Genomic DNA, 134,784 nt, shown 5'->3' on the forward strand with positions numbered 1-134,784 from the left:
TATTCTAAATGCCAGGAACCTGCAGGAAAATTCGCCGTGGTCCTACATTGTACTTGACCAGTAGGGGGCGTGGGAAAACGTCCTTTCCCTTGACCTGTTTGTTTTTGTGCCCTGGTAACAATCTCTGTAGGACCAGTTCTCCTCGCACAGTGTTTCCCAACAAGACTACAACTCCCAGCATGCTCGGACACCCTTTAGCTGCCCGGGCGGTACTTGGATATGTAGTTTTGCAATAACTAGAGCAGGAAACACTGGTATAGCAGACGACGACTCCCACTCCCTCGCCCCCCGCAGGTGTTGTACCCGGTCTGCACACGTCATCAGCGGGCCGCATTCCACAGCTCCTGAAGGGGCGGGGCGTGGGAGACGCTCGTACGTCAGTAGGGGGTGACGTCACGCATGCGGAAGCAGGGCAGAGGCCGGAAGCTTGGCACGGAGAGAGAGAGCCGGCCGCTGACATCTGCTAGTCTGGGCATAGCCAACCTGAGGCTGCCCGGGGTCCGTCATCTACATTGCCGGCATGTCTCTCCTTCAGTCCGCTCTGGATTTCTTGGCCGGGCCTGGCTCCATGGGGGCCGCCGGCAGAGACCAACATGACTTCGTGGGGCAGACTGTGGAGCTGGGGGAGATGAAGCTGCGGGTGAAGCGGGTGATCGCTGAGGGTGAGTATGTGTGGCGTGATGTCATTGATGCGGATGGGGTATCCAATGTTCTGGTGCACCTGCTGGGCCCTCCAGCTCCTCCCCCTCCTGTACTGCGGGTGGGGGATGGCAGGTGTCACTGCAGGATCACGATCAGTGTGCGGCTTTCCTGTACTGTAACTCAATGGGACCCTCACTCCCTTCTTATTTTGGAGGTGGGAACAGGAGATGTGCATGCTAAGACCAAAGAGTGCCTACAAAATGATGGGAAATGTAGGTAGGCTATTACTCCCTGTTGTCAGCCTTTCCAGATGGGGTCACAGCTGTCAGACCAGAATGGATGAGATGGGCAACTAATTTGAGTGTGTGGTGGACTGAAAATCTTCTCAAAGAGTAAGGGGGAGATTGATCAAAACCTGTCCAGAGGAAGAGTTCTTTATAGCAGCCAATCAGATCGCTTCTTTCATATTTGAAAAGGCCTCTGAAAAATGAAAGAAGCGATCTGATTGGTTGCTATGGGCAACTCAGCATCTTTTCCTCCTGGACAGGTTTTGATAAATCTCCCCCTATGTGTTTTGGAGAGATTCTAGTGTAGTGGTCTCCAACCTGCGGACCTCCAGATGTTGCAAAACTACAACTCCCAGCATGCCCGGACAGCCGTTGGCTGTCCGGGCATGCTGGGAGTTGTAGTTTTGCAACATCTGGAGGTCCGCAGGTTGGAGACCGCTGTTCTAGTGTATGTTCAGTTCAGAGAACCAGCCACTAATATCAATGTAATGGTCAGGTTTTATGGGTAGTGATACGGTCATATGCCCTGGCACTATAATATATTGTCATGTAGCTTGGGATTAAGATTTCCATGACTCTACTTGTATTATTTTCCATAACCTCGCAGGCTCATAACTGACTTGATCTTTGCTCACAGTGGAGTAACCATTCCATCACTTCCATCTATGTAGTAATAACTTACTGTATTTACATTACAATAGCACACACTAGTTATTTAAAGGAGAACTCCAGAGTATAAAAATTGTCCCCCATAGTGCCAGTAGTAAAAAAAAAAAAAAAAAGATGTACATACCTTCCTCCGGTCTCCGCCGCGATCCACTTCCTGGTTGCCGGTGGTCGGATGAATCGGCCAATCACAAGCCACAGCGCAGTCCGACTCGGCCGGCGATAGGCTGAGCTGCAGTGTGACGTTTTCGGCCCTGGCCGCAGGTGCCGGTGTAGTGAAGAATTTTGTGTCCTGAAGCGGTTTCACACTGCCGCTCAGCCTATCGCCTGCCGAGTCGGACTGCGCTGCGGCTGGTGATTGGCTGATTCATCCGACATCCGGCAACCAGGAAGTGGATTGCGGCGGAGACCGGAGGCTGTTACCGGAGGTCCCGGGGGAGCGGAGGAAGGTATGTACATCTTTATTTTTTTACTGCCGGCAGTATGGGGGACAATTTTTACATTCCGGAGTTCTCCTTTAAGAGGAGTGAGGACCTTCTCATAGGAGCTTACAGTTTGTGATGGGATTGAGACAAAATGCAGAAAGTGTTTTGATAGTGGTGCAGCCATGTTTTAGAAGTAGGGAAGGTTACATAAAAGGGGGTGAACCAGTCTCAAAAGTGCAGAGAGCATAGTGGGGCACTGCTGAATGATGGTAAGTGGGCGTATTGATAATAGGGGAGAACAATTAGGGAATATTATCCACCTGCCTGAAAAGATGTTTAGGACATGTTAAGGGGTAGATGTTTGGGGTATTACATTTCATAGAAATGGTGCCGCATGAGTAAAGTCTTGGAGCCACGAGTGAAAGGTTGGTGTCATGGATGTTAGTTTTTAGATCATAAGCGGAGAGGAGAACACGTGTGGGATGGTAGACGGGGATGAGGGAGGAGATGTAGTGAGGTGCAGCACTGTGGAGAGCTTTGTGGGCTAATGTGATTGATACAGGGGAAGGCATCGTGTAATGGCTACAGATGAAGAGGAGTCTGGCCTCTGCATTTAGGATGGACTGGAGAAGGGAAGACCTTTTAGTCAAGACAAGAGTGACTATAAAAGTTAAATGGGCACTGTCAGATACAAAAACTTTTTATGTTGTACATAAAACATTAACCCTTCTAATATACTTCATAAGAAAATGTTATTTCCTTTTTATAGAAATCATGGCTTATAAAATCATGGCTTTGTCCAAGATGAAGCACAGGTATGGACAAAGTCCAGTAAGTGATGGTGGGCTAGCACTCCTCTGTGCTCTCTCCTGTCTGATAGCACTCCTCTGTGCTCTCTCCTGTCTGATGGCACTCCTCTGTGCTCTCTCCTGTCTGATGGCACTCCTCTGTGCTCTCTCCTGTCTGATGGCACTCCTCTGTGCTCTCTCCTGTCTGATGGCACTCCTCTGTGCTCTCTCCTGTCTGATGGCACTCCTCTGTGCTCTCTCCTGTCTGATGGCACTCCTCTGTGCTCTCTCCTGTCTGATGGCACTCCTCTGTGCTCTCTCCTGTCTGATGGCACTCCTCTGTGCTCTCTCCTGTCTGATGGCACTCCTCTGTGATCTCTCCTGTCTGATGGCACTCCTCTGTGCTCTCTCCTGTCTGATGGCACTCCTCTGTGCTCTCTCCTGTCTGATAGCAAAGAGGAGAGAGCACAGAGGAGTGCTAGCCCACCCTCACTTACTGGACTTTGTCCATACCTGTGCTTCAGCTTGGACAAAGTCATGATTTTATAAGCCATTATTTCTATAAAAATGAAATAAACATTTTCTCATGAAGTATATTAGAAAGGTTAATGTTTTGCCAAGATGTACAACATAGAAAGTTAATGAATCTGAAAGTGCCCATTTAAAGGAAAACGGTCACTAAACTGTCACTGAACAGAGCTCCATCGGCCATCTGTAGGGACAACTTTGGTAAAATACCGGATCCCCGATGGACCTTATTCTGTATCTGTTCAGTGCAAAAACGGACCCACAACCGGATGGAGCATAATGAAAGTGTAAACTTGGGCATACTGTATAACGCAGCTGTAAAAAAGCATGTTTTTTAGTGTGCTAGAGTTGCTGCAGTCGGCACCAAGGGAGTTTGGATTTGAGTAAAAATGAGCAAACAAGTCTTAAGGTCCCTCAAGAGGAAAATGAGACTGGGGCTAATGGAGGGATATCTGGTTGTATGGGAAAAGTGAAAACCACTGTAAGATAGCAGCAAGGGAAGAATTGTCAAATGGTTTAGCCATGTTTCTGTGTGAGACAGCAGGTTGAAAAAGATTTGTAATGAACAGGTTATGAATCTAGGTGAGTTTGTTACATAAAGACCAAGGGGGAGATTTATCAAAACCTGTCCAGAAGAAAAGTTACTGAGTTGCCCATAGCAACCAATCAGATCGCTGCTTTTATTTTTGAAAAGGCCTCTGAAAAATGATGATTGGTTGCTATGGACAACTCAGTAACTTTTCCTCTGGACAGGTTTTGATAAGTCCCCCCACAGTTCCGGGCGGCGGGCAGGTGAATTTTTCATACATTTAGCCCTGCTTCGGGCAAGCAGGGCAGGACCGACTTTCCCCTTTCATTTTATTACGTTGGCGCTCAGTGTATGGAGGGGTATCTTGACTCGAGCCCGCTCCATACCTGGCGGACCCCAGCTGATTTCAGTAGCTGGGAGCTGCCGCTAATAGCCGGAATGTGGTGATCGCCGCGGACAGATATTAACTCTTTAGATCGCTGCTGTCAAAGTTGACAGCAGCGTCTAAAGGGACCTTTTTAATGATCCCCCCCCCCCCCCCCCCTGCAGTGCAGTCGTGGATGGGAGGGGGTGAGCCAGAGGATTACTTGATTGAGCCTGGCATAGTATTGACCACTGTATGCAATCAAAGGATTGCATGTAATAGTCCCCAATGGGAACTAAAAAAAAGGTGTAAAAAGAAAAAGCTAATAAATATGAGTAAGGTGTCATTTTTACAGAAAAATGCACTGCGTAGAAACAGAAGCCGCTAAAAATTACAAAATGGCGGGGTTTTTTTTCAATTTTTTCCCCACAAATAATTTTTTGGTTTTGCCGTAGATTTTTTGGTGAAATGACTGTTGTCATATAGGTTTGTAGGTGGAAAACTGAAAGCGTTATGATTTTTAGAAGGTGAGGAAGAAATAACTAAAGTGGGAAAATACCGTGAAAATAGTTCACATCACCCCCCTTTTCCTATTGTCCATATAAAAAATATGTAAACATAATAAAAATAAAAGTATTTGGTATTGACGTGTGCATAATTGTCCGACTATTAAAATATAACATTATATATCCGGTCAATAGCCTTATCATAAAAAAAATACTAAACCACAGAATTGAGTTTTTTACGTTTATCATCATATCCCAGAAAAGATTAAAGGGGTATTCCAGGAAAAAAAACTTTTTATTTTCTTATATCAACTGGCTCCAGAAAGTTAAACAGATTTGTAAATTACTTCTATTAAAAAAAAATTCTTAATCCTTTCAATAATTATCAGCTGCTGAAGTTGAGTTGTTGTTTTCTGTCTGGCAACAGTGCTCTCTGCTGACATCTCGCTTGTCTCGGGAACTGCACAGAGTAGAAGAGGTTTGCTATGGGGATTTGCTTCTAAACTGGGCGGTTCCCGAGACACGTGTCATCAGAGGGCACTTAGACAGAAAAGAACAACTCAACTTCAGCATCTCATAAGTACTGAAAGGATTAAGATTTTTTAATAGAAGTAATTTACAAATCTGTTTAACTTTCTGGAGCCAGTTGATATATAAAAAAAAGTTTTTTCCTGGATAACCCCTTTAAGTAAAAGCGTTCAAAAAGTCAATCAATACCGAAATGGTACAGATTATGGTGCAAAAATTGAGCCCTCATACAGCCCCGTATACGGAAAACTAAAAATGTTATAGTGGTCAGAATTTTTTTAATTTTAAAAGTAGCAAAACATGAAGTAAACTAAACAAATTTGGTATTGCTGTCTGTTATCAGGCCAACCTAAAATAAAATGTAAGTTTGACCAGAAGGTGAATGGCATAAAAAAGAAAACCCACAAATTAGCAAATTTTTTTTTTCCAATTTCTCCTCACACAATTTTATTTATATATATATATATTTTTTTTTTTTGTGTGTCTGCGCATTATACAAAATGAAAGGTGTCATTACAAAGTACAATTGGTCCCGCAAACACAATCACTCTGGGGTCTGTAATTGGGGGGGGGGGGGGGGGGGGGAATAAGGCTAAATAAAACTAAATAAATGAATAAAGACTTTATTTACGTACTATTTTGGTTGAAATAATTTTGTGTACCAGGATAAGTGTTTTGGACCAACTCTTGGTTTTGGCTGACAAATGCTGATGCTAAATACTGAGCCAAATACTGCTGCCATGTGAAACTAGCCTAAGGGTACGTTCACACGATCAGATCCATATTACGTTGCGGATCCGGCACTGAAGGACCTCTGTATGCTGCCTTTACATTTGCCTGCTCGGAGCGGCAATACTGAAGCGATGTGCGAGTCGCTGTGCATGCGTGGTGTACTCTCACACATCACGGCCGCTCCCCCTGCTAGGCCTAGAGCTGCCGCGATGTGAGAGTATACTGCGCATGCGCATGGCATCTCACACATCGCAGTGTGTCTGCTCGTAGCGGCGGATTGCCGCTCCAAGTAGGCACCTGTAAAGGCAGCATACAGCGGTCCTTCAGCGGCGGATCCACAGCCTAATATGCGCTGGGGATCCGCTCGTGTGAACACACCCTGAAACAGAATCTCACTGATTCCAGAGCATGCTATGTAATATGTAAGCCATGCTAACACCGGTTTACCTAGTGCCCCAGCAGTTTAAGTCCTGTGGTTGACTGTTCTTCAGGAGGCTTGTTTTCTAAGTCTGGATGGGTTCACTCTTTGTGGTAAAATCTAGTCATAACTGCAAGTTGATATAACCTAAGTAAAAAAAATATTTATATATAACCGTGACTAAGGGTACGTCAATGAGAAAACCTGCAGCATATATAGTCATGGCGGTAATTGTTGGCACCCCTGAAATTTTTCAAGAAAATGAAGTATTTCTCTAGAGATGAGCGAACTTACAGTAAATTCGATTCGTCACGAACTGCTCGGCAGTTGATGACTTTTCCTGCATAAATTAGTTCAGCTTTCCGGTGCTCTGGTGGGCTGGAAAAGGTGGATACAGTCCTAGGAGACTCTTTCCTAGGAATGTATCCACCTTTTCCAGCCCACCGGAGCACCTGAAGGCTGAACTAATTTACGCAGAAAAAGTCAACTGCCGAGCCGAGAAGTTCGTGACAAATCGAATTTACTGTAAGTTCGCTCATCTCTATATTTCTCACAGAAAAGGATTGCAGTAACACATGTTTTGCTATACACATGTTTATTCCCTTTTGTGTGTGTTGGAACTAAACCAAAAAAGGGAGGGGAAAAAAGCAAATTGGACATAATGTCACACCAAACTCCAAAATGAGCTGTACAAAATTATTGGCACCCTTTCAAAAATGTGGATAAATAAGATTGTTTCAAGCATGTAATGCTCCTTTAAACTCACCTGGGGCAAGTAACAGGTGTGGGCAATATAAAAATTACACCTGAAAGCAGATAAAAAGGAGAGAAGTTCACTTAGTCTTTGCATTGTGTGTCTGTGTGCCAAACTAAGAATGGACAACAGAGAGAGGAGAAGAGAACTGTCTGAGGACTTGAGATCCAAAATTGTGGAAAAATATCAATAATCTCAAGGTTACAAGTACATCTCCAGAGATCTAGATTTGCCTTTATCCACAGTGCTCAACATTATCAAGAAGTCTGCAGCCCATGGCACTGTAGATAATCTCCCTGGGTGTGGACAGAAGAGAAAAATTGATTAAAGGTGTAAATGCAAGATAGTACGGATGGCAGATAAGCAGCCCCAAACAAGTTCCAAAGATATTCAAGCTGTCCTGCAGGCTCGGAGCCTCAGTGTCAGCATGAACTATCCGTCGACATTTAAATGAAATGAAACACTATAGCAGGAGACCCAGGAGGACCCCACTGCTGACACAGAGACATAAAAAAGCAAGACTACATTTTGCCAAAATGAACTTGAGTAAGCCAAAATCCATCTGGGAAAATGTCTTGTGGACAGATGAGACCAAGATAGAGCTTTTTGGTAAAGCACATCATTCTACTGTTTACAGAAAACGGAATGAAGCCTACAAAGAAAAGAACACAGAACCTACAGTGAAATATGGTGGAGGTTCAATGGTGTTTTGGGGGTCGTCTTGCTGCCTCTGGCACTGGGTGCCTTGAATGTGTGCAAGGTATCATCAAATCTGAGGATTACCAATGGATTTTTGGGTCACACTGTACAGCTCTGTGTCAGAAAGCTGAGTTTGTGTCAGAAATCTTGGGTCTTTCAGCAGGACAATGACCCCAAACATACGTCAAAAAGCACCCAGAAATGGATGGCAACAAAGCGCTGGAGAGTTCTGAAGTGACCAGCAATGAGTCCAGATCTAAATCCCATTGAACACCTGTGGAGAGATCTTACAATTGCTGTTGGGAAAAGGCGCCCTTCCAATAAGAGAGAATTGGAGCAGTTTGTAAAGGAAGAGTGGTCCAACATTCCGGCTGAGAGGTGTAAGAAGCTTATTGATGGTTATAGGAAGCGACTGATTTCAGTTATTTTTTCCAAAGGGTTGCAACCAAATATTAAATTAAGGGTGCCAATAATTTTGTCCAGCCCATTTTTGGAGTTTGGTGTTACATTATGTCCAATTTGCTTTTTTTCCTCCCTTTTTTTGTTTAGTTCCAATACACACAAAGGGAATAAACATGTGTATAGCAAAACATGTGTTACTGCAATCCTTTTCTATGAGAAATACTTCATTTTCTTGAAAAATGTCAGGGGTGCCAACATTTACGGCCATGACTGTATAGTAAATGTTATTATACCCTTAGACACAAAAGTGAGTCTTTAAAGTGTCACTGTAATTTGAATAAACATCACAATGTCTAAAGGTTTTGAGAGGCATCGGCATGATCGCTGATGGTCTGCCATTATCTGTGAGGTCCCAGCTGCAGATAGGAGCCAGGACCTGCTGTCTATGAATGAGCGCATCTCCAGCCCTCGCTTTATGGAGCACATGCTGTAGTGCATAAATGTACTCTTTGGTGCACTAAGTAATAGGTGGCCAGGGTATACAGTTATGCCCTGTGTCTTCAAGGGGTAAAAAATGTTTGTTTGTTTTTTGCTTTCTAAAACAAAACAGAACTTACTACTTCTGCAATGTAAATATTGTAACTGCATTAAGGACTATATGGCACCCCTCTTCTGCCACACTCTTTGCCATGTATAGGGCCCCTATACACTTCACAGCAAGAAGGTGTCACATACTATCATTGAACATTGAGTGGGAAGGGGGCCATGTATGGAGCAGAGTGCCACTAGTGTTACATGCAGCAGGTTTTAGGTAAGTGGACACTGTACATACAGTCATGGCTGTAAATGTTGGCACCCTGAAATTTTTCAAGAAAAATAAGTATTTCTCACAGAAAAGGATTGCAGTAACACATGTTTTGTTATACACATGTTTATTCCCTTTGTGTGTATTGGAACTAAACCAAAAAGGAGGGGAAAAAAGCAAATTGGACATAATGTCACACCAAACTCCAAAAATGGGCTGGACAAAATTATTGGCACCCATAACTTAATATTTGGTTTCACACCCTTTGGAAAAGATAACTGAAATCAGTCGCTTCCTATAACCATCAATAAGATTCTTACACCTCTCAGCCGGAATGTTGGACCACTCTTCCTTTGCAAACTGCTCCAGGTCTCTCTTATTAGAAGGCGCCTTTTCCCAAGAGAAAATTTAAGATCTCTCCACAGGTGATCAATGGGATTTAGATCTGGACTCATTGCTGCCACTTCAGAACTCTCCACCGCTTGTTGCCATCCATTTCGGGGTGCTTTTTGACATATGTTTGGGGTCATTGTCCTGCTGGAAAACCCGAGTTTGTGACATTATGTCCAATTTGCTTTTTTTTCCTCCCTTTTTTGGTTTAGTTCCAATACACACAAAGGGAATAAACATGTGTATAGCAAAACATGTGTTACTGCAATCCTTTTCTGTGAGAAACACTTCATTTTCTTGAAAAATTGCAGGGGTGCCAACATTTACGGCCATGACTGTAGGAGGGAGATTTTCCTAAAAGACATGTAATTGGTACATTTACATCATTCATGTGACGCTGCAGCAAAACAATGTACATGACCTCCGATCTGCACTTCATGTGGGGAACACCTCAGTAGCAGAGGCAAAAGTTGTTGTTTTTTAACTCGTTTTATTGAAGTTTGAAAAAAGGCATATACAACAGCTCCACAGAGTGGATATTCGTACGACAAAATAACATGGTAGAAAACACAATTATACAGGATCAGAAGGTCACACAGTTCCACTTACGCGGAGCAATTCAATCAGAGAACAACCTAACCGTATAACTCTTAACCAAACGTGAAGCACCGCCTCATGTTATAGCAAGACACAATCCGGGACTAGTATCAAAGATCAGCTGCAGTGGGAACATGAAGAGTAGGGGAGAATTGGAAGGCTAGCAGAAACCCCACAGAAATAGAGGAATGAAAGGAAATAAGGGAGAGAAGTACAACCACAGAGGGGAGAGAAAGATGGGAACAAAAAGGAAAGAATAGAGAAGAGAAAGAGGGGAGCTAAAAGGGAGAGCTGAAAGCACCTGAGGACATTAAGGAAGTAAATCTCCTCCACTGTGAGGCTGCATTCACTCCTCGTTTTTTACATACGGGTGCTGGATCCGGCTGGGGGAGGGGAAAACCGGGCGGTCCCGTACCCCAGCTGGATCAGCCTGTGACTCCATTTACTTGAATGAGCCGATCGGAGTCAAACGGAGACTACGGTCGGCTCCGTTTTTTGACCCGTATCCGGTTTTGGACCGGACCTTAAACCGTAGTATACTACGGTTTTAGGTCCGTTCAGGAAACCGCATACGGGTCAAAACTGAGCCGACCGGAGTCACCATTTGACTCCGGTCGGCTCATTAAAGTAAATGGAGTCACAGTCTGATCCGGCTGGGGTAAGGGAGGACCTGGTTTTCCCCTCCCCCAGCCGGATCCGGCACCTGTCAAAAAAGCACTGGAGGTGAGCCCTAAGGATGCAAGGTGAAGCTCCGCGCTCGGCTGGGAATCAGGAGATACCCAATGCCAGAGGTAGCGCAGCTGGCCGCTAAATAATACACTTTAAAATTGGGGAGAGCAGATCCCCCCCCCCCCCTCAAGGTCCTTAGGATGTTGCAGGGTAGAGAGTTTAAGTTTAGACCTACCAGACCCCCAAATGAAAGGCGGAAGGAGAGAATCTGGATTTAAAAAAGGACATGGGGACAGGATTGGATGAGTGTTCAAGGATATAAAGTAGCTTGGGAAGTACAATCATTTTTACGAAGTTTATTTTACCAGGGACTGCTAAAGGAAGGGCTCCCCATACACAAAATTTCGTTTTGATATAGGTCAAAAAAAGGTAGGACATTAGCTTGGAGATCTAGGAGAGGGTCCCTATTCATAAAAATGCCCAAGTACTTAAACTGGGGGACTACGGTAAGACCACAGAGAGTGGAGGTACCAGGTCGCTGCTGGAGAGGCATGTAAACGGATTTTGGCCAATTAATACAGAGGCCATAAAAATCCCCAAACCGGTCAATCACAGAAATAGCAAAAGGGAGAGTTTCACTAGTTCGGGACATGAATAAAATCATATCGTCTACATACAGACCGAGGTGATCCTCCCTCTCATTTATAGTGATTCCAAAATACAACAGGTCCTGGCAAAGGAGAAGGGCCAAGGGCTCCACCACCACCGCAAAAACGAGCGGCGACAGGGGACACCACTGACTAATTCCCCTACCCAGAGCAAACTGTTCCGATAAGAGGCTATTGACATGCACCCGGGCCTGAGGAGAGGAGTATAAGATAGATACCCACTTGATGAAACGGGGGGCCAAAACAAGCAAGGACCTCTGCAAGGTAGACCCATTCTACAGAATCGAATGCCTTGGCCACTTCAAGAGATGCCAAGGCCCAGTCCTCATCCAGCGCTCCCCCAATTTGGATTGCGACCTGAACCCTCCGAATATTCTCGGAGGTAGACTTACCAGGCATAAAGCCAGTTTGATCTCCATGTATGATAGAAAGTATAACCTTATTAAGTCGGTTGGAAAGTATTTCCGTAAGAATTTTATAATCTACATTGACTAATGAAATGGGTCTATAAGACCCACACTCAAGGGGGTCCTTTTCCGGCTTGAGGAGAACCACCACATTAGCATCATATAGGGTAGGTGGAAGGATGGCCGCCCACAAACGCACCATTATACATATGATCCACTGGTAGGCCGTCAGGGCACCTTACCACTCTGCATATCACCAATAGCATCAGATATCTCTTCTTACATGACAGTGGGCTCAGCCTATCATCGGCCGAGGCGGGGCATCACTGCGGCCGGTGATAGGCTGAAGGCTCTGAGACGTCCCAACACCAGAAAGCAGCAAGAACAGTGGAGGACAGTGAGGCCGGTTCCTTAGCAACGGGGGAACGGAGGACGAAGGAGAGTTAAAGTTTGTTTTTTAATATTTGCAGCCCGGGCACAGGAATACAAAGTACAGCGCAGCGGGTGACATACGATTAGTCCCCCGATGTGGGGTGCAGCGCTGGGCTGATAAAGTGGCAGGGGGGGGGGACGTTGGGGGGCACGGCTGCGCCAATTACATGATGATGATGGGGGGGTTAAATACCGGGGAACCGCCATAATGTACAAAAATACTGCGATACACATTTTTGGTCATACCGCCCAGCCCTATAGGTGCGGACCAACTGTCTACCTAACAGCAGTCTCCCTCTTAATATACAAAATAGTGGATTTCAGGCAACCATGGAGATAAGGTTTGAGTTTTTCCCACAAGAGGTCAGCAGCCCACGAGGGCTGATTAAGCGCAAGGAATGTTTGGAGCTGGTCAGGTATCCTATTATGTGGGCCAATCAACTGTAACCAAAAGGGATGTACTTTCCACCTCCGGACATAGGCCTCTTGGGACAGCGATATCTCCACCAATAGAGGGGAATGGTCAGAGAGAGCGCGGGCCTCAAGAGATACATGTGTTACCAAGGCATAAAAGGAAGGATAACAACATGCTAAATCAATACGTGAAAGGGAGCTGCTCCCAAGAGAAAAACACGAATATTGTAGAAGGCGAGGGAATCTACACCTGAAGATATCTAACCAGCCTACCTCAGACAGAAGGGAGGCCAGAGGAGTAGGAGCAGGCAACGGAGACAGTGGCGGTGTCACATGAAGGTGATCTATCGCAGGGTCAGGGGTTAAATTATAGTCGCCCAAGCAAAGCACCCGGGCATGAGGAAAACCTGCAGCAAAGGTGACCGCCTGATGTAGCACCTCCAATGTGGCCGGAGGGGGATTATAAATACCTAGCAAAACAAAAGGAGTGTTATTAATAAAGGCATGCACAAATACATAGCTGTCGGGAGAATCCACTCGCGTTTGATCCACCTCCCACCGTAATGACCTATGAATTAACAGAGAGACTCCCCGCGAATAAGTGGAGTGACACGAGTGCCCCGCCCAGTGTATCCACGGTTTCCTGAACACCCGCAAAATACTGGAACATAAAACCAAACGGAAACACACATGTCCATGTGAACAGTCACATCGGGAATCAAGTACCTTCACGGCTCTAGACATTACGGGGGAGCCCGTGCTGAGTCCGTGTACTCGCAGCCCACCACGGTCCCACCCGCCAAAACAACCGGGCTTATCAGAGGACAGGGTAGGAGCGCCCAGCCACCGGGGAGTAGGCCACCAGACGGGGATGAAGGAGAGGGAAGGGATGGGAGGGGGGGGGGGAGAGGCAGGGAGAGGGAAAGAAAGGAAGGGGAGAATGAATACTTATCAGCAGCACAGGATCAGGCTTCCAAGGTGGACCAATAGAGCACCATCCTCAGGAAATCTCAGGGGCAAGGGGATCCCCTCTGATGGCGCACCCAATCAGCAGCTTCTCCTGGATCATTGAAGAACAGGGTGCGATCACCATCAACAACACGTAACCTGGCCGGATATGCCATAGAATAGGCAATCCCAAGATCTCCCAGCTTCCTTTTTCACCTCCACGAATGTAGCTCTCCGGTGCTGCAGATCCGCAGAGAAATCAGAAAAAATGGAAACTTTGGCGTCATATTTTAGGTCAGGAACTCTCCGTGCCATCCGTAGAACCAAAACTAAATCCAAACCCCAAACCTAGAAAACACTCCAGGTGGGGGTGCAAAACCCTACACAAAGCACCCTCCCTAAAACTTCACTTTTATTTAGTATACATGTAAAAATGTTAATGGGGTATACCCCATTAACATTTTTGCATGTATACTAAATAAAAGTGAAGTTTTAGGGAGGGTGCTCTGTGTAGGGTTTTGCACCCCCACCTGGAGTGTTTTCTAGGTGTGGGGTTTGGATTTCGTTTTGGTTGTTATTACCCTAGCACTACTCCTAGGGCAATTTTTTGATTAAATATCTGTAGAATCAAGTCACGGTCATTGCAGTTCAGGATACGGGATAGCAAAGGACGTGGGGGGGGGGGTGTGTGTGCAGGGACTCGGTGTGCCCTCTACACAGTGAAGGCAATAGAGAATGGCACATCAGCAAAAGAGTCCTTTAACCACCGCTCCTCAAAAGCCCCTGGGGTAGAGCCCTCAGACCTCTCAGGCAATCCGATGATACGTATATTATTTCTTATATTATTTCTTATTATGCCTGTTTTCAAGGTCATCTGCCTTCACAAATCAAGCTGAGAGGTCAAATCAGTCAATGTGGCAGGCACAGGGGCCAAGGTGTCCTCTACAGTAGATATCTGCCTCTCAGCATGGGTGACCCTCTCCCTCAGGGCCTGCATATCTTGTCTAAGCAGCCCCACATCAATCTTCACCTCCTCCAACTTGCCTGTAAGTGTGGTCTGGAAGAAGTTATCGCCGCCAGCAGCTGCGCCGTCACCTCCTGTAGGGTTAACTCAGGAGCCTTCTCCCCTGTCGCAGGAGCTGCAGGGCTGAAAGGGGAGGACCCCAGCTGGTGTCTGCCTGAAGAGTGTACGGCCCGGGTGCCATCTTGGGGCTGCTCCCGGGCAAACTCACAGAGCCTCTCCACTGCTGTCCCTCCTTTATTCTGGCTCGGGTACAGTTTAGGAGGCATCTCCAGTGCCTCAGAGCGGGTCCGGACCGAAGAGTGGGCCAGGATCAGTACAGGATTCTGCTGTGCATGGGCGCAAGTGCGGAAGCTACAGCTCTATGCGACCGCTCGTGTCCGGCACTAGCCATGCCCCCAAAAGGCAAAGCCCTTTTAACGTAGCCAAGAGGGGTTTTAAATGTACTTTTTTATTAATTGTCCCCTGCCCTTTAGCCCATATCAGCAGGTTACATTCTTCTTACCTCTAGACAGTTTCTCTTTAAGTATTATATTAACTAGGGTCCCACATTTAGTACCTACCTTCAAAGTATATAACAATACTTCTATATTACTAGTACCTTATCTGTGTGTCCACAGTTTAGAGGTTTCTGTTGGTTGCACACTAGTGACTCCCAAAGCATATTTTAAGACACCAATCATTTATATTAAATAGTTGAAATATTAGGGGCCACATCATTTTGACAAGTTTTAGTTGGCACAATTGTACTGAACATGCTCTGAATGTGATCTGCCAGCATTCAAGCATAGGCCTAAAGGGGTACTCAACTAAAAAAAATAAAAATTTTATCAACTGGTGCCAGAAAGTTAAACAGATTTGTAAATAACTTCTATTCATTTTTTTTAATCCTTCCAGTACTTATCAGCTGCTGTTATGATCCACAGAAATTATTTTCTTTTTGAATTTCCTTTCTGTCGGACCACATTGCTCTCTGCTGACACCTCTGTCCATTTTAGGAACTGTCCAGAGTTGGAGCAAATCCCAACAGAAGACATATCCTGCTCTGGACAGTTCCTAAAATGGACAGCAGAGGTGTCAGCAGCGAGCACTGTGGTCAGACAGAAAGGAAATTCGAAAAGCAAAGAACTTGGACTTCCGGTTCCGGCGCCATTCTGTGAGGTCGCAGAGTAGCTCGGCTCCTCTCCCGCATTCGAGAGAAACCCGACTTACCCGCAATCGCACCCAGTTTGGCTGACCCCAACCTTCCTAAGGACTGACCCACCTTTTATGGACCGTTTTGTGGTGTATATGGGGCTCCGAGACGAAAAGGCTGGGAAAACCAGGCAATCCCGCAGCCGCAGCAGGCCCCCCAGCGCGGCCTCCTCTCCCGCCTCCAGCCGAGCGGCCTCCCCGGCTCCCTCACTGCCCGGCCTGATGACAGAGGTCGACCCCCCCTACGCTCCAGACTGCTGACTATGCTGCGCTTGCCGATGCAATGGTGGACTGCATTATGCCCCGAGTTGAGACCCTGGTGGCGACGCTGCAAACAGCCCTGCAAGAGCTGCAAAGTTCGCTTACGCAGCAGGGCACCTGCTTGACGGCCGCAGAGGCTCGTATTCAGGCGGCAGAAGATAGCAGTGCGCTGACGGATAGCAGGGTTACAATTCTGGAGACGGAATGCTACCGCCTCTGGGACAAAGTGGAAGACCTGGAAAACCGCTCCAGAAGGAACAATCTTCGCATTGTGGGGGTCCCAGAATCTGTTCCGGCTTCTGACCTGCTACAACTCTGTGAGTACCTCATACCCAAACATCTGGGCCTACCAAGACCTTGCAAGGTTGAGCGGGCACATAGGATGGGCCCTGATCTGAGGGGGGAGATGGAGAGGGGAGTGACCCCGGGTCTTGCCACAAGGTCCCGACCGCGCCAAGTGATCGCTAGATTCCTGGACTTTCAGGACAAGACTGCCATCTTACGCGCCTTCAGGAGAAAGAGAGAAGACCTGGTTATTGGCGCGGCTAGATTACTCATTTTTGGTGACTTTTTGGCCGAAGTCACCAGGCGCCGCAAGTTGTTGTCCCCAATTTGTACGGCCCTATACAAGAAAAATGTTCGCTTCGCCATGCTATACCCGGCGCACTTACAAGTGTTCTTCCCTAATGGCCAAATGGCGATATACCTGACATCTGAAGCTGCCTCTGCTGGCTTTACCGACATCTTGGGCCATTCCCCAATCCGAGGAAGTGATGATACTGCTGTTTCTCCTCCGGGCCAATCACGGGGAATGTCTTCTTGTGAGCAAGGATCCCTCAACTCTGCAGCATCCCCGTACAGACCGGATCGGGAAGCTTCCGATGATTGGAGCCTTCTGCCGAGAGAACAACCTCGCTGAATACCTCGCTGACTATTCCCCTCACATTTGTCTCCGGGACGGGAGCTTGAACCCAGAAGAGGATTCCTGCTGACTTGGAGGCGAACAGGGCGACCTTGTTAGAGACTGGATATACCCCGTTTGACTGCTCCTAGGCTGTTACGGGACCCTGATTGATGGTAGTTTTCTTTTTCGCCTGGTGGGATACAGGGGAGAGGGGGGGATAGGGGGCATTGATATTATGTTTGCTATACAGGGTGGAGGGGGAGAAAAAGAAGATAAAATATATAATAAAAAATAAATAAAAACTAATAAGCATTAAAAAAAAATTAATTTTAACAAAAAAAAGGTTAAACCATCAGGGGACGTCCAACCATTATGCATAAAGGGGTTATCCTGGTTTATGGTCTGCAGATGATTTCTTCAGGGCACGTGGCAAATTGTTCATAGCTTCATTTTACTGCGGAGGGTTCTGGATTCCTGCCACAGGTGGGGACAGCAGTTACGTAAGGGGGCAGCCTTGTTCACACTGGGACATTCATTTCGCATTTTCTGGATGTTACTACTGTTATTACTGTTACCAAAAGTGCCGCAGCCTAATGTTTACAGGTTAAGGCATAATGTAATTGGGGGGGGCCTCTGTTCTTACAGGTCGGGGTGGAGTTGACCGGGTTGCTCTATCGGTCCAGTTTAGGTTTGGGTGCTTAGTAGTTTATTAGGGTAGTGTATTTATGTTATTCCGCTCCACTTCTTCTCGGGGGGAGAGGGTCGGGTGTTTTGTTACTCACTTCCTAGCAGTATGGGATTTTGGGAAGTCCCTAGGACTATGGGCGCAAGTGATCATGGTACGATCATGCACAGCCAGTCCATAATATTATTTCTTGTTTTCGTGTCTTGGATGGGGATGGGGTGGGGGGAGGGAGCTCTCGGGTTCTGTTTATTTTCCACAGTCGCTATCTTGCCACTATTAAATTCCTGCTGCAAATTTTTTTGGTCCTCAAATTATGCGAATAATCTTATGGAATATAATGGGGTTGAGGTCTCCCCAGAAACGTAGCCAGGTCCTGCGACACCTCAAAAGGTTCTCTCCTGATCTGGTCCTCTTACAAGACGCACCTGGAGAGGGAGGACTTTTTCTGATTGCGCAAGTGGTGGGTTGGACGGGTGGAGGGATCTCCGGCAGTGGATAGGAAAGCCGGGGTGATACTTCTCTTTCACAAGGCTTTCTCCTGTGATGTGATTTCTGTGACGCATGACGATATAGGGAGACGATGCACAGTAAGAATTAAGGTGGCTACCGAAGAATATGTGATCACTAATGTCTATGGTCCTAACAACGCTAATACCCTCTTTTTCTCTGATTTGGCTAGTGATGTAGCGAGCTATTCCACTCCTTGTCAACTTGTGATGGGTGACTTTAACACAATTCTCCATCATGGAGAAGACAGACGCAGCAATAGGCAGACGCAACCGGATCAGATGAGACGTGATGAAACCCTGGGCAGGTGGGCAACTGACTTAGGACTGACGGATGTCTGGCGATCGCAGAATCCTGACGGTAGGGAATACACCCACTACTCACACCCACATGACTCTTGGTCGAGGATCGACTATTGCTTTACCACGGCACCTTTATTACGTAGAGTGGAACGAGTGATGATAGAAGACATGGTGATTTCTGACCATGCCCCATTGACTGTTGACATAACCGATAGTGTCTAGAGGTTCTGATTACCTATGGCGATTCCCCACTAGCCCGGCGAGGGATGAACAATTCCAATCCCTTTTGAAAGGTTGGTGGATGGAATACCATACCCTCAATGCAGCTCATGTGGGGGACCCCCAACTATTCTGGGACGCGGTCCTCCGGGGGAGGATTCTTGGTTACTCCTCTTCTCTTAAACAAACTATAGCCAGGCAACTGCTGACCCTGAGTGATACCCTCCGGACATCGTATACCACCTTCCAAACCGATCCTTCCCCGAGTACAAAACAGTCATGGATAACGGAAAAGGCGGGGTACGATCTCTGCCTTGAGAAAAGGGACAACTTAAAGAGGTCGCATTTTGAAGCATCATTATTCCGGTTTGGAAATAAGCCAGGGAGACTCTTGGCCGGGTTTGCGAAGGGGGCAAGGCCTACATCTAACATCACTAACCTTAGAGACGAGACAGGAACGACCAGACGGGACCCCAAGGCTATCAATAAGATCCTGCAGTCTTATTACAAACACTTATATTCCCATACATCCAGTTCTACACCTGACCTGGGAATGTGGTTGACTCAGGGATCCCTCCCAACTTTGACTTCTGAGGAGCAGACTTTGCTAGGAGACGATATTTCCGGGGAGGAACTGGTGGGAGCCATTAAGGGTTTAACCTCGCATAAAGCATCGGGTCCGGATGGATTTTCTGGCGACTTCTATAAAATCTTAGCGCCTGAGATCTACCCATCTGCTAGCTTTATATAATTCCTATTTGGGAGGAGCCACAATAACGGCTGCCTCAAACACTGCATACATAAAAGTTCTGCCCAAACCCGGCAAAGATTGGGGGGACCAGAGGGGTATAGACCAATATCCCTCCTCAACATAGATCTTAAATTAATGTCCAAAATCTTAGCCGACAGGCTGGCAGTTGTGCTTCCTGCTTGATCTCACCGGTGCAGGTGGGCTTCACCAAGGGCAGGTCAGCGGTCACCCACATCCGTACGGTCTTAGAGCTCCTTGATGACATTCAGCGGTGACCCCATGGCCACCCCTCACCTGCTCTGTTATCTATCGATGCAGAGAAAGCTTTCGATAATATATCGTGGGAGTGGCTATGGGCAGTGCTGGACCGAATGAAATTTGGAGGCCCCTTTCTTACTTATTTACACGCCTTGTAAAGCTCACCGTTTGCAAGGATTCACACGCCCGGTTTCTTGTCGGACCCCTTTGCTCCCCAGAAGGGCACCCGGCAAGGGTGCCCCCTGTCACCACTCCTGTTTAATATTGCCATAGAGCCTCCTTCCAGAAAATTGCTATCCCTGGGTGACTCTTTTGGAATCAAGCTGGGGGGGGGGGGGACGATATCTCACGCGCTGTTCGCTGACTACCTTCTTTTATTTTTAGCGGATCCCAGAAAGGACTTAGGGGTGGTGTTTGGGATACTGGAGGATTTTGGGAAACATGCGGGATTTAAGATAAATGATTCCAAAAGCGTTGTCCTAGATCTTTCCCCTAATCACAGGGCCCTAGCATCATCTGCGCTTCCCAGACGGGTGCCCATTAGCCGTACCTCGTTTAAATATCTGGGCATATGGGTGGGGAGAACCCCCTCCTCCTTGTACGCCCTGAATTATCCCCCACTTATTCAAAAGATTACTGCAGAGTTGAAGGGATGGTCTTCACTTCCATTACCTCTATTGGCGAGATGTCATCTAAAAATGCTCAGTTTTTCCAAACTCCTGTATCCAATGCAGACAATCCCGGTATTGCTTAAAAGGGGCGACATTCAATTACTCCACATTTTACTAAATTTATCTGGGCTGGCAAGAGAGCCAGAATTGCTCTCAGCAAATTAATGCTACCAAAAGAGAAAGGTGGGGTAGGTTTCCCTGATATTAAACACTACAACCTGTCTTGCTTATTCCGACACTGTATTGACTGGTTGAGGGGGGAATCGTGTTATTCGAACACCGGCCTGGAGAGGGGGGGGGGGGGGATAGCGGCTCCTTGGTCACTTTAGGCATTGCTACATACAAAATTCTCCGCATTGCCGCCACATATTCGGAATAGCGTTCTTTTTAGGGATACCATTGGGGCGTGGAAACAGTGTAGGAGGCTGATGTCCCTACCCTTCTACATTAGTAAACATATGCCACTTTGGACTCTCCTGGAGTTCCAGTTGGGTAGGTCCACCACCCAATTCCGAGAATGGCGTTCGGCAAATATACTAACGGTGGGGAATCTCTTCCACGATGTAGAACCTAGATATCTGACGTTCTCTGAATTGACCGCTAAATTCGGATTGGGCGGGGGACATTACTTACCTTATTGCCAACTTTTTACGTTTTTACGCCCTAGGTTGACAGTTCTGTCACAGGAACGCTCTCAGACCTCCTTTGACTGCTTCATTAGTTCCTCTTCTCCTTATCACAATCTCTCCTGTCTGTACCGCTATCTAAGGCGACAGGGCAGCGACTCTGTCCTGGCCTCCCTATTCTCCTATTGGGAAAATAAGCTATCTGGAGGGGTGGACGAAGCTCAGAAAGGCTGTGACCAATGAGGGGTGGAGGGAGACTCCGTTTAAAATCTTGCACCATGCTACCTACGGATTCTCGCTACCAAGGACGCCTGACAGACCTGACAGGATTGAGAATAGCCCAAATTTTGGAGACTATAGGACAGACTTACTACACGGACTGTGGTCATGCAGATTTTCACAAGCTTTTTGGGAGACGGTGGCTGACACGGTACTGCGCAAGTTGATCCCCGCGCTAGTCCTGACACCAAAATTGGTCATTCTTCATGTTGGACAGGGGGATGTGTCTATCTCGCTCATGGTTTACACTGCCATTATGGTGGCCAAGAGATGCTTGTTGGTTCTTTGGTTGGAACCAAGAATGCCTACAGTAGAGGAAGTCCTGAGCCAGATGAGAAGATACATGCACCTGGATAGCCTGGAGATACTTAGAACCAAAGAGAAATCGGCCAAATGGTTTTTCAAAAAATGGAAAAGGTTCATAGTGACGTTTTTGACTAATGATGACATTGTACAGGTGAGGACCCCATTTAAGGATACTTCCTGGTATTTGACGAGAGCGGCATCGGACGAATTGGGGCGATTACGTTTACCCGACTGATGCTTCTGATGTCAGCCTGACTGAAATTGCTCTGGGGGGTGCCGAAGAAGCGAAAATGGGGAGACCTCCTCTATTCCTCTTTGGGGAGGGGATGGGGACCATGGGTGCAGTCTCTTCATGAGCTTAGGAACCACGTGCAAGTAATTCTAGAGGCGAGTGGGACATTTTGTCAGTGGGAATTGAATGTGTAAATGCAGTTTTTGAGGGGGCGGCAGAGGGCCCTTGCGAGGGCTTGGGAATCTCATAGGAGGGGTATGGGGTGGGATATCTGGCAAGTTGTATGATGTCATATTAATCTATATAGGAAACTGTGTTTGTTTTGCTTTTCATTTCTATACCTGATAAGCCATGTGCGGGGTATGCCCCGAGGCACTTCTTCTGTATTAAAGGAGTAGTCCGTTGGTGACCCAGTGGTGAACAATTTATCCCCTATCCTAAGGATAGGGGATAAGTTTGAGATCGTGGGGGGTCCGACCGCTGGGGCCCCCTGCGATCTCCTGTACGGGGCCTCGACAGCCCGTGGGAAGGGGGCGTGTCGACCTCCGCACGAAGCGGCGGCCGACATGCCCCCTCAATACAACTCTATGGCAAAGCCGAAGTGCTGCCTTTGGCAATCTCCGGCTCTGCCATAGAGATGTATTGAGGGGGCGTGTCGGCCGCCGCTTCGTGCGAGGGTCGACACCCGCTATCTGGCCGGAGAGCCTGGCCCCCGTACAGAGAGATCGCAGGGGGCCCCAGCGGTCGGACCCCCCGCGATCTCAAACTTATCCCCTATCCTTAGGATAGGGGATACGTTTTTCATCACTGGACTACCCCTTTAAACTTGAAAACCAAATAAAAATATGTTTTAAAAAAAAAAAAAGCAAAGAACTTCCTGTGGATCATAACAGCAGCTGATAAGCACTGGAAGGATTAAGATTTTTTTAATAGAAGCAATTTACAAATCTGTTTAACTTTCTGGCACCAGTTGATTTAAAAAGTTTTATAGTGGAGTGCCCCTTTAACAGACCTTCAACCAAGAAGTGCTGATGTCCTGCTAGAAACTAGCTGTTGCCTGTTCATACCACTTTTGTGCATCCTGTCATGGCCTTCTTTACTTAACTTCTATCTACAATGCATTTGAATCCTAGCCAGGGAGAAGTAGGGTGCAGGTTCCCATTTCAGACGAATGTGTTGCTATGATAAACATGACTGCCCTGATTTGTAGATGGGTTCCTGCCCTCTGTGATGTTTTTTTTTCCCCCTATTAAGCATTATAGAAAGGGCTTGTAGTGTTTGAACAGCCCCATTAATGTACTTTGCCCACACTAGTGTATGTATAATACTGTCTTTTTTAAATATTTTTACAGCAATCTGTGTACATGGACAGAAAAACGTATTGTAAAATAGCAGCTGTCTAAAGGGGGCCTATGTATGTAAGCATAGAAAGCCTCTTGTGTCGTTCGTCACTTGGTAAACAAAGTTTTTAGACTCTTGTGAACACTACTAGTTCTGTTCTTTTAGGACTGCTAATATCATGATCGAGAACCTTTTTAACACTTTACAAAGGCTTCTTGTATTACCACAAAATTGTACCACAGCAGTTGTAACCTCAATGTTTTATACTTATGCTATTTGTTTAATTTTGGGATTTTTTTTTTAAGGTGGATTTGCATTTGTCTATGAAGCTCAAGATCTAGTCTCTGGGAAAGACTATGCACTTAAGGTAAGGATTTGAACACATTTCTCATTGCCTTTAGAGCCTTTTTTTTTGTCTCATATTTGGTGCATGAAATGTTGCACGTGCTCCGAAGCACTTATTTTTATGACTTTTAGCTGTAGACAAAAAGCTACAAATGATCTTGCAAAAGTAAATTTCAGTTTTCACTTTGCAGTTGTAAAAAATTTACCAAGTGCAAATGTCACACAAAACACTGCAAATCTAGACCAGCCAGACCAGGCTTACAAAACTGCCTTTGGAAAACCCTTTTAAAAAGTCGCAACTTTGTACAGAAAAGCAAGAGAGAAAAGGGAGGAATCATACAAAATGGTGTCCTAAAATGATTACATTTTTTTGCTTATGTGCACCAAATTTATCAACCCCCCTGTGATAGTATGATAAATATGTCGCCTGTAAGCAGAACCAAAGCAAAAATAAAGGACTTTAAAACTCACATTTTTAAAGACCACAATAATAAATCCCCCATACTCTTTTACTTAGCCCCTTAACACTATAATGTGTATATATCCACCTTGAGCAATAGTTATATTGTTGTGCTCTGTAATGGATATAGACATCATAGTGATTTAAAGTGGTTATTCAGCGTAAAAAAAAACCATGCTGATTTCTTCACAAAACAACACCACATTTGTCTTCAGGATAGGTATAGTTTTGCTGCTCAGTTCCATTGAAGTAAATAAAGCAAAGTTGTAATACCATAGACAGCTTGCGAAGAGGTGTGCTGCTGGTTTTAGAAGAAATAAGCTCTGTTTTTTTGTTGCTTGATTATCCCTTAATGGGTTCAGTGACCTACTTGGCTGCAGAAGCAAGGCTCATACACAAGGCCTTTGCCCCAAGTGCTGTGATCAAAGTCACCACCTAAGAGGACTTCCTTAGATCCCTGCAATCCTTTTGTCCAACTATTCCCAGCCAACCTCAGTGCACTTTGTCTGTGCTTTGGGTAATGGAGAAAAGACGATGCTTATTCTGACTACTCTGTGGCTCTGCAGCCCCACATATTCAGAACACTGTAGAAATGTAGAAAGCTGTGGTGTGTTTGGACACATTTCTGTCATAGACTGCAATAACTTTTTCAGCAGTTTGTGCAACAGTGGTTCTTCTGTGGGATTGTGCTAGTTAAGTATGCTTTTGTTCCCCTTGCACTTATCTTTCCCACTGAGCGGCTCACTGGAAAAGCAAGTTCCATACTGCCCATACTAGTTTATTGAGGGAGTAGGGGTGACTAGCGAGACAGAGAACAGAAGCAGATTGCAGAGGCTGCAAAGAGACTACATACGGACGTACCCCACTCGATCTAAAATTTATCCCCTACGCTTTGGATAGAGAATTTCATTTTTCTCCCCATATATCTCCTTTTAAAGGACATCTGCAGCGGAAAACACTTATCCACAGGATAGGGGGGATAAGTGTCTGATCGCAGGGGACCCCCCCCCCACGATCTTCAGCACAGGGCAGCAGCAGCTCTTCTGTGCAGGAGGCGTGCCGGCCGCAGCGTGATGTCACAGCCGATAAGCCTACTCCATGTAACTCTATCCTATCTCTCTCCCATAGAACTGTATGGGGGCGTAACTGTCCACCTCTCAGGTCGATGCTATGCACATTAGCGCTCACACTGAGCGCGAATGCCAGGGCCCTGTTTAGGAGATTGTGGGGGTCCCCCCGTGATCAAACACTTGTCCCTTATCCTGTGGATAGGGAATAAGTGTTTTCCGCTGCGGTTGTCCTTTAAGTATTAATGCTATTGAAAATCGTATAACTTATGGTTTACAAATCTCTATTGAAGAGTCATACTGGTTGGTGTTTATTTATTTTTAGCGATTGCTGTCCAATGAAGAAGAAAAGAATAAAGCAATTATTCAAGAGATATGTTTCATGGTATCCTTTTAATGTATGCTGCATAACATATGATTTATGAATGCATATATGGATTTTTTTTTATTGTTACTGTGCTCCCTTTTGTGAGTAAACACTTTTAGGGAAAATAAAATTGGTGATTTTACCCTATGACGGGTTAATATTCCTGAGTACAACTAACAAGTTCACATAAAAGCTACAGTGTTGTTAGGATGGTTTTTCTAGCTGAAGGAATATATATTTATATATTTTTTCCCCTTCTACTAACTATAATTTAAGGCTTTGGTGGCTGCAAGGGAAATGTGCGACATCCAGTGATAATAGAAGACTCCGTTGGGTTTATGAAGCCACACTCCAACAGAATTAAAAAGGTGTCGTCTACTAGAAGAATGGATCTTCGTTTTTCCCCAGAAATAGGGACACACTCTAGTGGTACTCAGCTGCAGTAACAAATGCCACCAATGTGCGCCACCATTTCTGGGACAGAAGTAGCTCATTCTTCTAATGCTGGGCAACTCCTTTACTTAGTTTCCCTATATTCTTACAGGTTTACCAGACAGTTTTTGATTTCATAAATTTTGATTATGAAATAGACCTCTATGTTCAAAGACAGAATAAGAATTGTGACTGAACTAGCTTTAAGAAGGAAGAAAAATGTTCCACATATCAACCTGCTCTTACGGGTAGCATTTAAACAGGTTTTCTCCACTCTGATGCCTTACTTCCTAAGGTCAGGTCATGCATACAAAGAAGAACTCAGTATGTTGAAACTACACAATAAGATTCCAAAGTGCCAGCGATTCCGTCTTTGGTATCCACCTCTCCTTTGGTCAAATTCTGCTGCATATTGTAATCACAACTGTGAGGTGTAAATCTATCATTCCTTGCCTTCCTTCTTCTGTGTTTGGCTATAAGGCAAGTGCCTGACACACTTATTTATTCACTCAATAATACACAATCACCCTGCTGTATGGAAAAGACTAGGAATGATAAGCCCAGCCAATAATAGAAGTGATCACGATCACGTGTTTCTTAGGGTTTATTACCACATGACACATGGTATAAAATATAAATCCCCACTATTGTTCTGATATATTGGTCTCCTCTTTAGTCTGTTATTGGCTAAGAAGCATTTTTTATGTGTTCAGGAATCGGGAAGTGTAGATCAGCAGGGATCCAGCGGACGTCAATACAGCTGGGTAAGGTAAGGAGCAATATTGAGTGTACACAAGGAATATCCAGCACCACGACCAGGGAATAAGAACGTTGCTCTTTATTGGATCATCATTAACAGGAACAAGGCACACAGAACTGACCAAGGAGTGACGCGTTTCGGCAGATGTAGCCGCCTTAGTCGTGGTACGACTAAGACGGCTATGTCTGCCAAAACGCGTCACTCCTTGGTCCGTGCTTTCTGTGTGCCTTGTTCCTGTCAATGATGATCCAGTAAAGAGCAACGTTCTTATTCCGGGGTCATGGTGCTGGATATTCCTTGTGTTCATTTGTTCCAGGCGTGTGGTCCCCACGCATTCGTGCACACGTGGCGGATTGGTAAGCTGGATACTCTACCGTTCTCCAATATTTAGTGTACTTGTATTACAGATGTCTGCTTCATACACGGTGGGTGTACAAAATAAACTAAAAATCATAGTCAACTATTTTAACAGGTCACATTAATGATCAGGAAGTTAAAAGTAGATATGATTTGATAGATGCACAAGCATTATAGTATTTTCAAATTTATAAGGCATATAAAAAATATGAAGGCAGTTAGTGCTCTTACAATGAACACACAAACTGATAGATATTGAGAGAAAAGAAGAAACTGGAAGAAAAGTAACGAATAGGATATACAAAATGCTTATGCAAGAGATGCCGAAGATTTTCAAGATAAGATTAGAAATAAATGGGCTATAGATATTGGTGTGATCAAAGAGGAGAGCTGGTGAAATGTCTAAAGTCAAAATTGCTTATATTATTGTGACACACAGGATAATCCAACTTTTGACTATATCAATCCCCTCCAACTTTAATTGGATTGGATAGGGAAATGTGCAAAGCAGCTCAATCTCATCACCTTTCCAGATAGTTTACCCTAAATATCAGTTTTCCACTCCAGTTACAAGAGTTTTAGGAACTGATTGGGTTTGAATGCCAAGCCAGAGATCTATCCAGAAGGGAAGTGAACCCATCTGCAAACAGAACTGGCTTGGCTGGTAAGAGGCCTGTGGACAAGGTAAAGGGGGTAAGGCTAAGTTCAGACGGCAGAGTGTCTGCACAGAATTCTGCATGAAAATTTTGCAGAAATTAATCAGCCATTCACTTCAATGGAATTCCATCAGCAGAGGTTCTGCTATGTGAATGGGACAGCAGGATCCCATTAAAGTCTATTGGTTATAAACTCATGCAGAATTTTCCTCCATAATTCCATGCAGAAATTCTGGTGTGTGAACATAGCCTAAGAGTTTTCCGTGATGAGATCACCATTATTGGTGTGTAGAGCTTCTTAGGTTCGGATGTAAAAAGAAGTAGTGTTGCCCGAAATGTGGGGACAGGAGGATGATTTTTGTATCATGTTACCAGCGTGCCCACATGGTTTCTAGACAGTGGTAGTGAAAAAAAAAAATTCAACATTCTACTTGGAGTAACAGCTAGCAGTACAGTGGTCCTTCAACATACGATGGTAATCCGTTCCAAATGGACCATCGTTTGTTGAAACCATCGTATGTTGAGGGATCCGTGCATTGTAAAGTATAGGACAGTGGTCTACAACCTGCGGACCTCCAGATGTTGCTAAACTATAACGCCCAGCATGCCCGGACAGCCAACGGCTGTCCGGGCATGCTGGGTGTTGTAGTTTTGCAACATCTGGAGGTCCGCCGGTTGAAGACCATTGGTATTGGAGGTTATACTCACGTGTCCCCACCGCTCCGGACCATCACCGCTCATCACCGTTGCCCTGGATGTCGCCGTCCATCGCTGTCGCCGAGTCCACGACGCTCCGGCAAGGCCTCTGGTTCCCCGGCATTCTCGCTCTCCATCGCCGCCATCATGTCGCTACGCACGCCGCTCCTATTGGATGACGGGACGGCGTGCGCAGCGACGTGATGACGACGATGGAGAGCGCCGACGATGCAGGGGATTCCGAAGAGGACGGTCCGGAGCCCTGACGACAGGTAAGTGATCATCAGCGGACCACACGGGGCACCGTAAACGGCTATCCGGTGGCAGCTGAAGCAGTCTGCGCTGCCGGATAGCCGTTTGTGCGATGGCCCCGACATACAAAAGCATTGTATGTTGATGCTGCCTTCAACATGCGATGGCCTCTGAGAGGCCATCGTATCTTGAAATGATCGTATGTCAGGGCCATCGTAGGTCGGGGGGTGGGGGGTCACTGTATAAATCTAGCACTGGTAATAGAAAGAGAAGTAAGAGAAGTGAATGGGCGTTAACCTAGCAATGCATATTTGTAAAATTAGGGGCTTATGCACAAAGTAATGATTATGCGTAAATGGTTTGGCAAAATTGTCAGAGGAATGGGCTTCTATTTAGAAGAGATGTTCTTATGAATTGGAGATAGCAAAACAAACAAAAAAGGTATAGTTACATAAATATGGCTGAAATAGTAAAGAGGTTTCCTTTTTTTTTTTTTTCCCCTTCTCCTTCAAGACCACAATTGTGATGGGTTAAGAAAGAATATGTATATACTAGTGGGTTTCTTTTAAAAGAATATATTGTAATTTTTAAAAGCTGAAAATAATAAAATTAAGAAGAAGAAAAATTGTAAGGAAGGAAATGTATATATCAAAATAAAGGTGAGAAAAGTGTACATTTTTATGTAGTTAGTTGTGATTCGAAAAAATGTCAAATTTAGAAAAATTCTATGTATGTCAAAATAGTAAAAACATCCCCATATACGTGTACGTAAGTAGTATCTGCTGTGTTTTTGTTTTGTGTACAAATTACCGTATTTTCCTTAAGATGTTGCGTTTAGAAAAAGTTATCTGGCCACCCAAATATTGTCCAGTTCTGCTCAGCTGCATCAATAGGAAAAGAGGAATCGGATACAGGCCAAGGAGAATTCCTGCTGCTCACAGAATTATGCAAAGGTGAAAACAAGATTTGGGGACTTGTGTTCTTACCAGTCTCTTCCCTGTCAGGGCAAATGTACTCTCTAGCTGAGAGAACATCGGGCAAGATTTATCGAAACCTGTGTAGAGGAAAATGGGGCCTTTGCCCATATCAGTCAATCATATTCCAACTCGTTTTTTTTTGTTTGTTTTTTGCTGTGTTTTGAAAAATTAAAGGGATCTGATTGGTTGCTATGGACAACTGGTCAACTATTCCTTTGCACAGGTTTCGATAAATTTCTCTCCCCCCCCCCTCCCTAATCAATTGCTCTTTCTTTCACTGTTGTGTTTTTTTATTTGCTTTTTATAGGACAGCTTGTAGAATTTCTGAACAAGGCTGAAAGTAAAGGTCCTTTGTCCTGTGATACTATATTGAAGATTTTTTACCAAACATGTCGAGCAGTCCAGAATATGCATAAACAGAAACCTCCAATAATCCACAGAGATCTTAAGGTAAAATACATGGCCAGTCTGTTTTTAAGACTTCGCGTCGAGTACAGTGATCCCTCAACTTACAATGGCCTCAACATACAATAGTTTCAACATACAATGGTCTTTTCTGGGCCATTGTAACTTGAAACCAGACTCAACATACAATGTTACTGACAGTCCAGATCTGCAAAACATATAAGTGGCTGGAAGAACTGACCAATTAGAATGGACATTTACTGGTAAATCACCTGTATTACTGAAGCGTATGCACTGAATTCCTGTCTGGTAGAGCCCCCTACAGTACAGGGAGGTATTACATTTTCTGTACTACTCTTTACCTGTGCCACAGTTAGCTGCTCCTTTGGACACCAGGTTAGGGAGGCTCCGTTACTTTTTTAGGACACTGTGTGCTCTGTACAGGACCCTGAAGAAGCTCCTGTCCTCTAAATAGACTGATTACAGCTCCCAGCAGCTCTTTCTTACTTTTATATGTAAGGACTTGGTTTATCTATATTAGTTATCTACTTATTTTTCTTTAATTCTCACTTTTTCCTATTTTTGGATGACATTTTGGGGCTTTAGAACCATTTACCAGGTTCCCAAAGAGTTTGAGTCTCAACATACAATGGTTTCAACACACAATGGTCCTCCTCGAACTGATTAGTATTGTAACTTGAGGGACCACTGTACTGTTAAAGTGTTCACTGTGTTACTGTACAAGGCAGTGTAACATTCTTGATGTATCTTCATTGCTTTAGTATTGTTCTGCTGAGCAGAAATCCTCTGGCTATGGTCTTCACTAAAGGCCTTTTTACGCAGGGCTAATTATTGGGCAAATGAGCTGTTCCCTTATAAGAGAATGTTCACCCAATGGAATGCAAGGGATATTCCGCAAGGACATTCTGCTGCAGCTGTGTCCCATTGGTTCAGTGCACTGCTCGCATGGCAGAGTTTTTCGCAGATGTTTCTGCTGCGGAAATTCAGATTCTGTCATTTGCAGAAAGAATAAACATGTCTATTCTGTTGCAGACTCTGCAAGGAAATGCATTGCTGTCTATGAGACGGTGCATTTCTGTGTGGTCCTAGCGCCTGCCGGATCAGGCAAATGTGTGCATTGTCCGCATGGCCATTCCACACAAATTCCACCATGTGAACCCTGCTTAAAAGGGCTAGCAATTGGATCTTTCTATGCAGCATTTTAAATTATGATCATAAACCGTACACTGTGTAAACAGAATGTGTGGCCTACAGTGATGCATTTTGAAGAGTTGCTTGATTGATTCAGCCTTGTATAGACTCCGTAATGAAGTGCTGGTGACAGATCAGAGCTTGTTATCTCGGCGCTGTTGGCCCATCTAAAAGGGCCCAAAGAGTGTAGGCAGAACATGTTGTTATCCAGTGGTTGAGCACTAATGGCTGTAAAACAGCCAATAGATAATAGAAAGCTTTTAACAACACTGAGCTGTATTACATAGCTCAACCCCCACCTAATATGAGCACTGATCTCCTAACGCATATATATATATATATATATATATATATATATATATATATATATATATATATATATATTATAATCTGTGTATGTGTGTGTGTTTAGGTAGCCACAGTATACCACTTTTGATCTGAAGTGTCCAGAATGAGCATCTGTACTGTTAGATAAGGGTTATATTGCAGGAGTGGTTAAACTGACTGACATACTTAACTGGCGTGGGAAAAATGTATGCTATGAATTTGATGTCCGTTCAGAAGTATAACTGCCTGGTCTATTTTAGGCAGCCTGAATATTTTATAATATTTTTTTCACTGAATCAAATGATTTATATTTATGGAGATATTTAAAGGGGTAGTCCCAATGGCTCCATTCTCCTGGTTCCAGATGCTTAGCTCTTCTCGCCTGGCCAAATTCTGTACGGGGCTTTGGTGAATGATTATCATATCTGCTTCTAACAGATGTGTCCCCGATGCTGATCTACAGGCTTGTATAGAGCAACATTGAAAACGCAATATTACTGCTTCAAAGCTTGTGCCCTAAAGCTGTCAGAGCAGTCAAACTACTGAGCTGTATGTTCTCAATGCCAGAAAGTTCAGACCTTAGACAAGGATATGGATAGTAGATTTATGGGGATAGAATGTTGATCCAGGGATTTATTCTGATCAATATATTAAAGTGGTATTCCAGGCAAAAACTTTTTTATATATATCAACTGGCTCCAGAAAGCTAAACAGATTTGTAAATTACTTCTATTAAAAAATCTTAATCCTTTCAGTACTTATGAGCTTCTGAAGTTAAGGTTGCTCATTTCTGTCTAAGTCCTCTCTGATGACACCTGTCTTGGGAAATGCCCAGTTTAGAAGAGGTTTGCTATGGGGATTTGCTTCTAAACTGGGTGTTTCCCGAGACACGTGTCATCAGAGAGGACTTAGACAGCAAAGAACAACCTTAACTTCAGAAGCTCATAAGTACTGAAAGGATTAAGATTTTTTAATAGAAGTAATTTAAAAAGCTGTTTAACTTTCTAGAGCCAGTTGATATATATAAAAAAGTTTTTGCCTGGATAACCCCTTTAAAGTCAGGCAGGAGTTTTTCCTTTGTTATGGGGCAATTGACATCGACCTCAAATTTTTTTTTTTTGTTTTTTTTTTGTCTTCCTCTGAATCAAAGCCGTAGGGTTTTCTGGTGGAACTTTAAAAAAAATGATGATCTGTTGCCCCCAGAAGCGATATAAGTATTGCACTTGTCCTAGGTCTGAACTGTGTCTTAGCACAAATAGATAAAACTACAGGCACATAGAGAACACACAGCTCCTTACTTCTCCTGTTCTGACAGCTATATATATATTTTAATAGTAAGTTATAGATATGCAATCTCAAAAAGGTTTAGGTTTATTTTCTTAAATTAATTTATTCTTTGTTGAAGTAAAAGGCATACGGGAGCGCAAGGTTTTAGCTCTCCCCTGCCGTATGCGCTCCCGTATGGGAGAAAACACGATGTGAACCAGCCCTAAATTGGGTTTAGTGCTGGTGAACCATCCTTCAGTTTTCCTTTTTAAATCAATATAAATGCATTGTCCATGTCAGGAACTGTCCAGAGTAGGAGCAAATCCCCATAGAAAACCTCTCCTGCTCCGGACAGTTCCTGACATGGACAGAGGTGTCAGCAGAGAGCACTGTGGTCAGACAGAAAACATCAACTCAACTTCCTTGGGAGCATACAGCAGCTGATAAGTACTGGAAATATTAAGATTTTTAATAGAAGTAATTTACAAACCTGTTTAACTTTCTAGTAGGGATCGACCGATTATCGGTATGGCCGATATTATCGGCCGATAATCACGTTTTGGGCATTATCGGTATCGGCAATTACCTTGCCGATAATGCCCCGCACCGTGGGCGATATACCGGTATGGATTTTTGCCCATACCGCTATTCCGGTCGGGCCCCTCCCCCACCCTCCGAGTCAATAAAAAAATTTAACTTACCTGTAATGGGGGTGGTCCGGGCCATCCATCCTTCCTGTAGTGTCCGCCGGCATTCCGGGTGGAGGGTGAACCGGTCCGGGCTGTCCTTCTCCGGGGGTCATCTTCTCCACTCCGGGCAGGCTCCAGCCTAGTACGCTGCATAGACGCCGCTACGCCGTGACGTCAGGTGCGTCGCTGCGCACAGGCGTCACTGCGCAGCGGCGTCTATGCAGCGTACTAGGCCGGAGCCTGCCCGGAGTGGAGAAGATGACCCCCGGAGAAGGACAGCCCGGACCGGTTCACCCTCCACCCGGAATGCCGGCGGACACTACAGGAAGGATGGATGGATGGCCCGGACCACCCTGACAGGTAGGGGGAGAGAATCGGGTGGTGGTGGCGGCGGCGGCCTATGGCACCGCAAAAGCCACTGCAGTGCATTGATTTAAAGCGCCCGCTTTAAATGAATGCTCTGCAGCGGTGTCGAGGGGGGATAAATAGCCGATAACTTATACCGGAATATCGGTATAAGTTATCGGCTATCGGCCCTAACCTCCACCGATTATCGGTATCGGCCCTAAAAAAACGATATCGGTCGATCCCTACTTTCTAGCACCAGTTGATTTTAGAAAAAAAATTCCCACTGGAGTTCCTCCTTAAATAGGCACTCTCATTAAAACTAATTTTTGCTATTGCACTCCTTATGGTAAATAAAAAAGATTTGTAATATACTTTGTTTAAAAAAAAAAAAAAAAAAAAAAGTTTTCTATGTTTTATTTGTGCTTAAAAAAAAAGCTCAAGAGCACATTTTCCCCCATCTTATACACAGACTTAGGACCGAAGCCCAAACACAGGAAGTGTAGCCTGGAGTGCTGAGGGTGTGTGTCCAACCAACAGCATATGGCAGTTAAGTGTGAGAGGAGCTATGATTGGATGAGGCTGGACACACACCCCTCTGCACTCCAGGCTGCACTTTCTGTGTTTGGACCTCTTCCTAAGTCTGTGTATAAGATGGGGGGAAATGTGCTCTTGGGCTTTTTTTTTTTAAGCACAAATAAAACATAGAAAACTTTTTTTTTTTTTTTTTTTAAACAAAGTATATTAGAAATATTTTTTATTTACCATAAGGAGTGCAATAGCAAAAATTTATTTCAATGAGTTAACCTTTAAGGCTGCATATGGCAGCCCTTAGCAATCGAGTGCCGAAAACATCATAAAATATAACTGACCCCTCCTAATAAAAGTTTAAATAAACCCCCCCCCCTTCCCATTTTTTAAATAGAACACTGGGGAAAAAAAAGAAGGAAATTATAAACCTATTTGGTATCGCTGCGCGCGTAATTGTCTGAACTATTAAATTATGATGCTCCTGATGCTGCGCGATGAAAGGCATAATCACAAAAAAATTCCGACTGCTAAAATTGCTGATTTTTGGCCACGTCACATCCCAGAAAAAACATAATAAAGAGTCCTATGTATGCAAAAGTAGTACCATTAAAAACTACAGCTCATGGACTAAAAAAATAAACCCTAACAAAGCTTTGTAGGTGGAAAAATAAAAAAGTTATAGTGGTCAGAACATGGCATTGAACAAACTTTTTTTTTTTTTTTTTTTTTTTTCTTTTTAAGTTAAAATTTTGTTCTAATTAAAATCTCACTGGCCCATAGAATAAAGAGAGCATGTCTGATTTACCGTATTGTGAAGCCTGAAAAAAATTATTGCTCCACAAAATTGCGCACTTCCATATTTTTTTCAATTTTGGCTTAAATAGATTTTTTTTTTCTGGCACCATAATACATAATATGATAAAATAAAGTGTGCCAATGAAAAGTACAACTTGTCCCTCAATAAAGAAAACCTAATACAGCTTTGTTAGTGGAAAAATTAAAAAGCTGTAGATCAAATCCATAAGGAGAATTGTTCAGGGATGCAAGTTCCTTTACTTAAAATGGCACACTTTGTATCCTTATACATATACAGTCACGGCCGTAAATGTTGGCACCCCTGAAAATTTTCAAGAAAATGAAGTATTTCTCACAGAAAAGGATTGCAGTAACACATATTCTGCTATACACATGTTTATTCCCTTTGTGTGTATTGGAACTAAACCAAAAAAGGGAGGGAAAAAAGCAAATTGGACATAATGTCACTCCAAAATGGGCTGGACAAAATGATTGGCACCCTTTCAAAATTGTGGAAAAATAATTGTTTGAAGCATATGATGCTCCTTTTAAATTCACCTGGAGCAAGTAACAAGTGTGGGCAATATAAAAATCACACCTGAAAGAAGAGAAAAAGTTCACTTATCCTTTGCATTATGTGTCTGTGTGTGCCACACTAAGCATGGACAACAGAAAAAGGAGAGAACTGTCTGAGGACTTGAGAACCAAAATTGTGGAAAAACATCAACAATCTCAAGGTTACAAGTCCATCTCCAGAGATCTAGATTTGCCTTTGTCCACAGTGCGCAACATTATCAAGAAGTTTGCAACCCATGGCTTTGTAGCTAATCTCGCTGGATGTAGACGGAAGAGAAATATTGATGAAATGTGTCAATGCAGGATAGTCCGGATTGTGGTTAAGCAGCCCCAAACAAGTTCCAAAGACATTCAAGCTGTCCTGCAGGCTCAGGGAGCATCAGTGTCAGCGCGAACTATCCGTCGACATTTAAATGAAATGAAACCCTATGGCAGGAGACCCAGGAGGACCCCACTGCTGACACAGGCATAATAAAGCAAGACTACATTTTGCCAAAATGAACTTGAGTAAGCCAAAATCCTTCTGAGAAAACGTCTTGTGGACAGATGAGACCAAGATAGAGCTTTTTGGTAAAGCACATGATACTACGGTTTACCGAAAATGAAATGAGGCCTACAAAGAAAAAAATACAGTACCTACAGTGAAATATGGTGGAGGTTCAATGATGTTTTGGGGTTGTTTTGCTGCCTCTGGCACTGGGTGCCTTGAATGTGTGCAAGCATCATGATATCTGAGGATTACCAATGGATTTTGGGTCGCACTGTACAACCCATTGTCAGAACGCTGGGTTTGCGTCTGAGATCTTGGGTCTTCCAGCAGGACAATAATCCCAAATATATGTCAAAAAGCACCCAGAAATGGATGGTAACAAAGCGCTGGAGAATTCTGAAGTGACCAGCAATGAGTCCAGATCTAAATCCCATTGATCACCTGTGGAGAGATCTTAAAGGGGTATTCCAGGAAAAAACTTTTTTATATATATCAACTGGCTCCAGAAAGTTAAACAGATTTGTAAATTACTTCTATAAAAATATCTTAATGCTTTCAGTACTTATGAGCTTCTGAAGTTAAGGTTGTTCTTTTCTGTTTAAATCCTCTCTGATGACACCTGTCTCAGGAAACGCCCAGTTTAGAAGAGGTTTGCTATGGGGATTTGCTTCTAAACTGGGCGGATCCCGAGACAGGTGTCATCAGAGAGGATTTAGACAGAAAAGAACAACCTTAACTTCAGAAGCTCATAAGTACTGAAAGGATTAAGATTTTTTAATAGAAGTAATTTACAAATCTGTTTAACTTTCTGGATCCAGTTGATATATATATATATAAAGTTTTTTCCTGGAATACCTCTTTAAAATTGCTGTTGGGAAAAGGCGCCCTTCCAATAAGAGAGACCTGGAGCAGTTTGCAAAGGAAGAGTGGTCCAACATTCCGGCTGAGAGGTGTAAGAAGCTTATTGATGGTTATAGGAAGCCACTGATTTCAGTTATTTTTTCCAAAGGGTGTGCAACCAAATATTAAGTTAAGGGTGCCAATAATTTTGGCCAGCCCATTTTTGGAGTTTGGTGTGACATTATGTCCAATTTACTTTTTTTATTCCTCCCTTTTTTGGTTTAGTTCCAATACACACAAAGGGAATAAACGTGTATAGCAAAACATGTGTTAGTGCAATCCTTTTCTGTGAGAAATATTTCATTTTTTTATTTTATTTCAGGGGTGGCAACATTTACCGCCATGACATTATGTGTGTGGTCCTTATCTGATTTTACCAACTTTGCTTTGTGAGAAATCTCCTTTTAGCAGCCATCCATTCCCTAACTATGGGACAGACTTCAGAACATAGCTGATCAGTGTCCCCCCCCCCCCCTTATAAATCAATATTTAAATTTTAGACCAAGAATATAGAAACATATTTTGGCACACACTTTTTATTTCTCTGCTCATAGAGATCTGCGCTGAAAAGACGCCAAAGCAGAAATTGGAAACCACATTCCTGCAAAGAATTTAGTCCTAATGCCAGTTGCAGGTTTTCCCTCCTTTACAGACAGACAGACACGCAGAACCATTTTGTTTGTGCCCTAGTATAATGCAAACCCTAGACTATATTTTAGTAAAGATGGAACACCTCCACAGTATGCCTTATACTTTCTATGTAAATGGTATTAACCTATTCAAATGCATCCATCCCTGGTGTTTACAAGTGGTCCGCAATGCAGCCAGTCAGAGGCCTTCGTCATTCTGTCGGCATTATGGCCTTCATTTATGTGATCTGGTGATACCAGTGCAACATTATGAAAATCTTAAAGCCATGGCATATTGTTGTTCCTTAGGGACTAATTATTGTTAATATCTGTTTACTCTTTTACAGGTGGAAAATTTGCTTATAGGTAACCAAGGAACTATAAAACTGTGTGACTTTGGTAGTGCAACCACAATTGCACATTACCCCGATTATAACTGGACAGCACAGAGGAGAGCAACAGTTGAAGATGAAGTGAGTAATGACAAAAAGACTGCACTGAGATTTTGTTTAATGCTTTGCCTATTTCCTTTAAAAAAAAAAAAAACTTATACAGATATGTAGCTAGGATGGAATCTAAACTGCCCATTCCTTGGTTGCCCTCACAGATTATCACTGTAGATAATTCAGTTTAAATATTCACATGTACAGTATTCTGCGCAAATTTAATGCACAGGATTTTTTGCTGCAGATTCCAATGTAAACTTAATGACTGAATACAGCTTTAAATCCTGCGCATCAAATCTGCACAGAATACTGTAAGTATGAATAGACCCTTAAAGGGAATCTGTCAGCTGCAACTTGCATTCCAAATTGTTGATGCTGTTAGGTAGCTGTTTCAATGAGAGAACTGGTCCCTTTCATGCCAGTGCTTCTGTGACATGGAAAAATGCTTTTATAATCTGGTGCCAAGAGTCAAAGAGGAGTTGCTGGTGCCTCCCCTTTAGAACTACATACACTGCTCAAAAAAAATAAAGGGAAGACTTAAACAACACAATGTAACTCCAAGTCAATCACACTTCTGTAAAATCACACTGTCCACTCAGGAAGCAACACTGATTGACAATCAATTTCACATGCTGTTGTGGAACAGACAACAGGTGGAAATTATAGGCAATTAGCAAGACAACCCCAATATAAGAGTGGTTCTGCAGGTGGTGACCACAGACCACTTCTCAGTTCCTTTGCTTCCTGGCTGATGTTTTGGTCACTTTTGAATGCTGGCAGTGCTTTCACTCCAGTGGTAGCATGAGATGGAGTCTACAACCCACATAAGTGGCTAAGGTAGTGCAGCTCATCCAGGATGGCACATCAATGCAAGCTGTGGCAAGAAGGTTTGCTGTGTCTGTCAGCGTAGTGTCCAGAGCATGAAGGCGCTACCAGGAGACAGGCCAGTACATCAGGAGACGTGTAGGAGGGCAACAACCAAGCAGCTGGACCGCTACCTCTGCCTTTTTGTAAGGAGCAGGAGGAGCACTGCCAGAGCCCTGCAAAATGACCTCCAGCAGGCCACAAATGTGCATGTGTCCACTCAAACGTTCAGAAACAGACTCCATGAGGGTGGTATGAGGGCCCGTTCCCCAGACCTGAATCCGATTGAGCACGTCTGGGACATAATGTCTCGCTCCATCCACCAACACCACTTTGCACCACAGACTGTCCAGGAGTTGGCGGATGCTTTAGTCCCGGTCTGGGAGGACATCCCTCAGGAGACCATCCACCACCTCATCAGGAGCATGCCCAGGCATAGTAGAGAGGTCATACGGGCAAGAGGAGGCCACACACTACTGATCCTCATTTTGACTTGATTTTAGGACATTACATCAAAGTAGGATCAGCCTGTAGTGTGGTTTTCCACTTTGATTTTGAGTGTGACTCCATATCCAGACCTCCATGGGTTGATAAATTTGATTTCCATTGATAATTTTTGTGTGATTTTGTTGTCAGCACATTCAACTATGTAAAGACTAAAGTATTTCATACGATTAGTTCATCAATCAGATCTAGGATGTGTTATCTTAGTGTTCCCTTTATTTTATTGAGCAGTGTATTTTTAGGGCTGAAGCAATCAGCAGAATTGATAATGAAAATCAATGTGAATTATTTTCGTTATCAATTAGTTGGTTGGTCGATTCGTTGGTCTGACTGACTTTACAGCTGACTTGTGTAATGTTGTTAATGTATAGTTTATTTATTTTTTTATATTCTGTATTTATTTGTAACACTCAATTTGTAAGTTTTTTTTCTTTAATTCAAATTATGGGTTATGAAAATCGTATGTTGCAGCCCAACATATATATCCCATATTTCTATATTGAGGAAACTTCATTTTCTCTTTCAGATGGTTAGAAACACAACACCAATGTATAGGACCCCAGAGATTATAGATTTGTACTCAAACTTTCCAATTGGAGAAAAACAAGACATATGGGTAAATGCTGAAAAGCAGAATACTTTTTGTTTATATGCACTGTTTTTGTTATTTAAAGGGACTCTTTATATCATAAAGGGTTAGGATTTAGAGTTGTACCCCAGCTTTTCAGGTTTTAGCAGCAGTCTTAAAACATATCACTCAATTGTGACCCAGCTCCCCCAGTCTCTGCAGTCTCAGAACATATCATCACCCACTTTTGACCCAGCTTTCCCAGTCCCAGCGGTATTCTTCAGTGATAAATTATACCATAATTATACCACCCTTTTTTTTACTTACATATAATAGCCATGTATTGCTTGTTAAAATGTAAAAAAAAAAATGGTTGTGTCCCTTTTTAAATGGAATTGTTTATATGTTAACTGAATTTTCAGTTTAGTGCCAGTGACCCTGCTGTCAGTCCCCTTTTAATTATGACAACTTAGTTTGCAGTTTACTATACTTTTGTACAGTTGGGAGTATACAAGCAGTACATCTGTAGTGGCTGCTCTAAATTTTAACAAACTGAATCATTTTACTCTTGGTACAAAATTAAAGGGGTTTTCCAGGAATAAAAAAACTGGCATTTTTTCTTTCAAAGACAGAGCCCTCCTTGTCTCCACTTTGGGTGTGGTATTACAACTTGTCTCCATTCTTTTCAATGGAAATGAACTGCAGAACCACACCCAAACTGGAGACAGCAAGAGGTCTTTGAAAGAAAAAGGCCTGTTTTTTGATTCCTGGAATACCCCTTTAAGCTTTAACAGAGGGTGCTGCATTCATTGACCATCTCTGTATTGTGACACTGTTTCACCTCAGGCTCTTGGATGTATTCTGTACCTACTGTGCTTCAAGCAACATCCATTTGAAGATGGAGCCAAGCTTCGTATAGTCAATGGGAAATATTCAATACCAGAAGACGATACAAAATACCTTGTTTTTCATGGCCTTATTAGTAAGTTAGCTAATGAAACCTGGATTTTATGGTATTAATGTGCAAGGCAGATGTAGTTCTGATACATACTTGATTGGTTTGGCCAATATCCGATACAATGTTACTTTCCTTGAAGTAAACATTTAAATGGGCACTGTCATGAACTTTTTATTTTAAATATATATATATATATATATATATATATATGTATGTATGTATGTTGTGGTACTGATGTACTACAACATATTTCTAATACACTCTAATAATTTTTTTTGTAATTGAAATACTTTTATTTTAATGTTGAAATCCGGCCACTAGGGGTCTCCCTCCTAGTGGTTGCAGCCTGCTGTGATGTCACATATTAATTCGGACCGATCCCGGCCGGGCATTGGTCCGAATTAAGTCAGGCTACGCTCGCTCCCTGGAGCGAGCGCTTTGAACTATGAGGATGCGCGCAGGCTCCCTGGCCTCGCACGCTGGCCCAGGCTCCCATGGTGAGAGAGAATTTCACCCTGCACTTTATTTTTTGTCGGGAGGGAGGAGGGGAGCGGGTTGCACGGCGGGGTTCGGGGGAGCAGGATGTGCAGCAGCTGCGACCATCGCCGTAACACACATACTGTTTTCACCACAGGCTGCCTCCAGTGGTTTCCCCACTACAACTCCTAGCATGCCTTTACAGCCAATAGATGTCAGGGCAAGCTTGGAGTTGTAGTGGTGAAACAGCTCGAGGTACACTGTATAGGGGAACTTAGGGCGGAAGTCGGCACCCCAGCAGGCATCAGTGACATCATGCCTGCTGGGGAAGTCTGCCTGGTAAGTGAGCACACTACCAGGCAGACAAAAAGGCATTTTTAATCTAGAAAAAAAAATGTAAAGGCAGGGAGGGGGTTAGGGATAGATAGGAAGGGACAGACTGGCAGCTCGTAGTGTTTAGGACTCCAGCATGAGTCTGAAATGCTTGCTGCCAGGACTGGTAGGGAGACCCCTAGTGGTCATTTCTTCAAAGTGGAAAATTAAATAGAAATAAGCATATTTTTTAATAACATGCAATTGTAAAGTTATTCTGCATACATTAATCTATAATATATCAAACGTTTTTTTGATGAGAGGTACCCTTTAATACTGTAATGCTTTTATCTGGTTTAGAAAATTATTTTCCAATAACCTTTTGTTAGAATCTTGATTTAAGGGAATTGGCAATAAGTTTTATTTAATAACTTTGTCCAGGCTCTATAATAATAGGAAAAATCCTGTACTTGCCTGCCTCGCTCCCCCTCAGCTTTCGCTATGACGGCACCTGGTCTCCAGTGTGCTTCACTTCCTGGTGTCGGGGACTTCCAGGAAATGAAGTTCGTTATTACCAGTGGCTATGGGAAAAGCCTTTCCCGGTGACCTGGGCTCATTTATTAAATAAAACCTTTTGCTGGATAACCCCTTTAACACAAAGAGCCTGTTGATTTTCTGTGGGTTGCAGTGTAATCCTTAATTTCTTATTGAATGGTGAAACGGATAACTATCTGATCTCAAGAAAGCGGACCTGAGTCTTCTGTTAGAATGGATCAGCCGGTCATACATGCACACCATTGCTCCATTAATTCGTAATTGGACCTGCCAGAGATAGCTGCACACTGGTTTGGCTGTCGCCATGGCTCCCATAGAGAATAAATACAACAGCAATGCACATGCTGGACCTGCTGCTCTATTCTAACAGGAGTCTCTGGACCCTGTTTTTGAATTCTTGGGGAGACTTTTCAAGTTGAAAGACTCCTTTTTTGATTTTGGTAATTGTCTGAAGCGAAAAGTGTATGGTACCTTCTGTTTCTGTAGAAAGTAAACTGCTGTCCGGAGTGTCTGGCATCAGCTTGGTCCTATCTCCATTTCATTAACTAGCCAATAATGGTTAAGATGAAATGACTGTTTATTCAACTGCAATGTTATGTGGTGGTCCTCCTCAGCAATAGATGAGCTAATACTTAAGGACTCCCTTTAAATGAAAAATTAATGTAGTAAGTGTATTTTTAATTTTTTTATTATGAAGAATCCATGTTAAAAGTGAATCCTACTGAAAGACTGTCCATCACAGAAGTGGTCAGTCATCTACAGGACATTGCAGCAGCAAGAAATGTGAATCCGAAATCTCCCATCACTGAGGTATATTATTATTTTGAATGTTATTGTTTCAACAGTATTAAAAAGTCAATGAGGGGCATTTATTTGATTTATGTTAAGTTTATTTTGTAAATGTAGTAAAACATAACAATAACTGGATACATTTTTTTTTGTAATTGTACTAACCTACGGAATATAGTATACATAATTTTACTGCAGGTTAAACACTGGGGGGAAAAAAAGACTTAAAAAATGTTAGGATTGCAGTCTGACCTATCACGCTTCAATAGGTGTGATTTACAGCCGTGACTAGTTACACTTTACATAGAGTGCGCACCAGATACATTTTTTTTTTTTTTTTTAGAAGTTTAAGAATCAGAAGGCAGGTATGAGCAATAAATTAATAATCTTTGTGACATTACTTATTCATGCTGATAAGTCCCCCTTAACGACGCAGGACGTAAATGTACATCCTGGTGCAGCAGTACATAACGCGCCAGGACATACATTTACGTCCTGTACATGACAGCGAGCACTGGAATGGTGCTCACTGCAGGTTCCAGCTGCTATCAGCAGCCAGGGATCCGCCAGTAATTAGCGATCGCGCTAATGTCCACCATTAACCCCTCAGATGCAGTGATCAATACAGATCATGGCATCTGTGGCAGTGCGGTCGGTAAAATGGATGATCGGATCGCTTGCGGCTGCCACGCCCCCTGAATGCAAGTCTATGGGAGGGGGCATGGCCTGGTGTTACAAGGTGGCCTGGCCGACCCCCGCAACGCACGCACAGTGTTCGGAACTAAATGTTCCGAATGCAGCCAGAACACTGGCCAGTGGACTACCCCTTTAAATCTGAGTATGGCAGTGGTTATTCAGATGGTTTATGTATGAATACGTCTATTTCACAGTGTTTTTGTGGCTTTATAGATGGCTGCACAGGGAGGATGACTTGGTTGACTGTTGGTATGTTCTTGTCTTTACATCGAAAAAAAAAAAAAAAAACTAAATAAAACTTTCAATGTTTTTGTGCTTATAGCTTTTACAGCAAAATGGTGGATATGGTAATACTGTGACGCAGAAACCTTTCAATGTCATACCACAAGGCTCCAAGCCCCAAGGGCCCTCAGGTCTGTATAAAATCTAATCTAAAAATGATTGAACAAGGACTGGTGCCAAATAAGGAAATCTGTGGATTCTCCTGTCTTAATGACCAAAATAAGTGAAATGCAAAGTATTCCCAGATGGTTTATTAAGATAGTCAGAACCAAATTCATTTTCCATTGAGGAAAGATCAGAGGATACTGATTTTTACAGTGCAGAACAGTGCATTAAAAAAGGGAATTTCAGCAGAGTACCTTTCACAATTAACCCCCTTCATGACCCAGCTAAATTTGGCCTTCATGACCCAGACCGCTTTTTTCAAATCTGACATGTGTCTCTTTAAGTGGTAATAACTTTGAACTGCTTTTACCTGGCAAAGTGATTCAGAGATTGTTTTTTCGAGACATATTGTACTTTATATTAGTGGTAATTTTTTGTTGATACATGAAGCGATTTTTGTGAAAAACTCACAAATATTGTGAAAAATTAGAAAAATGTTCATTTTTCTATGTTTGAAACTCTCTACTTGCAAGAGAAATAGTCATGCCAAATAAATGTAGTTATCAATTCCCATCCGTAACATGTCTACTTTATACTGGCATCATTTGTTAAACATTCTTTTACTTTTTTTATATGTGTGTATATATTTTGGGGGGTCATTTTCTCCTATTACCCCATGTAAAAATGTTAAATTTGGGGGAAAAAACTGCATTTTTGTGCTTTTTTTCTCATTTCTCATATACACATCCGACTTTAACGGAAATTCGTCAAACACCTATGGGGTGTTAAGGCTCACTGGACCCCTTGTTATGTGCCTTGAGGGGTTTAGTTTCCAAAATAGTATGCCATGTGGGCTTTTTATTTATTTTTTTGCTGTTCTGGCAGAATACTATCTAAATGTGACATGCCCCCCAAAAAACATTTCAGCAAAATTCACTCTCCAAAATCCCATTGATGCTCCTTCCCTTCTGAGCCCTCTACTGCGCCTGCCGAACACTTTACATACACATATGAGGTATTTCCTTACTCGAGAGAAATGGGTTACAGATTTTGGGGGGCTTTTACTCCTATTTCCCCTTGTAAAAATAAAAAAAACTGGGTCTACAAGAACATAACATATATATATTTTTTTTTAATGAAGAATTTGAATTTTCTCCTTCACTTTGCTGCTATTCCTGTGAAACACTTAAAGGGTTAACAAACTTTCTGAATGTCATTTTGAATACTTTGTGGGGTGCAGTTTGTATAATGGAGTAATTTATGGGGTATTTCTAATATGAAGGCCCTTCAAATCCACTTCAAACCTAAACTCTGAAAAATTCCGATTTTGGTAATTTCGTGAAAAAATTTAAAATTGCTGCTATACTTTGAAGCCCTCTGATGTCTTCCAAAAGTAAAAACATGTCAACTTTATGATGCAAACATATAGTAGACATATTGTATATGTGAATCAATTTATAATTTATTTGGAATGTCTATTTTCCTTACAAACAGAGAGCGTCAAAGTTAGAAATAAATGTCAATTCTTTCATCAAATTTTGGAATTTTTCACCAAGAAAAGAAAAATACCGTATATTCCGGCATATAAGACGACTTTTTAACCCCGACTTTTTTTCGGAAAAGTCGGGGGTCGTCTTATACGCCGGGTATTGGGGTCCGGGATAGGAAAACTTATGACTATCTGCCCGGGCCGGCTCCCGTGTGCGGGGGCCGGCCAGAGCAGATAAAAACTAATTACTGATACTAAAAACCAGGGTGTCTCCAGTAGTGCTGGGCGGTATGACCTAATATTTATATCACAGTATTTTTTCAGGTTATGGCGGTATCACGGTATTACCATGATACCATGGGGGAAACAGTGTATAAGTGCAGCGGCTGACAGTTAACCCCTTCCCCGCCATGGGGACCGTGTGCACGGCCCCCATGGCGGGGAAGGAGTAAACTGTCAGCCGCAGCGCTATCATGATTTCCCCCATGGGCGCACTGACGGCTATTCACTTACATTTTCGCCGCTGCACAGCTTACAATCCCGGTCCCCAGCTGCGGCCGCTGCAGAGCCTTCTCCCCCTGCAAGCGCTGAATGTACGGGCGCGGCAGAGCTTCTGATCCCGGTCCCCACTCGGGGATCAGAGAACAGAGCAGGGATGAAGATAAGATGTCCTGTGCTTGCCTGTCACATTTAGTGCTTGCAGGTGGAAGGAGGCCCTGCAGAGCCCGCGCCTGGGACTGGTATGATAAACAAATAGCCTGTGGGAAGGGGAGAGGGGGGCTGAGCAGAGAGCTGGCTCGGGGCTGAGGGAAACATCAGAGCCAGGGGATGTAGTCTCTGCGCTTTTGCCTGGCTCTGATCACTGAGAACAAGCGGAAGCTGCAGGGGGAGCGGGGATGTGCACCGCACGTGAGCTCAGCGGCTCCCGCTCCTGCACATCCCGCGGCTCTGTCACAAGTAATTCATTCGGGGGTGGGGGGAGGGGCCCGACCGGTATGGGCAAAAATTGATATCGTGCGAGGAAAAAAACGGTATCCGGTATGAACCGGTATACCGCCCAGCCCTAGTCTCCAGCTGTTGTGAAACTACAACTCCCAGCATGCCCAGACAGCCTTTGCCGGTCCGGGCATGCTGGTAGTTGTAGTTACACAACAGCTGGAGGCACCCTGGTTTTTAGTATCACGGGAGCAGATAATCATAGCTTTTCCTATGCCAGACATCCCTGTGTCCCGAAAGATCTTTTCGGGACCTAGGGATGTCTGCCGGTCACTCACCATTCCCCGACCGGCGCGTGTCCTCCTGCGGTCTTCCTCCGCTTCTCCGCCTCTATGGTTGTGCGCATGGGACATCAGTGACGTCCTCCTGCGACCATAGAGACGCAGGAGGACCGCAGGACCATGGCAGGAGGACGCATGCCGGCCGGGGCCTGGTGAGTTACCGGTGGCACGTCATCTTCTTCAGTGATCCGGTCACCGCTCCTACAGGCCCGGGACTGCTGCTATGATCCATAGCAGTAGATGGTGACCCCGGGCCGGAGGAGCAGTAATCAGAACACACTGGGGGCAGTACAGACATACAGCCTCCAGCCATACATTGTATATGGCTGGAGGATGTATGTCTGTGAGGGGGGGGGGGGTGGAGACTGTCTACTAATGTGGGGGAAGTTGCCTACTATTGGGGGGGAACTGTCGACCTAATGTGGGGGAACTGTTGACCTAATGTGGGGGGAGCTGCCTACTATTGTGGGGGGAACTGCTGCCTACTAATGTGGGGGGAGCTGCCTACTAATGTGGGGGAGCTGCCTACTATTGTGGGGGAACTGGCAACCTAATGTGGGGGAACATGCTGCCTACCTAATGTGGGGGAACATGTTGCCTACCTAATATGGGGGAACATGCTGCCTACCTAATATGGGGGAACATGCTGCCTACCTAATGTGGGGGGAACTATACTGCCTACCTGATGTGGGGGGAACTACAAGGCACTGTACATCGCGTTAGAAGGGGTAGTCTTATACGTCGAGTATATCCCAAACTCTATATTTTAACTGTAAAAGTTGGGGGTCGTCTTATACGCCCAGTCGTCTTATATGCCGGCATATACGGTATCAACAAAAATTTTATGTAGAATGTCACAAAAAAACAATCTCTGAATCAGAATGAAAAGTAAAAGCATCTGAGTTATTAATGCTTAAAGGGGTATTCCAGGCCAAAACTTTTTTTTATATATCAACTGGCTCCTGAAAGTTAAACAGATTTGTAAATTACTTCTATTAAAAAATCTTAATCCTTCCAATAGCTTCTGAAGTTGAGTTGTTGTTTTCTGTCTAACTGCTCTCTGATGACTCACGTCCTGGGCAGTGCAGTTCCTATGGGGATATTCTCCCATCATGCACAGCTCCCGAGACGTGACATCATCATTGAGCAGTTAGACAGAAAACTTCAGAAGCTAATAACTATTGGAAGGATTAAGATTTTTTTTATAGAAGTAATTTACAAATCTGTTTAACTTTCCGGAGCCAGTTGATATATATAAAAAAAGGTTTTGCCTGGAATACCCCTTTAAAGTGAGAGTGGTCAGATGTTTAAAAACGCTCTGGTCCTTAAGGGGTTAAAGGCAAAATTGAGATAAATTTTTATTTTCACTAAGTGGATTAGTCTGCAGCTGGTGCAGAAGAAGGGAGCAACTGCCGTGTGAGAGGCACATATTCTGCTGCTTCTTGTAAGGAGCTGTATCCACACTCAAATTCTTTATGTAGTTTATGAAGCCAAAGTAAGCAGTAGATAATACATGGAGGACATATATAAAGGAGATACTAAACCGCATAAAAAAACTAAACTCAGCCTTAGAGTTCCAATTGGCCCAGTGATTTAAAGCAGCACTGCTCATAGCTGCTGTATAATGTCCTCCATGCTGCTACTGCTTCTGTGTATGGGAGACACCATAGGAGCTTGTCTCTGCCCACTGCAGACGAGTTCAGGGACAAATAACAATTACATTTTCAGATAGTGAAAACTGCAAAAAAAAACTAGTAAAATCAAACACAAGTGATATAATCAGAAATTCTGTTATGTCATGTCCACATACAAAAGCTTATTCTAAAAAGTCGCCTGAAATGAGTATGATAAAAGTATTTTACGTTACAGGTGTCATTGCTGGAGAGGAAGATCAGACGACTGGAGGCTTTTTTGACATTTTGAAGGGAGGCACGGAGCGATTCCTCAGTAATATAAAAGACACGTCTTCAAAGGTTATACAGTCTGTTACCAAGTAAGTAAGCTTACCTATTTGTCAAGGGCTGATTTTATGTCTGGGGAGAAAAGGATCGGGCATGTTAGATTTCAACTGTCCCATACTTTACTTCTTAGGATAATAGGTTGCCGCCAGAGGAGTCTGGTTGCAGCTTATTCCCCATTCTCCTTATAGAACACATGAACTCTGTAGAAGAATTTACCAAAAATGTAACGTTCTTGTGTATAGGGGGATTGATGTTGGTCATGCAAGCTTTGGCCAACAGTTATTGAAGTTGTGTGGCCACTTTTAAAGGGTTATCCCAATCTGGACAATTATGACATGTCCACCTGAAACTTTTTGTAGGTTTTTTTTTTTTTTGGGAGCATTTTTTTACTTGTTTTTTTTTCTGACAGATATATTATGTGTTTCTGTTGGTTTCTTCCAGCTTAAAAACCCTAAAAATTGTGTGTTTTATAGGATTTTCATGTAGTTTTTGGTGCAAATATTTTGTAACGTGACAATTTTCTATGCATGACAATGCTGTATACCTAAATATACTTGTACAGTTACAGAATAAAACCGGTATTCTGCAACTGACCAAATCCAATATACAGAGACCAACATTTCCAATAATACTCTTATAGAAGAGATACACATTACCGCAACCATGACCGACCACTACCATTACACCACATAGTGACTGGCTAATACCACTACATATAGTAGTACCCCCATATAGTAGTAAGGCTCTTCAAATTGGCCCCATATAGTAGTTAGGGCACTCATACATTTCCCATGTAGTAGTAGTAGTAGTAGTAGTAGTAGTATAGCCCCTTTATGTTGCTACATGAAATAGCAAGAAAACAAAGAACAAAAAATCTCTCAAAAGATCTCCTCAGAGAGGGGTCTAGCTGCACAGTTGAGATCCAAACTACATAGGAAACTAAACTCATTTAACTGAACTTTATTGTAACAAACAACCTTTCTGTCTCCTACTGCTGAGCTCCTCCCACTCCTGTCACCATGACAGGTTCTTCAGCCACAATCTCTTCAATCCTGCTGAGATAAGTCCATCACAGCTCCTACATCTCCAGCATCTTGCAGGTACAGAGCAAGTGCTGGTAGGACAGTCATTTCTGTTATGTTGTGCAGCTGCAGCAAGGAGGCCGCCAATAGTGTAGTGGCAGGTGGGCTTGGGGGGCTAAAGGTCCCAGTCACAGCTGCGATCCTTGTAACCAATGTAGCTACGCCACTGCCTTCAGGTCTGGTTCTGACTGCTGGAGGTAGTCAGGAAGTCCAAAATAGCGTGGGCTGTTACAGTTTGTGTAACTTTCATTGATTGCATTTTTCTTCCCACCTATGTCTGCCAGCTGCAGAAGGACAGAGGTGCAACCTGTGTCTATCAGAAATGTATGGCACATCCTGTGATTATGCCATAAATGTCCAGATGGGTATAGCCCTGTAAGGGTGTCCAAGCCACACACCCTACTGCAATCTGTAAATGAGCAGTGCAGGAAGTGTTAGTCAGCTCCCAGGAAACTTTGTAACATTAGCTACAACATTGTAGAAGAGAAATTAAGTGTTTTTTTTTTTTTCTTCCAGTCTTAAAGGGGTACTCCGGTGGAAATTTATATTTTTTTTCAAATCAACTGATGCCAGAAAGTTAAACATATTTGTAAATTACTTCTGTTAAAAAAAAAAAAATCTTAATCCTTCCAGTACCTACAAATAAATTGTATATATAAATGACCCTACAAGGGGATCCAATTAACTCCCAGCAAAATTAATCAAAACATAAGTACCAAAAATTTCTCCAGTACAGGGGGGAGATGCCTAAAATGTAACTTTTACTTGGTAATTAAGTCACCAAACAATAGCAACAAGTGCTAACCCAATCCACACAAAAAGGATATGTAAAGAAAGGGTTAAAAATGGATAGATACATCAGAATAGATCCCTTATACTGTTATAGTCAGTCTATCCATATATAGTCAATATATACTCCCAACGCGTTTCTACCATGATCAAATGGCGTCCTCAGAGGAGACCCAAATTAACTGGCAAAATTAGCAGTACGGAGAAACCTGCTTTAGTGTCGTCACATAAAATGTATTCAATAGGCTGTCCTGTAATTCAATCATGGGCAGCAAATTCCGCAATTTCTTGTTCAGTATCTATCCTGTAAATAAATACAGTGGGCACAAAACAAGGGGCAGATTAGAGAGATAGATATATATATATATCTAATCACATTGGAGATCGCTGTTAGAATCCCAGTACCTAGAAAGGAAACAGAACATGCACCAGATATAAGATGTCCTGTGACTAAATAAACGGGTATACTGTGCATGGTGCGGACATCGCTGCTACTCACTGGTAGTGTATACATCACAGTGTACCTGCAAATAAATACAAAAGGTCCCATCACAACACTGCTTGCTGAACCTGCAAAGTAAAAAGGGCATCCACAATAGATGCTGGGTTCCGGCTTAAAGGAGTACTCCAGGATAAGAAAACTTATCCCCTATCCTAAGGATAGGGGATGAGTTTCAGACCGCGGGGGGTCCGACCGCTGGGGCCCCCCGTGATCTCCTGTACGGGGCTCTCAGCTCTTTACCGAAATAGCTCATTTCGACCACCGCATGATGCGGCGTCCGACACGCCCCCTCAATACACTTCTATGGCAGAGACGGAGGCTGCTGATTGCAGCGCTCCGGCTCTCCCATAGAGCTGTATTGAGGGGGCGTGTCGGCTGCCGTGTCATGCGGTGGACGGACACAGCCCCTGGCCGCTAAAATTTACCTTTTAATATATATTTAATAGTAAAAGTTACGTTTTATTTGCACATACCGAGAATTTATTTCCTATTTTTTCATTATTATTGCTGGATGACTTTAGTGTTGGATCTGGTGGCCCACGTAAGACCACCTATACTCATTCTTACGTTATTGATTTAAGTACTGGAAGGATTAAGATTTGTAAATAGAATTAATTTACAAATCTTTTTAAAGGAGTAGTGCTGCAAAAAATAACTTATCCCCTATCCAAAGGATAGGGGATAAGTAATAGTTTCCGGGGGGTCCGATCGCTAGGACCTCTCACGGTCTCCTGAATGGGGCCCAGTCAGTCTGTCTGATGCGGTCGCTCCTCTGCAGGAAGCAGGGGCGGACACACCCCTACATGTATCTCCATGGGATACATGGAGGGGTGTGTCGGTCAGCACGCCCGTTTCCAGCAAACTCCCGGGGCCCGTTCAGGAGATCGCAGGGGAGTCCCAGTGCTCGGACCCCCCGAGATCTATAACTTATCCCCTATCCTTTGGATAGGGGATAAGTTATTTTTCACTACAGAACCCCTTTAACTTTCTGGCACCAGTTGATATAAAAATAAAAAAAAATTCCACTAGGGTACCCCTGTAACCCCTTATCGTCATAGGACGCAAATGTACTTAACGCACCAGGACATATATTTACACCCTATACATGACTCGAGCACCATAGTGCCAGGCACCTGCCGGTAATAGCGATCACACTGATGTCCGCCATTAACTCCTCAGATGCCGTGATCCCTACAGATCGCAGCATCTGGAGCAATGCGGCTCTTGGAATGGATGATCAGATCATCCAAGATGGCAGATGGAGGTCCCCTCACTTGCCTCGCCACTCCAAGTGTCCTCTTCTGTGCTCTGCCTTCCACCAGACCAGAGAAGATCGCCGATAATACTGATCAATTGTGTGCATATGCATAGCACTGATCAGTTTCTGCAATCCAAAGATTGCAAAAAAATAGTCCCCTGTGGGGACATAAAAAAGTGTAAAATAAATAAAAGTTGTAAAAAAAATCCCCTCCCCCCCCCCCCCCCCCCCAATAAAAAAAATTGAAATGTCTCCTTTTCCCATTTTACCCCCCCAAAATAATAAAAAAAATGTATAAACATATTTGGTATCGGCGCGTGCATAAATGTCCGAACTATCTAAATATAACATTAGTGATTTCCTATGGTGAAAGGCGTAAATGTAACAAAAAAGGCCAAAATTGATGCTTTTTTTGGAACATTACATTCCAAAATTTTTTATAAGCGAATAATAAGTCATACATACGCAAAAACTCGCAAACTACAGATCACTCTGCAAAAGATGAGCCCTCATACAGCCCCATATACGGGAAAAATTTGAAAGTTATAGATGGTCAAAATATGGCAGTTATAAACATACTTATTTTGTAAAATTATTTTAGTTTTTTAAGCGGTACAATAATAGAAAAGTATCTAAAAATAGGTATCATTTTAATCGTATTGACCCACAGAATAAAGAAAACATGTACTTTTTACAGTAAAATGTACAGCCTTAAAAATGAAACGTTCTAAAATTTGGTCACACAAAAACAAGCCTCATATGGGTCTGTGGATGGAAATATAAAATAGTTATGATTTTTAAAAGGCAAAGAAGAAAAACAAAAATGAAAAAATAAAATTGGGCTAGAGTGTCCTCTAGGCCAAAATGGTCTGTGTCCTAAAGTGGTTTAATATAAATTATTGCACATGTAATAGAGAAAAAGGGAGGGAGAGACAGAAGGGGGCGCTACCTGTGCCGTTTCTCTGATGGCAATCGATTCCGTAATGCAAATAGAACGGTGCTCACCTGGTGGTGTTGTACGCAGAGTACAACACCTTGTAGCGTATGTCACCCAATTGCAGGGTAGAGGACCGGGAGCTGCCGGAGGTAATCCCGTGTCGGAGGTTGTCTCTGACCGGTGCTGGATAGCTTGAGTTGTCCCGTGGAAGCAGGAGAAAAGATCCTCGTAGTGGCGCTCGCTCGGTGGTTGCTGGCAGTAGCCGGGAGAGGTATGTGAAGCCTTGGTCGGCAATAAGCGATAGCGGACAGGTGGAAGTTTTTAATGGAGGGACTACGCGTTACGTGGGGCAAGACCCCCTCTTCATCAGGTCCAATGATCTAAAAGTGCTATACAGCAACAATATATATGGAAAAAAGCCCGCGAATTTCGGGCTAATAAGAAAACCTGGATATGTAAATCCACAGGGAATGTACCAACATAAAACAATGTAACAGCATAAAACATAGACACTCAATTTAAAAATTGTAACAAATATATAGTGCAGATTAAATACATGTTGGCTAAAAGCGATGGTGTATATAATAATAAAAAATAGCAAAGCCACATTGTACTAATGTATCTAATCATACTATGCCAGCCTGAAACAATATATTAAAACAGTACGGAGGGATGGCTCAGTGCATAATGCAACATCCTCACAGGCAATCCATACAGAAAGCCACCCGGCAGCATAGAGTATGGGAGACCACAAGGGGGGGAGCAGCAGGCGACAGTCCGCTGGATGACTAGATGAAATATGTAATCATTGTTTTATACCCTTAGGGGAAAATTGTAATGATACAAAAAATAATAATAATCCTGATGTTAATGGATTAATTCTTTCGCTTCATTGAGGCCATGAGGTTGCAAACAATTTTAATTATATATCCAAAACATTTCAGGTAGGTGTGGAGAAGTAAATTCAATGGGTATGATAGAAATTACAGAATCAATATTTTCATCTTTATGGGCTAAGGTGATGTGCCGGGAAAGGCTATGGAACATGAATTGTTTTTTTATATTGTTATGGTGTTGATTCAGGCGACAGTGTAGTTTCTGAGTGGTGCGTCCAACATATTGTAGGCCGCACTTGCAATTGATCAGATAGATTATATATGAGGATTGACAGGTCATATAGTGTTTTATAGAAAAAACTTCACCTGTATGTGTACTATTTGTCCTCAATAGTTAGACAACATCTGCATCTAGGACGGTTGCATTTCAATGCTCCCTTCTGACCAGTAAATATGTTCAATCTGTTTTTTAATCCGACTGGGTGCAATGAGATTCTTTAATGATGGGGCTCTCCGAAAGGTGAGACAAGGTCTGGGAGGTAGGATCTCTTTTAGATAAGGGTCGGATTTTAAAATGCCCCAATATTTTGTTAGGACATTTTTTATTTTCTTATGTCCCCCTGAATAAGTTGTCACAAAATTTGTTGTGGATTTCTGGTGCTCCTTCTTATCCTTATCCTTCTTAGGAAAATATTGATTCTGTAATTTCTATCATACCCATTGAATTTACTTCTCCACACCTACCTAAGAGATTTAAAAAAGAAATGTTTTGGATATATAATTTCAATTGTTTGCAATTGTTTGCAACCTCATGGCCTCAATGAAGCGACAGAATTAACATTAACATCAGGATTATTATTATTTTTTGTATCATTACAATTTTCCCCTAAGGGTATAAAACAATGATTACATATTTCATCTAGTCATCCGGCGGACTGTCTCCTGCTGCTCCCCCCCTTGTGGTCTCCCATACTCTTTGCTGCCGAGTGAGGATGTTGCATTATGCACTGAGCCATCCCTCCGTACTGTTTTAATAGATTGTTTCAGGCTGGCATAGTATGATTAGATACATTAGTACAATGTGGCTTTGCTATTTTTTATTATTATATACACCATCGCTTTTAGTCAACATGTACTTAATCTGCACTATATATTTGTTACAATTTTTAAATTGAGTGTCTATGTTTTATGCTGTTACTTTGTTTTATGTTGGTACATTCCCTGTGGATTTACATATCCAGGTTTTCTTATTAGCCCGAAATTCGCGGGCTTTTTTCCATATATATTGTTGCTGTATAGCACTTTTAGATCATTGGACCTGATGAAGAGGGGGTCTTGCCCCTTGTAACGCGTAGTCCCTCCATGAAAACTTTTGATTTATTATTCCACCTGTCCGCTATCGCTTATTGCCGACCAAGGCTTCACATACCTCTCCCGGCTACTGCCAGCAACCACCGAGCGAGCGCCACTACGAGGATCTTTTCTCCTGCTTTCGCGGGACAACTCAAACTAATATAAATTGTGTACTTCCTCTTTATTTTCTATAGCATACTCTAAAACATACCTGTCTTATTATCATTTGCACACATATATTAATGTATAAATCATGCAATCAGTTTGAATTTACTTTGGCTTTGGTGCAGGCTCCCACACAGCTTCTGCAAAATAAATAAATAAATATGCACTGCTCAAAAAAATAAGATGACACATCCTAGATCTGAATGAATGAACTAATTGTATGAAATACTTTCATCTTTACATAGTTGAATCTGCTGACAACAAAATCACACAAAAATTATCAATGGAAATCAAATTCATCAACCCATGGAGGTCTGAATATGGAGTCACACTCAAAATCAAAGTGGAAAGCCACACTACAGGCTGATCCAACTTTGATGTAATGTCCTTAAAACAAGTCAAAATGAGGCTCAGTAGTGTGTGTGGCCTCCACATGCCCGTATGACCTCCCTACAATGCCTGGGCATGCTCCTGATGAGGTGGCGGATGTTCTCCTCAGGGATGTCCTCCCAGACCTGGACTAAAGCGAGACCTTATGTCCCAGATGTGCTCAATCGGATTCAGGTCTGGGGAACGGGCGGGCCAGTCCATAGCATCAATGCCTTCCTCTTGCAGGAAGTGTTGACACACTCCAGCCACATGAGATCATTGTCTTCCATTAGGAGGAACCCAGGGCCAACCACACCATCATATTTTCTCAAAATGGGTCTGAGGATCTTATCTTGGTACCTAATGGCAGTCAGGCTACCTCTGGCAACACATGGAGGGCCCCCCAAAGAAATACCACCCCACACCATTACTGACCCACCGCCAAACCTGTCATGCTGGAGGATGTTGCAGGCAGGAGAACGTTCTCCATGGAGTCTCCAGACTCTGTCACGTCTGTCACATGTGTGCTCAGTGTGAACCTGCTTTCATCTGTGAAGAGCACAGGGTGCCAGTGGCGAATTTGCAAATCTTGGTGCTCTCTGGCAAATGCCAAACATCTGGCATGTTGTTGGGCTGTAAGCACAACCCCACCTATGGATGTGTGGCCCTCATACGACCCTCATGGAGTCTGTTTTTGACCGTTTCAGTGGATACATGCATATTTGTTGCCTGCTGGAGGTCATTTTGCAGGGCTTTGGCAGTGCTCCTCCTGCTCCACAAAGGCGGAGGTAGCGGTCCTGCTGCTGGGTTGTTGCCCTCCTACTGCCTCCTCCACATCTCCTGATGTACTGGCCTGTCTCCTGGTAGCGCCTCCGTGCTCTGGACACTACACTGACAGTCACAGCAAACCTTCTTGCCACAGCTCGCATTGATGTGCCATCCTGGATGAGCTGCACTACCTGAGCCACTTGTGTGGGTTGTAGACTCAGTCTCATGCTACCACTAGAGTGAAGGCACCGCCAGCATTCAAAAGTGACCAAAACATCAGCCAGGAAGCATAGGAACTGAGAAGTGGTCTGTGGTCACCACCTGCAGAACTGCTCCTTTATAGGGGTGTCTTGCTAATTGCCTATAATTTCTACCTGTTGTCTGTTCCATTTGCACAACAGCATGTGAAATTGATTGTCAATCAGTGTTGCTTCCTGAGTGGACAGTGTGATTTCACAGAAGTGTAATTGACTTGGAGTTATATTGTGTTGTTTAAGTGTTCCCCCTTTTTTTTTTTGAGCAGTGTATAAATAAATTCATAAAATTAGACTTGGATGTAGTGTAATGGAGAAACATCTATTTTACATCTAAATATTTAGGCTTTCTGTGGAGTTAGGGCACGGTTTCGCTGTGCAGCTGTTGCATGCAGAAAAACCCTTGCCTTCATGTGATGGACGATTAATCAGTAATGCCAGAGTTTGCAAAATCACAAAGCCATTGGTCATTGCATTCAAGCTGGGTTTCATCTAAGGCAGGGGTGTCAAACTCAAATTCATCGGGGGCCGCATCAGCACTTTGGTCACCCCCAAAGGGCCGGTTGTATCTGTAGAACCCCTCCCCCCCCCCCCCCCCCCACATACCGTATATGCCGGCGTATAAGACGACTGGGTGTATAAGATGACCCCCAACTTTTACAGTTAAAATGTAGAGTTTGGGATATACTCGCGATATAAGACTACCCCTCCTACCGCAATGTACAGTATCTTGTAGTTCCCCCCCCCCACATTAGGTAGGCAGCTTGTTCCCCCACATTAGTAGGCAGCATGTTCCACCACATTAGGTTGGCAGTATAGTTCCCGCCACATTAGGTAGGCAGTATAGTTCCCGCCACATTAGGTAGGCAGTATAGTTCCCCCCACATTAGGTTGGCAGTATAGTTCCCCCCACATTAGGTTGGCAGTATAGTTCCCCCCCACATTAGGTAGGCAGCATGTTCCCCCACATTAGGTTGGCAGTATAGTTCCCCCCACATTAGGTAGGCAGTATAGTTCCCCCACATTAGTTGGCAGTATAGTCCCCCCCACATAAGGTTGGCAGTATAGTTCCCCCCACATAAGTTTGGCAGTATAGTTCCCCCCACATAAGGTTGGCAGTATAGTTCCCCCCACATTAGGTAGGCAGTATAGTTCCCCCCACATTAGGTAGGCAGTATAGTTCCCCCCCACATTAGGTAGGCAGTATAGTTCCCCCCCACATTAGGTAGGCAGTATAGTTCCCCCCCACATTAGGTAGGCAGTATAGTTCCCCCCACATTAGGTAGGCAGCATGTTCCCCCCACATTAGGTAGGCAGCATGTTCCCCCCACATTAGGTAGGCAGCATGTTCCCCCCACATTAGGTAGGCAGCATGTTCCCCCCACATTAGGTAGGCAGCATGTTCCCCCCCCACATTAGGTAGGCACCATGTTCCCCCCACATTAGGTAGGCACCATGTTCCCCCCACATTAGGTAGGCAGCATGTTTCCCCCACATTAGGTAGGCAGTATAGTTCCCCCCACATTAGGTAGGCAGTATAGTTCCCCCCACATTAGGTAGGCAGTATAGTTCCCCCCACATTAGGTAGGCAGTATAGTTCCCCCCACATTAGGTAGGCAGTATAGTTCCCTCCACATTAGGTAGGCAGTATAGTTCCCCCCACATTAGGTAGGCAGTATAGTTCCCCCCACATTAGGTAGGCAGTATAGTTCCCCCCCACATTAGGTAGGCAGTATAGTTCCCCCCCATATTAGGTAGGCAGTATAGTCCCCCCCCCCACATTAGGTAGGCAGTATAGTCCCCCCCCCCCCCCACATTAGGTAGGCAGTATAGTCCCCCCCCACATTAGGTAGGCAGTATAGTTCCCCCCCCACATTAGGTAGGCAGTATAGTTCCCCCCCACATTAGGTAGGCAGTATAGTTCCCCCCCACATTAGGTAGGCAGTATAGTTCCCCCCCACATTAGGTAGGCAGTATAGTTCCCCCCACATTAGGTAGGCAGTATAGTTCCCCCCCCCCCACATTAGGTAGGCAGTATAGTTCCCCCCCCCCCCCACATTAGGTAGGCAGTATAGTTCCCCCCCCCCCCCACATTAGGTAGGCAGTATAGTTCCCCCCCCCCCACATTAGGTAGGCAGTATAGTTTCCCCCCCCACATTAGGTAGGCAGTATAGTTCCCCCCCCCCCACATTAGGTAGGCAGTATAGTTCCCCCCCCCCCCACATTAGGTAGGCAGTATAGTTCCCCCCCACATTAGGTAGGCAGTATAGTTCCCCCCCACATTAGGTAGGCAGTATAGTTCCCCCCACATTAGGTAGGCAGTATAGTTCCCCCCCACATTAGGTAGGCAGTATAGTTCCCCCCCACATTAGGTAGGCAGTATAGTTCCCCCCCACATTAGGTAGGCAGTATAGTTCCCCCCCACATTAGGTAGGCAGTATAGTTCCCCCCACATTAGGTAGGCAGTATAGTTCCCCCCACATTAGGTAGGCAGTATAGTTCCCCCCACATTAGGTAGGCAGTATAGTTCCCCCCACATTAGGTAGGCAGTATAGTTCCCCCCACATTAGTTTGGCAGTATAGTTCCCCCCACTTTAGGTTTGCAGTATAGTTCCCCCCACATTAGGTTTGCAGTATAGTTCCCCCCCACATTAGGTAGGCAGTATAGTTCCCCCCCACATTAGGTAGGCAGTATAGTTCCCCCCACATTAGGTTTGCAGCACCCAAACCCCCCCCTCCCCACAGACATACAGCCTCCAGCCATATACAGTGTATGGCTGGAGGCTGTATGTCTGTGTGCTGCCCCCACTGTGATCCGGTCACCGCTCCTCCGGCCCGGGGTCACATCTACTGCTATCACCTATGGACCATAGCAGTAGGTGCCAGGACCGGTCGAGCGGTGACCGGAACGCTGAAGAAGATAAGGTGCCGCCGGTTACTTACCAGGGCCTGCGTGCGTCCTCCTGCGATGATCCTGCCGTCCTCCTGTTCCTCCCGCGTCTCTACGATTGTACGCACGGGACGTACAACCATAGAGGCGCAGGACCAGGAGGACCGAAGGAAGGATCGCCGCGCATGCGCTGAAGAGGCGGCTTTCTTCTTTTTATTTTTTTTTTTATTTTTTTTATAAAGGAGATTAAAGGTGAAGGCTGGCGGCCGGCGGCGGGCCACATGACGAGGTCTGGCGGGCCGGATTCGGCCCGTGGGCCGGGTGTTTGACACCCCTGATCTAAGGCATAGCTGCACCAAAAGACCGTACTCTTCCTAATGAATACATTAAATAGTGGCAATCTCTTGTATGGATTTTATATAATACTGCTTAAGAATACTTTATTAGCGATCCTACAATGTACAGATGAAATGGATGTCTAAATGTAATAAGCCAGGTGGACTGCTTTTTGAACTATATTGTTGAACATTATTAAAATCATGAAAATAAGTGCTTCAAAACTTATTTTTTTCAGTTACGCTAAAGGAGATTTGGATTTATCATATATCACTTCTAGAATTGCAGGTATGTGTATATTGTATGAAAATACATAAACATTTTACAGCAATCACAGGATTGCTGGCTTCTTATACCAGTAATAGTTTATTGTAACAGAAAAAGGCTGCCTTATGTTTCCTCACTTCTGTGAATGGAAAACCTTTTATATATAGTCATGACTACTCACCATTCTTTCTCAGTTATTTACTCAGGGGAAATAGGAATCATAGGTATAGGCTGCTGACACTGAGGGGGAAAAAAAAGAGTTGCAGCCTCCTAAACAGGCTATAGTTCACACTGACACTGAGCAAATCGGTTTTCGCTTAGTGCCAGTAGGAGGCAGACAATGGTCTGGAGTTCTCTAGACATGTTGGTTGTTTTTTTTTTTTTCTTTTTAACTTTGTACATTGTTAGCTTTTTCTTCCTTAGAGGTTCTTAGGAAAGCAGAGGTTTGCAAGTCCTCCCTGCTTTCCCACTAGTGACAAGGGGCTCTGTGTTTGTCAAGCATGCTGTTGTCCCTAGTCATCAACAGCTGGCAACCTGGAGAATCCTTGGGTCCTGATCCCCCACCTGCCCCTGCCAGCCTCACCCTCAGAGCCTGACATAATGCAGCGTGGCATTCAGCCGGCATAAGATGATGAGGAGGAGTGTGGCTCTCTCCCCTTTCTTTCCCTCTGCATCCTTTTCTGCGGATCATCTATCATGTGGTCATTAGTGCCACCGGTGTCTTCTGCCCTTTCCTGTGGACATGAGGTTCCTGACAACCCACTGCATTTCCTTCCAGGACCTTTTCCACTTTAGGCCCTGGCTTGCTGTCTGTTCACATGGCTAGCATATCTGATTTCAGGTCTGAAGATCCCCTCTGGCAGTGTCAGCAGCTGCCTTTGTTACATACTACTTCTGTGCGTTTCGGAACGGCAAATTCCCTACCAGTGAATCTGAGCCCTCCTGCTCTTCCTGCAATGCAGGTCCTCAGCCCATTCCCATTTTCCTGACCGCCCTGCCTCAGAATCCAACCTGGCTTGGTCCCTTTCCCTATTGCAGTCTTATTTATTGGGTGGATTTGTAAGTGTGTGGTTTTGCCTATATATATCTCATCATCTTTGTTCCTTATCTGTTCATTATCTGTTAAACAAAATCAGGCTGGGACTGTTGCAATGTCACTGCCACAGAAGTCCCCCAGAAATGGCACATGGATTACTGTAGGTTCTGGTAGACTTAAAGTTGTGGTTAGAAGGCATGTCTCAGTCTGTGGCACTCCATAATTCGTTTGCATCATTTTCAAAGTGTAAGGGCAACATGGAGGTTGGCTTAGGCGCAACTAATGAGGAACAATCATCTCCTAAGATATGCAAGACTGCAGTTAAAGACAAAAAGTATAAGATGAGGTCTGATAATAAGCAGTAGAAGCAGTTATTGGTAATTCTATCATAAGAGGTTTGGATTTTGAGTAAAATGGTTTTGTCAGATGTCTCCTTGGAGCTACTGCTAGTAGAGATAGGAGACGTATTCCTTAATATTATTAAACTAACAAAACAGGAAGGGAAAGTGGATGTTCTTGCCAATCAAGAGACAAATGATCTTGCTTGAAATGAGGTTTAAAAGGTGAAGGAAGCTTTTCACACACTTGGTAATGATAGACGGGATGTTACATCCACTGTTTCATTCTCTGCAGGTCTGCTCTGCCTGTGTCTAACATTCAGAATGGTTGACAGATGGCCATTGGGAAATTCAACTCATGGCTTGGTACTCTTTGTATAGGAAAGACTGAGAAGGCAAGAAAGGAGGACAATACAAATACAAGTTAGTGAGGCCAATGTAGCATCAGTTTTGGTTACATTGCAGATTGGTAATCGTATGGTAACTTGTGTAGGTGTGTCATATAGACCGCCTGGCCAAGTAAAAGAATTAGATAATCTACTAGTTGAGGAAATAGCTAAAATGACATTGAAAGGGGAAGTTATCATTATGGGAGACTTTAATCTTTCTGATGAGAGCTAGAAAACCAAAATAGCTTGTTCTGCCAGGAGTACAGATATTCTAAATTCCCTATTAGGCTTATCTCTATAACAAGTAGTTCAGGAGCTAACCCGGAAGGCGAACAAGTTAGATTTTGTATTCACAAATGGGGATTTGGTATATATGATGATATTATTGTAGGTATAAGCTTGGGATCTAGTGATCACCAGTTAGTGTGGTTTAATATAAGAGCAGAGTCACACCACATGAAAACAAAAGATTTAGAATTTACTTTTCTAAAATTAGATTAATGTACATGAGTCCCTATCAGACTGGCAGAAGTGGCTAGCATCATTTATTTAGAAGAAGAAAAAAAGCTAGCATTTTGTCAAAAATTTTTTTTAAAAAAATGAGCAATGAAGATAAGTAAATGATAAAATTAGATAGAAAAAGCCAATCAAGTTATAAGTGTCTAAAGCACAAGCAGAAGAAAAACTAGTCCAGTCAGTGAAAAAAAGGGATGAGATATTCTTCAGGTGTGTAAAGGAAATGAAAACAAGGAATCACTAAATAAAAAAAACAAATGAATGAAGATATGTGGAAGAGAATAAAGGACTAGCTGACTGCCTCAATGAATGCTTCAGTTTTTACTGAAGACAATGAAGGGAAATTACCTCAGTTAGGGAGGAGGACTAATGAATCATTTGATGCATGTGTCTTTATAGAGGAGGAGGTTCTCAGTCAGCTGCCTAAAGTTAAGACCGATAAGTCACTGGAGCCTTATGGGATGCACCCAAAGTTATTAAACTAGCTTAGTGGTGTACCAACAATACTGTTAACACTTTAATTTAACCAATCACTGGTAACAGGAGTCATCCCAGAAGATTGCAAATTAACAAATGTTGTTCCCATTCATTCAAGAAAGGTAGCAGGGAGGAATCGAGCAACTATAGCCCTGGAAGCCTGACATCAGTAGTGAGGGGGAAAAATGATTACAAACCATACTAAAGGATAGAATAGAGCATCTAAAATTCCATGGATTGCAAGATGAAATACAATATGGGTTTATATAAGGGGGATAATGTCAAACTAATCTTATACATTTTTTTGTTTTGACATGGTTTATCTAGATTTTGGTAAGGCTTTTGACACTTTCCTACATAGAAGACTTATGAATAAACTGCAGTCTTTGAGCTTGAACTCTCATATTGTTGAGTGGATTTGGCAGTGGCTGAGGTACAGACAACAGAGGGTTGTAGTCAATGGAGTATATTCAGAGCAAGATCTTGTTACCAGTGGGGTACCTCAGGGATCTGTACTTGGACACATTTTGTTTAATATCTTTATCAGTGATATTGCAGAAGGTCTTGATGGTAAGGTTTTTGTCTTTTTGCTGATGACACAAAGATTTGAAACAGGTTTGATATTCCTGGAGGGATACGCCAAATGGAAAAGGATTTAAGTTAGCTAGAGGAATGGTCAGAACTCTGACAACCATAATTTAATGTTAAGTTCAAGATAATGTACCCTAGGGCAGAGTATAGCGTATTTGATAACAGCCCTAACCTCAGTATCTGAGAAAATAAATTTATAGATCATACTTTCCAAAGACTTAAAGGTAGGCAGACAATAAGAGCATCAGGAAATGCTAGCAGAATGCTTGGGTGTATAGCAGTAGAAAGAGCTTTACAGAGCGCTGGTGAAACCTCAATTGGAGTATTGTGCGCAGTACTGGAGACCGTATCTACTAAAGGATATTCTCATGAAGGCTCCGTCCCCTGCCCAGAACCTGGAAAGCTTTGACCTTACGAACATGCTTCGGTTGAATTGTCAACACAGCCAAGTCCAACCTTTCCCCTTCCTGGGTTTGCTTAATAAGCAACAGCTTGGGTCTTTCTTTCTGAGGACAAATAGACCATACTCTCTGCATTCCGAGCTCTCAAGCAGCTCTATGGTTGGGAATGCAGATTTTGGGCAGTATGGTGGCTTCCTGTGCCCTTTCATGTCTGTCATCTCAACAGTCCAGACTAAGAGCAGGCAACCGGGTTGCAGACTACCCAAGCCACACAAGGACTGGTCCAGGCAAGTGGTCACTTCACCTGGAAGTCTTCCCACTGATCTATAACCGCAGGTAAACCCTGGCATGTACCTGATGTCATCTCTGCTTAATTAGGGCTCGCAGTCTAAACCTATCAGTAAGCTTTGAAGTGTGGGAGGAAACCCACGCAAACGTGGAGAGAGCATACTCTTTACAGATGTTGTCCATGGTTTCAACCCAGGACTCCAGCACTGCATGGCAACTGTGCTAAGCACTGAGCCACAGTGCTGCCCATAGACAACAACTGTATATAAGTTTGATATAAACAAAATATCCCGTGTGAACCAGGCATTTTTATAATTTTATTTTTTTCTTTTGCCTTTTGGTCTTCCTAGTAATGTCCTTTCCTGCTGAGGGTGTGGAATCTGCCATAAAAAATAACATTGAAGATGTCCGTTTGTATCTTGATGCAAAGCATCCTGGGACTTATGCTGTTTATAACTTATGCTTAAGGAAATACCGACCTTCCAGATTTCATAACCGGGTAAGATGTACTGAACAACTTATTAGTATGTTTCCTTAGGGAGGCATGTCCAAGCATTAGGCTCATTTTAGAAATGTAAATTGTTAGTACTGTAATAAAACAAAATTATTAAAGGATTTTCCCACTGGGTTACCATCCGCCATCCCCCCCCCCCCCCCCCCCCCTTACACACTCTCACACACACACACACCCCAATGGGTGTGGACCTTCTGTGCCTCTTACAGGATTTGCTTTGAGCCAAACTTGGGAGCGGAGTCCTAGTATTCCCCTGGCTTTCACCCTTTATTCCACTCCAGGATGCGGAAGTCTGGCTTTAGCTGCATGGGACATACCAGGTCCAAGTTCCAATGCCAAGCCCCAGGGATATAGGCAGAAGGTGTGGTAACAGTTCAGCAAACAGAATCCCGTGTAGCAGAGATGAGTTGGTGTTTTTAGCAGAGTTATATAGCTCAGAAGCAGCCAGGTGGTATTAGCTAGCTTAGGATACAGTGGTGTGCTCGACAGTCCAGGTCATACACAGGAAAACAGCTAAGTATAGGAGAATTTGGCAGAGACAGTCAGAAAACAGGCTTAGGTCTGAAACAATGCAGACAAACACCTATGTTATAGTAAACTAAAATGTTGCTTAGGCATCGGGGAACGAGTGGAGCAGTGTTATAGGCAGTGCCTGGCAGGGATTGGAGAAAGACTGGAATCACAGAGCACGGTACCTACAGGGTACACGCGAAACTGCAACAGTACAGTAGAGAAAGTCTGAAGCCTGCATCGGGAAGAGGAAGCTGAGGGAACAACTCTGCCAGTACACAGCTGGACACTGCAGCAGCTTCCAGCGTTACAGTATTGTAATGATAGAAAGTATTTGATCAGTGGTGTACCCTCAGGATCACTAAAAGAGGCTATGAAGGCCTTCCCAATGATTGACTTAAATTGTTAGAACTATTATAGGCTCATTTCAGGCATTTAATTGCATCTGATTGGATATCCTACTAAATGATCATAGCATGGACATTTGTTAAATAAGATATCCAAAAGGGGAAAATAAATTTTTTTAAGGAAATTTAGGAGAATATGATTGCATCCCTATCCCTTCTTATTGTCATCTAATACTCTACTGGAGTTTGTATATGTGAATCATTCAAAGGGAATCGACTATATAGTAATCAGTGTAGTAACATACTGTAAAACCTAGAATGATCATGGACATATGGCAACAGTTGAACGTCTCTCAGATCTTTTTTTATGGGTTTGCTGTGATATATATTACTGTTCCTTTAGTAGAAACCATGTATTGACTATCTTATTTACAAAAACATATTCTGAAAATGTTAATATTTCAATAAGAAATTTCTTATGCACAGGTCTCTGAATGTGGTTGGCCTGGAAGACGTGCCCCAAATCTCATGAACCTCTACAGCATCTGTAAAAATATGCACCAATGGCTGAAACAAAATCCCAAAAATGTTTGCATTGTACACTGTCTTGTAAGTAGATCTTTCCTGCTTTAGCATACAACTGGATACAGTGGGGGAGATTTATCAAAACCTGTCCAGAGGAAAAGTTGCTGAGTTGCCCATAGCAACCAATCAGATTGCTTCCTTCATTTTTAAAACGGCCTCTGCAAATGAAAGAATCTGGTTGCTATGAGCAATAGTCAGGATTAGGTACTGAGTAACATATTTATTTATTTGTGGGATCTGACAGGTACACTTTAAGTCTATGAGACAAGTTTATGAGCTGACCTCGCTTTATAGACTGTGACTGATGGTTATCATCAGCAGCCGGTGCTTAGTCGAAGACAGACACCGGCGATCACACTTGTGCTGGTCATTTAACCCCTTAAGTGTCACAATCATTCGCCACCATGGCATTTAAGATATTCAGTAACAGGTGCCGCCTCTTTTGGGTGCCCAATTGGCACCTACCCTGTATGTTTGGGATGAACCAATCTGTTTCCACTGCAGATGGAGGCCTTCACTAGGCCTCTGTGTCTGCCAGTGGTGATGTGCTTATGGAGTCAGAAGAAAAAAAAAAATCCACACACCCCACATATTTGGAAGTGCTGTGTGCAGATTTGTCTGACATATTAAAATATAATGCACCATACAGTTAACAGGGTAAAAAACTTTTGCCAGAAATTCAGATTTTTGGTCACATTAAATATCAGAAAAATGTATTAAAAGAAATCAAAATGTCCCATCTAAAACAATGGCCTCATGGAAAAAAAAGTTATAGGGGTCAGAATAGGGCGATTTAAAGCATACTTATTTTTCTAAAAGTAGTAATATATAGAAACTGTGTAAATATGGGTATTGTTGTAATTTCATTGACCCACATAATAGATCATTTTTGCCATAAAGTGCATCTTGTTTCGACTGAGGAACCTTTGTAACCCATACTGCTTGCCAGTGTCTTGTGCTGGCCTTGTTTTTTAACATGTTGGATGAACTTATAGCACTGGAACTCCAGTGGTCCCTCAACATACGATGGTAATCCATTCCAAATGAACCATCGTTTGTTGAAACCATCGTATGTTGAGGGATCCGTGCAATGTAAAGAATGGGAAGTTGTACTCACCTGTCCCCGCCGCTCTGGACCGTCACCGCTGTCCTGGATGTTGCGCTCCATCGCTGTTTCCGCCCGTGATGTCCCCGCCGCTCCGGAACGTCTCTGCTGCCCAGGATCGTCGCTCTCATCTCGCCGTCATCACGTCTCTATGCACGCAGCTCCTATTGCATGACGGGACGGGGTGCGCGGCGACGTCATGACGGCGATGGAGGGGATCCTGAAGAGGATGCCCCTGGAGCCCCGATGACAGGTAGGAGACCATCACCGGAGCACATGGGGCACCGTAAACTGCTATCCGGCGGCAGCCGAAGCAATCAGCGCTGCCGGATAGCCGTTTATGCGATGGCTCCGGACATACAAAAGCATCATGTTAATGCTGCCTTCAACATGCGATGGCCTCTGAGAGGCCATCGCATGATGAAATTATTGTATGTCGGGGCCATCGTAGGTCGGGGGATCACTGTATGTATGTATGTGTGTATATATATATGTGTGTGTATATATATATATATATATATATATATATATATATAGCAAATGAAATAGGCGACAGCACTCTCATAAGATGCAAATAAGCGGTCTTTATTCACATAGGCGTGATGGCAACGTTTCGGCTAGCTCACCTAGCCATTATCGAGCAATAAAGTGTGCAAACAACAGAGTATATATGGCCGCGCAGGGCCCATTAATTAGTGACGTCATAAACAAAAATAAGGCAAAAATACATAAATGCGTACATGTGATAAAGTGATCAGTGCTTCAGTAAACACTAGTAAGGCATCCGCAACCGGAATGCAAAGTGCGATCATACAGGTATACAAAAAATCATGATGTACAGTAAAAAATTACATAATCATGTACATGTGCATGTGTACGTGACGTTGTCTGATTACCTGGGCGGGGACACGGGAGCTCACCGGGTTGGCATGGGAGACAGCATATAAACAAAGACACATGTCTTGTGGTACGGAACGCCGCTCCTCACAGCGCGCATTCCGGAACAGGAAGTGGCATCACAGTCGGTCTTGATTCGCTGTCGCTAGGCTACAAGGAAGCTTCTGCCTGCGCAGGCGCTCTGAAGCTCTGGATCCCTTTGCGGCCATCTTAGTGTAGGGCAATAGGTCACAGCACTCCCACTGAGCTTCTAGCACACTGGCCAATCAGGGCGGCTACGGAAACCGCGATCCACCCTGTTAACCCTTCCTCGTCCTCCCGGACCTCCACCGGACGGAGGTTATCATGGGAAATGACCAAGCTGCCCGAGGTATAACGCGCAGTGCCGACCTTATATTGTTGCCATTAGTCCTGGATCTTTTCTTAGACAAAAAGTGTCCTGTAGCTGTCACAGTCTCCCACAGTGAGAGCAGCCCGTGTCCTCCGTCCTGCAAAACAAACAAACGTGTCATTAAAATCATAACACACAAAAAATATGTATATATAAAAAAACACATACATATTCCCTTTCTTTCTCTTTCATATACGGAGATGATACATTAGCCTTTTATGCGTTACATATGTCATGCGTTATTTTAAAGTCTACGTTTAGACCATGTGGCTTCAATGAAACGTAGACGTAGACTTTAAAATAACGCATGACATATGTAACGCATAAAAGGCTAATGTATCATCTCCGTGTATGAAAGAGAAAGAAAGGGAATATGTATATGTTTTTTTATATATACATATTTTTTGTGTGTTATCATGATTTTAATGACACGTTTGTTTGTTTTGCAGGACGGAGGACACGGGCTGCTCTCACTGTGGGAGACTGTGACAGCTACAGGACACTTTTTGTCTAAGAAAATATCCAGGACTAATGGCAACGATATAAGGTCGGCACTGCGCGTTATACCTCGGGCAGCTTGGTCATTTCCCATGATAACTGATCTGTGCACCCTCGTTGACCGGGACAACTACCGTCCGGTGGAGGTCCGGGAGGACGAGGAAGGGTTAACAGGGTGGATCGCGGTTTCCGTAGCCGCCCTGATTGGCCAGTGTGCTAGAAGCTCAGTGGGAGTGCTGTGACCTATTGCCCTACACTAAGATGGCCGCAAAGGGATCCAGAGGTTCAGAGCGCCTGCGCAGGCAGAAGCTTCCTTGTAGCCTAGCGACAGCGAATCAAGACCCACTGTGATGCCACTTCCTGTTCCGGAATGCGCGCTGTGAGGAGCGTACCACATGTGTCTTTGTTTATATGCTGTCTCCCATGCCAACCCGGTGAGCTCCCGTGTCCCCGCCCAGGTAATCAGACAACGTCACGTACACATGCACATGTACATGATTATGTAATTTTTTACTGTACATCATGATTTTTTGTATACCTGTATGATCGCACTTTGCATTCCGGTTGCGGATGCCTTACTAGTGTTTACTGAAGCACTGATCACTTTATCACATGTACGCATTTATGTATTTTTGCCTTATTTTTGTTTATGACGTCACTAATTAATGGGCCCTGCGCGGCCATATATACTCTGTTGTTTGCACACTTTATTGCTCGATAATGGCTAGGTGAGCTAGCCGAAATGTCGCCATCACGCCTATGTGAATAAAGACCGCTTATTTGCATCTTATGAGAGTGCTGTCGCCTATTTCGTTTGCTGTCTATGGAGATCTGTGACCTGGATCTGTCGTGACTGTGTGCACCTCACCATTTTTGTAAGGAACTACAGGAGTGCTGTTCTCTTTGGATTTTTTCTATATATATATATATATATATAGTGTCATGTTTGTGTCATCTTGACATGCAGACACTGCCTTCAAAAGATGAACTCATTTTATTTTATAAACAAAACAAGAGAGGTAAAACTGGCAAAGGTGTTGGGCCTGAAACTCTATAAAGGGGTATTCCAGGCAAAACCTTTTTTTATATATATCAACTGGCTCCGGAAAGTTAAACAGATTTGTAAATTACTTCTATTAAAAAATCTTAATCCTTCCAATAGTTATTAGCTTCTGAAGTTTTCTGTCTAACTGCTCAATGATTATGTCACGTCCCGGGAGCTGTGCATGATGGGAAAATATCCCCATAGGAACTGCACAGCTCCTGGGACGTGAGTCATCAGAAAGCAGTTAGACAGAAAACAGCAACTCAACTTCAGAAGCTAATAACTATTGGAAGGATTAAGATGTTTTAATAGAAGTAATTTACAAATCTGTTTAACTTTCCGGAGCCAGTTGATAAATAAAAAAAAGTTTTGGCCTGGAATACCCCTTTAAGCTTTGATAGTTGGTTTTATGTTATATGTAAAGGTGCAGTGTTCTGTAATATACCTACTGTGTTTTTATATAACAATTTTATATATATTATTTGGGGGGGGGGGGTGGTATTATAAGTTTTTGACTGAGTAGTCCTATTATGTCCAGTTCTGTACTATGTTTTTGTGTTCCAGGATGGTCGCGCCGCCTCAGCTGTTGTGGTATGTTCCTTCTTGTGCTTCTGCCACCTTTTTACCACTGCAGAAGCTGCTGTGTATATGTTTAGCATGAAGCGATGTCCACCTGGCATCTGGCCTTCTCATAAAAGGTATCTTTTTATATTATTTATTGTGAAGGCTATGCTCCACATTATCTGGCTGTTTTTAAATTTATTTATTTTTTTACCAGGTTTTTAGATTAACTCCGCAAGAAATTTCAGGCATGATTTATGCCAGTGCACACCTCTTTTCTATCACTCTCTCACCAGTCTTTTTAAAGTCTCAACAACATATTGAAGTATTGAGTAAAAATTAGCAACTTTTTTTTTTGTACACCTGAAACCTGGCATAAAATGCTTTATAAATTCCCTCCTTGTTTTTATGTCCTCATGTTGGATGCTTCCATTGCAAGCATGAAAAAAAACTTATTTAATCATCACATGGTTAAAAATAAATGATGCAAGAAAGACTGGCCACAAATCTGGCTATAAAAGCTATCATTCTGTGTTAGTATTGTAAAGGTCGCGCTTGTTGGACATCCCATATCAAAACCATGGGCAATAATATAGATTTGAGCCCTTCTGTTGCTTTAACAACCACCTATCTTCTGAAAAGCTTTCTACAAGATTTTGGAGCATGCCGTTGGGATTCTGAGCACTTTAAGCCAAAATAGCATTTATAAAAAGATGAACCCGATATTGGACGAGAAGGTGTCTCACCATTCCAATCATCCCAAATGTGTTCAGTAGGATTTAGGTGAGGAGTAGAGATGAGCGAACTTACAGTAAATTCGATTCGTCACAAACTTCTCGGCTCGGCAGTTGATTACTTTTCCTGCATAAATTAGTTCAGCTTTCAGGTGCTCCGGTGGGCTGGAAAAGGTGGATACAGTCCTAGGAGACTCTTTCCTAGGACTGTATCCACCTTTTCCAGCCCACCGGAGCACCTGAAAGCTGAACTAATTGATGCAGGATAAGTAATCAACTGCCGAGCCGAGAAGTGCGTGACGAATCAAATTTACTGTAAGTTCGCCCATCTCTAGTGAGGAGCCTAAGTAGACTGCTCGAGGTTCTCCAAATAAACCTTGTCAAAGTACAACTGAATAAACCTTATGTGCTTAGTGGTGCAACAATGCTAGAGCAGTAAAAAGGATATCTGTCTAAAATGCCTTTTGTATCCTGTAACATTAAAGTACTAAGATAATCTTACTGCAGGATGGTGTAGCTTTCAAATTGGTTTTTGATGGCGACATAACAGATGAACATTTTTATAGTTAAAAGGGTTATCCAGGTGTTATAAAAAAATGCAAATGGGCAAATACATTAAAAAAACAAGCCAACATTTATTCACCTCTCCAGTCAGTCAGTGATCAGAGAGGATCAAGCTCTGTTCAGTACCCCAATATTCACTTTGGAGTTGATAAGTGACTGGCGCAGCCAGTCAACAGCCATAGCAGTTACATGCCATACTCTTGGCGTCACCTCGGTGATGGGAGCCATGATGCCAGGTGTATGGCGTGTGGCCGCTGCGGTCATCGGACATCCACTCTATAATGAAGACTGGTGTGCCAACCTGAGCCTGAATAGGGGATCGGAGAGGTGAGTAACTGTTGATTGATTGTTTTACTGCCTCTGGGACCACTTTACAATTTTATTTTAAAGGGATCCCAGAGGCTTTATTTTTTATTTTATTTTTTAAACCTGCACAGCCATTAAAGGGGTTGTCCAGGATTTTACAAAAGTTGCCTAAGATCAGAAAATGTTTTAAAATGAAAAGGCATTATTCACCTGTCATGCCTGCAGTTTTCTTAAAATCCAGGACAACCCATTAAAAATCATTGTTTTAAAACTGAATATTATTGTGTTTTTTTGCCATGTCTTAGCTTTAGAACTTTACCCATAACATTATCCGGAAAATCCTTATAAATGACCCTATACCAAAATTATCAGTAGGCATTATGCATTCCAGTTTATATTCATCTCAAACATCCGCTAAAACCTTATTTTTTAGTAAGACTGCAGAAATGTTAAAGATGAGTTATTGCTTCATAGAACATTACTTCACCATGCTTTACACCTCTACAGTTCATGCTTGGCATTGCACATGGTAATCTTTGGCTTGTGGCAAAGGTGACTTCCAGTTAAAGTGCCGCAAGTATAAGTTTTTTCCGTAAAACCCATGCTACTGACAATGAAGGTCTATTAAAATTTTCATGGCTGTGTGCTCGACTTTATGCAGTGGGTGGGGCTGAAACACATCCAAATAATTTTGTATAGTGTATGGTAGATGTGCTGTTACGCCGAGCGCTCCGGGTCCCTGCTCCTCCCCGAAGCGCTCGAAGACCCGCTGACCAGGAGCGCTGCACTGACACTGCCGGCGGGGATGCGATTCGCATAGCGGGAATCGCATCCCAAGCTACTCACCTGCCCCGGTCCCCGGCTGTCGCGTCCTAGCGCGCGCGGCTCCGCTCCTCAGGGCGCGCGCCAGCGCTCTAAGATTTAAAGGGCCAGTGCACCAATGATTGGTGCCTGGCCCAATCAGTCTAGTTAGCTTCCACCTGCTCCACGTCCATATAACCTCACTTCCCCTTCCCTTCCTTGCCGGATCTTGTTGCCCTTGTGTCTAGAGAAAGCGTTTACTGTGTTTGCCATACCAGTGTTCCAGACCTCTTGCTATCACCATTGACTACGAACCTTGCCGCCTGCCCTGACCTTCTGCTACGTCTGACCTCGCCTCTGTCTAGTCCTTCTGTCCCACGCCTTCTCAGCAGTCAGCGAGGTTGAGCCGTTGCCGGTGTATACGATCTGGTTACTACCGCCGCAGCAAGACCATCCCGCTTTGCGGCGGGCTCTGGTGAATACCAGTAGCAACCTAGAACCGGTCCACCGGTACAGTCCACGCCAATCCCTCACTGACACAGAGGATCCACATCCAGCCTGCCGAATCGTAACATGTGCATGCAGGGAAACTCCATAAATTGCTTTTCATTTACAGTTATTCACTTCTCTAATTTTTTTTCAACATGTCTTATGTGTATCCTAAAGAAATATCAATTATCAGATTTTCATGTGAATGACTCAAAACCTCTTTTTTTGTTTTTCCAGATATATAGAATATATGTGTGATATGATGGCAGAGGAGCCAATAATTCCCCATAGTAAGCCAATTCTAATCAAGGCTATAGTTATGACTCCAGTACCACTCTTTAGCAAGCTGCGCAACGGCTGTCGGCCCTTCTGTGAAGTATATGTTGGCGATGAGAGAGTGGCAACTACTTCTCAAGAATATGATAAAATGAGGTAAGCATGTTATGTTAGTAAAATACATATGTGGCGTTCTCAGGCCTGTTGCCTAGGCTTGCTTCTTATCACAGTTGTTTATGGTTTGTCCGCACTAATATCTGTTTTGGAGTGAACTGGTTATATGCTCTACTTTCTTTCCTCAAAGCATTCTTTTAAGTAAGTTATAGTGCTGAACAATATAAAAAATAAATTAAATAAAAAAAAAAATAACGTATGTTTATATAATATTTATATTTTATGTTTTTTACATTAAACATTTCTCTACCTGCCTAAATCATTGTCTGGAATGCAATGTTCATTGTTCATACTATGTTTGGGAAATTTTCCCAACTTTTTGCAGAGGTCTGGTATTGGCTTAGTTTTTTTAAAGTGTAGCTCCCACCATCCTATTTTTTTTTTTTTCTGTCCCTGCCTATTGCCAATCTATCCCTTACCCCCTCCCTGCTTTTAATTTTTACTATATTAAAAATAACTTTTTCTCTGCCTGGTAGTGTGCCCACTACCAGGCAGACTTCCCCAGCAGGCACCACGTCACTGATGCCTGCTGGGGGGGAACTTCCGCCCTTAGTTCATCTACACAGGGTGCCTCCAGCTGTTTCACCACTACAACTCCCAGCTTGCCCTGACATCTATTGGCTGTCAGGGCATAATGGGAGTTGTAGTATTGAAACAGCTGGAGGCACCCTGTGTAGATAAACTATTAGTTACATGCGGCGCTACGGCTCTAGCCCGTTCCCTGACAGGCAGGGAGCGAGTGCAGCCTAACTGAAAAAGGACTGATTGCCAGGCCAAAATCAGTCCTTTTTCAGACGTGACATCACGCCAGGCTGCAGCCGGCCACTAGGAGGGAGACCCCTAGTGGCCGGTTTTCAAATGTAAATTAAACCATTTTAATAAAAAAAATAATAATAAAAGTATATTAGAGATATGTTGTAGTACATAAGTACTACAACATATCAAAAAATAAAGTTAGTGACAGTGCCCATTTAAGTGTGTTGAAAAGTGAACGCTTTAACACTTTTCAATGCAAAAGCATCCTCCAAATAAACACCCTGATGTACTCTGTGGCATCATTGTATTACTTAACACTAAGATGAAACCTGATATGAACAGAAGTTAAATAATCAGACTTTACCAGGCCACATCCATTCAATAACTGTTGGATGAACGAAGGTAGGGGAAGGGAAAGGTAAGCTGTAGCCGGACAGCTTTGTTGCATGTTTTTTTCTCGCATGATTCATTTTGGGACACACAAGACAGTGGTAAAGGCTGGTGCCATTAGAGCACGGCCTATATAAGTAGAACTAAATACTCTCAAATACATCAGCCAAAAAAGTATGGCAAGAAAACGATAACCTACAAAAACTTGCAATGAAATAAGTACATAATCACAAGTAATGCAAAAAAACAAATTGTATTAGAAATTCATAGAAGAAATATCTGACAACAAATTAATCCCCCCCTGAAAACATTAACACATAGGACATATTAAAAGCATAATGGTGGGGAAACACCACAATTTACCATACGTATACATGAACATAAGTGCAAATCTAAAAATGTGGAACCTGAAGCAATAAAGCACATGTACGGGATAGGGGAGTTAGAATGTATTACTAGAAGCTATAAAAATACACAACACATTTCAGACCAATTCTTCCGGAAGTAGCCCCAGAAGGAGCATGTGTCGGAGTGTGAGGTGGGGGAACACCTTGACAACCTTAGCCTAAGTATCTTGGTGGGTTAATTTCATTCTTTGCTTCACTATTGTTTGTTTAGAAGTGCACACTGTGAGCACTTTATGACGTTGTGACAGTATACCAATCGGTCCACTAGAGGTTATTCCTTGCCTTCTTTATGGTATTTGCAATATATCCCTCATTTTTATACTCATTGAGGGAATAGTCTGTATTGGCATCTAGTAACACATTCTAACCCACCTATCCCGTACATGTTATTTATTGCTTTAGGTTGCACATCTTTAGATATTGCACTTATGTTCATGTGCACATATGGTAAATTGTTGTGATCCCCCACCATTATGTTTTTAATATGTCCTATGTGTTCATTTCTTTACGGGGGGAGGGGAGAGAGTATGGAGCATCTGTCATGCTAGGTAGTTGGTTACATTACCACCTTCTTTGAATGAAGTAATCGTGCTATGCATACAACACACACTTCTGCCATCACGCCCCCTCCCATAGACTTGCATTGAGGGGGTGGGGGTGTGACGTCATGAGGGGGCGAAGCTGTGACATCATGATACCCCGGTCCCTGTATCGCCCGTCATCAGCCACAGAGTGATGTTCGCTCCATGCAGCTCATGAACGGGGGTGCTGCAGGAGAGATTGCAGGGGTCCTTAATGGCGGGACCCCCCTCGATCAGACATCTTATCCCCTATCCTTTGGATAGGAGATAAGATGTCTATGGGCGGAGTACCCCTTTAATACATGGTCAGTTGTGTGCTATGACAGCTATCCTCTTCTATTTAGTGCTTGTGTTTTTGTTGTGCAGTGGGTCACGCTTCCCCCCTCTCCTCATTCCTAGGCAAAAGTCCATGTGGAATTCCCTCTTGCTATATGTTGCACCCTTTATTTGCTCCATTGTCAGTCACACTTTCCCCTTCCTTTAGTGGAGTGATTGTGCTAGAACGGATGCCCTCTTTTGAAGTACGGCACTGCAGTCACCTGTCTCATTAACCCCTTTCATAGGAGGTGTACATTGTATCATGCAGGACATTGCCCCCTGTACTTATTTTCATTTCTTATACGGAATAGGAGGAATATTATCATGCTTGCTTCATGTGTTCCCTAGGCAGTGTAACTGTATTATGGTCTGCCTTTTTTTTTTGGGGGGGGGGGGGGGGGGGGTTTGTGTGGTACAGATTATCATTTTCTGCATATGAAGCGCCCCACATGCTGTGCAGTCAGATTACTCTCTTCCCAAGCTGTTATCCCCTCTTTGTATAATTTGGGTTTCCTGGCATTGGCCCACATTTCCCCATGCTCCACCTTTTAAAGTACTTTTTTTCAGGAGTCTCTTTGGCAGTCCTCATCAGCCAGGCGTGTTGGTTAACATCTGCCTTGGCATCCTGAGATATTCTACATTGTGAATCTCACGACTGGTGTCCTACATTCCCTGTTCCCACCCTCGGGACTGCTTTTGTATGTCTGTCTTTTGTGTCTCTCAATGAGACAGGTGAGAAAACACAAGCTTGTGTCAACGGTTTAGTAAGGAAGTACCCAGGAGCAACTCCACATCAGAAAAAGCCGGGGTCACTTCAAGGGAGCCAAATTGTGCCAAGACCGCATGTTGCAATTGAAGATACCTAAAATGGCCACTCCGACGGACATCAAAATGGTCACACAATTCTTGAAAGGAGAGAAAATCCCCAAATAGATGTACAGCAAACTTGACTCCATGTGAGCTCCAAAAGCCAGCCGCCTCCAACTCCTGCAGGTGCTCAAAATGAGGGTTCCCTTGGAGACAACACTGGCTGTGGAAAGGGCCCAGATACCACCAACCACACCGCAGCCACAGTTCTAATAGGAGATAACAACTTAGCATCAAGAGTATATCTATATAAGACATTAGCCAAAGATTCATACAAACCCATAAGAGCTCTTGCCAAAGCTGTAGACACGTTAAAGAGATCCAGATCGATCCACCAGGCAGCGTACACAAGCTGGGATGCTAAGAAATAATTATACATATTTGGAGCAGCTAGACCACCCTGTTGTTTGGGAGCCTGCAGCAACGCCTGACCCAGTCGTGGAGGTTTACCTTTCCAAAAGAAGGAACTCATGAGGCCACTCAGCTTAAAAAAGAATCTCTTGGGAGGGATCACAGGTGAGAGATGAAATAGATATAGAAATTAAGGAAGCTATATATCATTTTAAAGATATTAATCCTACCCACCAATGAGAAGGATAAACACGACCAAGCTTGCAACCAGGTAGCCGTAGAAAAGACAACAGGATCCAGATTCAAAGCTAAAAATTCCCCAAGACATGCAGAGACCTCAACCCCCAAATACTTAAAGCGAGTGACCACCTGGAGACCAGAAAGAAGGAGGAAGAACAGCAGCAGAAAAAAGGGCATCAGAGAAGACTTTGACCAGTTGACCTGCAGGCCCAAAAAGGAGCCAAACAGTTCAAGAAGATTAAACAGCGCCACCAAGGAGCCCTCAACATCTGCTAGATAAACTTAAGTATCGTCTGCATACATGGAGACCTTCTCCTCCAATGGTCCCCAGCTCAGCCCACAGATGGAGAAACACGAATGGCTGCTGCTAGGGGCTCCGCTGCCAGAGCAAATAAAAAGGTGACAGCGGACACCCCTGGCACATACCTCTATTCAACAGAAATGGTTCACAGACATCCAAATTCATGCATATCCTAGCCCGAAGGCTGTCCTATAACAATCTCACCCACTCTCTGTAAACTTGGGGCCAAATCGAAGAACCCGCAACACACATAATCGAGACCACTCGACAGAATCGAAAGCTTTGTAAACCTCTAAACTAACAACATAACTCTGAGAGACCTGACATTAATTTCATGCCATTCGACACTTTTTGAAATTTTTTGACATTAATGTCAGTGGCCCTGCCTGGCATAAATCCATGATTGGTCAGAACTTTAGCCAGGATTTTGATTCCTTATTTGTGTTTTCATGTGCTCCTAAGCATTACCCTCCCTTCCTGTTGCTGTGCTGTATTTTTTATTTTTTTGTAAAAAAAAAAAAGAAAAACCCAGAGACTAATTATAAATGGAATCTGCAGAGTTATACTTTTTAAAAACGCATTTTATATGTGACATTGTAGCCAGAAATAGTTGTAGTAGTATTGCTTATATATACTGGAAATTTGTCCGAAATTTTGCACTTCAGGTCTAGTTTTCTTGCCATATCTGCTTTTTGTGACCACAGAGTTACATTTGTTTTTCTCTTGATGCACAATATGTAGAGACTTCAAAAATGAAGATGGCAAAGCTGAAATTCCTTTAGATGTGACGGTACAAGGAGATGTCTTAATAGTCATATACCATGCAAGATCTACACTAGGGGGCAGGTTACAAGCAAAGGTAATTACTGTGATTATTTTAAAATAATTTCCCATGCAGTAACATAGCACTCTTACTTTAAAAGTAGTGGATGAGCCTGTTTGGCCTCTCTTGGGTTTTTGTTTTATTTTCCCAAGTCAGTTTTCTGGTATTTATTTATTTATTTTTTGTGAATGATGGCCTATCCTCTGCATAAGCCATCAAAATCTAATTGGTGAGTGCAGCAAGCCCACTATACAGCTGTTTGCCAGAACCTTATGGCCTTTCATATACATTCATTCGAGACAGAAGCAAACTGCTCCATACATCATTTAGTGGCCATGCCATGTTACTGCAGCACAGCCACTACAGAATGAGTTGTCTGCTTGGTGCTCCATTCAATGTGCTTGCAGGCTCCTTAGCTTTGGCAAATAAATGACTAGTGGAGGTGCTGGGTGTCAGACTCCCACGGATCCGATATTGATGACCTATCCTGAGTGATAAAGTCCTGAAATACCACTTTAAGTGTTATGGCGCACCATAAGGATCTATACATATAAAGCAAATGGGTATTATGCACCAATAAATCTTATTATTACAGTCATGAACAACCCACCACAGTGTATACTTTAGTAGGTATTTTTTAGTCTTGAATTGTAAAAGTAACATTTTATTTGTTTTGTTTTTATGATGCATTTTATGATTTATATCATGTAAAATAATGTTTTTCTATTCTAGATGACCTCAATGAAGATGTTTCAGATACAGTTTCATACTGGATTTGTACCTCGTAATGCCACAACTGTGAAGTTTGCAAAGTATGTAGTGAACATACAGCTATGTTTAATATTATTAAAATGGCTTTTATCGTAAGCATTGTCATAGCATGGTCCTTGGTAACTAGCACATTTATAAAAGGGGTTTTACAGAACAATGTCCTGTGCTGCTTTTAATATTTCCTATATTAACTTTGTACATGTACTCCTGACCCTGCACTCTGCAGACTGCCTGATTTCCTGTTTTGCTCTTTCTTGTACCTAAAACGCTGTCTGCGTCTGCATATTTTTCAGAGCTGTGCTTGTTTAGTAATCTTGTACTGGCTTGTTCTGTTGTATTCAGCTGCAAAAGCAGAGAGAGCACAGAAAATGACATGGAAAACAGAGAACTAAACTAAGTTGGAATCTTGCCCTTCTTGCAGGTATGATCTAGATGCATGTGATATACAGGAAAAATACCCAGATCTGTTTCAAGTGAATTTGGAGGTGGAAGTCTCTCCTCGAGACAGGCCGGCAAACAACATTCCACCCTGGGAAAATCTTAACACCAAGCGGTTGACTCCGAAGATTCTCTTTTCCAGCCGAGAAGAACAACAGGAAATGCTGTCTAAATTTGGTAATACTTTTGTTTGAGGTTTAGGTAGGAGCATGGGCGAGATACAGCAGGGGCTCAGATTCACACAGACAATCCAGGACAGACTGTGGTATTAAGGTCATAGACATTCACCTATGTTGGGATGTGTTTACATTTTTGTAACTGTTCCTGTTGTTGTCATATGTTAAAGCAGTTTTCCAATCTAAAATTATTTATGGCCTATTGGTATTATAGGCAATCAATTTACTTAACTGGAGCTGTGCTGAAGTACTGCGGCGCCACCACTACACAGTGGAGCCAACCACTTCTGTCCCTGTTTATTGTGTATCATGGGCACTGAACAGCTGTTAGTCAGGGGGTTGTTATATGTCACTGGGGTGCCACCTGCCGATCAGAGAGGATAGACCATCAATCATTTCAGCCTGGAGAACTTCTTTACACTATAAGTTCTTACTGATTTTAACAGAGCCGCTAAACACTTCTTATTGTACTAATCTGTACTTTTTTTATTTTATTTAATTTCTTCAGTTTGAAATGATTTTTAGACTACACAAACATATAATACTGCAAAGGACTGTCCCCCTTTTTCAAATAGATGTTATAAGGGGGTGTTTTTGTGCTTTACAGGAAAACCTGAATTACCCAGGCAACCGGGATCAACTGCACAGTACGAAGCTGAAATCTCCCCAGCAGAACATTCCCCAGAACCACCGGATTCTAATGAACAGAATAACTTTTTTCAAACTCTTGACTGGCAAGGTAGCTATACAAAACCTTTGACATGTGTATTAAACATTTTTTAAACCAATGTGGTTTACGAATACCTGTATAGCGGGGTGGATTTATTCATTTCAACCAGTTTTCTGGCTTACAAGAGTCACAATGGAGGAGATTTATCTAAACATGTACAGAGAAAAAGTTGCCCATAGCAACCAATCAGCTTGCTGCATTTTTTTTTTTTTTTTTTTTTTTAAGGCCTGTGAAAAATTTAAGAAACAATCTGGTTGGTTGCTATGGGCAACTGGGATAAGTTTTCCTCTGTACCGGTTTTGATAAACCTCCCCAAATATGTGTAAAACTTTGTAACACAGAACACAGTTTTAGTCATTTCCCCTTGTGTCTTAATGTTGACATTATTGGAACCAAATTCTTTAGAATTCATCCTAAACTTTATCTGGATTTTGATATTTTTGATATTTAGAGTTTTATGAAGGGGTGCAGAATAGAGACTAGAAAAAGAAGGATTATACACAAGTTACAAATAATAAGTCTTGTTTGCAGTGAGGTGTAAAGAAAAAGTACTAAATAATAAATATGGAATATATATATATATATATATATATATATATATATAATATTCTGGCACCTCTTTCGAGCAGCTGTTTAAAAAGGCTGCTCATTGTTTATTTGATTACGTGGCAATTTAGATTTGCTAATACCATGTTCTGTGTATGGCTTTGCATGGCACTGCAGTGTGGTTTCATGTTAACAGGACAACACTGCAGTACCTTGTTCCACCACTACTAATAGCACACCATTTAGTACAAACAGGATTACAGGCGATATCAACAGTGTAGAGTCTGCAGGGAAAGGAAAATACAGACGAAAGTGTAATGATAATGGAGGAGATTTATCAAAACCTGTCCAGAGGAAAAGTTGCTGAGTTGCCCATAGCAACCAATCAGATCACTTCTTTCATTTTTTTTAAATGGCCTCTGAAAAATGAACAAAGCAATCTGATTGGTTTCTATGGGCCATTTAGCAACTTTCCTCTGGGCAAGTTTTGATAAATCTCCCCCAATGTCATTTTAAATGTAATCAGATTTACACAAATCAGGATTGTTGTAATTGTATGTGTATAGATCCGTGAGTGGAGCTTACGGAACCACCACAAGGTGATCCCAGGGGTTTCATATGGTAAAGTGGCCCTGGAGGGTCCCCTTACCTGCCTCTGAATGTGCATCCACTGATGTAGTGATATCAGTGGATGACCGATCATACTGTGCAATGCTATGCCATAGTCATAGAATTATACAGTAAATATAATTTATGGGGTCTTTATTTTTTATTTTAAACTTTTTAACAAATGTTTGTAAAATTATATAAAAACTGAAATCACCCTTATTTTCCCATTTTACAAAAAAAATATAATTTACTTATTTGGTATCGACACATGTGTAATTGTCAAAACTATTAAATATAATGTTCATGATCCTGAACAGTAAGATGCATAAATGTTAAATAATGCCAAACACCAAAAATACTGATTTGTAATCACATCTTAGATCACAAAAATATAATCATAAAAAGTCATAAAAAAAAATTAGCCCTCATACATCCTTGTATACCAGAAAAAAACTGTTATAGGGGTCAGAAGGAGAATTTTATGCATACATAAGTTGTTAGCATTTTTGAAGTACAATAATAGAAATACTGTATAAATTGGGTATCCTTTTAATCACATTGACCTACAGAATAAAGATGATAATGGCCCTCATTTACTAAGCTAAAACCCACCCATTTTTGTCGGGTTATTTTGGTGCAGTGTGTCTGCGCCAGGAAAATCCGACAAACTCGACATTGCACTGTAAAAAGCCGAAAAAGGGGTGTGGTCTGTCACAAAGGGGCTTGGTTGACACAAAAATGGGCATGGTTTCACAACCCGACCTATTTACTATCTAATTCACAGAAAATCCTGTGGATAAATGGCTGGAACTTTCCACCTAGAAAAAGCTGGTCAGAAAATGTTCTGTGAATCCCCATAGTAAATAGAAAGGGATCCTACAACATTTCACACTAGTAAAAACCTGACACTCTTAGCAAATGAGGCCCAATGTATAATTTTTACCATAAAGTGCACTGTGTAAAAACCAAACCCCCCAAAATTTGTAATATTGCAGTTTTCTTACAAATTTTCACTCAAAAGTAATAATTTTTTGCTTTTGCAGTAAATTTTATGGTAACATGAAAAATAAGAGCTATGGATTTTAAAATGGGAGGAGGAAAAACGAAAACACAAAAATGAAAATTGGCTTTGTCCTTAAATGGGCACTCTCAGATTCAAAATCTTTTTATATGTTGTACATCTTGACAAAACATTAACCTTTCATTTTATACGTCATAAGGAAATGTAATTTCCTTTTTATAGAAATGATGGCTTATAAAATCATGGCTTTGTCCAAGATGACACACAGACATTGGCAAAGTCCAGTAAGTGAGGGTGGGCTAGCACTCCTCTGTGCTCTCTCCTGTCTGATAGCACTCATCTGTGCTCTTTCCTGTCCCAGAGGAGTGCTATCAGACAGGAGAGAGCCCATAGGAGTGCTATCAGACAGGAGAGAGCTTATATGAGTGCTATCAGACAGGAAAGAGCACAGAGGAGTGCTATCAGACATGAGACAGAGCACAGAGGAGTGCTTTCAGACATGAGACAGAGCACAGAGGAGTGCTTTCAGACAGGAGATAGCACAGAGGAGTGCTATAAGACTGGAGAGAGCCCATAGGAGTGCTATCAGACAGGAGAGAGCACAGAGGAGTGCTATCAGACAGGAGAGAGGACAGAGGAGTGCTTTCAGACATGAGACAGAGCACAGAGGAGTGCTTTCAGACAGGAGAGAGCCCAGAGGAGTGCTATCAGACAGGAGAGAGCCCAGAGGAGTGCTATCAGACAGGAGAGAGCCCAGAGGAGTGCTATCAGACAGGAGAGAGCCCAGAGGAGTGCTATCAGACAGGAGAGAGCACAGAGGAGTGCTATCAGACAGGAGAGAGCACAGAGGAGTGCTATCAGACAGGAGAGAGCACAGAGGAGTGCTAGCCCATCCTCACTTACTGGACTTTGTCAATGCCTGTGCTTCAGCTTGGACAAAGCCATGATTTTATAAGCCATGATTTCTATTAAAAGGAAATAAAATTTTCTTATGAAGTATATTAGAAAGGTTAATGTTTTGCCAAAATGTACAATATATAAAAAGTTTTTGTATCTGTCAGTGCCCATTTAAGGCCAAAATGGGCTATATCCTTGAGGGGTTAAATGCATAGTTTGAATGTGAAAACTAGATCACAGCATGCATGCTCCATTAGATGCCATATGTTAATGTATGTGGAATGTTTTATGCCTTTTACATTTTAAACATCACTGTTTTTTAATATTTAGATCAGATGGAAGGGAGGGAAGTAAATACTGCAGCCCCAGAAGATCACAATGAGAGTACAAGTGACAACAAAAGTGAACCTTCCGATGAGGACTTCTATGACTTTGGTCAAGTGCATAGTGCACTAGAAAATGAAGAACGGGGCACGAGCATCATATTACATGAAACAGAATCTACAGATAATTTATTTGAATCAGAGAATAGCTCAGACACTCCAAAAACTAAAGATGAAGATGTAGAAGCAGATTTATTGGGACTAAATTCAGCCCCTGCAACTACAACTATAGACAGTAACGCTGTATCTTCCCAAATAAAGGATTCTTCCAGCAATGCAGCTTTATTAGGCAATCTCTTCTCAGACAATCCTTTTTCTACTGACTGCAAAACTGATAATCTGCTAGGATCTGGGGAAGAATTCTTTTTTAGTGACGCAGCTAAAACTTCTGCAGGATCAGGCTCCTCTTTTGACACCACATTTTCTGCTTCTGGTAATGTCTGATTTTGTTTTGGAGATCTAGAGGTCTAAAACTTACTGAATAATATGTTGGATGCAATTGAGCTGGATTTTAGCTTATTTAAGCTCTTTTAATCAAAAGGATGAACAATGCTTCACATACAGGAAACGTTCCCTCACATTTCCTTTTCATTCTTTTAGGGTCTGATTCACCTCTTGATTTACAGGAAACCTGTCATCACTTTCATGCTGCTTGAGCCACAAATCATTGGGGTGTTTTCCAGTGGTTTCTGCCTGTCCGACAAACCTTGATTGATAGATCCTCCCTGTTTGAGTATAAGGAGAAAGCTACCAATCAAGGCCGACTGGGCAGGCAGAATCATGGGGGACACCCTGATCACCCCATGGTTTAGGTAGTATAAAAGGCATGACTGGTTCCCTTTTTAAAGGGGTACTCTGTTGGGAAAAAATTAAGTGGTGCCAGAAAGTTAGAGGTATTCTGGGCAAAAACATTTTATCCCTTATCCAAAGAATAGGGGATAAGATGTCTGATCGCAGGGGGTCCACTGCTGAGACCCCCCCCACGATCTCCCTGCAGCACCCGCTTTCTATGCGGGTGCTGAATCTCCAGTTTCGGAAACCTCCGGGTTTCCAGGACTGGGGACGTGACGTCACACCACGCCCCCTCCATTCATGTCTATGGGAGGGGACGTGACGGCCATTACGCCCCCTTCCATAGACATGAATGGAGGGTTGTGGTGTGACGTCACGTCCCCAATCCTGGAAACCCGGAGGTTTGTACGCTGCTTGTACTCTGGAATGTCCCTGACACACAGAGGTGTCAGCAGAGAGCACTGTGGTCAGACTGGAAAGAACTACAAAACTTCCTGTGGAGCCTACAGCTACTTAAATAGAAGTAATTTACAAATCTGTTTAACTTTCGTGTACCAGTTGATTTGAAAACATTTGTTTTCTGCAAGAGTACCCCTTTACGACTGACAGGAGAGTAAATCCTGAATGTCCTGTGAAAGGAGCCATATGCTGCTCCAAACTATTGTAGAGAGGAAGAGGGTAGCAATGTAAACATACACTGGTGAAGATAATGCAAGATTACATTACCAAGAACTCTTGTTTTAATGACTGATGTCACTGCTCAGAAAGGGGGCTGTTAATGTGCAGTGGCCTGCGCTCTTTGCACTGAGCACTTCTTTAGGATCTCCCGTATGCCCTAAGTAAAGGCTTTAGCATCCAATCAGAAAATGGAGAAGCTGGGAAGAAATCGGTGCCAAGAGCTCTAGCACTGCATATGAATAGACTGACCCCTGGACACTTGCAGTAGCGTTGACAAGGCATCAAAGTTGACAAAATTATTTAAAAATAAGTTCCCTTCTATGGCTTCACTCCATGGTTTAAAGCTATTGGCTGATGCTGCACAGGTTTATATATTTGATGTGATTACTTGAGGCGTGTGCAAAGCTTTTCACTGTTTGACATCCTCTTTTGCCTCTTATGGCCCACCAATTTAAACCTTCCGTTGATAGACTTCCTGTAAATGTATTTCATTATATTATGTTACATCTGTGTGCAAATGGGTTATTTTGGTGATCAAAATGTTACTGTGTGCTTTCTTACTCACCTTGCCTGATCCCCTGTCACTGCTGTTACGAGAGATCCGCATCCCTGCTGCTTATCGATACCACTAGCTTCTTTGATGAGTTGTCCCTGCAGTAACTGCCCACTTAGGCAATCGTTGGCCACAGTGGTGACCCTGCTCAGTTAGTGACTGGCTGAGCCGGCAGCTGTTGCAGGGACAATACATCACATGAAGAAGTAGGGATCGGTAGCCTTCGCAACAGCAGGGGAATTAATTTGGGGCAGATTAGTAAAAATGTATTTAAAAAAAAAAACAACTATCCCGGAATAACCCTTTATATGTGCAATTCCTGACTATCTTGTTAACAGATCCTTTTGATCCATTTGCAACAACTGTATCTGAAAATAAGTCAGGCGGTCCAGATCTGTTTGAAGGACTGATCAGCCCACACTCTGCATCCACTCCTAATGTGTATCCTTCCACACACACCGCTCCACCTCCTGCCTCAAGCATGGACTTCTTAAACTTAGGTAAGCAAACAACTATGAGGATTGTATATTAATATCTACCACTGTATGACTAGTATCTTAAATTTTTAGTGAGTATCTCTTACAATGGCATTTTAATAATCTGCAATCTGTTTATTATTATAACCTATGTAAACTGGTTTTATAAACAAAATATAACCCTTTCCCTTTAACCTCTTAAGGACCATGGACGTGTATACACGTCCAATGGCCCTTAACCGGGTATGACGTGGGCTCCTGACTCGAGCCCACGTCATACCGGCCGGCCCCCAGCTGATTCCTGCAGCTGGGGGCTGGCGTTAATAGCCGACATGCGGTGATCGCCGCGGGCGGCTATTAACCCTTTAGATCGCCGCTGTCAAAGTTGACAGCGGCATCTAAAGGTGCCTGTATTCAGTCCCTGGTGGTCCAGTGGGATGGATCGCGGGGGGGCGATCCGCTGCCGAGGTAGCCTGAGGGCTTACCTATGCTCCTGTGTCTGTTCCGGCTCTCTGAATGATGCAGCTTGGCAGGACCAGGCTTTATCATTCGAGCGCAGAGCACACTGATCACTATGGTTCTCTTCAACCATAGTGATCTGTATGAGGAATCTAATGACTAAAAGTGTAAAAAGAAAAAGTTTAAAAACACACACATTAACCCCTTCCTTATTAAAAGTTTAAATCACCCCCCTTTTCCCAAAATTCCATATTAAAAATATATTAACATAATAAAAATAAACATATATGATATCGCCGCGTGCGTAAATGTCCGAACTATAAAAATATATCGTAAATTAAACCACATGGTCAATGGCATACGCGAAAAAAAATTCCAAAGTCCAAAATAGCGCATTTTTGGTCACTTTTCATACCATAAAAAAGGGAATAAAATGCAATCAAAAAGTCAGATCAAAACAAAAATGGTACGGTTTAGAACTTGGGATCACGGCGAAAAAAATTAGCCATCATACCACCCGGTACGCGGAAAAATATAAAAAATGTTATAGGGGTCAAAACAGGACAATTTTAAATGTATTAATTTTCCTGCATGTAGTTATGATTTTTTCCAGAAGTGCGACAAAATCAAACCTATATAAGTAGGGGATCATTTTAACCGTATGGACCTACAGAATAAAAATAAGGTGTCATTTTTACCGAAAAATGTACGGCGTAGAAACAGAATCCCCCAAAATGTACAAAATTGTGTTTTTTTTCTTCAATTTTGCCGCACAATGAATTTTTTTTTTCCGTTTCGCTGTAGATTTTTGGGTAAAATGACTGTCATTACAAAATAGAATTGGTGGCGCAAAAAATAAGCCCTAATATGGATTTTTAGGTGCAAAATTGAAAGGGTTATGATTTTTAAAAGGTAAGGAGGAAAAAACGAAAGTGCAAAAACAGAAAACTCTTTAACCCCTTAAGGGGTTAAAGGGAATGTGTCCCCTAGATTTTTTTCCTGATTAGAGTCAGATACTGAAGACATGTTCGTTTATTTTTTTCTAATTTGTTTCTATTTTATGATTGTAATTTTTAATTACATTTTATGTACATTTATTATGGGTGCGGTCATCTTTCCTGAGCTGTTTTTAAATAGCATTTAGTAATATGATTTTACTGCAGGACCCATGATCGTACACAGTAATAGACTGAACTTGTCCCATTCAGATGAATTGGATACCTTTTCAGGGGTCATTCTATAGGAAGAAGGGACATGATCTTTGCTGTGAATGGTTGTAGATTAAGTTTTATCTCTACTGGCACTCTTGAGAAGAAAGGTATTAGTGGGAAATGATCTGTACAGAACAGGAAGTCTTAGACTAGTATTAGACCTAGTGGCCAGAATGTAAACTGCAAGATTTTAGTAATCTAAAATATAGATGGCAAAATGGAAAATTATAGGTCATCTGTATGTATCTGATGACACATTCCCTCTTTAAGTTTTTCACTTTTGAGTTTTTGGTTCCCAACCATGTTATATGTGGGATTATTTTTAACAAACCAATTGAACTTTGTAATGACAGCTTTTATTCTACCGTAAAATGCATGGTACAACCAATAAAATATTACTTTTACCACTTTTTTTGTGGGGTGGGGGTCAGATGAGTTTTTTTACGTTTTTTATTTTCAGTTTTGTTGTGTCATTAGTAGATCGTGGAGTGGCAGGCACCATACGAACTGATCGGGCACCGGAGCTGTCATTCAGGCTCTTAAGTGCTGTGTCGATATTGATCCTACCACTTAAGGGGTTAAATGACCGATATCAGCGTGATCACTGATGTCCCCCCACTGACTTTGGGTGCAGCTGCTGAGAGCAGCCGTTACTCACAACTCTATGAAGCGAGCGCATCAGTTCTTAACCCCTTCTAAAAATCATAACTCTTTTTATATTTTTATCCACAGATGAGTATGAGGGCTTGTTTTTTGCACGACCAGTTGTTCTTTGTAATGACATCACTCAATTTACCATAAAATGGCGCAACCCAAAAAATACTATTTGTGTGGGGAAATTGAAAAGAAAACCGCAATTTAGCAAATTTAGTTTTCACGCTGTACAATTTACGGTAAAAAATGACATGTTTTCTTCTGTGGGTTAATACATTAAAATGATACTCATAATTACATACAGTCATGGCCGTAAATGTTGGCACCCCTCAGATTTTTCTAGAAAATGAAGTATTTCTCACAGAAAAGGATTGCAGTAACATGTTTTGTTATACACATGTTTATTCCCTTTTGTGTGTATTGGAACTAAACCAAAAAATTGGACATAATGTCACAACATACTCCCAAAATGGGCTGGACAAAATTACTGGCACCCTTAACTTAATATTTGGTTGCACACCCTTTGGAAAATGTAACTGAAATCAGTGGCTTCCTATAACCATCAATAAGCTTCTTACACCTCTCAGCCGGAATGTTGGACCACTCTTCCTTTGCAAACTGCTCCAGGTCTCTCTTATTGGAAGGCGCCTTTTCCCAACAGCAATTTTAAGATCTCTCCACAGGTGATCAATGGGATTTAGATCTGGACTTATTGCTGGCCACTTCCGAACTCTCCAGTGCTTTGTTGCCATCCATTTCTGGGTGCTTTTTGGCATATATTTGGGGTCATTGTCCTGCTGGAAGACCCAAGATCTCGAACACGAACCCAGCTTTCTGACACTGGGCTGTACACTCTGACCCAAAATCCATTGGTAATCCTCAGATTTGATGATACCTTGCACACATTCAAGGCATCCAGTGCCAGAGGCAGCAAAACAACCCCCAAAACATCATTGAACCTCCACCATATTTCACTGTAGGTACGGTGTTCTTTTCTTTGTAGGCCTCATTCCTTTTTCGGTAAACAGTAGAATGATGTGCTTTACCAAAAAGCTTTATTTTGGTCTCATCTCTCCACAAGATGTTTTCTCAGAAGGATTTAAGCTTACTCAAGTTCATTTTGGCAAACTGTAGTCTTGTTTTTTCATGTCTCTGTGTCAGCAGTGGGGTCCTCCTGGATCTACTGCCATAGCGTTTCATTTAAATGTCGACTGATAGTTCGCTCTGACACTGATGCTCCCTGAGTCTGCAGGACAGCTTGAATATCTTTGGAACTTGTTTGGGGCTGCTTATCCACTCTCTGGACTATCCTGTGTTGACACCTTTCATGAATTTTTCTCTTCCGTCCATACTCGGGGAGATAAGTTACAGTGCCATGGGTTGCAAACTTCTTGATAATGTTGCGCACTGTGGACCAAGGCAAATCTAAATCTCTGGAGATGGACTTGTAACCTTGAGATTGTTGATATTTTTCCACAATTTTGGTTCTCAAGTCCTTAGACAGTTCTCTTCTCCTCTTTCTGTTGTCCATGCTTAGTGGGCACACACAGACACACAATGCAAAGGCTAAGTGAACTTCTCTCCTTTTTTCTGCTTTCAGGTGTGATTTTTATATTGCCCACACCTGTTACTTGCCCCAGGTGAGTATAAAGGAGCATCACATGCTTGAAACAATCTTATTCTTCCACAATTTTGAAAGGATGCCAATAATTTTGTCCATACCATTTTTGGAGTTTGGTGTGACATTATGTCCAATTTGCTTCTTTTCCTCCCTTTTTTTTTGGTTTAGTTCCAATACACACAAAGGGAATAAACATGTGTATAGCAAAATATTTGTTACTGCAATCCTTTTCTGTGAGAAATACGGCCATGACCAACATTTACGGCCATGACTGTACTTATCTATTATTGTACCGCTTTAAAAATCTCAAACCTTTCAACCAAATTAGTGCGTTTAAAATCCCTCTATTTTGACAACCTATAACTTTTTCATTTTTCCGTATAAGCAACGGTATGAGGGCTTATTTTTTGTGCCGTGATCTGTACTTTTTATTGATACCACATTTGTGTATATAAAACTTTTAATAAATATTTTGTAAATTGTTTTTGAGATACGATGTGACAAAAAGCAGAAATTTTGGACAATTTTGCAGCAATATATTTTTTACGTTTACGCCATTCACCGTAGGGGATCATTAACATATTTTGATAGTTCGAACATCTACACACGTGGCGATACAAAATATGTTTATTAATTATTATTATTTTTTGGGGGTAAAATGGGGAAAAAGGGACTTTTATTTGTGGGAGGGGAGTTTAAAAAAAAAATTTACTTTTTTTTTTTTTTGTTCACATAGGGGACTATTTATAGCAATCACTTGATTGCTAATACTGTTCAGTGCTAGGCATAGGGCATAGTACTAATCAGTGTTATAGGTGATCTTCTGCTCTGGACTGCTCAATTTCAGACCAGAGCAGCCAGGACCTGCCGTGCATGACGTGAGCACCCCCCTGGTTCTCACTGTCATGTACAGGACGTAAATGTAGGAAAGGAGGAAACTTTTGACGTCCTATTCTAATCCCATATCTCGTCCTCCTATCTCGTCCTCCTATGCCGTCCTCCTATGCCGTCCTCCTATGCCGTCCTCCTATGCCGTCCTCCTATGCCGTCCTCCTATGCCGTCCTCCTATGCCGTCCTCCTATGCCGTCCTCCTATGCCGTCCTCCTATGCCGTCCTCCTATCCCGACCTCCTATCCCGTCCTCCTATCCCGTCCTCCTATCCCGTCCTCCTATCCCGTCCTCCTATCCCGTCCTCCTATCCCGTCCTCCTATCCCGACCTCCTATCCCGTCCTCATATCTTGCCCTCAGGTGGGACTGATTTGTGATTAAGATATTGTAAGCTGAAAATAAAAGGGGATGTGGCTTAGTGGGACTTGGCGTGATTTGCAAGCCAGACGGATGCACAAAAAGGGTAGACAATAAAAGGGGTGGGGCTTAAAATGTGGGTGTGTCTTTGTGAGATGGGGTGTGGCTTGCAAGCCGGATTTACACATTCACCAGGAGATGCAGAGCGGAGCTTGTGGAGTAAGGTACTGGAAGTACCCTGCGTTGCCTGGTTTTTCCTTCCTCGTTGGGGGGGGGGGGGGGGGGGGGAAAATCAACAAAGAAGGAAGCTTTTGACCTCATGTCCCGTCCTCATATTCCGTCCTCATATTCCGTCCTCATATTCCGTCCTCATATTCCGTCCTCATATTCCGTCCTCATATCCCGTCCTCATATCCCATTCCTCATATCCCATTCCTCATATCCCATTCCTCATATCCCGTCCTCATATCCCGTCCTCATATCCCGTCCTCATATCCCGTCCTCATATCCCGTCCTCATATCCCGTCCTCATATCCCGTCCTCATATCCCGTCCTCATATCCCGTCCTCATATCTCGTCCTCATAGCCCGTCCTCATATCCGACCTCCTATCCCGACCTCCTATCCCGACCTCCTCTCTTTGTGAGATAGGGTGTGGCTTGCAAGCCAGATGGACACATTTACTAGGAGATGCAGAGTGGAACTTGTGGAGTAAGGTACTGGAAGTCCCATATAGTCGCATGGGATTGGAAACAAAAACCCATCTTTTATGTAAGGGTGTAGGTAAGGGTTAATTTAACTATCATATATTTTTATTTGACATATAAGTAATATGTGTACCTGGTATTAATGAAATATCTCCAGCCGTAAGGAAGTTATGTGGGAACATACATTTCCCATAGACTTGTATGGGACTTTAAACAAAAACCCCGCCCCTGGCAAATGGGGGTGAGTAAGGGTTAAATCACCTATCCTATGTTTGTTGTTGACATATAAGTAACGTGTGCCAAGTTTCATGTTAATATCTTTAGCCGTTTGGACGTTTTTGTAGAACATACACATACACACACACACATTGGGAGAAATTTATCAAAATCTGTGCAGAGGAAAAGTTGCCCATAGCAACCAATAAGATCGTTTCTTTCATTTTTAACAAGGCCTCTGCAAAATGAAAGAAGCAATCTGTCTATATATCTATATATAGATAGAAAATAATTTTTTTTTTTTTTTTTTCAAGATAATTTACCAACCACTCACTCGAAAATAGTTTCTTCTGCAAGCAATCCAGATCTTTTGGGAGGATGGAATTCATGGGAGGAACCCTCTAAACCCAGCAGTACGTTTCTTTCGAAACCCAAAAAATCAGGCTTTGAAGGTACAAGGTTGCAGCTGTTACTTTATTAATTCATTAATTGAGAAAAAATATGTACCCCAAGTTAAATATATTAAAACTTTTTTGCTTAATAAATTACATATTACAATATACTTTAATTTATCTTGTGCATCTTCCTTGCCTTCCAGAACCTGTAGTTTTCATTTCCCTGTAATTATTCAGATACCTTCTAAATCACCTAAAGTGAGACTGCAAGTTGGGGAAAGGAGTCATAGTCCCTCTCTTAAAGGGACAGCCTGTTCACCCACACTAAACCCAATATACTGGTTATATTGTGGATGAACAGCATTAAAAACAGTGGTCACTTACTTTAATCTGTGTAGTAGTGTCAAAGTTATGCCCATTTTCCTGCTATTGCGCTGGTGTGTGCAATGGAGACGGGGAGCAGGGTTCCCCTGCCTCCCCAATTTTTACCGCCCCCATGATGGATATGCTAATGTCCCCACTGTCACTAAGACGTGGGAGCCTGCCGTGGTCGAATGCAGTGCTTTCTGAGCAGAGCGTAGGCACCACTGCCTTGCTTCACCTGGAAGGCAGCAAAGCACTCGCCCTTTGGCAGGCTAGTGAAGACATTTGAATATTCATCATGGGGGTGGGCCAGACAGTATTTTGGTCAGTATTTGTAAGCCTAAACAATGAGTATAACCTGCCCAGAGGAAAAAGTCTAATGGAAAGATTAGCACATCTTGGCTGATAAAAAAGTTACTTTTAATTCTGAAATACTGCCATGTGAAAGTGTACATTCACACAATGTATTTTGAGGCTCAGAAATACGTTTGCATAAAAAAATCCCAAGTTCTTAAGCATTTTTTAAATTGATTTTGAAAGGGGTTTTTCTCCTTTTTTTTGCTTTGCATTTTAGTGTGCTTTTCCAACATAGCAATAGCCTGGTATGTCTTATAGAATAGCATATTGCCAAGGAAAAGATCAATAAAAATGAAGTATGTCATAAATAGAACTAATTTTTATTAATTACAAAAAATAATCAATAAAAACTAAAGTGCAATATCGCATACAAAGAAATAGTTGCACTACACATTTTGTAGACCACTCCTTACTATGTACAAGTCACATTAGTGAGGTGTGCACTCCAGGTAGATAAGAGGAGAAAAATGACAGAAAACTGAAATCCCACAAGCACAATTTGTTAACAGAAAATCAAAAACACAATGAAGACCACACTATACCAACCACAACTACAGGGGCTGTAGATAAATCACCAGAGATGGGCGCTCTGATCTCAATGCGTCCATAGAGCCGGCATGCGTTGTCTATTGGCCACAATGAAAAACCGTGTTAACTGTATGATCTGCTGTATAGAAACGTGCAGTCTGCTCTTTCTTTTCCCTATACATTAGAATTATTTGCTACATAACAAAAACCCCTCTTGCTCAGGGGCAGCTCTTCTATTTATGAACAAACTGCTTGTAAGGGCTGTGGTACCATTTTTCACTTGAAATCAAACAATGACAACATGTTTCAGCGTGCAACCATCCCTTCATCAGGTCATCTGCTTTTCAATACAGTGTAGGGGGGGGGAAAAAGTGTATACCACTCGGACAGAGGCCATATTTTTTTTTCTCAGAAGTATTATTAATCTTGCAGATAGACAAAAATAGGAATATAAAATGAAACTAAAACAGTTGTTGGTAGGCACACCACCAAATAGTAGTAAATGAATTATGACACACAAGAAGGGAGCATCCATATAACACAGTATCAACTATGTATGGAAAATAATCCGGCCAGCTGTGGGCACACCAAAGTGCCAGTAGCGGATCATGGACGCCCCAAAGGGCAATGTACAGAAGGCAGAGGCCACATTTTTAAAAGGGCATGCTGCAAATCATAGCCAGGCTGAATCTGTGCTTTTAAAACTGGGTTTTATTTGTTGATACTTGATAGTAACATCCTTTATCTTAGGTTCAGTCCATACACCCTCTAGCCAGATGACAACGTCTTCTAGTTCATCTTTTGTTCAAGCAAAATCCTCCAGTTTTGATCCGTTTGCAGATCTTGATAGTCTTGGTTCATCGCTCCAAAACAAAGGTAATATAGTGCTGTTTGTTATTGATGCCTCATTATACGACAGTTCAGTAAAGCCTAGCGGTCTGCTTTAAATGGTGGCCAGCTACATAAAGTGACAACCCGTGATCAGTAGCCATCTAAATTTTGATCAGAAGTGGAGTGTAGCACTTCATGCTTAGGGTACTTACGGACCATTTCATATCATGTTTTATCCTTGAAGTGCATACAGTTACATACATTTATGTAAAAAATGTATATTGCGCTGTAAGTTTTCAGTTCATCACTTTGTATAGGAATGCGCTTTTTTATTTCTAGGCTTGGCCTGTGCACCAGGAGTTTTCCTGATGCATATGTCAAACATAAAACTTAGTTGTTGCAAAAAATAACAAGAAAATTTGTTATGCATGCTTTGTCCTTTTATACTTTAATGTATGTCCTCTAACATATTGAAAACATCTGCACATTCTCCATTTTAAATACGTTTTTCATCTTTTTCAGGATCTTCTTCACAGTTTTCTGCCCGGCCCAATGACAAATCATTTCAAAACAATTCCAAACCAGCTCCAAAACCACAAACCACTAACACATCATGGCAATCTCAGCCGAAAACTGTCATCAACACTAAGCCTAATTACAGTGCAAATTTTAGTGTGATTGGTGGCAGAGAAGAAAGAGGCATAAGGGCTCCAGGTTTTGGTAAGCTGAATATCTATTCATACATTTTTCTAGTTGTTGTTTCTATCTTCATATTTAATATTTAAAAAATTATTTTATATCATTTAAAAGGTCCAAAACCAAAAGTGACAGAAAGTGACTTTGGGGATCTGCTCACCAACCAGGGATTTTCTTCAAAAACTGACAGGAAGGGTCCAAGGACAATTGCTGAAATGAGAAGACAAGAGATGACTAAAGACATGGATCCTCTAAAGCTGAAAGTAAGCACTATAATACCGCTATCATACCTGCAACATTTAGGCAGCTAGAGTGGAAGCAGCACCCAACATTAGAGGAGAAATGCAGCAGAAATCAAGTTCCCCTGTGCCCGGGCTGCAAAAACAAACAAAAAAAACTTTCGCTCACCTTCCTACGTTCCCTCCGTTTCTCTGGTATCTGCATCCCATTAGTCTGGCACGGTGCTGCTTGGCTCCGTGCTTCTTAGGCTCGAAATGTCACACTGCGGTCAGCACATCGCCGGACGCAGCGATGTCCCGCCTCAGCCGGTGATAGGCTGAGCACACTGTCATGTAAGAAGCCAGCCGGAGGAACGGGGCGCCGATACCGGCGCAACAGGGGGACGTAAGAAGGTGAGCTAAAGTGTTTTTTTTTTTTTTTTGAAGTCCGGGTACAGGAGAACTTAACAGATTTCTGCTGCATTTCTCATTTAGGAGATTGTGGGATGCCGTTGCATTGAGGTATTTTTACATGATGGAATTTCCGTGTGGAATTCTGCACAGAGATTCTGCAGCAGAGTCTCATTGATATCAATGAGTCTGCTGCGCTGTGCACATAGCGGAATTTCTGCAGAAAATTTTTCTGCTGCGGAAATCCCTATTCCGGAGTCCGCAGAAAGAATAGAAGTGTCTAATCTTTTGGCAGAGTCCACAAAGAACGCATTGCCGTCTATGAGATGGCGCATTTCCGAGTGGTCCTAGCTGTCGGTGTATTTCCGAGCGGTCCACTGTCGGGGCAATGGTCGCATGGAAATTTTCTGTGCAGACATTGCCCGTGTGAACATAGCCTTATATATTCACATGCAACTGCTTGTACAGTATCCAGTGTCCCATTTACTGTGTTAAAAAATATCTGAACTATAAAAAAATAAACATAGCTGTTACCACATCTGGAATGTCTTAATTATTTGTGCCCATTCCCTATAAATTTTCCAAGCAGTATTCCGCTCCGGAGTTCTGCTGCGGAAGATACGGTGCAGCATCCTCTCATTGCTTTCAATGGGATTCTTTTTCACCATTCTTGTTCTGCTGGTGCTCGCTCCAGATGGAATCTCTGCCCCCGGAATATCTCTGGGCAGAGATTCCATAGTGTAAATGAGCCTTTTAAGATTACATTGTGTTGCTGTAATCATTCTGACCATTTTTTTCACTGTAAATGCTATAAAAAATACAATTATTTTTTCATGACCATTGATGACATGCCATTATTGTCCGTTGGTGCTGGTGAGGGTCCATTTACTGATCAAACATTCATTGTTACTCCTATTTATGATGGGACAGCCAGGAGTATTTAAGGAGTAATGTTTTTTGGCATACTTAGAGTAATACTACAGTTAGAACTCAAGAGAAACTAGGAAAACAGGATTGGCTACCTCATGTATATGCTTTAAATATAGTTGCTCATGTTTGTGTAAACTTAAAGGGGTATAACCATCTATATTTACAGTGGTCCCTTAAGTTACAATATTAATCGGTTCCAGGACGACCATTGTATCTTGAGACCATTGTATCTTGAGACCATTGTATGACCAGAACTCTATGGAAACCTGGTAATTGGTTCTGAAGCCACCAAAATGTCATCCAAAAATAGGAAAAAGTGAAAATTAAAGAAAAATTAATAGATAACTAATATAGATAAAGCAAATCCTTACATATAAAAGTAAGAAAGAGCTGCTGGGAGCTGTAAATCACTGTCTATGTCAGTGTTTCCCAAGCAGGGAGCCTCCAGCAGTTGCAAAACTACAACTCCCAGCATGCCCGGACAGCCAGAGGCTGTCTGTGCATGCTGGGAGTTGTAGTTTTGCAGCAGCTGGGGGCACTCTGCTTGGGAAAAAACGGTCTATGTAGAGGACAGGAGCTTCTTCAGGGTCCTGTACAGTACATGCAATGTCCTAAAAAAGTAACATGGAGCCGCCCTTACCTGGTGTCCAAAGGAGCAGCTGGTGTTTTACCAGTAAATTGCCCATTCTGATTGGTCGGTTCTTCCAGCCATTGACACGTTTCACAGATCTGGACTGTCCATAGCATTGTATGTTGAGTCTGATTTCAAGTTACAATGGTCCAGAAAAGACCATTGTATGTTGAAACTATTGTATGTTGAGGCCATTGTAGATTGAGGGATCACTGTATAACATATGCACAGGATATGCCATAAATATCCCCTAGATGTGGGTTCCACCTCTGGGCCCCCTGCCTATGCTGAGAGTAAGAGCTACTGGAGTTATACGAGCAGCATAGCTAGCTGGACTATGGAGTTTGCACAGCTCCCATTAAAGTCAATAGGAGTTACCCAATATGCGTTACTTTCCCACTACCTTTGGTATTCACATGACCACTTAGTATAACTTTTCTATTGCATATTTTTAATTTTTCATACTACTGAACACATCACTTTATTTTTCAATTCAGATTTTAGACTGGATTGAAGGAAAAGAAAGAAATATAAGAGCTTTAATATCTACACTTCACACTGTGCTTTGGGAAGGAGAAACAAAATGGAAACCAGTAAACATGTCTGAGTTGGTAACACCAGATCAAGTTAAGAAATACTACAGGAAAGCAGCTCTTGTGGTTCATCCTGACAAGGTAAGAGTGTAGTGTAAATAATATGCAGATATAGACTTTAATAGCTATCAATATAGAAGACCCATAGCTAATTCAGCTGAATTATTTAATGTGAGCTATTATTCAAATTGCGTAATGTTTATTCATGGTGTGATGTTTTGTATGATAGATACAGGGATGTAACTAGAAAAGGCCCACCCATCTAAACCAGAGGTGAACGCAGCACCTGTGGGGTAAAACAGAAGTGCCATTACATAGGTATACAGTAAAGCCTCATTAAAAATTTAAAACAAAACTTTTTAAGTGCACCACACATCATGAGTAGGGATGAGCGGATTTGCCCATATTCGAATTTGCGATATTTCGCGACTATATAGACGAATATTCGTCCTATTTTCGCGTATCCGTTATATTCGCATATTCGTGTATTCGAGGAAGAAAACAGTGAGGGGGTGGGCAACTTTACTATTGGTTGCTAGGGATGTTGTTGATAACCTCTGACAAGTGTATTTGCATCATTCTAATTGGCCCACAAGTGAAAAGAAGGAATATGCGAATATTCACACATGCGAATATTCGCATATGCAGGAAAAAGCAAATATTTGCAATTTCGAATATATAGTGAATATATTCCCAATATACGCGAATTTGCGATAAAAATTCCAAATGCGAATATGCGCCCAACACTAATTATGAGTAGTGGCCATTCTCTTCAAGATGACAACTCTGTTGAGAGACCCCTGCCTCTCCCTTTGCTAGGTCCCCCCAGTAGGTAGGAAGATAGGGCCCCTGGCATGTAGGTGCTTAGTAGGTAGCGCACCCCCACCACCACCATACAAACTCTCTCTGCTTCCACAGAGGACACCACACCAGGGCTCCCCTGACATTTTATGGTGCCCTTCTCCTGCAGTGAGGTGAGTGCTTCTCCTAGGTCATTATAGTAATCCGGAGGGATCTTGGCACCTAGATCCTGACCAATCTACAACATGTCAAAATGTTTTTTTGTTTTTTTTTTGTTTTGTTTTTAGTGACAGCAACATTTTAAAGCTTACCTTGACTAGCCTAAGTTAAAAAATTTAAGATATTAATATGGTACAGCAAAAGTCTACTCCTTACCCCACCCTATGTTATACTCTCAGGGTACAGGAAGTTGAGCTGAGGCATTGATAGGTGGAGTTTTCACAATGAAGAGATGCTTTAGCAGTTTTTACACCAGACAGTAAGGGCTTGCTTTACGCTTGTATCTCAATGGGGTTCTGCTGCGAAGTTCACATTGCAAATGTTCCAAAGTGGAACTTCTGACTTTAAATTGGGTCCTGCCAGAGAAGTCCCAGCTTTAGTGAATAAGAATAAGGCATATGCAGATTGCCACCTACATTAAGCACTGTTTCCAGAGGAGGCTGCTGTAAGTGTAATCCACTCGAAACTTCCATGTGGAAATTCCATTGTGTGAACAGGCCCCTACATTGCGAGAACTCTGTCATCTGTTACTTTCTTTCTCCCACCAATAAAACTTTCTGCAGAATGGCAATTTAATTAATAGACCAGAAAAAAAATAGCTGGTAACAACAATGCTTATTGTATAGCACAGTCAGATTTAGAAAGCATTCACCAAACTAGTCATATCTGTTTTCCTTAACAATCCAGTAGTTGGCAGCCACACTTTCTCATCTCAGATTTGTTACATAAACTTCTGAGATTGTTACATACATTTAAATGGGGTTAACAGAAATGCAGGTGCTTGCTGCAGAAAGTCCTATTCAGATGTACAAATGTCTATAACAAATCTGCCATGTATACATATACCCATAGGGCGGATTTTATTGGGAGTTGCAGCAAGTTTCCCGCTGCGAGTCTGAGCCTCAGCAGAATACATTTACTTCTGTGTAAGGGTACGTTCACACTACGGAATTCCAGCGAGCGGAATTACGCGGTGTGAACTTAACATTAGTGTGAATGGGTCTCCGCGAGACCCGTTCACACTGCGGAATTTCAGCGGCGGACAGTTCCAGAAAGAACATGTTCTTTCTTTTTGCGGATTGCGCAAGCACTGCATAGTACAAGCACTGCAATGGTTGACGGTTCAGTGCCCCGCGGCCCTAGCGCCAAAGTATTTTTGGCTGCGGCCGCCAGACGGAATCTCAGCTCGCTCAAATCAGCGAGTGGAGATTCCGCAGTGTGAACGGATCCTAATCCACTGTGGAAATTCTGCTGCAACTCAAACTCCCAGCATGAAACTACCTGTAACTGCAATTAAATTTGCCCATGTTTACGTACCCTTATGTGTTTTACCAAGAGATGTTAGTAAATCAATAATAAGATGGTTTCTCTTTCTTTGTAGGCCACCGGACAACCTTATGAACATTATGCCAAAATGATATTCATGGAATTAAATGATGCCTGGTCAGAATTTGAAAACCAAGGATCAAGAGCCCTTTTTTAAAAGCGATCATCTTAAAAGACCTGTATTCGTGTATCTGGTCTGTTTGTTTTTAGTTGGTTCCACTCTGGTTTTAAGCTGTTCTTCAAACTCCAGAACACAATCTTTGTGTACATACATTAGGATAGTTTTTCTTCATTGCTGACCGGCACTTTATCATTTGATGTAACTGCATTCCAGACCATGTGTTTTAGGGCATTATTCATACCATCAGTCAGAGCAAACTGTTGGACTTGCCTGATCAGTGAATTTCAGTTTACATACCAAGCCTGGAAACCTGCTATAGTCAATGATGGACTTTAATTTTCTTGATGCATTTGTTTTCTAAAAATTGCTAGATGTAAATTTTTCAGTTATAGTAAATATATAATCATTACCATTGCATTGTGTACAGAATTAAACACTTTTCTTCAAAATTGTTTTATCATAGGTTTCTGTTAACATCAAAGAAAGCTGTCCACTGTTAACCCCATGCCATTGCTGCCAGTTTTTGCCTTAAAGGGGTATTCCAGGAATTTTTTTTTATTTGACTATATTACAGGGGCTGTAAAGTTAGTGTAGTTCATAATATAGTGTCTATACCTGTGTGTGACTGTTATCTCACAATTCTTCTGTGATTTTCACCCCAATATTTATTTTTAACAGCATACAAAATTACTGTTGTCTCAGATTTTTCCCAGCTTGCAATGCGGCCGAGACCTGACTCACTAGTCAGCTGATGACAGGAAGCCTGTCTGCTTCAATGGGTGGAGGGATCAATCTGCAACTAATGCAGCATCTGTAGGCACCGTGATTGAAAACCACAGGTCTTTTGAATGGATGCAGCTCATTTATGTTTCAATGGGTGGGGTGGCTGATGTGTGGGAGGGAGGAAAATGGAATTGTGGGATTTGTAGGCAAAAAAAGAAAAGTCAAACAGGAAATACCAGTTCACAAAAAGCTAGCCACAGTACTATGGTAATCTCACAACATAGCCATTTAGCCCCAAGACAAGCGCAGATCCTTCCTAAGCATGTCCATTACTGTCTGCCAGGTACATACTAAAATCACCTTATGGTGGATAACCCCTTTATGCTGGAGCGCTATTTTTCAAATCTGACATGAGAAACTTAATGTGAGAATAACTTTTATAATGCATTAAGCTCTTCTGACATTTGATTATTTTGACATACATTCTGCAGTACAGCTCAAAAAATGTGCCATCTTCATAGAAAGCAATGCATTTCCGAGTAAATTCTGAAACCTCTGCCGTAAAAAGAATCTTTCTGCGGAGGCCAGAATCTCAATTTCTCGATCGGCTCCATTGGGGGACACAGACCATGGGTGTATGCTGCTGTCTCTAGGAGGTATGACACTATGGCAAAAAAAAAGTCTGCTCCTCCCAGCAGGGTATACCCGCCTCCAGGCCCTGAGCTAATCAGTTTTAGCTTAGTGTCTGAAGGAGGTGGACATGGTCTGGAATTCTCCAGACCAGGTCTTATGTTTTATTATTTTCCTAGTTAGGGATGTGTTAGTTTTTTATTCCTTTTTCTTTCATGTTTTCAGGTGGGGACTCGGGAACTGCGGCTCACTGTCTCCCCATTGCGATTGAGGGGGCACAGACATTGCGTATATGCGCTGTTAACCCCCTCTCGCCAACGGTCAGCGCCTGGGGTTGTACCTCATGGGTCCGGGTCCCCCTTTTCCCTGCTCGCCTCACTCGCACGTGGTAGCTCGGCGTGATGCAGGTGACAAAAAGCTGACTGAAGACATCACAGAAGACTCCATTAGGTAAGTTCTTCTGACTGAGGTGAGTATATATTCCTTTCTCCCTTAGGTGCTGTCTTGCAACCTCTGGAGACCCTTAGTTTTTGGCCCACCTTTCAGGGTCTAATGGGGCTGGCCTGTGCTAGGGGATTTATCTTTATTAATCTGGGGCGAGCAGTGGCATGGTTCTGTTTACTCTTATGCACTCGTGTGTGTGTGTTTTACTATGCGCCTGACAGCCGCGGCGCTTATACTGTACAGCGCATGAAGCGCCGACGTACTTTCACTTTCGGCAGCTGACTGCTGCCGGTGAATATGAGTCTCGCCCACTCACTTCCCAAGGAGCGGGCGCCATTACTGCTTTTCTTCTTCGGCACTTCGGCGGCCGGGGCGCTATACCTCCGCCCACAGGCCGCCGGAGCTTACTGGAGGCGCGAATCGTCCCTGCTCCAGGCACGCCCTCTCTGGCTATTGGCTAGTCTGTTTCTCCCTCTCTATCTGCGTAGAGCGGAGTTCTCCTCACAGCAGCTGCACAGGGGACACAGACTTGGGTGCGAGAGTTCTTTTTTCATTATGTCAGTACCCAGAACTGTTCCTCCCTCTAAATTGGAGTATCAGTTTCCTATTTTGTCTGTAAGGGCTGTAATTCCAAAATGCCTAGTTCTGCTGAGCCCACTTGCTCTGCCTGCTCCACTGCTCCCCCAGACCCCCTGGTACCCCCAGATGCTCTCTCAGTTCCGGTAGATTCGGCCGCCCCTCTAGCCTGGGTTTCTTCCCTATCCCAGTATATGGCTGACTTGACTCAAGTCTCCCGTTCGGTGGCTGAGGCCTCCCGTGACTAGGTGTCTGCCTTGAAGAGGTCTGCCCTGCGCCGGCCCTCTAAAGGGTCCCACTCCTCTTCTCCACATACTTCACGCTCTCACAAGCGTACTAGGGGTGCTTCTTCTGACTCTTCCATTGAGTCTTCAAGTAGATGTGGGTGCTCCCCTCGTGGGTCTCGCCCTCCCGTGTCATCTGGTCACAAACGTTGCTCCTCCAGAGGACGTTCCCGGAGTCACCGCTCTGCCTTGCCAGAGCCGTTTACCCAGTCAGGGTCGCCCCCTCCACTCGTTCACATTCTCCTGGTGAACTGGCGGATGAGGCTTCCGGATCGGCATCTGACTCAGAGGACCGCTTGGATACAGTTGAAACGGTGAACTCATTGGTTGCGGCCATAAGAGACACCTTTTACTTAGAGGACCCAGGATCTTCGAACGTGACTCCTGAAGTATCCTTTCATCGTGCTAAACCAGCACCTCAAAGGTTCAGCTCTCACGCTGAATTTGACACCTTTCTGGAATCTGCATGGAAATATCCGGACAAGAGTTTTCCGGGAATGAAGAAGGTTCAAGCGTGTTACCCATTCGCCAAGGACCTTGTCTCTAAGGTGGTTTCCCCTCCCTCGGTGGATCCACCAATTTCCCGCCTCTCTAAGGCGACTACACTGCCGCTAGCAGATGCGGCTGCCTTCAAGGACTCGACGGACAAGAAGGTGGAGGTCTTAGCGGAGTTTGCCTCTGAAGCAGCATGCTCTTCTCTGCTTCCCACCTTCGCCTCGGCATGGGTGTCCAAGGCCCTATCAGTGTGGTGCTCACAACTCCGTCAGGGTATTCTGGCGGGCTCCTCCCCAGAGGATCTGTCTGCTTTGGTTCTCCAATGCTCTAAAGCTGGGGAGTTTCTGTGCACAGCTTCTATGCAGTCAGCCCATTGTGTTGCCTTTACTGTGGGTCACTAGCGGCCCTCCGCCGTTCCATGTGGCTTAAGGCTTGGTATGCGGATGCCACCTCCAAAAGGTCTCTCACCGAGCTTCCTTTTACTGGTACCCGTCTTTTTGGCAAGCGCCTTGACGAGATTATCTGTGAGGCGACGGGGAGTAAGAGTTCCTTGTTGCCTCAATAAGGCTTGTTCTACTTCCCAGAGGAAGTCCTCTTCCTTCCGGTCCTTTCGGACTTTTGGCCTCAATAAGGGGTCTGGGCAGGCGCCTTCGTGGGACAAGAAGGCTCCCTCGTTCCGGGCGCGCCAGTCTTGGAAGTCGGACTCCAACCGTTCCGGGCGTTATGCGGCCAAATCGGGCAACTGCAAACCCACTTCCGCATGAAGTGAAGCCTCCACCCGCAGATTTTTCTCGGGTGGGAGGTCGTCTCTTACTTTTTCGAGACATCTGGGCCAAACACATTCAGGACTCTTGGGTCAGGGACGTGGTGTCCAACGGATACCGAATCGAATTTTCCTCCCTCCCGAGGGATCGTTTTTGTTTTTTTTCAGTCCTGGGCCCCCCCGGTCACCTTCTCTGGCGAAGCCGTTTCTGGAGGCCCTCCAGTCCCAGCTTCTCCAGGGAGTTATTGTCCCCGTTCCTCCAGGGGAACGCTTTTGTGGTTTCTATTCCAATCTTTTTGTGGTCCCCAAGAAGGGCTGTTCTGTTCGGCCAATCCTGGGCCTCAAGCGTCTCAACCGTCATCTTCTCATCCACCACTTCCGAATGGAATCTCTCCGTTCGGTAGTGGCATCCATGGAACAAGGGGAGTTTCTTTCTTCGGTGGACATCAAGGATGCCTACCTCCATGTTCCAATATTTCCCGGCCATCAGAGGTACCTCCGCTTTGCGGTTCCGGTGGGGCATTTTCAATTCGTAGCCTTCCCCTTTGGTCTGGCCACTGCTCCTCGGGTCTTTACCAAGATCCTTGCGCCAGTGATGGCTCTGTTGCGGTCGAGAGGAGTCTCAGTGATCCCTTACCTGGATGACCTTCTCATCAAGGCTCCCACCAGAGTCCAGACTCTGGAGAATTTGGATCTCACTCTCCAGACCCTGGATCGCTTCGGGTGGATGGTCAACCTGGACAAGTCTGTCCTCTCTCCCACCCAGTCTCTGATCTTCTTGGGACTTCAATTCAACATGGCCTCTGCCCGGATTTGCCTTCCGCCGGACAAATGTCTGACTCTCCTGTCAGGAGTCTGCTCCCTTCGGGCCCAGGCCCCAGTTTCCATCCGCATTTGCATGGAAGTCTTGGGTCGGATCGTAGCGGCCATGGAGGCCGTATCCTTTGCCCAGTTTCATTACCGTCCCCTTCAACTGGTGATTCTCTCTCGATGGGACAGATCTCCTCTGTCTCTCGATCGCAAGATTGCTCTCCCTCCTCGGATCCGTCAGTCTCTGCTCTGTTGGCTCCGCTCCCCCCTTCTTCTTTAGGGGCGATCATTTCTTCCCCTCCACTGGCAGGTGGTGACAACAGATGCCAGTCTGTCGGGCTGGGGCGGTGTGTTCAGGGACTGGACGGTTCAAGGCCTCTGGTCTCCCCGGGAAGCCCTTCTTCCGATAAACATCTTGGAATTGAGTGCGATTCTTCTTTGTCTTCTTCATTGGGAGTCCCTGCTTCAGTCCCGCCCTGTCCGCGTCCAGTCGGACAACGCCACGGCCGTAGCTTACATCAATCGGCAAGGAGGCATTCGCAGCTCGGCAGCCATGGCGACAAAAATTCTTTGGGCGGAAAGCAAGGTTCCGGCCATTTCAGCGATTCACATTCAGGGTGTGCTCAACTGGGAAGTGGACTTCCTCAGCCGGTCCTCAGCCGACCCCGGCGAGTGGTCCCTACATCCAGAGGTCTTTGCGCAGATCTGCGACCTCTGGGGCATTCCAGACGGAAGATGCTTCCATTTGTGTCAAAGTTCCGGGACCCCCTGGCTCTAGCCGTGGATGCCCTAGTGATTTCTTGGGCAGGGTTTGCCCTGGGTTCTGAGAAAGCTCAAAGCGGAGGACGTTCCCGCCATACTGGTAGCTCCAGATTGGCCCCGAAGGGCGTGGTACGCCGACGTGGTAAGGCTCCTGGACGATGCTCCGTTGCGCCTTCCACTTCGTCCGGACCTGCTATCTCAGGGTCCTCTTTGCCACCCCAATTTACAGTCGCTGCATTTGACGGCGTGGCGGTTGAGACCGCGGTTTTTAGAGCCCGTGGTTTCTCTTCCCAAGTCATTCACACCATGCTCAGGGCTCGCACGCCCTCTTCGGCGAAAATTTACCACCGCACCTGGCGGTCTTATTTTCGTTGGTGTGAAGCTCAGGTCTCGTCTCCTGTTACCTTTTCTGTTCCCCGTCTTCTCTCTTTCTTGCAGTCGGGATTGGAACTGGGGTTGTCTCTCAGTTCTCTTACGTTTCAGGTTTCAGCTCTTTCTATTCTTTTTCAGCATCCACTAGCTTCTAATTCTCATGTCCGGACCTTCCTTCAAGGAGTGCCGCATGCTGCCCCTCCATATCAGTCACCTTCTACCCCTTGGGACTTAAACCTGGTTCTGGGTGTCCTCCAAGGTGCTCCCTTTGAACCCCTTAGGGAGGTGTCCTTGCGCTTCCTTTCCTTTAAAGTGGTGTTTCTTGTTGCTATCGCCTCCATTCGGAGAGTGTCTGAATTGGCGTCTCTCTCCTGCCGTTCTCAGTTTCTGGTGATTCACCAGGACAAGGTTGTCTTCCGGCCAGATCCTTCCTTTTTGCCTAAGGTTGTTTCATCCTTTCATCTCAATGAGGACATTGTCCTTCCGTCTTTTTGTCACGCTCCTTCTCATCCTAAGGAGCGTTTACTCCACAAACTGGATGTGGTTCGGGCTGTTAGGTCGTACCTCTCTATCACCTCTTCCTTTCGTCAGTGCGATTCCTTTTTCGTCCTTACGGAAGGTCATTGTAAGGGTCAACCTGCTTCCAAGGCCACCATTTCTCAGTGGATCTGGTCTGCCATTTCAGAAGCCTATCGCTGTAGGGGGAAGATTCCTCCCTTCAGGGTTGTGGCTCATTCTACCCGCTCTGTTGGTGCATCCTGGGCTCTCCAGAACAAAGCTTCGGCCTCGCAGATTTGCAAAGCGGCTACCTGGTCGTCTTTGCACACTTTCTCAAGGTTCTACCGGGTTCATACCTTCGCATCGGCTGATGCTAGTCTGGACCATAAAGTGCTGCAGGCAGCAGTGGAACAGCCGTCTGCTTGACTGATTGTCTGCCCACCCAAGGGACGGCTTTGGTACGTCCCATGGTCTGTGTCCTCCAATGGAGCCGGTAGAGAAAAGGAGATTTTTTAACACTTGCCGTAAAATCTCTTTCTCGAAGGATCCATTGGGGGACACAGCTCCCGCCCTTTTTGGGTTCCTTTTTGGTTCTCTGTCCGAGGGTGTGTTCAGTTGTATTTTTTTCTTCTGGTTCTCGGACAGTTCGTGTTTTTGTTTTTTTCCCTTGACCTGTCGGTCCTCTCCTATTGCTCTGGAACTAAAACTGATTAGCTCAGGGCCTAGAGGCAGGTATATCCTGCTGGGAAGAGCTGACTTTTTTCGAATTCAAAGGTTTTATTGAACAATAACAAAACAGTAAACAAGAAGTTGCCCTTAAGAAGGGGTAATGTGTAAATACTAGAGATGAGCGAACTTACAGTAAATTCGATTCGTCACGAACTTCTCGGCTCGGCAGTTGATGACTTATCCTGCATAAATTATTTCAGCTTTCAGGAGCTCCGGTGGGCTGGAAAAGGTGGATACAGTCCTAGGAGACTGTTTCCTACGACTGTATCCACCTTTTCCAGCCCACTGGAGCACCTGAAAGCTGAACTAATTATGCAGGATAAGTCATCAACTGCCGAGCCGAGAAGTTCGTGACTAATCAAATTTACTGTAAGTTCGCTCATCTCTAGTGAATACAATTAGTCACTGCACAGTATACACAAAAATCACAGACATGAAAGCCGTTCAAAGCTAAGCAAAGATGCACACCTGGAAAAGCATATTTATAATAGCAGTGCAGCAAAATGGCGCGTATGCACCAGTATAGTAACACCAATATATGCAGGCATCGACATAAGGCAACTAAAACAGCACACTTCAGAGTACGAATAATATGATAATGACATGAACAGATAACAAAGGTAACATAAATGGGAAGAGGGATAGGTGGGGTTCAGATAGATTAGGGGGAGAGAAGCGGGGGATATACAGAGAGAAAAAAAAAGGGGGGGAAAGAAAGAGGTGGGAAAAAGATTCGATAGGGAAAGACAGAGGAAGAGCGTCAGAGCCACTCGGGAGGGAGAAGCAATCTAGATCCAGACCTGCAAACTAATTAGAGGGCAGAACCCACGCCGTAAGGGCGGGGGCTCGGAACCCAAAGTCAGGGGAGTCTAGCAATTGTGTCCAGGACATCCAACGCAAATGGAATTTTTCGGAACGTGCTACTGAATCCGCCATGCATTCCTCCATCCCCTGAATGAAAAGGACCTCTTGGATCCATTCAGTAAAGGTTGGGGCAGACGTCGACTTCCACTTACAGGGGATAATCCCGCGGGCTGCCGACAACAGCACGCCCACCAGACCCTTACGCAACATTTTAATCTGGCCCGGGACCATTGATAGCAATACTGCCTGTGGGGTACAGGAAACAGTAATTCCCGTAGCCTTGCCAATAGCGGAGAGGACATCGTTCCAGAAGGGAAGGACAAGAGAGCAATCAAACCAAATTTGAGACATGGACCCAGGAGCCGAGCCGCATCTCCAACAAGTCTCCGGGACTGCCGGATAAAAGCGATGTAAAAGGGTGGGTACCCGATACCACCGAGAAAGTATTTTAAAATTGGTTTCCTGTAATTTAAGTGAGACAGAAGACCCATGACAAAGAGCATAGGCCCTAGTCCAGTCCTGCATGCCAAAGGTGCAGCCCAGCTCCCTAGACCATCCCTCCTGATGTGCCAGCATATCGGAACCAGATTCTCGTAGGAGTAATTTATATATTTCCGAGACCAGGTGGGTCGGGGGGGAGGACAATAAACAGAGTTTCAAACGGGAGGGGGTCCTATGCAACTCCAGACCCTGTTTCCAAGTCACATAGAAGTGCATCAGCTGTCTAAACTGCCAGGTCTGGGCAGGTGTAGGTTGACCTCCACTATCGATTTCATGGAGCTTGAGTGAAGAACATGGGAGAATAAAAAGGTCACGTCTTGGGGTCTAGCAAGAAAAGGACCAGAAACACTACCAGGGCTAAAATCAGGATTACCTCTAATAGGAGTTAAGGGACCATTGGGGCGCAGGAGACCCACCTTCGCAAAGGAGCGATGACACACCCGGAGCACTGAGCGTGCAACAAACGGGAGGGTAGCGAGTCGGGCAGCGGACCAATAGGACGCCCACGTCCAAGGCAGAGACGTGAGCGGCAATGGTGAGAGCAAGGTCTCCAAGCCCACCCAAAGCTTCCCTCTGGAGTGGTGAAACCACTCCATTATTCTAACAGCTCCTGCAGAGAGATAGTAAAGGTAGGGATCTGGAAGAGCCAAATCAGACTTAGGACGAACCAATGACTTCCTAGCCATGCGGTGACCTGATGTACTCCATACATATTTGGTGAATAATCGATGTAGCTTCTGAAAAAACTTCTGGGGGAGAGGGACAGGGAGGGTCTGGAAGAGGTACAAAAGCCTAGGTAGGAGATTCATTTTAAGGATATTGACCCTACCTATCCAGGAGAAGTCACGTCTGTCCCACCTAGTCAGGTCAGAAGTAAAAGAAGAGAGGAGAGGGCCATACTTCAGGTCAAAAACTTTTGTGAGGTTACCCGGAACCTGGATCCCCAGATATTTAATAGAAGAAGTTGACCACCTCAATGAGAACCTATCCTTAAGGGCCGAAACACCCTGGGCACCCAATGAGACATCAAGGGCAATACTCTTAGAAATGTTGAGTTTGTAGTTACTATGGGAACTGTATTCCCCGATAAGGGAGAGGAGGGCCGGGAGGCTCGTCTCAGCGGCAGTGAGATAGAGGAGAAGGTCATCAGCAAATGCCGCACATTTAATCTCCAAACCCCCTACAGAGACCCCCCGGATCTCCCCACACTGTCTTATCGCCTGTAAGAGATGCTCCATAACCATTACATATAGAAGAGGGGACAGAGGGCACCCCTGTCTGGTGCCATTCCGAATGGACAATGGGGCTGAAAGAGACCCATTAACCCTGACTCTGGCTTGGGGGTTAGCATACAAGGCAAAAATCCGTTGTAACATGACTGGACCCAAACCTATCTTAGACAGAACCCCCCTCAGGAAACCCCAGGCCACCCTGTCGAAGGCCTTTTCTGCATCTAACGACAAAATACAGGGGACACCTGACGACAGAGTATGATGAATAACAGAGAGTGTCTTCAGGGTGTTGTCCTGGGTTTCTCTATTGGGTATAAAACCCACTTGGTCAGGGTGGACCAGGGTGCCCAAGAGAGGATTCAGCCTAAGAGCCAACATTTTAGCGTATAACTTGGCGTCTATATTTATCAGCGAAATAGGCCTGTAACTCTGGCACGAGTTGGGGTCCTTTCCACCTTTAGGTATGACAGTGATAAACGCCTGCAAGAAGGAGTGAGGGAAGGGGGAGGCGTCAGAGACCGTATTAAATGCCTCAAGGAGGCATGGAGAGAGTTCAGCGCTAAGAATCTTGTAGAATTTAGAAGTATAGCCATCAGGGCCAGGCGTTACCCGCCGGTAAAATCTTAATTGCCTCCGACACCTCCTCCAACAGGAAAGGACGTTCCAAGTCGGACAACAGCTGAGGGGACAGGGTGGGTAATTTAGTCCACTTTAAGAAGTCCCCCAGGCCTGGGGAAACCCCATTAGGAGAGCAAAGAGGGGCGTCCAGACTATAAAGATCCTCAGAGTAAGATCGAAAGCTATCTAGAATCTGGGATGTAAGGTGGACCAAAGACCCCGAGGGTGACTTAATGGAAGGAACATGCATAGCTGCTCTTTTATCACGAAGTGCCCTGGCCAGCAGTCTCCCCGCTTTATTACCCCACTCAAAAGATGTGCTAGAGCATAATTGGCCATAACGGCTATACTTATTGTCAATGCGCACCTGTATCTCCCTCCGTACCTTAAGTAAATCACGGTAAACCTCATCCGATAGGGTAGACTTATGCCGGGACTCCAAAGATTGTAGTTGAGCAAGAAGATATTTAAATTTTTGAGAAGCTTTGCGTTTAAGTCGGGAGCCATGTTTAATTAGGACACCCCGTAGAACGCATTTCAGCGTCTCCCACCTACACTGAGGAGAGGTGGGGTCGCTTGCATGATCAGTTATAAAGTTAGCAGACGCTGATTTCAGATCCGCTAAGCATAGGGGATCCGAGAGAAGCGACTCATTGAGTCTCCACATAAACTCCCCTCGGGGGCTATTTGGGAGTGAGAGGGTACAGAAGACCGGTGCATGATCCAAGAAGACCATAGAACCAATAGAGGTGGACAGTACCTGAGGGAGAAGACAGTGGCTGACAAAAATATATTCTAACCTAGTGTACACCTGGCAGGGGTTTGAAAAGAATGTATAGTCACGTGTGTCCGGATGAGTCAGTCTCCAAGGGTCGGATAGTTGCATAGTATGGAGGAGCCTACGGATTCTGTTTAATTGGGTGAACGAGAGAGTGGAGGTCCCAGAGGAGCAATCTAAGGAGGGAAGCAAAGAAACCTTAAAATCACCACAAACAATCAAAGTCCCCTGAGAGAAGGCCGTCAAGTCATCAAAAGCCTGTTGCAAAAAGGACAGCTGACCCCGATTAGGAGCATATATGTTAGCAATACTGTAATGCCTGCCCTGGATAATACAAGTGACAAATACATATCTCCCTTCCTCATCAGTTTTAGTATCGAGAACCTGTACAGGGAGAGATTTATGGAACATTATTGCAACCCCCTTCACTTTCTGCTCCAAGTTACAGCTATGATACCCTACAGGATAATACTTACTGCGCACCACAGAAACGTGGTCACGCAAGAGATGAGTCTCCTGGAGACACACCACAGATACCCTCTGTCTATGCATTGAGTATAAGATTTTAGCTCGTTTCTCCGGGACATTAAAGCCCTGAACATTCAAGGAGGCAAGTTTGAGAGACCTAGCAGAGTGGGAGTAAGAGGAGGCTGAGGCCACAAAGAAGAGGCAGGGAGCCAAGAAAAAGAGAAGGCCAGTAGAGGAAGCAGGAAGAAAGAGGGAAAGGTATAAGGGGGTGGCGAGGGAGGGAAACCGGGGAGACAAGGATGAACCTCAGACAAGTACAAAAACAAACCAGGGAAAAATGAGCAGAACAACCGCTATTCTGCAAACTGTCTAAAACTGTAGCACAAGGCTAGATACTGACAGGTATCAGATCCTGTCACAACCTACTGGGGGGTGGTGGACCGCAAGGTCGACGTCCTATGGTAAGGCAAGTACAAGAAAGGAGAGAAAAAACACAAAGTGGACAGCAGAAGCCCCGCCGCCACACATCGGTCCAGGGAAGAAAAAGAGTAAGGGCATGGAGGAGAGCAAACAGGAGAAAAAGATGAGGGAAGCAAAAGAAGAGGTACAGCGATAAACACAAGTCAGCAAGAGAAAGTTCGTGACCATCAGGACTAAGTTAGGCAGAAAGTCAGCAGTGTCCTGGTCCCTCCGGGCCATCCCCAGATCGAGTTGGGCTGCGAGGGCGGCGTCGGGTGCGTTGAGGCCGCGGTGAGGGTCTGTCAGGTTGTGATCTCCGCATCCTAGGTTGTGGGAGTTGCAGCGCAGAGTATGGGTCCTCAGTCAAACGCTCCCAATCAGTGAGTGTCATGCGAGGGAGATCAAAGGTATCAAGGAACTGTGGCAAGTCATCCGGTGACCGTAAAGAAACATATTTCTCTTGGTGATGAGCATGGAGAGCAAATGGAAAGCCCCAACGGTACACAATGCGCCCTGATTGGAGTTCAGCCAGCAAGGGTTTTAGGGTTGCACGCAATCTCAGAGTATGACGTGACAGGTCAGGGAACAATTGAAGCTTAGCACCAGCAAAGTCAATTTCTTTAACCCCTTAAAGACCGGGGGGTTTTCCGTTTTTGCATTTTCGTTTTTTGCTCCTTGCCTTTAAAAGATCATAACTCTTTACATTTTGCACCTAAAATCCATATTATGGCTTATTTTTTGCGCCACCAATTCTACTTTGTAATGATGTCAGTCATTGTGCCCAAAAATCTACGGTGAAACGGAAAAATAAATAAATTGTGAGACAAAATTAAAAAAAAAACGCCATTTTGTAACTTTTGGGGGCTTCCGTTTCTACGTAGTACATTTTTCGGTAAAAATGACACCTGATATTTATTCTGTAGGTCCATACGGTTAAAATGATACCCTACTTGTATAGGTTTGATTTTGTCGTACTTCTGGAAAAAATCATAACTTCATGCAGGAAAATTTATGCATTTAAAATTGTCATCTTCTGAACCCTATAACTTTTTTATTTTTCCGTGTATGGGGCGGTATGAGGGCTCATTTTTTGCGCCGTGATCTGAAGTTTTTAACGGTACCATTTTTGCATTGATAGGACTTATTGATCGTGATTATATAAAAAGTGACCAAAAATGCACTATTTTGTACTTTGGAATTTTTTTGCGCACGCCATTGACCGTGCGGTTTAATTAATGATATATTTTTATAATTCGGACATTTCCGCACGCGGCGATACCATATATGTTTATTTTTATTTACACTGTGTGTTTTTTTTTTTATGGGAAAAGGGGGGTGATTCAAACTTTTAATAGGGAAGGGGTTAAATGATGTTTATTCACTTTTTTTTGCAGTGTTATAGCTCCCATAGGGACCTATAACACTGCACACACTGATCTTTATCATTGATCACTGGTTTCTCATAAGAAACCAGTGATCGATGATTCTGCCGCATGATTGCTCATGCCTGGATCTCAGGCACTGAGCAGTCATTCGGCGATCGGACAGCGAGGAGGCAGGTAGGGGCCCTCCCGCTGTGCTCTAAGCCGTTCGGGATGCCGCGATTTCGCCGCGGCTATCCCGAACAGCCCACTGAGCTAGCCGGCATGCTTTCGGTTTCACTTTAGACGCGGCGTTCAACTTTGAATGCAATCACACAGCAATCAATGCCGCGCGCTATTAGCCTCGGGTCCCGGCCGTTGTTAGAGGCCGTGCCCGACCCGCTATGACGCGGGGCCACGCCGTGGCCCCGCGTTATAGATCGGGAGTGGACACATGACGTTCCAGTATGTCATGTGTCCTTAAGGGGTTAAGTTGTCTTGCTTTCCTCATGATCTCTTCCTTCACAGAGTAATAGTGAACGCGGCAGATTACGTCCCACGGGTGAGCAGGGTCTTGACTTTGGGGTCTCAGAGCCCTGTGAGCCCTATCTATAACAATCGGAGATTGAGCTGGACGGTCAAGAAGCGAGTTGAAGATGTCAATCAACGTAGGGAGGAGATCATCAGAACATGTCGCCTCTGGGAGACCCTGCACTCTAATATTATTGGGACGACTATGGTTTTCCTGGTCGTCTAGATAAGAATGTAAAAGTCTCTGGTTGTGTTGCTGCTGAGAAACAGAGGAGCGCAGCTCCGCTATCGTCGTTTGTACCTCAGATTGAAAAGTTTCCAGCGCTCCAACTTTAGAAGAAAGGGAATCCATTTCAGTATGGACAACCTGCAAGTCCTGGCGCCAAGTGGCCTTGAGATTATCAGTCAGAATAGCCAGGTCCTGCTTTGTAGGAAGAAAGGAGAGCAAGGCTTGCAGCTCTGGGTGAGATTGGAGTATAATTGCAGGATCCTTATGAGGAATAGGAGTCTCACCAGCACACAGTCCAGACTGCAATGGGGCCCTTCCTGAGGCAGGTGTCAAAGGTAATGGATCAGTAGGCACCACTGTAATGGGGTCCAGCGGCACAGGGGTCTACCAGGGACTCCCCTTAGAGGAGCCCCAGGATGGAGCAGGTGAGGGTTGGTGGTGGGATCCCTCCTGGAGGGGTAGCAGCAGTTCCTGAGGAGGGGAATGCAGGGCCCCCTGGGAGTACAGCAGAGGGGAGCCAGGGCCAGCAGAGAGAGCCACCTCAGCAGCCATCCTGAAGGGGGAGATGACAGGGGCGCAGGAGGATGGAGCAGAGGCAGAGATACTGGAGTCCTGTGGTGGAGAGGGCAGTGGTTCTGCAGCCCAGGCCGTGTCTGAGCGAGGGCTGGATAGAGGGGTGACTGTGCCCCAAGGTCTCGGCTGCAGAGGAGCATGCAGGCCTCCAAAGTCCGGGCTGGAGGTCGGGGGCAACAGGGGAGAGATTGCTGGGGTCAGCGGCGCGGCAACCACCGCCGAGCACAAGTCCTCCATGAGCAGATCAATCAGCAGGGGTTGGGGGGAATCAGGCCCGGGGTCCCACTGCTTACCAGAGCACTGTGAGGTATTGCGCTGTCCTCCGGCTCCCTCCGTCTGCCAGTGCCCCGACTGGCGGGGGGCGGAGCCTCTCCCTGCGGGGAAGAAGAAGGAGATAAAGATGGCCGCGGCCCAGACCTAGGGGTGGCAGGCTCCGGGGTCTCTGGGAGCGCCGCCAGCGTGGTAAAATAATTAGAAATAGGGACAGCAGGTGCCTGGGCGGAGGGTGACTTCCTAGCCGTCCCTCGGGATTTCCTCTGGGCCATGCAGCAGGTGGATGGGTCCCTGAACTCAAGGCGGCAGCGGAGCTCTGTAGTGGTAAGCGGCTCGCATCGTAAGCCACGCCCCCCGGCCCCGACTTTTTTGTTGCCATAGTGTCATACCTCCTAGAGACAGCAGCATACACCCATGGTCTGTGTCCCCCAATGGATCCTTCGAGAAAAAGATTTTACGGTAAGTGTTAAAAAATCTCCTTTTCCATGATAGATGTTTCAGCCGTGGAAATTCTTCTGTGTGCAGCAGAATCTTAATAAAAACAATAGGACTCTGCTCCAACAGAATTTCCAAGCGGAATTCTTCTGCCGGATGCTGGTCTGAAATTTAGCCATGTAAACAAGGCCTTTTGTGAAAAATTTTCATTATACGAAATTTGATATTCTCTGCATATTCGAATCCTATATTAGTTATTCACATTTACAAATGTAATTTATTAATTATTTTATTATTTTAGAAAGTTAGAGAGATCATAAATTTAACTGAAATTTTCTAACTTTTCAAGAAAAATTTAAAATCTTATGGGGACCAGTTCAATTCTAAAATGAATTTGAGTGGCCTGTATGTTAGAAACATCCATGAGTCAATCCATTTTAAAAACTGCACCCCTCAAAGTATTTAAATAATGTTTGGGAATTTGAACCATTTTAGCATGTAACAGAAGTTAAAAACGTATAGGTCGCTGGGTATTTTAGTTTTTTTGCATATTTTCCATTTTAATCCTCTTTTTGCATCCATTTTAAAGATGTCCAGCAGTTAGAAACTTACCGGGGGGGGGGGGGGGGGGATGAAATAAGTGTCTGATGGGGTCGACTGCTGGGACCCCCTGCAAGCTAACATACGGGACCTCATGCGGTAGGGTGCTGGGGTCCCATCATTCCTGCAGATAGGGAATAAGTTTCTTACCGCTGGACATCTTATTCAAAAATTCAATACTACCATTTTTTTACGTGGCATAAATCATGATAATGTTATTCTGCAGTTCATTTATTATTATGGTGATACTTTATTTATATACTCTGGTTATCGTTCATTACATTTTATTTTTTTTTTATCGTATTTCCGTGTTGCCATATTCTGACAGCTATTTTATTTTCTGTACTTTTTATGGTTTATTACATTTACACATTTATTACATTTAAATTTTTTTTAGTTTGTGCATTGCCATATCCTGAGAGCTTTTTTATTTTTATTTATTTTTTCCCCACAGTCTAAGTTGATGCTGTAAGTGGTACTATTTTTGGGTATGTGCAATATTTTTTTTTCTTTTGTATAGTGTTCACAGTTCAGGTTAAATACTGTTTTATAGGGGGGGTTGTTACATTACCAGGCATTTTCAATTGAAGCATACCTGAAAACAGCCTGGTCAGCATAGGAAATTCAAAAAGGTACCTCAGGTGATACCTGTGTGATCCTTCTGATAACCACTCAGGCACTTGCCATTTCCTGGCTGCTTACATATGCAGCATATGGTTGGCTTTACCAAAATAGAAGTATAACCTTCCCGAGGTTCCTTCTCTTTTAAGATGCCATAGTCCCAACTTGCAAGGCTTCATTGTCAGAACTGACTGGGTGAGTTAGTAGAGGATAGAGTAGGAGGAGAGCGAGAAGAGGGGTTAACAGATTAAGTCGGAGTTATAGATCGTTCATGTTTTCCCATAGCAACCAATCATATTGCTTCTTTCATGGTTTAGAGGCCTTTTTTGTTTTTTTAAATGAAAGAAAAAATCTGGTTGCAATGGGCAACTGCACCACTCTTCCTCTACACTGGTTTTCAAAAATCTCCCCCCATAGCTTGTTCTAGGGTGTCGGGAGGGGATTAAGCAACCGGAAGATCTTGGCGTTAGACAATCCAAGTACTCAATTGGAGAATTGTGCCCAGTACTGGAGGCCGTATCTCCAGAAGGATATAGATACTCTAGAAAGAGTTCAAAGAAGAGCTACTAAACTAGTACATGGATTGCAGGATAAAACGTACCAGGAAAGTTTAAAGGACCTTAACATGTATAGCTTGGAAGAAAGAAGAGACAGACAGAGATAGAGACTTTTAAATACATAAAGGTAATCAACATGGTAAAGGAGGAGAGCATATTTAAAAGAAGAAAAACTACCACAAGAGGACATAGTTTTAAATTAGAGGGGCAAAGGTTTAAAAGTAATATCAGGAAGTATTACTTTACTGAGAGGGTAGTGGATGCATGGAATAGCCTTCCTGCAGAAGTGGTCGCTGCAAATACAGTGAAGGAGTTTAAACATGCATGGGATAGGCATATGGCTATCCTTCATATAAGAGGGCCAAGGACTAGTCATAGTATTCAGATTATTGGGCAGACTAGATGGGCCAAATGGTTCTTATCTGCCGACACATTCTATGTGTTTCTATATTTCTATAAATTAACACTTCAAAGTCTGATCCTTCCAGTTCACCACTTGTGAAAGTCAGCACAACATTCCTCAGCAGTCCTTCTACCCTGCTTGAGACTAATTTATTTTCTGCATATGCCACTAGATCAGGTTTATCTTATAGAAGACCTAAGGAAGCAAACAACACATTTAGAGTTTAACTCAGGGGCAGATAGTGGAAGAAGAAAAAGCCCCTTCTTTGGAGGTTCTCCTTAGAGGAGGGACGTCACAATTCCCACCCTCAGTACCAGCTGATTGAGACTTTATGTGAAAATATAGCTTACAGGTTTCACAAAACACCACAAAAGGAGTACTCCAGTGCAGTAAAACGTATCCTTTGGATAGGATATAAGTTTTACCGCACTGGAGTACTCCTTTAACTTGAGTTCAGCTGATAGCATTATGGCAGGTGCAGAGACCGGAGCCTCACACAACTTTTGGGCTTGAATCAGCTCTGTTAGACTCTGGATGAATTGAGTAAGTCCCTGCATCTGCTCTACCAAACCATGGTGTCAGTAACAAAGGGAAAGAAGCAGATACAGTATTTGTGCCTGCGATAATGTAAAATTGGGCAGGGATATGTGCAGCCCTGAGCTCATCCACAGCCTCTATCCCTGCCCTAAGAGACAGATACCCATCTAGAAGACTATCCATATACGGGATAAGTGCAAGGCGTATCAATGTCAAAAATAAAATAAACATAGTACAAAAGTCAGGAAAAAGGAAGGGATAAGGGATAAGTTTTTTTGATACTGGACTACTTCTTTAACCACATAGGGACCCAGGGCGTACAGGTACACTTTCGGTCCCTGGTACTTAAGGACCCAGGGCGTACCCGCCGGGCAGGGACCGGACCGGGGTAACTGCTGATATCGATCAGCAGGCACCCCGCGTAAATGACCAGAGGGGGGGGGTCCTCAGACCCCCACTGTCGGCGATCGGCGCAAATCGCCGGTGAATTCCCACCTGCGATTTGCGCCGATTCCGGGTCATGCGGGTCTATGGTGACCCGGAATATAAGGGGGATCGCGGTTGTCAAAGACACCTACGGTCCCCCTGAAGGGATAGGAGTGAGGTGGCAGGGGTGCCACTCCTCCTATTCCTGCTATTGGTCATCAAGCCGCGACAACCAATAGCAGATCGGGGGCGGGGGGGGGGGGTTAACTTTAGGTTTCCCAGTTCTGCCCACCCACAATAGGCGGGGCACAACGGCGAAACTGATGGGGACCGGCGGCAGAAGATCCACTTACCCATCCGGAGGCTGTGGGCGACGGGGAACGGCGGGCGGCGATGTCGTGCGGCTGGCTCCCTGGATCCTACCGAAGCCTGTGAGTTGCCTAGCAACATCTGGAGGGCTACAGTCTGAGACCACTATACAGTTGTCTCTAAACTTTAGCCCTCCAGATGTTGCAAAACTACAACTCCCAGCATGCCCAGACAGCTGTTTGCTGTCTGGGCATGCTGGGATTTGTAGTTTTGCAACATCTGGAGGGCCACAGTTTGGAGATCACTGTGCAGTGGTCTCTAAACTGTAGACCTCCAGATTTTTCAAAACTGCAAATCCCAGCATGCCCAAACAGCAATTAGCTGTCTCAGCATGCTGGGAGTTGTAGTTGCGTACCCCCCCCCCCGTACAGGTTACATTTACTCGGGCAAATTTTTCGCCGCAGCGCAAACTCCTAGCAGGAAACTCACTGTAAACGCCTGCCAGTGTGAATGTACCCTAGAAACGCTACACTACACTAACACAAAAAAGGGTAAAACACTACATATACACCCCCTTACACTGTCCTCCCCAATAAAAATGAAAAACTTATCGTACGGCAGTGTTTCCAAAACGGAGCCTCCAGCTGTTGCAGAACAACTCCCAGCATTTCTGGACAGCCACTGACTGTCCAGGCATGCTGGGAGTTTAGCAACAGCTGGAGGCACCCTGTTTGGGAATCACTGGCATAGAATACCCCTATGTCCACCCCTATGCAATCCCTATGTAGTCCTCAAATGTGCATGGCGCTCTCTCACTTCGGAGCCCTGTTGTATTTCAAGGAAACAGTTTAGGGCCTGGGTTCTCAACCTGGGGTACGCCAGGGGCTGTAAGTGAGCTGCGTGGTTGCCGGGGAGACGTGTGGCCTCCCCCGACGTTGCGCGGAGTTGCCGCTCCGCCGAACATCCCGTGAAGGAGCAGGCAACGGGACCGCAGGAATCCAGGTAAACAACTGTATCGGACGGAGGGGGGATGTATGGGACGGAGGGGGGACTGTATGGGATGGAGCACAAGGCATTAAGATGGAGGGGGAGAGGGATAATGGCGGAGGGGGGATGGGGAGTAATAAAGCACAAGGCATTACATTTTAATGCCTTGTGCTTTATTACTACCCCCCCCCCCCCCCCATCCGCCATTATCCCTCTCCCCTTCCATTTTAATCCCCTTGCACCATTCCCCCTTCCTCTGATCCCCTTTTGCCATATCTGATAATAATGGCACAAGGGGATTAATATGGAGGGGGGGAAATGGCAAAGGGGGATCAGAGGGAGGGGCGAATGATGACACAAGGGGATTAAGATGGAGGGAGGGATAATCAACCCCCCCCCCCCCCCCTCCATATTAATCCACTTGTGTCATTATTATCCGATATGGCAAAAGGGGATCAGAGGGAGGGGGGAATAATGACACAAGGAGATTAAGATGGAGGAGGGAGGATTGATTATCCCCCCCCCCCTCCATCTTAATCCCTTTGTGCCAATGTTCCTCCTCCATCTTAATCCCCTTGTTCCAATATTCCCCCCTCCATCTGATCCCCTTTTGCCATTTTTCCCCCCTTAATCCCCTTGTGCTATTATTATCTGATATGGCAAAAGGGGATCAGATGGAGGAGGGAATTATCAACCTCCCCCCCCCCCCCCTTCCATATTAATCCCCTTGTGTGATTTTTTCCCCCTCCCTCTGATCCCGTTTTGCCATTCCCCCCCCCCCCCCCCTCCATATTAATCCCCTTGTGCTATTATTATCAGAGGAAGGGGGACTGGTGCAAGGGGATTAAAATGGAGGGGGAATAATGGCACAAGGGGATAAAGATGGAGGTGGGAAAATGGTGCAAGAGGATCAGAGGGAGGGGGGAATAATGGCACAAGAGATTAAAATGGTGATTATCCCCCCCCCCCTCCATCTTAATCCCCTTGTGCTATTATTCCCCCTCCATCTTAATCCCCTTTTGCCATATCTGATAATAATGGCACAAGGGGATTAAGATGGAGGGGGAATAATGGCAAAAGGGGATCAGAGGGAGGTGGGAATAGTGGGACAGGGGATTAAGACGGAGGGGGAATAATAGCACAAGGGGACTAAGATGGAGGGGGAATAATAGCACAAGGGGATTAAGATGGAGGGGGGATGCATTAGTATAAAGGGAAGAACATGCCTTTTGTCCACGGTTACCCCTCGTGCACAAGTTCTGCGTGAGGGGGTACCCGGGGACATACTTTCAGGCCTTGGGGGTACGGTCGCCGAAAAGGTTGAGAACCACTGGTTTAGGGCCACATATGGGGTATTTCCGTACTCAGGAGAAATTGCACTACAAATTTTGGGGGGCTTTTTTCTCCTTTTACCCCTTATGAAAAGGAAAAGTTGGGGGCAACACCAGCCTGTTTGTGTAAAAAAAAAAAAAAAAAAAAATTACACTAACATGCTGGTGTTGCCCCATACTTTTTATTTTCACAAGCGGTAAAAGCAAAAAAAAATAAAATATAATAATTTGTAACGCAATTTCTCCTGAGTACGGAAATACCCCATATGTGGACGTAAAATGTTCTGCGGATGCACAACAAGGCTCAGGGGTGAGAGTGCACTATGTACATTTGAGGCCTAAATTGGTGACTTGCACAGGGGTGGCTGATTCTACAGCGGTTCTGACATAAACGAAAAACAATAAATACCCACATGTGACCCCATTTTGGAAACTACACCCCTCACGGAACGTAACAAGGGGTATAGTGAGCCTTAACACCCCACAGGTGTTTGACAAATTTTCATTAAAGTTGGATGGGAAAATGAAAAAAAATAAAAATTTCACTAAAATGCTGGTGTTACCCTAAATTTTTCATGTTCACAAGGGAAAATAGCCCCCCAAAATTTGTAACCCCATTTCTTCTGAGTAAGAACATACCCCATATGTGGATGTAAAGTGCTCTGCAGGCGAACTACAATGCTCAGAGGAAGAGCGACATTGGGATTTTGAAGAGAAAATTTGTCCGGAATTGAAGGCCACGTGTGTTTACAAAGCCTCCATAGTGCCAGAACAATGGACCCCCCCCACATGTGACCCCATTTTGGAAACTACACCCCTCATGTAATGTAATAAGGGGTGCAGTGAGCATTTACGCCCCACAGGTGATCCGTGAAAATGAAAAATAAAATTTTTCATTTGCACAGCCCACTGTTCCAAAGATCTGTCAAACGCTAGTGGGGTGTAAATACTCACTGAACCCCTTATTAAATTCTGTGAGGGGTGTAGTTTCCAAAATGGGGTCACATGTGGGGGGGTCCACTGTTCTGACACCACGGGGGGCGTTGTAAACGCACATGGCCCCAAACAAATTCTCTTTTAAAAAGCCCAATGGCGCTCCGACTCTTCTGAGCATTGTAGTGCACCAGCAGAGCCCTTGACGTCCACACATGGGGTATTTCCATACTCATAAGAAATGGGGTTACAAATTTTGGGGGTCATTTTCTCCTATTACCCCTTGTAAAAATGTAAAATTTGGGAAAAAAACTGCATTTTAGTGAAAACATTATTTTTTTCATTTACACATCCAAATTTCACAAAAAGTCGTCAAACACCTGTGGGGTGTTAAGGCTCACTGTACCACTTGTTACGTTCCTTGAGGGGTGTAGCTTCCAAAATAGTATGCCATGTGGGTTTTTTTTTTTTTTTTTTTTGCTCTTCTGGCACCATAGGGGCTTCCTAAATGCGACATGCCCCCCAAAAACCATTTCAGCTAAATTTGCTTTCCAAAAGCTAAATGTGACTCCTTCTCTTCTGAGCATTGTAGTTCGCCCGCAGAGCATTTTACTTCCTAACATTATATACTCGGAAAAAATGGGGTTACAAATTTGGGGGGGCATTTTCTCCCATTACCCTTTGTAAAAATGGTAAATTTGGGGGAAAAACTGCACTTTAGTGAAATTTTTTTTTTAATTTACACATCCGACTTAAACGAAAAGTCGTCAAACACCTGTGGGGTGTTAAAGCTCACTGGACCCCTTTTTATGTGCCTTGAGGGGTGTAGTTTCCAATATGGTATGCCATGTGGGGGTTTTCTGCTGTTCTGGCAACCTAAGGGCTTCCTAAATGTGACATGACCCTAAAAACCATTTCAGCAAAATTCGCTCTCCAAAATCCCATTGTCGCTCCTTCCCTTCTGAGCCCTCTACTGCCCCCCCAGAACACTTGACATACACATATGAGGTATTTCCTTACTCGAGAGAAATTAGGTTACAAATTTTGTGTGGCTTTTATTCCTATTACCCCTTGTAAAAATTCAAAAACTGGGTCTACAAGAACATGCGAGTGTAAAAAATGAACATTTTGAATTTTCTCCTTCATTTTGCTGCTATTCCTGTGAAACACCTAAAGGGTTAACAAACTTTCTGAATGTCATTTTGAATACTTTGAAGGGTGGAGTTTCTATAATAGGGTCATTTATCGGATCTTTTTAATAAGAAAGACCTTCAAATCCACTTCAAAACTGAACCGGTCCCTGAAAAATTCCGATTTTGAAAATTTTGAGAAAAATTGGTAAATTGCTGAACTTTGAAGCCCTCTGATGTCTTCCAAAAGTAAAAACTTTATGTATATGTGAATCAATATATAATTTATTTGGAATGTCTATTTTCCTTACAAGCAGAGAGCTTCAAAGTTAGAAAAATGCTAAATTTTCAATTATTTCATAAAATTTTGGAATTTTTCACCAAGAAATTATGTAAGTATCGAAAAAAATTTACCCCTAACATAAAGTAGAATATGTCACGAAAAAACTCTGAATCAGAATGAAAAGTAAAAGCATCCCATGCTTAACCCCTTAAAGACGCAGGGTTTTTCAGTTTTTGCATTTTCGTTTTTTCCTCCTTACGTTTTAAAAATCATAACCCTTAAAATTTTCCACCTAAAAATCCATATTATGGCTTATTTTTTGCGTCACCAATTCTACTTTGCAGTGACATTAGTCATTTTACCCAAAAATCCACGGCGAAACGGTAAAAAAAATCATTGTGCGATAAAATCGTAGAAAAAACGCCATTTTGTAACTTTTGGGGGCTTCCGTTTCTACGCAGTACATATTTCGGTAAAAATGACACCTTATCATTATTCTGTAGGTCCATATGGTTAAAATGGTACCCTACTTATATAGGTTTCATTTTGTCGTACTTCTGGAAAAAACCATAACTACATGCAGGAAAATTTATACATTTAAAAATATCCTCTTCTGACCCTTATAACTTTTTTTATTCTTCCACGTACAGGGGGGTATGAGGGCTCGTTTTTATAGGTACCATTTTTGTTTTGATCGGACTTTTTTATCACTTTTTATTCATTTTTAATGGTATAAAAAGTGACCAAAAATACGCTTTTTTGGACCTTGTAAATTTTTTAACGTGTACGCCATTGACCGTGCGGTTAAATTAACGATATATTTTTATAGTTCGGACATTTATGCATGCGGCGATACCACATATGTTTATTTTTATTTACACCATTTTTTTTTATGGGAAAAGGGGGGTGATTCAAACTTTTATTAGGGAAGGGGTTAAATGATCTTTATTAACACTTTTTTTTTTGCAATGTTATAGCTCCCATAGGGACCTATAACACTGCACACACTGATCTTTTACACAGATCACTGGCGTGTATTAACACGCCTGTGATAAGTGTTATCGGCGCTTGACTGCTCCTGCCTGGATCTCAGGCACGGACCAGTCATTCGCCGATCGGACACCGAGCAGGCAGGTAAGGGCCCTCCTGATGTCCTGTAAGCTGTTCGGGACGCCGCAATTTCACCCCGGCTGTCCCGAACAGCCCGACTGAGCAGCTGAGATACTTTCACTTTCCCTTCAGACGCGGCGGTCAGCTTTGATCGCCACGTCTGAAGGGTTAATACAAGGCATCACCGTGATCGGTGATGTCCTGTATTAGCCGCGGGTCCCGGCCGTTGATGGCCGCCGGGACCAACCCGAAATATACGTCCTGCGTCGTTAAGGGGTCAGATGTGCAAAAAACGCTCTGGTCCTCAAGGTGAAAATGGGCTTGGTCCTTAACCCCTTAAGGACCCGGGGTTTTTCCATTTTTGCATTTTGGTTTTTCCCTCCTTACTTTTAAAAAATCATAACTCTTTCAATTTTCCACCTAAAAATCCATATGATGGCTTATTTTTTGCGCCACCAATTCTACTTTGTAATGACATCAGTCATTTTACCCAAAAATCTACGGTGAAAAACGGGGAAAAAAAATCATTGTGAGACAAAATTGGAAAAAAAAACGCCATTTTGTAACTTTTGAGGGCTTCTGTTTATACTCAGTACATTTTTCGGTAAAAATGACACCTTATCTTTATTCTGTAGGTCCATATGATTAAAATGATCCCCTACTTATATAGGTTTGATTTTGTCATACTTCTGGAAAAAATCCTAACTACATGCAGAAAAATTTATACGTTTAAAATTGTCCTCTTCTGACCCCTATAACTTTTTTATTTTTCTGCGTATGGGGCAGTATGAGGGCTAATTTTTTGCACTGTGATCTGAAGTTTTTAGCAGTACAATTTTTGCATTGATAGGACTTATTGATCGCTTTTTATAAATTTTTTCATGATATAAAAAGTGACCAAAAATGCACTATTTAGGACTTTTTTGCGCGCACGCCATTAACCGTGCGGTTTAATTAACTATATATGTTTATAATTTGGACATTTCCGCACGCGGCAATACCACATATGTTTATTTTTATTCACACAGTGTTTTTTTTTTTTATGGGAAAAGGGGGGGGGGTGATTCAAACTTTTATTAGGGAAGGGGTTAAATGATCTTTATTCACTTTTTTTTTTTTTTGCAGTGTTATAGCTCCCATAGGGACCTATAACACTGCACACACTGATCTTTCACATTGATGATTCTGCCGCTTGACTGCTCATGCCTGGATCTCAGGCACTGAGCAGTCAATCGGCGATCGGACACCAGGAGGCAAGGTAGGAGACCCTCCTCGTGTCCTGCAGCTGTTCGGGATGCCGCGATTATGCCGCGGTGATCCCGAACAGCTCCCTGAGCTAACCGGCACGGTTTCACTTTCACTTTAGACGCGGTGTTCAACTTTGAACGCCGCGTCTAAAGGGTTAATAGCGCACGGCAGCCCAATCAATGCCGTGCTCTATCAGCCACGGGTCCCGGCCGTTGTTAGAGGCCATGCGGCGTGGCCCCGCGTTATAGATCGGGAACGGAATCATGATGTACATGTACGTCATGGGTCCTTAAGGGGTTAAAAGTCGCATATGTATTTCAGGTCCAACCTGGCTTACAGAAAGTGCATACGTCTTCAGAAAAGGAAATTAACACCCACTTTAACAACTGTTCTTGTTCTGCATCATGAAACAAAGCTACTACATTAATGCTAATGTTAATTATAGAAAACATTAATTATATAACTAATAACTCTTAATTTTATGGTTGAAATTACATACTGCACACCTTGTTAATTTTAGGACACGTACATTCTGGCATACCCACAAAATTTTAAAATTAATTTTGTGTTAAAATAGAATAAGGATAATTTTTACAGATTACGTAAATAACCCATATGTGACACAAAAAATTTTCCTTAAAAAAAAAAAAAGAAGAAATATCCATAGTAATACAGCTCCATGCACATTTTGGGGTGGGTAACGTACTGAGCCTTTTTTTTTTTTGTGGCTTCACTATTGTTTATGTGCCTGTTGGTGCTGTGCTGTCTTCCTTTCTGAAGACTCCGCCCACCAACATCACAAAATGCGGGCTCAAAATTACACAAAAAAAGCCTCCAGAGTACAGATATACATGGTGCGGCATAGTATGTTTTTTTTATATTTTTTTATTTCTGAGGAGGGTGGATGGGTTGTTGAGGGATAGTTGGAGTGCAGCTATTTAGCGCCAGGCAGGCCAGTCAGGGTGTCACCCGATGCGGTACGCCCCCCCCCCCCCCTCCCTGTCACTCTCCAACAATGCTACTGTTAATAAAGGGTAGATAAAGAACTTTGGCTATTAACATAAGGGAAAACTTTTCTGCTTTAAAAAAAATGATTTTGTAAGCGGGTTTCTGGGTTTTGCTTACGTGTGATTTATTTATCAAGGTCGTGTGACTATTTGATAAAATGGTCACATGTAAGCAAAAGTAAGTAATAAAAATTGTCATATAAAATCCATATGTTTGAAAAGAATAATAAATCTCCTTCATGGTCCTTCCCGGGCCATTTTTCATTTTTGCACTTTTGCTTTTTCCTCCTCACAATTTTCCACCTACAGACCCATATGAGGGCTTGTTTTTTGCGCCAAAAAACCTTGCCATAGTGTAAATTTTGGGGGCTTCCGATTGTACACACTGCACTTTTCAGTACAAATGACACCTTATCATTATTCTGTAGGTCCATACAGTTACAAGGATACCCAATTTATATAGGTTTTATTTTATTTTACTACTTAAAAAAATAATAACTACATGCACCAAAGTTAGTATGTTTTAAATTTTCCACTTCTGACCCCTATAACATTTATAGGGCTCATTTTTGCACCATGAGCTGAAGTTTTTATCTGGACCATTTTAATTTTGATGGCACCTTTTGTTCGCGTTTGATTCATTTTTATCTAGTAGATGAAGTGACCAAAAATGCGCAATTTTGGACTTTGGCATTTTTTTATGTGTACGCCATTGACCGTGCGGTTTACCTAACATTATATTTTAATAGTTCGGACATTTATGCACGCGGCAATACCACGCATGTTTAGGTTTTATTTTTAAAAAAATTATTAGAAAAATGGGAAAAGGGGGGTGATTTAAGCTTTTATTAGGGAAGGGGTTATTGCACATTTATTTCCTTTTTCTTCCCTTTTTTTTTGTCCCCATAGGGGACTATACTCAATGCTTCTCCATAGTGTTATCAGTGCTCCATTGCTTCAGCCTGGCAAAGCTGACTGAAAGCCTGGAGCACCGATCGGATAGGAGGGAGGAAGGTAAGACACCCCTGCCCGTCCTCTCAGCTGATTGGGATGCCGCGGCATTCCTGGTCAGCCCACTGAGCTATCGGGAACAGAATTAACTGCTTTTAGACGCTGCGATCAGCTTAATTGCATCAGATATTGTGGTGCAAGAATCAAGTGGAAGGGTAATACACAGCCAACTGCCCTGCAGTGGTAAAGCATGCAAAATACTCACACAGAGCGACTGAAACTTACAGTGCCCAACATAATCAGTATGATAGCGCTAAACAGCGCAGCTACAAAAAACAAGTTAGTCTCAATGTACCACACAACCAACTGCCCAGCAGTGGTAAACACGCATACCGTACTTAAACAAAGCAGCTGTCACAACCTATAGGGTTAAAAGGTTCTGATAGGTTCTTTGTTTATTTTGTCGCAGGGTTACACCTAGCTTTCTAGCTGGTCAGCTGACTGCTTGATGAGAGCACCTGTAAGTTGCAATTTAACCCAGCAGTTGGCTCTCAGTCAGCGCCTGTAAAAGAGTCTGATTTCTCCAGTAACTATTTTCCCTGTTTCTCCTGTATACCCTGTGGGGGAGATTTATCAAATCCTGTCCAGAGGAAAAGTTGCTGAGTTTCCTATAGCCACCAAGGAAAAGTTGCTGAGTTTCCTATAGCAATCAATCAGATCGCTTCTTTCATTATGAAAAGGCCTGTGAAAAATGAAAGAAGCGATCTGATTGGTTGCTATGGGCAACTCAGCAACTTTTCCTCTGGACAGGTTTTGATAAATCTCCCCCTGTATCTTTTATCTCTGTCTTTGATCTCGACTTCTCTCTGATATTAGCAACTTGGTATATCTGACTTCTCCTGGCTTTGATGCGTTTAGTTGACTCTGGACTATTGTGTTAGTGTTTAGTTATATTTTGTTAGTCTGTCTGTAATCCCACTGATACCGGACCCAGTCAGTTTCATTGTAGTTTATTGTTTTGACTATTACACCCCTCATGTATACAGGAAGGGACTGTCTTTGTGGTTATGGACCTGTCATTTAGGGCACTCCTTCCCAGCCCGTACGTGACAGCAGCTGAATATAAAACAGCATGATAGCGCCATGTTACTTACCAAGATAGCGCCAAACAGTGCAGCTGCAAAGAACAAGTTAGTGGCAACGTTCCACACAACCAACTGCCCAGCATCAATAAACCATGTAATTTACTCACACAGAGTGGCTGAACATAAAAAGTATGATAGTGCCATTTTTCTTACCATGATGGCACCAAAAGAGCAGCTACAAAGTTAGTGCCACAGGGAACAATTACCACATTTAAAGTTTCCTATGGGACGTGAGTCAGTTAACCAATTATTCTTAGGTTTATGTGTCTTTTTAGTACTGTTGATAAAATTACGAATTGTTTTGTTCCTACGATATGTGACAATTGGTGTTTGGGAAAAAATATTTTTTAAATATGTCAAGCTAATATTGCCAGTAACACCCTAAAATTGGGAGGAGAATATGTCCGAGTAAAACAATTCATAACATGTAAAACAGCTAATGTGGTTTACTGCCTTTATTTGCCCTTGCAACTTTTTTTTATGTCAACTAGACAAAAAGGCAGATGATTGTACGAGTTAAAGAGCACCTTCGTTCTATTCAAACAGGTACTGGGGTACAAAAACTGATACAACATATCAGACTCGTACATGCAGGCGATTCATCCTGTATAAAATTTGCCGGCATCGAACGGGTGGATATACCCGATCGAGGAGGCGATAGACACAAAGCATTAATGCAGGCGGAAGCCAGGTGGATAATTTGCCTAGATGCTATGGGACCCCTAGGCTTTAACGATAAAAATGAATTGGGAGTCTTCATATGAAATAGCTGAATCGAAACTTATTTTTAACATGTGTTATGTTCTGCACTTGTCACTTTGTGAATTATTGTTTATAATTAGATTTTTTACTCATTACGAGTGACGTCTACCTGTTGCATATAAGACGTGATCCAACGTCAGAGGAAGCGCCGATATGGCGTGAAACAATTGTCGCTCCTCCGTTTGTCTGTCAGCCCCTGCCTCGTGTCCACACCTGTATGTCTTGCTCCGTATCATGTCGTGTGATGTCAAGCATGAAATAAACGCATCTGTTGAAGCTACCTGATTAGGGTGAGTGCTCCATTATTTTTCTGAATTTCTTGCCAGAAATTAACTATATACTGTGCCTCCATTAATGAATTATATAGTGTGACACCATTAATACACTATTTACTATGCCACCACTAATTAACTATATACTGTACCCCATTAATAAACTATATATTGTGTCTTAATTAATGAACTATACACAGTACTGTGTTCCAAATAATAAAACAAATAACAAATATACTTTACCTCCAATAAATATATATTGTGATCCATGAATTAACTGTATACTGTGCCACTATTAATGATCTATATACTGTATCTCAATTAATCCACTATACACTGAGCCTCCATTAATAAACGTAATTAACTATAATTACTAAACTATACTGTGATTCTATTAATGAAATATACCATACCCCCATTAATGAATTATACACTTTGCCTCCATTAATGTAACATATACTGTGTCTCCATTAATGCACTGTACACTGTACCCTCATTAATTAAATATACCATACCCCCATTAATGAACTATACACTGTGCCTCCATTAATGAAACATATAACGTGTCTCCATTAATGCACTATACACTGTGACCTCATTAATGAACTACACTGCTCAAAAATAAATAAAAGGAAACACTTAAACAACACAATGTAACTCCAAGTCAATCACACTTCTGTGAAATCACACTGTCCACTCAGGAAGCAACACTGATTGACAATCAATTTCACATACTGTTGTGCAAATGGAACAGACAACAGGTGGAAATTATAGGCATTTAGAAAGACACCCCCAATAAAGGAGCGGTTCTGCAGGTGGTGACCACAGACCACTGATCAGTTCCTATGCCTCCTGGCTGAGGTTTTGGCCACTTTTTAATGCTGGCGGTGATTTCACTCTAGTGGTAGCATAAGACGAAGTCTACAACTCACACAAGTGGCTCAGGTAGTGCAGCTCATCCAGGATGGCACATGAATGCGGTGGCAAGAAGGTTTGTGTATATGTGTGTGTGTGTGCTCTCTATTTACGTGCCTTTTTTCATATATGTTCACCTATTTATCTTAATTGTGCACCTGTTCATTTATACTCTACTAGCACTGTAAGGGCCATCTGCCCACTATATGTTATTTGAAGATATATATATATATATACTTCTATCTCTAGGTACAAGAATTGACTGCAGCACACCAGCATATCCAATAAATATTGTAGCTTCATGACAACTATAGATACAATGACTACGTTTCTGTGGTCTCACACCACCATTGTCAAGTCAACGTGCAAGTGATCCAATGGGGTTTAAATACACATAATCATGTGACTCACTGATTTGCATACATCATATCATACTTAAGTATAAACAAAGAGTACAATATAAAATTGTGCATGTTATAATACATACAGGGGACATCATATAGAAGTTCATAAAGTGCATGGTACATATACAGTGATAAACAAGTACATATACAGTGATAAGCAAGTCCGGAATGCCCATTTCCTCCCCAATCTACTATGGCTCACGTTGCTGTGCTTCCCAAACCGGGCAAAGACCCACAAATATGCACCAGCTATAGGCCCATTTCGCTGCTAAATGTGGACACTAAGCTGTTTTCTAAATTGATCGCAATTCGGCTGGGAGCCCATTTGCCTAAGCTTGTTCATCCTGATCAGGTGGGCTTTGTACCGGGAAGGGAGGCACGTGATAACACGTTAAAAACCCTGGATATTGTTCATCATGCCCAATCAAGACAAATCCCCCTCATGATTCTATCCCTAAACGCCGAAAAAGCGTTTGATCGCATTTCGTGGTCGTCCTTGAGGGAGGTGCTGGGAGTTATAGGGTTGGGTCCGGTTCTTACGGCTAAAATTATGTCCTTATACCATAACCCCTCCGCTAGATTAAGGTTTAATGGTTCTCTATCCCCCCCCCTTTTCTGTTCATAACGGCACTCGCCAGGGTTGCCCCTTATCCCCCCTGCTTTATGTGCTTGTTATGGAACACCTTCTGGCAGCAATCCGCGAGAATCCGGACATTACGGGGATTAGGATTGGTGAAGTAGACTATAAATGCTCTGCATTTGCAGATGACCTTTTGGTTTATATCACTAACCCCCTTGTGTCACTCCCCTCCTTGATGTCTGTGGTGTCCGGATTCGGGGCTTGGTCCAATTTTAAAATTAAAGTATCCAAATCCGAGGCTCTGAATGTTTCACTCCCCCTCCCAATGGTTGATGTGCTTAAATCCAATTTTCCCTTCTCCTGGCCCCCTCAGGGAATCAAGTATCTAGGTATTGTGGTCCCCTCAGACTTATCCCTCTTATACCAGCGTAATTTTGCCCCTCTCCTTTCCCACTTCACGTCCTACCTAGAGAACTGGCAGACCAAGACTCTTTCTTGGTTTGGGAGGGTCCATGCCCTGAAAATGACTCTTCTGCCCAAGTTGTTGTACCTTTTACAAACAATCCCCATAACTTTGCCAGCCTCTTATTGGCGTACTATGCACGGGAGGTTTGGG

The 134,784-nt window shown here is 43.5% G+C and overlaps 1 protein-coding gene across 3 annotated transcripts; it reads left to right on the top strand.

Moving 5' to 3' along the window:
• The first annotated feature begins 344 nt into the window (after positions 1 to 344).
• On the top strand, positions 345 to 102,698 carry GAK (cyclin G associated kinase). 3 transcript variants are annotated; one of them, XM_056574973.1, is made up of 28 exons: positions 345 to 662; positions 23,461 to 23,522; positions 25,353 to 25,412; positions 29,386 to 29,500; positions 29,832 to 29,974; positions 38,037 to 38,162; positions 40,030 to 40,119; positions 40,918 to 41,053; positions 43,071 to 43,183; positions 44,181 to 44,271; positions 48,881 to 49,004; positions 60,750 to 60,799; positions 65,165 to 65,313; positions 66,672 to 66,794; positions 71,271 to 71,404; positions 74,399 to 74,593; positions 79,564 to 79,681; positions 80,378 to 80,457; positions 80,838 to 81,031; positions 81,638 to 81,769; positions 85,164 to 85,649; positions 87,578 to 87,739; positions 94,144 to 94,242; positions 96,223 to 96,348; positions 96,826 to 97,023; positions 97,114 to 97,262; positions 99,687 to 99,863; positions 102,184 to 102,698. In XM_056574973.1, exons 1-28 carry the CDS (start codon positions 521 to 523, stop codon positions 102,283 to 102,285), a joined length of 3,876 nt encoding a protein of 1,291 aa, XP_056430948.1. In that variant the 5' UTR covers positions 345 to 520; the 3' UTR covers positions 102,286 to 102,698. The 3 variants fall into 3 exon arrangements, with proteins under 3 accessions (XP_056430948.1, XP_056430956.1, XP_056430940.1); XM_056574965.1 differs by having other exon boundaries at positions 348 to 662; positions 94,144 to 94,281; XM_056574981.1 differs by lacking the exon at positions 94,144 to 94,242.
• The last annotated feature ends 32,086 nt before the right edge of the window (positions 102,699 to 134,784 follow it).

This window comes from Hyla sarda, chromosome 1 (genome assembly GCF_029499605.1).
Source record: "Hyla sarda isolate aHylSar1 chromosome 1, aHylSar1.hap1, whole genome shotgun sequence".
NCBI lineage: Eukaryota > Metazoa > Chordata > Amphibia > Anura > Hylidae > Hyla > Hyla sarda.

Coding starts and splice junctions, on each gene's coding strand:
- GAK (XM_056574965.1), top strand. CDS start 521: ATGTCTCTCCTTCAGTCCGCTCTGGATTTCTTGGCCGGGCCTGGCTCC. Junction 41,054..43,070: donor TGTTTTTCATGGCCTTATTA/GTAAGTTAGCTA, acceptor TTTATTATGAAG/AATCCATGTTAAAAGTGAAT. Junction 71,405..74,398: donor ATCTGGCCTTCTCATAAAAG/GTATCTTTTTAT, acceptor TTGTTTTTCCAG/ATATATAGAATATATGTGTG.